Here is a 144,179-nt window from a genome sequence, read left to right as displayed (position 1 = left end):
GCTACAGGTGGGAGATGCTATGGTGACCAGCGAGCTGAGATAAGGGGGGACTTTACCTAGCAGTGTCTTGTAGATGACATGGAGCCAGTGGGTTTGGCGACGAGTATGAAGCGAGGGCCAGCCAACGAGAGCGTACAGGTCGCAATGGTGGGTAGTATATGGGGCTTTGGTGATAAAACGGATTGCACTGTGATAGACTGCATCCAATTTGTTGAGTAGGGTATTGGAGGCTATTTTGTAAATGACATCGCCAAAGTCGAGGATTGGTAGGATGGTCAGTTTTACAAGGGTATGTTTGGCAGCATGAGTGAAGGATGCTTTGTTGCGAAATAGGAAGCCAATTCTAGATTTAACTTTGGATTGGAGATGTTTGATATGGGTCTGGAAGGAGAGTTTACAATCTAACCAGACACCTAAGTATTTGTAGTTGTCCACGTATTCTAAGTCAGAGCCATCCAGAGTAGTGATGTTGGACAGGCGGGTAGGTGCAGGCAGCGATCGGTTGAAGAGCATGCATTTAGTTTTACTTGCATTCAAGAGCAATTGGAGGCCACGGAAGGAGAGTTGTATGGCATTGAAGCTTGCCTGGAGGGTTGTTAACACAGTGTCCAGAGAAGGGCCGGAAGTATACAGAATGGTGTCGTCTGCGTAGAGGTGGATCAGGGACTCACCAGCAGCAAGAGCGACCTCATTGATGTATACAGAGAAGAGAGTCGGTCCAAGAATTGAACCCTGTGGCACCCCCATAGAAACTGCCAGAGGTCCGGACAGCAGACCCTCCGATTTGACACACTGAACTCTATCAGAGAAGTAGTTGGTGAACCAGGCGAGGCAATCATTTGAGAAACCAAGGCTGTCGAGTCTGCCGATGAGGATATGGTGATTGACAGAGTCGAAAGCCTTGGCCAGATCAATGAATACGGCTGCACAGTAATGTTTCTTATCGATGGCGGTTAAGATATCGTTTAGGACCTTGAGCGTGGCTGAGGTGCACCCATGACCAGCTCTGAAACCAGATTGCATAGCAGAGAAGGTATGGTGAGATTCGAAATGGTCGGTAATCTGTTTGTTGACTTGGCTTTCGAAGACCTTAGAAAGGCACGGTAGGATAGATATAGGTCTGTAGCAGTTTGGGTCAAGAGTGTCCCCCCCTTTGAAGAGGGGGATGACCGCAGCTGCTTTCCAATCTTTGGGAATCTCAGACGACACGAAAGAGAGGTTGAACAGGCTAGTAATAGGGGTGGCAACAATTTCGGCAGATAATTTTAGAAAGAAAGGGTCCAGATTGTCTAGCCCGGCTGATTTGTAGGGGTCCAGATTTTGCAGCTCTTTCAGAACATCAGCTGAATGGATTTGGGAGAAGGAGAAATGGGGAAGGCTTGGGCGAGTTGCTGTTGGGGGTGCAGTGCTGTTGTCCGGGGTAGGAGTAGCCAGGTGGAAAGCATGGCCAGCCGTAGAAAAATGCTTATTGAAATTCTCAATTATGGTGGATTTATCAGTGGTGACAGTGTTTCCTATCTTCAGTGCAGTGGGCAGCTGGGAGGAGGTGTTCTTATTCTCCATGGACTTTACAGTGTCCCAGAACTTTTTTGAGTTAGTGTTGCAGGAAGCAAATTTCTGCTTGAAAAAGCTAGCCTTGGCTTTTCTAACTGCCTGTGTATAATGATTTCTAGCTTCCCTGAACAGCTGCATATCACGGGGGCTGTTCGATGCTAATGCAGAACGCCATAGGATGTTTTTGTGTTGGTTAAGGGCAGTCAGGTCTGGGGAGAACCAAGGGCTATATCTGTTCCTGGTTCTAAATTTCTTGAATGGGGCATGTTTATTTAGGATGGTTAGGAAGGCATTTTTAAAAAATATCCAGGCATCCTCTACTGACGGGATGAGATCAATATCCTTCCAGGATACCCCGGCCAGGTCGATTAGAAAGGCCTGCTCGCAGAAGTGTTTCAGGGAGCGTTTTACAGTGATGAGTGGCGGTCGTTTGACCGCTGACCCATTACGGATGCAGGCAATGAGGCAGTGATCGCTGAGATCTTGGTTGAAGACAGCAGAGGTGTATTTAGAGGGGAAGTTGGTTAGGATGATATCTATGAGGGTGCCCGTGTTTAAGGTTTTGGGGAGGTACCTGGTAGGTTCATTGATAATTTGTGTGAGATTGAGGGCATCAAGTTTAGATTGTAGGATGGCTGGGGTGTTAAGCATGTTCCAGTTTAGGTCGCCTAGCAGCACGAACTCTGAAGATAGATGGGGGGCAATCAGTTCACATATGGTGTCCAGAGCACAGCTGGGGGCAGAGGGTGGTCTATAGCAGGCGGCAACAGTGAGAGACTTGTTTTTAGAGAGGTGGATTTTTAAAAGTAGAAGTTCAAATTGTTTGGGTACAGACCTGGATAGTAGGACAGAACTCTGCAGGCTATCTTTGCAGTAGATTGCAACACCGCCCCCTTTGGCAGTTCTATCTTGTCTGAAAATGTTGTAGTTTGGAATTAAAATGTCTGAGTTTTTGGTGGTCTTCCTAAGCCAGGATTCAGACACAGCTAGAACATCCGGGTTGGCAGAGTGTGCTAAAGCAGTGAATAGAACAAACTTAGGGAGGAGGCTTCTAATGTTAACATGCATGAAACCAAGGCTATTACGGTTACAGAAGTCGTCAAAAGAGAGCGCCTGGGGAATAGGAGTGGAGCTAGGCACTGCAGGGCCTGGATTCACCTCTACATCGCCAGAGGAACATAGGAGGAGTAGAATAAGGGTACGGCTAAAAGCTATGAGAATTGGTCGTCTAGAACGTCTGGAACATAGAGTAAAAGGAGGTTTCTGGGGGCGATAAAATAGCATCAAGGTATAATGTACAGACAAATGTATGGTAGGATGTGAATATAGTGGAGGTAAACCTAGGTATTGAGTGATGAAGAGAGAGATATTGTCTCTAGAAACATCGTTGAAACCAGGAGATGTCATTGCATGTGTGGGTGGTGGAACTAATAGGTTGGATAAGGTATAGTGAGCAGGACTAGAGGCTCTACAGTGAAATAAGCCAATAAACACTAACCAGAACAGAAATGGACAAGACATATTGACATTAAGGAGAGGCATGCTTAGTCGAGTGATCAAAAGGGTCCGGTGAGTGGAGAGGTTGGTTGGTGATTTAGACAGCTAGCCAGGGCATCGGTAGCAAGCTAGCATAGGATGGAGGTCTGTTGTTAGCTACCTCTTGCGTTCCGTCAGTAGATTAGTGGGGTTCCGTGTGGTAGAGGGGATTAATCCAAATCACACAACAACAACAAAAATAAAAACAATAGATATAGTTATAGAGGCCCAAGAAGAAAACATAATAATAATAATAAAAAATAAAAAAATATATATATAAAAAAAATTGTCCGATTGTCTATTCAGATAGCAGCCGGTAAGACAGCTAACGGTTAGCAGGCCGCAGATGGGCGTTCAGGAGCCAGCCGAATAACTCCTTCGGGTAGATAACGTCGGCAGTCCAGTTGTGAAGGCCCGGTGGGGCTCCGCGAAAGCAGTAAAACGGGTCCGGATAGGTGACTGCAGCCCAGGTGTGATTGATGGAACTCAGGAGTGATTGACGGAGCTTGCTAGCTCCGGAATAATTGATGTTTGCTCCGGAATCGACGAAGGCCGATAGTCACACGGATAGCAGCTAGCTAGCTGTGAGATCCGGGTATGAATGTCCAGAGAGCAGTCGAAATCCAGGGACATGGAGAGAAAAATTGGTCCGGTATGTTCCGTTCCGAGCCGCGCTGCGCCGTACAGAACTGGCGATAGATTTTCGAGCTAAAGGATAGCTGATGACCACAAACCGTGGTTAGCTGAATACTAACGATTTGCCAGTAAAGGAGCTAACTAGCTTCTGAACTAGCTTCTGGATTAGCTTCTGGCTAGTTTCAGGCTAGCTTCTTGGAGTTTCTGGCTAGCTTCTTGGAGGATTACAGATCTGAGGTAAATAATACTTTTTTATAAATATACATTGGTGAGGCGGGTTGCAGGAGAGTGTTTTGAAGATGAGTTGATGGAAAATAAAAATAAAATGTATGTGAAAAAGTTGTAAATATATATATATACAGGACACGACAAGACGAGGACAAAAGACGTCTGAACTGCTATGCCACCTTGGTTTAGTGTACCGTCTAGCCATACTCCAAAGTACTTGTATGAGGTGACTACCTCAAGCTCTAAACCCTCAGAGGTAGTAATCACACCAGTGGGGAGAGGGGCATACATCTTACCAAACCACATGGCAGAGAAAGTTTGTTGGACACTAAGGAAGCTTTGTTGTAGAGCGTTTAACACAAAATCTGGTGAGGGTCCAGTTGAGTATAAGACTTTATCATCTGCATATGAATGGATGAGAGTGCTTCCTACTGACTGAGCTATGTTGTTGATGTAAATTGAGAAGAGCATGGGGCCTAGGAGCGAGCCTTGGGGTACACCCTTGGTGACAGGCAGTGGCTGAGACAGCAGATGTTCTGACTTTATACACTGCACCCTTTGAGAGAGGTAGTTAGCAAACCCGGCCAAAGACCACTCATAGATACCAATACTCCTTAGCCGGCCCACAAGAATGGTATGGTGTACCATATCAAAAGCTTTGGACAAGTCAATAAAAACAGCAGCACAACGTTGTTTAGAATCAGGGGCAATGGTGACATCATTGAGAACATTTAAGGTTGCAGTGACACATCTATAACCTGAGCAGAAATCAGATTGCATACCAGAGAGAATACTATAGACATCAAGAGACTTTTGTTAAACTGTGCAAAAACTGTGCAAAATAGAAATAGGCCTATAACAGTTAGGATCAGCTTGATTAAGCAACATTTTTGTTTTACATTTTACTCATTTAGCATATGCTCTTATCCAGAGTGACTGCATACATTTTCATACTGGTCCACCATGAGAATTAAACCCACAACCCTGGCATTGTAAGCACCATGCTCTATCAACTGTGCCACACAGGACCCATGATAACAAGCTTTCTTTAAAAATTTGACAGATGTAGCAACAATTAATGAATTACGCTGAAAATAACTTCAATGTTTTAATACTGCCTTCTGTGGCAGTTGGCAGTAATCCAAGGTGACACGGTCCTATTAAGTTAAATCATTCAGATGGAAAGGACAAAGCCCAAACCAAACGATGAGCTCATCTATACACTTCCTCTGTCCATTGAAGCCAGATCACCCGAGCAGTGCCACTGGTCCCTTTAACACCAATACATTGACTACCTAAAAAAGAAAACTGTACCAACACAAAGAGGGGAGAGAGTAACAGAATGGCTCCTACATGTTTCCTGGCCGCCTGGCATTATTTGGTCTTCTGGGCACCACCGACAGTGACACTAAGTTTAGTTAGACCTGTTCAGGGGGAACTACAAGGCTGGGATGGAAGGACCCCAACCAAAGCAGCTTTTGTGAACTGGACCAAGACCGGCATGGGGGCAAGGAAGAGGTCTGCAAGGAAGAGGTCCGCAGGCAAGAGTTTTCCTGGGATTGAATGGCAGCACTTGCAAACCAAGAACCGTTGGATAAGTAGGGTTGGAGAGTTCCTGACTATAGAGACAGGCAGAGCTCAGCTCAAGGATATTGGTGTGAAGATGAGTAGCTTTGAAACTAGGAAACTGAGGCCTAGTTTCAGCTGCCTCCCAAAATGAAAAATATGGAGAAAAACTAAACATACATCTCAGTGGTTGCCAATAGCCCTGTGAATTAGAAGTCAATTGTTCAACGCCAGGCTGTAATCAGCTCTCATATCAGTCTGATATTACCATGTCAGGCCTCACAGCCAGCGCCTGGATGGGAGCACAGGGGAGGAGCTGGGGTCATTACAGTAAGGGTCACAGGGCTAGCTGGAGAGATCTTTCTAATTGAGCTCACTGAGGGAATAGAGACATTTCTCAGGACCCATGCCAGCATGACTGTTTCACAAGGCAGTCAAAGTGTCAGCCATGTCAAAGTCAAATTGTCCAGCTCTTACTTAAAAAGCACAGAGTTTCTTAGCCTCCATTTCAAATCAATGCAAATAAGAGCTCAGGTAAAGTTACTGTGGAAGAGATACCCTAGAGCTTATTTTACTCAACATAGTGTTTGCGCGCCTGATTGAATCGCAGAAGGATGACACTTGGACAGATTCACAACAACTTTCTCAGCTATCAGTATTTTGAGTTAGGAGCTCAGTGTGGGCTGACAGAGCTTGATGAAATATTTCACAGGGAACACTTCTATTTGACTGAGAGGATTTCTCTTCGTAAACTGCCTTTATCAGTGTTCTCACAGAGGCAGATTGACGCTTGTTTTGCTAATCAGAGAACTAGCTTATAGCTTTGAGACAACCTGCCTTAATGACCTTTTACTGCAGTGGACTAAATCAGGGTCACACAGAGTGTTTCTTGGTAGTCTTAAACAAATCTACTTTGAAACATGGTTATGGGCTTTAAAAAAAGAAGACGCATGTACCATGTCAGATATAGTGTTGAAATGTTTTCATCACAATATTACACTTTACTGTATATACACATCACAGAAGACTGAAATATAACAAAACCATTTGACATAGAAACACCCGATTTTCTGTGTAAAAAAATGAAAACATTATTATGAATTCAAATATGAATAACATTCCACCATTGAGGCCACTAAGGTAATTTGACTACAGGAAAGGTCTATGATGTTTACTGCACTGCACTGCACTCCACTCAACACACACAGTCATAGGCGTTCAGACACACACAGTTCAGAGTCAGTTTAAAGCTATGACTCTGCTGTCAACACAGATCCATGACTGGCTTTCCATGACAACCAGCAGTCTAACTACCGTACTCCCGCAATGACAACAGAAAGTCACCAGAGACTCTGACTGTCTGTCAGAGGGGAGGGGAGAAAGTCAAACATCTCATATCCACTGAGGGGTGACCTTTCAGTGTGACTCCAATAACTAGACAAGTCTGTCTGGGCCTCACAGCCTCTAGTAATGTGACTTTTAGATGAGCCCCTGCTGTAATCCCCTTCTTTCCAATGAGAAGGCTGTAACTGATGACTCATCTCAACACAACAGAATAAGAACGTCAATGAAAGCGAATCATCATGATTTTACATAATTGTTGTTTGATTGTGTTATTCTGGAATGTCGACCTTTGAAATGAGTTAATCATACGTTGTCTTATGCTAATTAATCATTTAAAATATCTTCACAGAGTAACAATTTGAGAATTGTTTTTACAATCCCATTATGAGTGTATACTGTATGCCTAACTATCAATAGACTTGAAAAGTGCCAACAATGGCTGACATCCATGACTTTTGTTTCGCACACTTGTCAGGCATTTCAACTGAAATATTCAGTATCTCTTGACAAATATGAGATATTTTCAATCTATTCCCAACGAACTGAAATACCATAACATTTAAACGCAGAGTCTCAAATGGCAGCCTGTCCCTTTTGATAGCAGAGCAACGGCACACATTTCAGCAGATAAACGCCTGTTTCAAATAAACGCACAATCTAAATGAATTGTTCACGAGGTTTCCATGAGTTACCATGAATTGATTACAAGGTTTAATGTTTGATTTGTTACATTAAATAGTTCAGTAATGACTAGAACAAATTATTGCAATCATCCATTTTTATCGCCAATCAGAAACTGCTAGCCATTGGCTGCTAACAGTTAAATACTGCTAGCTAACTGGCAAGCACATAAATAGTCAACAAGGTCGGGAGAACAGACCCCAAGAAATTGTCTCGTCGCCCTCTAGTGGTGAAAGTAAGAACTGCTAACAATGCACAGTCAAAGGGGAGAATAATTATTTTTCTGTCATGGAAAAAAAATACAGAAATAGAGGCCTACTAAGACAAAATAAATGTGACACAGATCATAAATGATAACACATGTTAACACATAGTGCTAACATGTGACAACAAATGATAACACATAGTGCAGGAAATGAAGAAATGTATTAAAATGCTGGAAATGAATGCTGGAAAAGAGCAAAAGATGTGTGCATTAAGGAAATAGACGCCTGGCTCAAATAGAAGCCTGTCTCTAATAAGCACCTGTTGTGTCCAGTGATTTAAGCAAATAAATGCCCAGGCTATTAATTGAAGTTTTACAGTAAACCAACATATTACAGATATCTACAAACTATGTATTACACGTGTAGGTACACACACAAAAAAGGAAATAGAAATACATGTACATATTGAACTAGCTGCCACCTGAAATAACTTGGTATAACAAACCCAGAACCTCCTAAATATCCTTGCATGAGTGCAAGTGTTATTATGTAAAGATTGTATAAGCTTAGGCTGAGCTCACTGTACTCCCAGATTTACTCGAGTGAAAAAGATTGTGAGGCTGACACATAACAGTATATGCACAGACTGGCTCATTTGAAGCCCCGGGGTGAAATTAAGTCGTCAATATCACTTTCAGAAGATTTACTGAAAATGGAGCAGCCTTTAACTCTCTATAGTCCTAAATTCACAACTAAAAGCATTCCCTTGCCTTCAATCTTGGGGGATGTGTATGTTTAAATACATCGATTTTTCTTGGGTCCTTTTGTTATCAAAACCTTTCTATTCCACTGGTTGCCATGGTATAATGCATACAGACTGGAAAATCTAGTTGTGGGGAAACAATGGCAGCAGAGATGAAATATCAGACCGTGGACCCCTGGGGGAAGGGTGAAGGAGAGTCTTACAGAAAGTCTCATTGTGATTTCCTCACTAACGTTTACATGGGGAGAAAACAGGTGTGAACTGGTATACGAAGAGGAAATAATTCAGCGTCACAAGAGCAAGATTTCTATTTCACATGTTCTTCATTAAAAGTGATGGAAGGAGACAGCTGTGTAGCTCACCAGCCTGTGTTATCAACTAGCACATGCTGACTGTATCGAATTAACCATCACATTAACAGTTCTCTCATGCTTTAATTTGTGAAGGAATGTTTTGACAGCATTCCGCTGTCCATACCGTTTCAGTTGACTATCTGAGGTAGCAGTAAATGCTCGCAGATTAGTTACCCATAATAAATTGCTGTTACCGACACATTTCCAAGATTTGCTCCACACCAAAGAACTGCAGAGATCAACCAGACATCAGATAGTGTGCTTGTGCTGCACTCTAATAGGTTTGAAAACATAGGGTCAGTAGCTAGTGAGGAAATTGGTTGTATTGATTTCATACACAGGGAGAAAAGGATTTCATTCTTATCCTTAAGAGGTAAAGGAGGAGGTGGGTCTGCTTGTCTCTCCGTCCGGGAGACGAGGGGAGTCTGCCAGCCATGGGGTGGCCATTTGCCATGTTACAAACTGCCGCAGCAGGGAGACGGACAGACAGACAGACAGAGTGATGTTTGTCACCATTGTTATCTGAGCTGAGCCGAGCCAGGGCAGTTGGCAGGGTAGATTTCACCCATTGTAAATGTGAAGTGACAGTACGTTATTGTGATAAGTCAGAGTCAGGCCGGTCTAATTCCGGGGGGCTGTGTTGTGTTGGCAAGGTGGATGGAGGCAGAGTGTGGAGTGGGCCAACTTTGTAATGAGATCTGGGCTCAAACTGCCCCTTTTCATTTGTGTGAAAAACGGCTACATTTGGAACAGTAAAACATCCATTTACAGCACTGATTATTGCTTTCCTGGTAAATAGCTACCGATCCGTTTGTTTGGCACCAACACAATGTATTTTTTTCCTGTGACTAATATTATACCACTAACAGTAGAAATTGGTGTGAATTTTCAAGTCAGAAATGGCTACATTACTATGACTTTTGGTCTATTGTGAACAACGATTGTATATCACAAAAGGGGGTAAATATAATTGCCCTCTTAAACCATAAGAGTATAAGCCTTGTCTAAACTCGGGAGGAGGGGAATTGTTTTAAGGTCATACCAAGGACCCTTTAGCTATTTGAGTTTGAATGTTAAGACCCCTTGAAGTATAAATAAATAAATGGATAAAACATGTTATTTGGCTTTACTGCTATTAGCCCATACAAACACATTGAATAACAGATTCACTACATGGAACAAGCGCTCTTTCACCTTTTACTGCAGATGTGGAAGTATGACATCGGAGGATGCGGCGGATTGAGACTCATCCAATGCAAAAAACAGGATATCGCTACATTAAACTGATTAGCTTATGCCAATTAGATTTCAGCGGGGGCGCGGACTTCGACTCTAGAGGGTGTTAAAGATTAATTAGATTTTTAAAAATCTAGATTTTGCTTTGTTCTGGTATTGAGTGGTGTTGTTGTGAGTGTGCACATTTTCAAGATGGAGACAACATACTGACCAGTGACCACTGACAGTGCAACTCAACACGTGGGGTGAAAAAAAAGAGAGAGGAAAAAAACAACAAACATGGCTGGCAGTGAATTGTGGGAGCATATGGCATGGGAGGGGAAGAGCAGCAGGCGCTATCCGCGTGGCTTAAAAGAGAAATGGACAAGAGAGAGGCTGAGTCTATCACTATCACTGCTCTCAGTGTCCACCTCAGAATAGGCCAGAGAGACTCTCTCCCTGTTCAACAGCCCAACACCATAATTTTAGGTCACCCATCCGCCATATTGGAATTACATCCATCTGCATATGTGCTTGAATTATTCCCCAACAAAAAATGGAGGAGCCTGAATGAGAGACGGAGAGAGAGAGAGAGAGAGAGAGAGAGAGAGAGAGAGAGAGAGCGAGAGAGAGAGATGGGGACGGAGGGTGGGGGCAACATCAATATGGGAGGGGAGCAGCCCACCATTTGCCACTTGGAAGGTCAGGATGATCCCTCACCTTCCCTCCCCTTCCTTCTGTCCCTTCGCCAGCCGCCAGTGCATCACTGGGGCATTGTGGAGTTGTTGCCATGGAGATGTGGGTCAGAGCGCTGATGTGCGAGCACCCTGTGGCTTTGAGGCTGGCAGCGGAGTGAAAACAGCCCAGACTGGAGCACATAGTAAACTCTGCTCTGAATCTAGGTCAGGGGGATTCTCCAGAGCAGCGGCAGGCGGTGACTGAGTTGTGCAGAAGTTGTTGGGGGGGGCTGGAGGAAGGGTGGCAGTATACAGGAGGGAGTGAAAGAGGATGTTCGGGGAGGACGGGTGTGGGGGTGTGGTGGCTGAAGTGGAGAGCAGAGGTACTGCTAAAGCAGTTAAATGTTTGTGTGGGTTGCTATCAGCATTACATTTGATTACTGGGTATTATGTGTAGATTGTATTCACACTCTTTGCTATGAGACTAAACATTTAGTTCAGGTGCATCCTGTTTCCATGGATCATCCTTGAGATGTTTCTACAACTTGATTGGTGTCCACCTGTGGTAAATTCAATTGATTGGACATGATTTGGAAAGGCACTCACCTGTCTATATAAGGTTCCACAGTTGACAGTGAGATGAAGGTTCACCTTCCAACAGGACAACGACCCTAAGCACACAGTCAAGACAACGCAGGAGTGGCTTCCGGACAAGTCTCTGAACATCCTTGATTGGCCCAGCCAGAGCCTGGACTTGAACCCGATCGAACATCTCTGGAGAGACCTGAAAATAGCTGCGCAGCAATGCTCCCCATCTAACCTGACAGAGCTTGAGAGGATCTGCAAGGAAGAATGGGAGAAACTCCCCAAATACAGGTGTGCTAAGCTTGTAGCGTCATACCCAAGAAGACTCAATGCTGTAATCGCTGCCAAAGGTGCTTCGACAAAGTACTGAGTAAAGGGTCTGAATACTTATGTAAATGTGATATTTCAGTTGTTTATTTTTAAAAACGAGCAAAAATGTCTAAAGCCTTGTTTGCTTTGTCATTATGGGTTATTGTGTGTAGATTGATGAAGATTTTTATTTTATTTTATTAATTTAAGAATAAGGCTGTAACGTAACAAAATGTGGAAAAAGTCAAGGGTCTGAATACTCTCCGAAGGCACTGTATATACACATGATAAGAGATCCATTAAAATATACAAGATGAATTCATAATTTTCTTTAAGATACTCCTATGGAATTAGATATCCATAACAAAGTCCAAATAAATACATTCTGAGTGTAGTTTTGGATAGTTTTAAAAATAACATGATTAATTTTTAAATGCACAGGGGAGCCAAATCATACACATTTAGGAAAATGTGCCTTGTATTGTGTTCAGGTCCAGTATAAGGCATATGAATGGCATAAGCTCTGCAAAAGCAAACAGGTGGTTCTGCACATCTTAACTTCATATTTGTCACTGGATGTGTACTGGAGGCGAAGTCAGGTGCAGGAGAGCAGAGTGAAGTGAACAGGCGCACACTTTATTCCGGTAAAATATCAAAAGCACAAACAACGTGCCCAAAACATAGACAAATGTCTGGCGCATAACAAAAACACCAATAGACAAAATACACGTAACACAAACAATCTTACACAAAGACATGATGGGGAACAGATAAATAAATACATGTAGATTGATTGGGGAATGAAAACCAGATGTGCAGGGAACAAGACAAAACAAATGGATACATGAAAAATGGAGCGGCGGTGGCTAGAAAGCCGGTGACGTCGACTGCCGAACACCGCCCGACCAAGGAGAGGAGCCGACTTCGGCGGAAGTCGTGACAATATTAAAGGGTTATCATAGGAAAAGATGCCATTCTTATTTATTTAACAGTCCTTCACTTTTTCCTTTAGAGAATGGCAGGTCTTCTGAGTGTTGAGTCTGTCAGCAACAGGACATGACAACTTACCAAATTGAAAGAGGGCCACCAAGGGCCATCATAACAAATCCTTAAATCGCCTCGTTGTGTCACAGTAAATACTCCCTAATACTGTTATGCAGTCTCTCTCTCTCCAACATAGTTTTTCATGGCCTTCCATGTGATTTCCCACATCGTGTTCTGGATGGATTATTCATGTATTTGTGTATGTTTGTGAGTATCCATATGATGTTTGTTTCAGAGTGAAAATATCCATCTGTCTAATCTAGCTTCAGCACGGCTACTTTTATCACATGACAGTATACAGTACACAGGGAGGTGTTTGTCTCTATAGGCCTAGATTACTATGTGAAATATTATGTTATTAAAAGAACAGTGTCTGATAACATCATCCGGGCACATCAGGGTTTTAAACATCCATTAAGGTTAAGTCACATTTTGTGTGAAAATACGTCCAAAAGACCTGAATAGCCTTGACTAGTCGAGAGCCATACCTCTGCTAATACTCTCTTTTAGGGCAAAATTCTAAATGATTTTGACTAACTGCGAACTTTCCAGAGGAAGACTCAGAGAGTCCAAAATGACCTGTTTAATAATTTGCTTCATTTACTTTATATGAAAATATCTTAAGCTAACATTTCCCTTGAAGTTTCAACAAGCCTAGTTATTTAGGCATTTTCTATAACTGACGTTCAAAATCTCCCAGAGGATCTCCCAAAGCCCTCAGCACCACAGTCATTCAACTTCGGTCAATCTTTGACATCCGGAAAACTTGCAAAAATGAACTTTTTTTTTACTAGCAAACCAAAGAGAACAACACAAAAATAGGCAGGCTAAAGTCAGTGAATAGGCCTAGTGGCATCCACTACTTTTGAGAGTGTCCCTGTCCCAAAGAAAACACAGATTGGATGCTGGCAGTGAAAGGGTGGTGGTGAAACCGGGGAAGGACTCTCTCTCATCATGCTGATTCACAACTATGAAGGTAATGCTAAATGAGAAACTTATTCAATAGCAAACACTTAAATGTCAAAGAACTAGTAACACAGCATCATGTATTATTCCTCCAAGCTCCTGACTTGCCATTTTCAGCAGCTTAATACTGATTCAACTGTGGGATTTGTCACAGCTCACTGCGTGCTGATTGCACTCCGTCACAAACAACATTGGTAGTCTTGACACAAGTCCCTCAGAAATAGATTTGGTAAATGTTTTGCGTACACCTGATGCCTGTTTTGCATATGTATTATACAACAGTGTAGTAAGGTTCAGCACTGGCATTAAATGCAAATGACAGACAAATAAAAGCTTGGATACAGCAAACAGTGTAGCGAGCAAACAGGGAAGAAGCCAGTGTCTCAAAAAATAACATTGATCAGTCCTATTTTTCTAACAAGAATCTCAGTGACCATTGACCACACAATGTGCTGTGTAAGAATCAGACATTTTTGACAACATGCACTTATTAACCAGTTATACGAGTAGCCTACAATTACTTCAGAATTCAAAAAGGCACAGTGAATGAGATATGGTTGCCATACTTGGTGATGACCCACTGGTCAACGACGTCAGTTGAACGTCTAGTTTTGATTAACATTTGGTTGAGTGAATTCAACTAATGTGTGAATTCAACATGAAATCAACCCAAAATGTCCCTGTCATTGGATTAAGGTTAAAAATTGGGTGAATTAAGACAAAATGTCCTTACACTGATGACTTTTTCTAAATCCAAAAAGTTTACCACGTTGAATCGGCGTCATCACATTGATTTAGGGGGGGGGGGGACGTGGAACCACATTGATTGAACCAGTTTTTACCCAGTGAGGAGGCTTTTATAAAATACTTACATAAGCACTAAATTGGTTTCCCGAAATACCTTTACCGTGGAAAACTTGTTTCATTCTTTCACTCAAGCAAACAGTACCAAAATCAAAGTTATCTATAATATCTACTTACACTACATGACCAAAAGTATGTGGACACCTGCTTGTCGAACATCTCATTCCAAAATCACGGGCATTAATATGGAGTTGGTCCCCCCTTTGCTGCTATAACAGCCTCCACTCTTCTGGAAAGGCTTTCCAGTAGATGTTGGAACATTGCTGCGGGGATTTTCTTCCATCCAGCCACAAAAGTATTAGTGAGGTCGGGCACTGATGTCGGGTGATTAGGCCTGGCTGGCATTCGGCGTTCCAATTCATCCCAAACGTGTTCGATGGGGTTGAAGTCAGGGCTCTGTGCAGTCCAGTCAAGTTCTTCCACACTGATTTTGACAAACCATTTCTGTATGGACCTCGCTTTGTGCACAGGGTTATTGTCATGCTGAAACAGGAAAAGGCCTTCCCCAAACTGTTGCCACAAAGTTGGAAGCACAAAATCATCTAGAATGTAATTGTATGCTGTAGCGTTAAGATTTCCCTTCACTGAAACCAAGGTGCTTAGACCGAACTATGAAAAACAGCCCCAGACCAATATTTCTCCTCCACCAAACTTAACAGTTGTCTCTATTTGGCCAGTTTGGGTTTTCCTGACATCCACCAAACCAAGATTCATCCATCGGACTGCCAGATGGTGAAGCGCGATTCTTCAATCCAGAGAACGCGTTTCCACTGATCTAGAGTCCAATGGCGGCGAGCTTTACACCACTCCAGCCAACGCTTGGCATTGCGCATTATGAACTTAGGCTTGTGTACGGCTGCTCGGCCATGGAAACCCATTTCATGAAGCTCCCGACGAACAGTTTTTGTGCTGATGTTGCATCCAGAGGCAGTTTGGAACTCAGTAGTGAGTGTTGCAACCGAGGACAGACCATTTTTAAGTGCTACACGATTCGGGACTTGGCGGTCCCGTTCTGTGAGCTTGTGCAGCCTACCACTTTGCGGCTGAGTAGTGCGGCTGACTATTCTCCTTGACGTTTCCACTTCACTATAACAGCACTTACAGTTGACCGGGGCATCTCTAGCAGGGCATACATTTTACGAACTGACTTGTTGGAAAGTTGGCATGCTATGAAAGTGCCATGTCACTGAGCTCTTCAGTACGGGCCATTCTACTGCCAGTGTTTGTCTATGGAGATTGCATGGCTGTGTGCTCGACACCTGTCAGCAACGCGTGTGGCTGAAATAATTCATTTGTAGGGTTGTCCACATACGTTTGTATATATAGTGTATATTTCTAAGTTACTTAGTCACCAGTGTTTCATGCCAGAGCAGCTTGATTATTTTCTGTAGAACCTTTATTGCAAGACAGCTGATTGCGTACATTTTTTTATTGTTAGCCCTCAAAATTAAGAAACTGCTGGTGTATATAGGCTAGACCATAGAAATATGTCCAATATCAATAAAAATGGCTCCAATGGCACATCACTCTACCTTAGATCATTTTGAAAAGAGTAAACAAATATGACATAGGCCTATCTTATATCTTGTATCTGTGGTCTGCATTGTTGAGGACTTGTTGAGGACTCGAAACGCAACACAGAGAGACAAGAACACGTACATCAGCATGGATTACCCACAACTCTAGGGAAAACGTTGAGATGTTCAATGATTGTTTTCAGCAGAACTAACACAGAAAAAAACGCACTACATAGTTGAAAACAATATGGAATTAAAAGGTTTTTCTGGCAACAGATCATGCCATTGTATGCTCATAGTTTTTCCTTTGCCCACAAAAACCCATTGACCATTAGAAATATCATATTGATGACTGTTTTATTTCCTACTAGAAATTAAGTGCAGAGAAATGTACGTTTCATATTTTACGCTTTCATGGGGATTCTCGTTGAAAGGAGAGGGCGGGATCACGTGTATCGGTTCCTGCAGTTTTAAATCAGCCTTTTCTCTTCTCCAAATACTGTGTTGCTGACGCACAACCTAAAGATATTTAGACCCTCCTCCAACAGTGTTTCCACTTGTAACTGAATTCCCCAAACAAAAGGATGATTGTGTAACCAGGGAGTGTGCTATCACTGCAGACACCTGGAGACCTTTTATTCTCAACGGGCAAAGAGCAGCACAACAAAATCCCCACAGAAAACACTCCCGTGCACCTGACACAAAAGGTGATTCTTTTTTTTTCAGGGGGGGTTTATCATATTTCCTTAATGGTAAAAAGGTGGAAAAAAAGTCACATCCATTTTGACCCAGACATAAATGACAGAGATACTTTACTTTGCTTTACTTTAAATATGTGGACAGCCAAAACATAGTTTTGTTAGGGCCTATCATTTGAAGATTTTCTCATTGTGTTAGATGCTTACCCCATATGACACTGTTTCCATGTCGACTGATTTCTTTATTCCCCGAGAAATTCCATGCAGGCCATGGCCTTGCCATTCTTTTCATGAAAGCTCAACCCAAAGTAATTAGTTGGCTGTCAGATACAATATGTAGGGGGCTTGGGAACATAACATTCATGGACCTTAGAAGACCTTTCAAAAGCCCCCAACAATGCACATCCGGCATTCCAGGCTACATACACTGTATGTATATATACCCTATAGCATGGGGGACTGTTCGCATTCCACATCGTAAAGGAATCATACAAGTGAACCATCTGATCTAGTCTAAAGGGCTCACAATTAGCCTGTGATGGAGTACAAGAGGTCTGTGAGGTACTGTCTGGGGAAACACAGCCCAATTGTGATCAACCCTTTAATCCCAGCCGATTCAATGAGCACACGGATCTGTAAAGCATGAGGCACCGAACCCAGCCATAGTGGCAGGCCAGGCAGCGCAGTATAACTCCAGCCAGGGGATTAAATCCAGGCAAGGGTAACGGTTCATGTGTATCATATAATTAAGAATTTCCTTCCATCCATCAAAGTGAATTACAAGCGAGACGGAATAAAATGCAATCAGTCTGTTTCACGGTATAATTTCTTATCTACAACCAAAATAAATGCCAGAGATGAGTTCCCTAGTTTTTATGCCACCTGAGAATTGGGGGTGGCAGGTAGCCTAGTGGTTAGAGCTTTGGACTAATAACCCAAAGGTTGAAAGATCAAATCTCCAAGCTGACAAGGTAAATATCTTTTGTTCTTCCCTTGAATAAGGCAGTTAACCCACTGTTCCTAAGCCATCAATGAAAATGAGAATATGTTCTTAACTGACTTGCCTAGTCAAATAAAACGTTTTTTTTAGAGGGACCTATCCCAGACACTGGAGCATAGGCCTACATCTAGTTCTGAAGCAAAACATGCATCTGTGAACTTCCCCATCCCCACTCCCCATAGCCCTTGAAAGTCAATGACCCCTTCAAAACCAGTCTGACGCCATCTTTAGTTTATCTGCAACAGACGAAAGGTCCAAACAAGCTTTAATTTGCTTGTCTCTGTATCAGTAGCTGTGGCTGACGATGTGGCTGTTCACAGGCAGACTGATAACAACATTAGTATGCCATAGGCTGACGACTGGGAGCTAAACACCCTCCATTAATCCAGGGCTCAATCAGCTGCAGAGCAGACAACTAACTACCTCCAGAGGACTCCTGAGACACATCCTGCTTCATTTATCAGGGCTGTTGTCTTCCATATTGAGCTTAATTGATACCTAATCTATCAACAATTGCCCTCTCTCTCACAATAGGCTTACACCTGACCAGAGGCTGTAATTGTGCATCGTCCATTGATGCTTACTGTATGGGGCAGCTGCAGTGTTTGAGAATGAAAATGAAAGTTGTTTATTCCTGTCCTAAACAGGGATGGGTGCCAAATGGCCTGTGAGGAACATGAAATAGCTTCACCACTGATTTGTTGTGTGGTGAGACGCCAGCTTGCTGTCACAGTCCACAGGGCCTCACAGACCTGCATCTGTGGCCCACATGTCATCTCCACCGAGAGGAGAGCAGAAGTGGCCTTCTGTTCACTTCTGTTTGTCTGCCAACAGCCTCTCAAGAGTGTCACGACTCTGTGGATGAGGTGTCATCGCCCCACTCACAATGCTGATAAAAATAACTGTCTAAACATTCAGCAGAACAGGGGACGTCATAGGCTGAGAGTGTCTATTTACATGGCAACCTTGTGTCTACAAGTTGGCCCATTTGGTTGTCATATCGTCATCGGGGGAGATGTGCCATGTAATGCCAACCCTGATGAGAAATACACCTTTGTAGAGCAGTGGTTGAAATTGCATGTTAATGGTGCATGTTTTTAAAGGTTTTAAATTAATCATACAAATAGTGTCACTAATTACAAGCTAAATGTTTGTTTCCTACCAAACTGGCATTCACTCAGTTAAATACAGCAGTCCCTTATAGTCAATACAACACAGTCAAAATCCTTCCCACTGTCAAAACGTGTAATATAAAGCAGTCCTTAAATCCTAAGACTAATAACGGGAAATTATTTTAGTCTTGTCTGAAGTGTAATTTATTTCCTCCAGTGCCTACTGCAATTTTAAGTTATGTTTCATCTTTGATGGATCTTGTATCCATAATTTATGTTACCTACAAGCTTTCTGCTACAGCGCTATTTGTTGGCCCTGTTTCAATCAATTAACTTTATTCTTCCAGTTAGGGAACTTTGAAAAAAACAAAAAACATGAAAACATAGTAGGCTACAAAAACATACTGTTCACACTTGGCAACGTCATTATCATTATCATTGCCATAGACATTGCAATAGAGCAGAGCTCTATACTAATAATCAGGTTTGAAGAGTAACAGTGCATTCGGAAAGAATTCAGACCCCTTGACTTTTTCCCAATTTTTTACATTACAGCCATATTCTAAAAGGAATTAGATAAATTAAAAATGATCATCAATCTACACACAATACCCCATAATGACAAAGCGAAAGGTGTTTAGAAATCAAATCAAATTGTATTTGTCATACACACGTGTTTAGCAGATTTTATTGTGGGTGTAGCGAAATGCTTGAGTTTCTTGCTCCATCAGTGCAGTAACATCTATCGATCAATATCTAACAATACACACAATCTAAAGTAAAGGAATGGAATTAAGAATATATAAATATTTGGACGAGCAATATCGGAGCAGCATAGACTAAGATACAGTACAATAGGGGAGAATACAGTATACACATATGAGAAAATATGTAAACATTATTAAAGTGACTAGTGTTCCAATTATTAAAGTGGCCAGTGATTTCAAGTCTATGTACAGTTGAAGTCGGAGGTTTACATACAATTAGGTTGGCGTCATGAAAATTAGTTTTTAACCACTTTCTTGTTATTAACAAACTATAGTTTTGGCAAGTCGGTTAGGACATCTACTTTGTGCATGACACAAGTAATTTTTCCTTGGATAATTCCATAAAATTATGTCATGGCTTTAGAAGCTTCTGATAGGCTAATGGACATAATTTGAGTCAATTGGAGGTGTGCCGGTGGATGTATTTCAAGGCCTACCTTCAAATTTCAGTGCCTCTTTGCTTGACACCATGGGAAAATGAAAAGAAATCAGCCAAGACCTCAGAAAAGTATTGGAGACCTCCACAAGTCTGGCTCATCTATGGGAGCAATTTCCAAATTCCTGAAGGTACTATGTTCATCTGTACAAATAATAGTACGCAAGTATAAACACCATGGGACCACGCAGTCGTCATACCACTCAGGAAGGAGACGCGTTCTGTCTCCCAGAGATGAACGTACTTTTGTGCAAAAGAACAACAGAAAAGGACCTTCTGAAGATGCTGGAGGACACAGGTACAAAAGTATCTATATCCACAGTAAAACGAGTCCTATATCGACATAACCTGAAAGGCCGCTCAGCAAGGAAGAAGCCACTGCTCCAAAACCGCCATAAAAAAAGCCAGACTACGGTTTGCAACTGCACATGGGGACAAAGATCGTACTTTTTGGAGAAATGTCCTCTGGTCTGATGAAACAAAAATATAACTGTTTGGCCAACTGTTTGGAGGAAAAAGGGGGAGGCTTGCAAGCCGAAGAACACCATCCCAACCGTGAAGCACGGGTGTGGCAGCATCATGTTGTGGGGGTGCTTTGCTGCAGGAGTGACTGGTGCACTTCACAAAATAGATGGCATCATGAAGAAAGGAGATTTTGTGGATATAATGAAGCAACATCTCAAGACATCAGTCAGGACCCTAAGCATACTTCCAAAGATGTGGCAAAATGGCTTAAGGACAACAAAGTCAAGGTATTGGAGTGGCCATCACAAAGCCCTGACCTCAATCCCATAGAAAATGTGTGAGCAGAACTCAAAAAGCGTGTGCGAGCAAGGAGGCCTGCAAACCTGACTCAGTTACACCAGCTCTGTCAGGAGGAATGGGTCAAAATTCACCCAACTTATTGTGGGAAGCTTGTGGAAGGCCCGAAACTTTTGACCCAAGTTAAAAAATTTCAATGCAATGCTACCAAATACTAATTGAGTGTATGTAAACTTCTGACCCTCTGGGAATGTGATGAAATAAATAAATAAATAATTATCTCTACTATTATTCTGACATTTCACATTCTTAAAATAAAGTGGTGATCCTAACTGACCTACGGACAGAGTATTTTTACGAGGATTAAATGTCAGGAATTGTGAAAAACTGAGTTTCAATGTATTTGGCTAAGGTGTATGTAAACTTCCGACTTCAAATGTATATAGGGCAGCAGCCTCTAATGTGCTAGTGATGGTTAGTGATGCTAGTGATGGTCTGCAAACTTGATGATTGAGTTATGGTGCATGGCCACGCAGTCATGGGTGAACAGGGGGGGGGGGGCTGAGCACGCATCCTTGTGGGGCTCCAGTGTTGAGGATCAGCGAAGTGGAGGTGTTGTTTCCTACCTTCACCACCTGGGGGTGGCCCGTCAGGAAGTCCAGGACCAAGTTGCACAGGGTGGAGTTCAGACCCAGGGCCTCGAGCTTAATGATGAGCTTGGAGGGTACTATGGTGTTGAATGCTGAGCTATAGTCAATGAACAGCATTCTTACATACTGTAGGTATTCCTCTTGTCCAGATGGGATAGAGCAGTGTGCAGTGCGATGGCGATTGCATCGCTGTGGATGTATTGGGGCGGTAAGCAAATTGAAGTGGGTCCAAGGTGTTAGGTAAGGTAGAGGTGATATGATCCTTGACTAGTTTCTCAAAGCACTTGATGACAGAAGTAAGTGCAAATGGGCAATAGTCATTTAGTTCAGTTACCATTGCTTTCTTGGGTACAGGAATGATGGTGGACATCTTGAAGCATGTGGGGACAACAGACTGGGATAGGAAGAGATTGTCCATAAACACCACCAGCTGGTCTGCACATGCTCTGAGGATGCGGCTATGGATGCCTTCTGGGCCGGCTGCCTTGCGAGGGTTAACACACTTAACTGTCTTACTCAAGCCGGCCACAGAGAAGGAGAGCCCACAGTCCTTGGTAGCGGGCCGCATCGGTGGCACTGTGTTATCCTCAATGTGGGCGAAGAAGGTTTTTAGCTTGTCTAGAAGCAAGTGGCTGGTTTTCCCTTTGTAGTCCATGATTGTGTGTAGACCCTACCACATATATTTAGTGTCTGAGCCATTGAATTGCTACTCCACCTAGTCTATACTAACGTTTTGCCTGTTTTATTGCCTTATGGAGGGATTAATTACACTCTTTGTATTTGGCCATATTTCCAGTCACCTTTCCATGGTTAAATTCGATGGTTCGAGCTTTCAGTTTTCAGTTTTTTTTTCTATCCACGGTTTCTGGATAGGGTAGGTTTTAATAGTCACAGTTGTTACAACATCTCCTATACACTTCCTGATGAATTCAGTCACTGTATAAGTTTATTTGTCTATGTTGTTATTGGAGGCTACCCGGAACATACTGTATCCCAGTCTTCGTGATCAAAACAATCTTGAAGCATGGATTCTGATTGGTCAGACCAGTGTTGAATAGTCCTTAGCACGGGTACCTCCTGTTTGAGTTTCTGTCTATAGGAAGGGAGGAGCAAAATGGCGTCGTGATCAGATTTGCCAAAGGGAGGGTGGGGGAAGCCCTTGTAGGCATCCAGGAAGTTGAAGAAGCAATGGTCGAGTGTTTTAACAGCGTGAGTACTACAGTCAATGTGTTGATAGAACTTCGATAACTTTTTTCTCAAATTTTCTTTGTTAAAATCCCCAGGTACAATAAATGTGGCCTCGAGATATGTGGTTTCCTGTTTTCATCAAGTCCACTGAAGGTCTTTGAGGGCCGTCATGGTATCGGATTGAGGGGGAATATACACGGCTGTGACTATAACTGAAGGGAATTCTCTACGGTCGGCATTTGATTGTGAGGTATTCTAGGTCGGGTGAACAAAAGGACTTGAGTTCCTGTATGTTATCACAATCACACCATGAGTAGTTAATCATGAAACATACACCCCTTCCCTTCTTCTTCCCAGAGAGATATTTTTCCTGTCTGCGCAATGAAATTAAATGAGAACCCAACTGGCATAACGGACTCAGACAGTACGGTATATCCTGAGAGAGCATTGTTTCCATGAAACAGAGTATGTTATAATCCCTGATATCTCTCCGGAAGAAAATCAGAGATATCTGCAGTCCACCTGTGGTAAATTCAATAGTTTGGACATGACTTGGAAAGGCATACACCTGTCTATATAAGGTCCCCTAAGCCATGAGGTAAAGGAATTGCCCGAGGCAGGATTATGTCGAGGCACCGATATGGGGAAGAGTACCAAAAAATGTCTGCAGCATTGAAGGTCCAAAAGAACACAGTGGCCTCCATCATTCTTAAATAGAAGACATGTGGAACCACCAAGACTCTTCCTAGACTGGCCACCCGGCCAAACTGAGCAATCGGGGGAGAAGGGCCTTGTTCAGGGAGGTGACCAGGAACCCGGTGGTCAATCTGACAGAGCTCCAGAGTTCCTTTGTGGCGATGGGAGAACCTTCCAGAAGGACAACCATCTCTGCAGCACTTCACCAATCAGGCCTTTAGGGTAGAGTGGCCAGATGGAAGCCACTCCTCAGTAAAAGGCACATGACAGCCCGCTTGGAGTTTACCAAAAGGCAGCTAAAACTCTCAAACCATGATAAACTAGATTCTCTGGTCTGATGAAATCAAGATTGAACTCTTTGGCCTGAACGCCAAGCGTCACATCTGGAGGAATCTGGCACTATCCTTTCGGTGAAGCATGGAGGTGGCAGCATAATGCTCTGGGGATGTTTTCAGCATTAGGGACTGGGAGACTAGTCAGGATCGAGGGAAAGATGAACGGAGCAATGTACAGAGAGATCCTTGATGAAAACCTGCTCCAGCGCAGGAGTGGCTTCAGGACAAGTCTCTGAATGTCCTTTGGCCCAGCTAGTGTCCAGACTTGAACCCGATCGATCATCTCTCTAGAGACCTGAAAATAGCTGTGCAGCGACGCTCCCCATCCAACCTGACAGAGCTTGAGAGGATCTGCAGAGAAAGATGGGAGAAACTCCCCAAATACAAGTGTGCAAAGCTTGTAGTGTTAGACCCAAGAAGACCCAAGAAGGCCAAAGGTGCTTCAACAGCGTCCTGAGTAAAGGGTCTGAATACTTTTTTTTATACTGTTTTGCTTTGTCATTATGGGGTATTGTGTGTAGATTGACGAGGCTGTAACGTAAAACTATTTGGAAAAGGGGTCTGAATACTTTCCGAAGGCACTGTATATCCTTACATCACTTTGTCCAGCAAAGACTCAACATCAAAACTCAAAAGAACAGGCAACAAGTCTTCTGTTTCACCACTCACGCCACCCTGTGTTGTATTGTTCATACAAATGTTCCTTACAAAAGACTTAAAACTGAAGCAATTTCGATTTCCAGGAACCAAACATAGGGAATCTTCCCCTACAGTTGAACAACTTTTACATTTACTGCTACCCCAGTAATCACTCCTTTCCATAGTGCCCTTTTTTGAGAGCAAAACAATTCACATCATTTGTCCACATTGTCACCACAGACTCATCTTTATCCTGACCCTCACCCTGACACTCACTTCCATGTCTCCTCCTGTCTTCGATCCGGCATACAGCTCACTCTGCTTACACTTTCTACCATTCTTCTTTAACAAACCATCTCCCCTTTCTCCGCCATTTTTAACCGATTCAAGCTCCCTCTCTTCCTCCCTCTCTCTCTTCAACCACCTCTGCCTCTCTGTTTTTCCTTCATTCCTCCAAGTATACGTATCCTTATGATAATACAGCACTTCTCCTGACATACATCTTGTTCTGTCCCTCTCAAGGAACGCCATTTTAGAACTAACTCATAGTTCTGGTCCAGCTATGTGAATCAACTTAACTACTTCCTGTTCTCTCCCAACAATTAGAAAACATCTGACCAATGATAATAGAGCAGTTGTTGCCAGGTAGATAAACAATACCAATACCCAAACAACTGGGGTGTATTCATTACGCCGATTCTGTTGCAAAACGTTTTTCAACAGGAACTGTTGACTCAAACGGAAAACGTTTTGCAGAGAAAACAAGAGTTTCTATTGGACAAATTCAGGTTGGTAATTCCCTGTTTTGTTCCATTTGCTCTGTTTGCTTCCGTTTGGTTCCTAAACGGTAAACGATTTCCATTGCAAGACGTCATGAATAGACCCCTGATTCACTATATAGAACTACACGCAACAGTGATTTATGGCTCTATTCAATCTGTAACGCTGAAGCATTAGAGATCTTGCAATATAAATGTAAAGGTAATTTCCGATTGAGCCAATATATGCAGCATTTACTGTGAATGCAGTCAATAATAATATTCCTCATCAAATAATCCTACAACTGTATTAGTAATCACAATGTAGTAGAGGCTAAGGAATACGTCGTTTTTCATACCGGCCATCAGCTCAAGATGAGTCATCACTCAGAGACCATGGTCATCTATTATCAGCTAGGGTGGGTGATGACTTCATGTCACTTTTTGTATCGATAAACAATGCTGCACTGGACAAAATATTGATGCGGTGTCCTCTTGAGCGGACAAATTTAAGGAGCAAGAGGAAGTATGTAGGGGTTTAGCTGTCGCTGAATGAGCTGAAAGATCAGAGCGGCTACTAAGGGCCAATTAGAAAGAATGTTCTCTTAACTAGCTGCCAATAAAGGACCACATCTGCAGCTAATGAAGGAGCAGAGAAGAAAAACGGAAGAAAACATCAGTGGCAGATTAAGACTGTGTTGACAAATCAGAGCAGAGTCAACATAAACTACTTAACATATGTAGAATGGACATTAAGGAGAAGTATGTTTGCGATGCTATTTGCGATGCTATTTTCATGACAAACCCATGGGTGAGCTTGGTGCTCCTCTTTTAGCTCCTGAAAATCATGTATAACCCTGGAGTCCTTGAACAGACAGACTGAACACAGATTCCGGAGTGTTTTAGGCAGACAACACATCCAATAAAGTAGGTTCTTGACCAGCCAAACAGAAACAGATGTTAAATGAGCAGAAGAGAAGCTCTCCAAGCTCTTAACCCTGACACTCTGGTGAAGAATAAGCTGGCTACTGTCAGCTAGGCTGCTCTGTGTTAATCTATCTGCGTTAACAGCAGTAAATCCACTGGAAACAACTGGTTTGATAGTCTACAAAGCACTGTTTACCTTTCCAAAGTGGCTTCTATAAACTGTCTCTTCAGATTTCTACTTTAAGCGCTTCACTGGCTACCATACATTCAATAATGGAATCCTATAGTACAGCAAACTGATAAAACTCCTGGCTCCGGGTCTTTATCTCTTTCTACAGGTTTAAGGACTGATCCTGTCTTGAGATGAACTAATTACAGTGGTAATCTGGGATGATCTGTGTGATAGCAGCAGGGTGAACGGTATAGGACTGATCTGATCTGATCTGCATGATGAAGCTGAAGCATGCCCCAGCCCACACTCACATTAGCCAAACGCACATGCTAGTCAGTCAACTGTAGGCCTACAGTATTATCCCAAACCAATCCATTTGCTCTAATTTTATTTTTCAAATCCAGATTTCATCTGTTTCTACCGAAAGGCCCCAGAGGATTGTACCATTAATAATCTGTCAAAGAACATGAATGACAACTTTTAAGGGGACTTTCTCTACGGGGCACAGTATAACAGTGACTGTAGATTCACAGTAGATCAATGTCTTAATCATACAACTATCTCAGCAAGAATTTGTTGTAATACAGTAAATAGCCTAAAATGAAGGCTATCTTACAAACTAACATTAAAATGAGTTATACATCCATGGTTGCTGTTTTTATGTAATAATATAAAGTGCACATGTTCAAGATAGCACGTATAGGAATTGGAATTTGGTTGTGCTCCTAGATGGTTGAAAGCATAGTAATTACACATAGAAAACGTTGCTAACTTTTGGCTGTTCGTGGATATAGGTTGTAATCTTAATGATCAACGCCACAACCTAATATTACCATATTACCCAATTATCCACGTTGAAATGACGTGGTGTGCCCAGTTACATAAAACGATAGATACTTTGGATTTCATTGCTTTTCATAGGATGTGCAGCTGCACAACAATCCATTATAGTAGTCTCACTGTAGCTAGTTGGATACCATGGTGATAGAATTGACAGAGAAGATCACACAGAGTGGATCCGCTCCATTCTGTTCTGATGATGATATCCGTGGATGTGCAGTGCCTGCCTGTGTAACGTTAGTGTTTTAGGATTTAAAGGGAAGAGATTAGGTGTACAGCCTATGCAGGCCTAATCAACAGAAACATACCATAATTAGACCTTATGTATTCTATATTACCTGGCGTTTGACATTATTATTATCTGGCCAATTCCCCAGTTAAGTAGTCTTGAGCATGCCCGGTTACCTGGTCACTGATTACAATTTGACAGGTGATTGATGTTGCTTTTCTATGCTAACCTAACAAATGAAAGGAAGTGAGTTTTTATATTGTAGATGAAACGGCTTTATTGACCCTCTGCTAAGCCTTTGCTCACAGATACAATCTGACTTCTTGCCAAATACTATTTTTGGCCAATGTTTTTCTTCCGGGAGTTACCCTATACAAATAAGGATTATTTTACTTTGGTGTATTCAATACTGAGGCTTTATGGGCTATTTACTTACATGATTGCTGCTGTTGGACAAACAACAGGTGCATCAGGGCTGTGCAGGCAGGGGCTCGCAAGCTGTTATCCAGGCAATTGCCTCCCTCCCCCACCACCCAAAACAATCTCTCTCTCCAAGGTTACTGTTATGCTAGTTGACAGAGGACCTCTCCCAACAACAATACAGTGACTAGGGTCTGGTTTCTAGGGTCTGGTTTATCCGCTTTAATAAAATACAAAACAGTAGCTAGCAAGATGGTGCATGAGTGCATTTCACAAGTGGCTAGTTTGTGTCAACTATCTTAACTTAAATCACTGCAAAGATTTTTCCTGCAAAATTTGGTTTTGAATCGCAACGTCTGCCTCGTAATCTCGTGGGAGAGTCCCCGGCAAAGTTTTTTCCCCTCATCGACATAGGAAGTGACAAAGTTTCTCATTGCAACCAGACCCTAGTGTTGCTTAGGGTCAGGTTTTCAGGAGTAACAGGGGATGCACATGCCACATTGTGGTTTCCAGATAGATTAGTAGGTCTAACCACACCACAAAAACACAAAAACAAGGTTTAATGGACATCCGGAATTAGCTAAGAGGCTAACTTGCATCATTGAGTCACACTACTTCTTGTTTAGAGGAGCAGAAACAGCAAACATTAAATTCTGAACCTGGATTGGTGTTTACTTTTTTGCACATTTTCTACCAGCTAAATGGATTAATTCCAAATGATACATTATAGGATATACCATGTATCTAAAATCCTACATGTGGAATTCCTCAGAGCACTGCAACGTGCATTTATTCATCGCCATTACTAATTTGTCCTTTTTGTCATTTATGTAAGACTTAAAACACTCAAAATGCAAGAATGAGCACTGCCAAATTGAGATAAAGGGTTGAAGAGGAACTCCTTTCTCCTCTTGTGTAACTATGTATATATCTGTGCAGGCTGGGCCTCTGAACCAACCAAGCAGAAAAGATGGAAGATATCGTCAAACTCCCTGATACATCACCATCATTATGAAATTATATTTGCATTACATTCTTTGGTAAGCACAGTGGAGGCTGAAGAAGGGAGGATGGCTCATAATAATGGCTGGAATGGAGTGTAATGGCTGGAATATAGTGAATGGAATGATATCAAACACCACTCCATTCCAAAATCATGTGTTTGATACCATTCCATTCACTCCATTCCTTCCTTTGGCCGCCTTTCCTTCCAGTTCTTTGCTGCCAATGACTGGAACGAATTGTAAAAATCGTTGAAGTTGGATACTTATATCTCCCTCACTAGCATCAGCTATCTGAGCAGCTTACCGATCACTGCAGCTGTACACAGCCCATCTGTAAATAGCCCATCCAACTACCTACCTCATCCCCATAATGTTTTTATTTACTTTTTTGCTATTTTGCACACCAGTATTTCTACTTGCACATCATCATCTGCACATATATCACTCCAGTGTTCATTTGCTAAATTGTAATTACTTCGCTACTATGGCCTATTTATTGCCTTACCTCCTTACTCCATTTGCACACACTGTACATAGATTTTTTCTACGTGTAACTCTGTGTTGTTGTTTTTTGTCTCCCTTCTTTGCTTTATCTTGGCCAGGTCACAGTTGTAAATGAGAACTTGTTCTCAACTGACCTACCTGGCTAAATAAAGGTGAAATAAATACATTTAAAATGTCAAATTCTGACCATCATAATGAGTCGTCCTCCCCTCAGCAGCCTCCACTGGTTATGTATTTATTTTTCTCCACCCCATGGTGAACGACTCATTGAGAGTTATTCAAATTCTGTAATTATGTTAAATCATGCACACTTTTGCTTCCAATGGGTTGCAACAAGTAAAATGAGAACCAACTCAAGTGCTTACACCAAGCAGTAATTATTTTCTGTATTAAAACTAAGTCAATTGGATTCGAAGCAAACTGATAGTCATCTTGTTTGGAGCTGGACTACCGACCGACTCATACTCAAAATGCTTGACTGCAAACCACTGAAACCATGTTTGATTCATCAGCATTGTGCACTGGAATTTTTTGTTGAAAAAGGGAAACGTTCAGTTTATGTCACCATTGCCTGAGAACAGACAAGCAGAGCCTAGGTAATCTGGAGAGCATAATTCACTGTGTGTCATCACCAACACACTGAGCCTAAATAGAAGCTACTCCTCCGATAAAGAGTGATGTTTTTATTCAAGGCACAATCATGCCAATTAAGGATACTTTCTCTAATTGGAAGAGATTCAAAGCACTTTTAAAAGGGAAGTTCACCCATTTTGAACAAGTGAAAATAAGTTTACATGGAAATATGGGTGAACTTCCTCTTTAAAGTACCCGGGAGAACTTGAGCAGTTCCAAAAAGTATTTTGCTTGTAAACATATCCATATATCTAAACACTGGCTCGAACAACTCATTCATGCAAAACACAAATCTCCATTGCCATCATTGACTTTGCCAAATATATCGATCAAGAAAGATTTGTGTTCATTCCATAATTCACCCATGTGGCAGCATTTAAAACTCTTTTGATCAAAAACATCCCAACTTTGTTCCTGCTTTGTGATTTTCAATCAATGGATTTACATCAATAAAACACTATATATTTTTTGTCAATAACTGTTACAAGTGCAAAATGTGCCAATTGATCCATCCATCAATCACATTTGGAGAAGACTCCTCCCACTTATGGCCTAAAGGTGTGGTTATTTATCTCTGATTTAACTGATGAGAGGGAAGCTGGAATGCCTTGTGGGGGCTACAAGGTAAACAACAGATGTAGACTGACAGTGAAGTACTTACTTACAGGCCCTTCCCAACAATACAGAGAAGAAAAATATATATAACACAAGGAATAAATACACAATGAGTAACAATAACTTGGTTATGTACACAGGGTACCACCACAGAGTCGATCTGCAGGGGTAATTGAGGTAGATATGTACATATAGGTATGGATAAAGTGACTAGGCAACAGGATAGATAATATACAGTAACAGCAGCGCATTTGTCAAAAGAGTTCGTGCAAAAAGGGTTAATGATAGTTAAATAGTTACCTGGACTAACTATTTTGCAGTCTTATGACTTGGGGGTAGAAGATGTTCAGGGTGCTGTTGGTTCCAGACTTGGTGTATCGGTACCGCTTGCCGTGCAGTAGCAGAGAGAACAGTCTATGACTTGGGTGGCTGGAGTCATTGACATTTTTAAGGGCCTTCCTCTTACACCGATTGGTATAGAGGTCCTGGATGGCAGAGAGCTTGGCCCCAGTGATGTACTGGTTAGTATGCACTACCCTGTAGCGCAATGCGGTCAGATGCCAAGCAGTTGCCATACCAGGCAGTGATGCAACCAGTCAAGATGCTGTCAATGGTGCAGGTACAGAACTTTTTGGGTACTCTGTCCCTGTTCTTGTGCCCCTTAAATTCCTGCTTTAAACCACCTCTTATCTCACGCAACACACGCAGCGGCAGGCCTGTTTACTGAGGTCAGAGGTCAAAAATCCCAGACACGTGTTTGTCATTAATTGGGAGCAACAAAATAAACAGCAAACCTAGTTTCAAAAAACAGATAAAGCAACACCTCGTGGCACAACGCCTCTCCCTTATTTGACCTAGATAGTTTGTGTGTGTGCATTGATATGTAGGTTTCGTGTGCCTTTTTAAAAATGTATGTAGTTCTGTCCTTGAGCTGTTCTTGTCTAATGATGTTCTGTATTATGTCATTCTGTATTATGTTTCATATTTTGTGTGGACCCCAGGAAGAGTAGTTGCTGCTTTTGCAACAGCTAATGGGGATCCTAATAAAATACCAAATACCAAATTTGGCCAATGGGACAATCAAAGGAGAGGTGGCAGGGGATCAAAGGAGAGGGGGGCAGGGGTGTTTACTCCTCAGGCCATAGGGGGACCGTTGGTTGCTGGGGGGCAGTGAGTGGAGACTGAGGGGAGTGGAGAGCACCACACCCAGGAAGGAGGAGCCCAGCTCAGTCAGTACCATGGTCAAGAATAACAATATGTGTCCCCCAAATGACACCTTATTCCCTTTATTGTGGACTACTTTGATCAGGCCCATTGGGCTGAAAAGTATTGCACTATGTAGGGGATAGGGTGCCATTTGGGAAGCAGATATGTCTAGGCTGTATTGTGTATATCATGATAATTTACTGTGATCAAGTTTTAACCAGCCAGCCATCATGTTGTGACAACTCTGTACTGTCACACATTGGGCAGAAATGCTACTCCAATATGTGCAGCACATGTTCTTTTGAAGCATTGCCACTGGCTATTATCATGTCCTTACTTTGTGATTCTAGCTAGGAAGAGCAGTGATTATCCTGGGAAAGAAGTCAGTCAGTCAGATAACGATATGACTGTAAACATTCAGTGCACATAGCTCTATGCCCACCATTCGTTCATTACATCTACAAATAACACTGGTTGGGGTGGCATCGACACTAACTGGCATACCAAAGATACCGGGATCATAAGCTTACACAATGCCGTGGCTTTTCTCCCTGTGGTCTAAGAGGGGGTACGGACAGGACGGTGGTCAGATTGAAACAGTGAGCTTGGCAACCACCGCGGCTGTCGGGCTGAACAGTTACTCTGGGAGACAGACACATGACGGTTCTGTTCTGGTGCATCTGTCAGATGGTGGCATTCCTGCAGCTGCAGCCTGTGCTGAGGCAGCGATGTGTGCAGACAAAAAGTCTTATCGAACCGCCACACAAACAACAGTCTGCCCCTTCCAACCCCACCACCACTCTCCACTCCAAACCCCAGGGCCTGCGTTTAATCAATTGTATCTCTCCATAAGGGGTGGCGGTGTACTCTCCATCAGTCATAGGAGAGGGCCATCTTAGTGTCACTGATCAGAGAAGCACAATTGATCTGACTGAGCCTGATCCCTTCTGCTATCTGGCTGCTTGTGAAAGATACCGATGATAGATGCTTCAGCATTCAAGGTGAATAATAATGAGGTCTCTTTCAAGGATGTGTGGATGGAATGCTTTCATGCTTTAAGGTTGAATGGGAGCGACTGTTTCCTCCTGTACTAATGAGAAACATTTTACATCACCTTGGGATTGTGTAACTATTACTTCCAGCTGCCCATGCCCCCACATACACACACTCACTATTTTCAGTAATTTAACCAGAGATTAAGAGATGACAAATTGATGACAATGAACAACATATTGAACCATTCATAACATTTGGCAATGCCTGTGTTGGCTTCATTAATTAGTGAATCAAAATGATTGTGTGATAAAATCTAATTGGTGTCATCAGCAAAGAAAAATGGGAAGTACGGTAGAAGACAGCAGCAAGGTCATTGATATAGATTAGGAATAACAATGGTCCAATTATCCAACCCTGTGGCACGCCACAGGATATCTTGGCTCGGGTAGATGCACAGCTGTTTGCATAAACACATTGTTCTCTACCATAAACATAACTATATAGCCAATTATATGTATAATCATGAAAATTGTAACAATGCCATTTAGAAAGTAATATTTCATGATCATCCGTGTCAAACTCTTTGGATAAATAAATCAAAATGCCAAGAGCGTATTCATTGTAGTTCAGGGCTTGAAAGATTTTATCCACAAGTTGCAAAAGAGCCATATCTGTGGATTACTTGAATGTTTACCAAGATCATTAATATGTAAACACCTAAATACAATGATGCATTTAAATCACACTTGGGAGCACTGGGACTTTGACTTTCCAGTGAATTTCCTACAATGTGGTACTGTGGGGAATATAAAACATGATCATAATTCCAAAAACACTTTGCAGTAAAACACAAATGTAATTCACTTGCATAATAGAAGCATTTCCATAACAACAATTGAATGGTGTTCCTTCCGGTGTTGCGCTGCTCCCACTCACAGATGTGAAGAGGCTGAGGGGATAGTTAACAGGCCCTGCATGGGATGGGTCCTAGGGGATAGGGGAGTGGAGAGGGAGGGTAAAATCATGTTGCATGCACACCCAGTCCTGCTGCTTAAATGCTTCAACAAGATGGCAGAAACCAGGGCTTTAAAAATGTCACATATCTTACTACTTCTGTTTCAGAATGTGATCTGGTGGATAAATAAAAGCCATCCATGTGGAGAGTGGAGTCGCTGTGAGAGATAAGCTAGGCTAGCACACTGTGGTGTTTGAAATGCAGGGGCTTGAATCGCCATCTGTGTCAGCACAGAGGCACACCCAAAACAGAAGGAGATATTCCCCCAATGCACCCAGGGGGGTGGGGTAGTGGTGCAGAGGAAGAAACAAAGCACCGGGAGCAGGAATCAAGGCCAGATCCACAGAGGGGAGTGGAGACCTGCAATTATTAGCCCAGCAGAAGCTGTTCCTCCTCTACCTCACACAAAAAACTCAGGCTTATGAAATAGAGTATTATATTTCCACATCTTTTGTGCAGACTGGGGTGTCTGGTTCCTGTACCTTTTGTTGGTACAACTACATGGACAAATATTAGTTTAGCCATTGAGGTTGAGTGGAGGACACAATGGGCACAACTAATAGGATTCCTGTAATGGTGGTAGAAAAGCTGTGTGGACTAACATTTACGGTTGGGCAGATTGAGTTTTAAAGAGGTTCCTTTCACCTCATGTCCCTGTCCTATTCAGCCAGGTCACCAGGCTCCTCCCTAGTGTTTTGTGTGCAGCTATTCACAGCTCTCCCTCCATCGCCCAGTGCCTTCACCTCTCTGCTTCCTCCTGCCCTCAGTGCCGTTACACAACATTGACCCTAAACAAATGAATTATTGCATTCCTAAATGCTGAAGAATTGCTCAGAACAAGGCTATTGAATGTTTTCCTATGAGGCAATAGAAAAAAAGTCAACATTGACAGAACCAATAAGAAACAGGGAAGTAAAAAAAGAAAACAAAGAGAGTGTGGATCTGTATTCAGAGGATTTCAGTGATTCTGGTCATACTTTGGTGCTGTTGTTAACAGAAAGCTAGATATTGTTATCACTATATATTAAAGGTATACTTCTGGATTTTGGCAATGAAGCCCTTTATCTACTTTTCCAGAGCCAGATGAACTTGTGGATATCATTTTTATGTCTCTGTGTGTAGTTTGAAGGAAGCTACAAACTAATGTTAGCGCAATTGCTAAATTGCTGAGTTTCAGAAGAAAGTTATTTGATTCTGGCCATTTTGAACCTGTAATCGAAACCACAAGTGCTGATGCTCCTGATACTCAACTAGTCTAAAGAAGACCAGTTTTAATGCTTCTTTAATCAGAACAACAGTTTTCAGCTGTGCTAACATACTTGCAAAAGGGTTTTCTAATGATCAATTAGCCTTTTAAAAGTATAAACTTGGATTAGCTAACTCAACGTGCCATTGGAACACAGGAGTGATGGTTGCTGATGATGGGCCTCTTTACGCCTATGTAGATATTCCATTAAAGATCTGCTGTTTCTAGCTACAATAGTCATTTACAACATTAACAATGTCTACACTGTATTTCTGATCAATTTGATGTTATTTTAATGGACAAAAAATATGCTTTCCTTTCAAAAACAAGGACATTTTTAAGTGACCCCAACATTTTGAACGGTACTGTATATACTGTATACTGTATCCTTCACTATATAATCTTAGTATCTATTGCATCTTAGCCGCTCTGTCACTGCTCATCCATATACTTTATATTTATATATTCTGATCACATTCCTATACTTGATTGTGTGTATTAGGTTTTGTTGTGGAATTTGTTAAATATTAGGTTTTGTTGTGGAATTTGTTAGATATTAGGTTTTGTTGTGGAATTGTTAGATATTACCTGTTAGATACTGCTAAGCTGTCGGATCTAGAAGCATAAGCATTTCGCTACACTCACAATAACATCTGCTAACCATGTGCATGTGACCAATGCAATTTGATTTTATTTCTTTATCAGGCTCATACAAGAGAGTACAGTTGACTGTATTTTGGTGCTGCAATTGCACTGCAAACCGTGTACCTTTTTGAACACTCACTTCCCCTTAGGGCCAATCACTAGATGTCAACAAGCCTGTGCTGTGAGTAACTGAAACTTTCGGGAGACCACTTCCTCCCTTCTGCAGAACCCCCCTCCCTCCTCCTCCCCTCTCCACCACTGCCAAAACGACTGGAGCTTGTTAAACCATCATTTAGCTGAGAGAGTGACAAGGGGGAGACTCAGAGCTCAAGAGTGTAGCTGAGTGACTACTCTAAGTGGCTGTAGCTCCTGATTGGCTGCCACAATGTTTACTGTGATATGTCATCTCACCCAACACACTGCTCTTTCAATTCAATTCAAGGGGCTTTATTGGCATGGGAAACATATGTTAACATTGCCAAAGCAAGTGAAGTAGATAATATACAAAAGTGAAATAAACAATAAATATGAACAGTAAACATTACACTCACAGAAGACCCAAAATAATAAAGACATTACAAATGTCATATTAGATATTTAAACAGTGTTGTAACGATTTACAAATTAAAGTACAAAAGGGAAAATAAATTAGCATAAATATGGGTTGTATTTACAATGGTGTTTGTTCATCACTGGTTGACCTTTTCTTGTGGCAACAGGTCACAAATATTGCTGCTGTGATGGCACACACTGTGATGTTTCACCCAGTAGATATGGGAGTTTATTAAAATTGGGTTTGTTTTCAAATTCTTTGTGGATCTGTGTAATCTGAGGGAAATATGTGTCTCTAATATGGGCATACATTGGGCAGGAGGATAGGAAGTGCAGCTCAGTTTACACCTAATTTTGTGGGCAGTGTGCACATAGCCTGTCTGCTCTTGAGAACCAGGTCTGCCTACAGTGGCCTTTCTCAATAGCAAGGCTATGCTCACTGAGTCTGTACATAGTCAAAGCTTTCCTTAGGTTTAGGTCTGTCAATGTGGTCAGGAAGTAATTTTTTTCTTCTAATGTGTCAAGTAATTATCTTTTTGTTTTCTCATGATTTGGTTGGGTCTAATTGTGTTGCTGTCCTGGGGCTCTGTGGGGTGTGTTTGTGTTTGTGAACAGAGCCCCAGGACCAGCTTGCTTAGGGGATTCTTCTCCAGGTTCATCTCTCTGTAGGTGATGGCTTTGTTATGGAAGGTTTGGGAATCACTTCCTTTTAGGTGGTTGTAGAATTTAACGGTTCTTTTCTGGATTTTGATCAATAGCGGGTATGCATTATTTGGTGTTCTACGTTGTACACAGAGGATATTTGATCAGAATTCTTCCAAGGGGAGCTGTTGAGAAAGGAATGTGCAGGGAGAGAGAATGGCTATCAGTTTTATCACTGACCCTGAAAGGCTCTTTGCCCCTGACCTGTCACCTGAGAGGAGAAAGTCTTCACCCATCATTTGTCACCATTCCTATCTCTCAGATAAGTGAAATAAGCAAAGTGCCATAAGCTATTTGTCCAACTTGGGGAATGTGTGTGTGTGTGTTTGTGTAACACCACAACTATGAAACTGTGGACAAACTATTTTGCAGAACCATGGCCAGACAGGGAAGTGTGAATAGGAGATGGTCATCTTTACTGTGCTTTTGTTACCACACATCTTCACAATGGAAATATGGCAACTTGCAAAATGAATGCAAGACAGAAAGACAGACATACATACACACTAGTGATAAATCATATCATGCATAATATTTCTGGATGCTTACACAAACCAATATGGCTTGCAAAGTAAGGCAAAAACACATCAAGGTTTAACTTTATCTTCTAAGTTCACTTAATAATCATCTCTAACATACTTCAAGAGAACATATATTTAACTAGGTTATCAATACAGTAAACATATTATTTCAGTCCAGCTAATGTGTCTTGGAAAAGCAGAGAAGAAAAGCAGAATGGTGACCACTTGGGTTCCAAATTAGTCTCCAAAAAGTATGCAACTTCCGCAATCAGTCAACTAGGGGTGTCCTCAGCAAAGTAGATCCCCTGAATGATTTAGCCTTACATTACAGTCAGTCTCTCCACTTTTGACAATTGAATCGCAGTGTCATGTCCTTCTCATTGGGCTTGTTCGACATTGCAGCCGACTGTGCAGGCGACAGCCGACTGACAGATCTACAAAGAAAATTGCGTCATAAACAACTACTCATTATTACTTGTACATCAGTCAGTCACAATTTACCCATGATGCATTACGTTTTGATTATCTCGAACACGGCCGCTGACTGTAATAAAATATCCGAAGACCTAACTTTACGAAAATACAAGTCACCACCCAGCATTTGTGCTCTAGTACGCTCAATAACGAGTTCTCTCATTCACCCTCCTCAAGATTCCGTGGAGTTTTGCATACCGCGTTCGAATGACACTACTCTGTTGAGACGCTGACCGTGTGCTGAAAGCTTTGTGCAAGTCTACTACTCGCCTCTCCTTGAAGCTTTGACCTCAGTTAAACCGGTCAGATTACCATGGAAACATGATGATTCCGAGCAACAAGACAATAGGAGAACACTGAAAATGTGTTCAATAAATCCAAATACGATTCTTTCCATAGACTACATACACATATATCACTGCCATGCCATAAGTATTGCAATCAATGAGGGAAAAGTACAGTTAGACCATGTTGTCAAGACATTTGAGAATTTCCACAGCAACGTTTTTGAAACCTCTGACTTTAAACATGTATTCAGTAGCCAAGGCTATTGCATTTTATATAGCTTTAATTTAAGCCTGTCGCCCCTCCCTCTCGTTTCGTTTGGTAGGCATAACGGGACACTAAAATATTATTCGTTCAGTCAATTTATTGTGTATACACACGGTGTGCATTGAGAGGAAAACTGCACCATAATTGTTATTATTATTAATATCCTAACTGACGTTTTGTATACTGTAGAATACATAGAATGATGCAATCCATTCGACGGTATCTTTATTAAAAATAAACATCTTAGATTACAAAAAAATATATAAACATAACTTAAATGTGGTGCATATTGTGATTTGAGATTAATTTCTTACAAGATGGCAAAGGGTTGAAATGTGCATTTGATCAATATTTGATTGTCTCACATAAGCAGTATTTTTTCAATATAAAAACAGCCGCCACTAAATATACCTTCTATGAACACTGTCTGTTTCAAGTGAATCTGGCTGTATTCAGAGCACGTTCTGAAAGTGGTGGCTGCTCGAGCTCACCGAGCCAAAAAGCCAAACACCAATTTCTGCCTAATGCAAATGCCGATTCCTCATATTCACATTATATAATTGAGATTAAATTGTTACAAACAATAACGTCACCCTAACAAATGGATCTTTATTAATCAATAATTAGGTATGACTTTGTTATGAATGATTAAAACGTATTTCAAACCTCTGTATGCACCATAATTGCCCAAATGACCTTCTCGGTCGACTTTTTTTAATTTTGTGATTTTGAAAGTAAAATTTGTTGCCGCGACAAGATTATTTTTTTCATATTTGTTACAATCTGAAAAAAATCCATTGTTTCACTCGTTTTTAAGCCTTGCCCACTTTCTGTGTGAGGACTCTGATTGGCTGTATCTGAGCGCGGATGCCGTCATCGCTCGGAATGCTCATTCATCTGTGTACTTGGGCGTTGGACTCCGCATCTTATTAGCAACAAGGGAAATTTCTCCATTTTCCACCCTGTCTACAGCGAAAGCCACAAATCTGGGATTTTTTATTACTTCTCTTCAGTTGGCAGGTTTTCTGACATTTTCCCATTTTGTTCTCTGCGACTGGACTTTGATTGCTTCTCCAGTAAACTTTTCAAAGAGGAACCTTCGCAAAGAGCTTGCGTTTAAGAAAGAGGCTAGTGGTCTTTGTTCGTTTTTTGGATCTGTTGAGTTTCTTTGTTGGAGCGAAAGCATGGGAGCGCAATTCTCCAAGACAGCTGCAAATGGCGAAACCGCGGTTGAAAAGCCTGGAGAGGCTGCCGCTTCACCAACCAAGACCAATGGACAGGTAATTGCGTTTGTTAAATGAAATATATGTATACGGTTGGTTTGCGTAAAAGTTTTCTCTGCGTTATTGTGGGCACTTACGGAGACGCACGCCGGGCTGTTGGAGCAAACGACCACGATGGGAAAACATTGATTCACAAGATTACATGTTCTATATAAATCAGTACTATTTGATCATTGAGTTGAAATGTAATTTCTAAAAAATATATTAAGTCAAACTGATTTGGATAATTATGTGCATACATATGCTGTAAATTAAACTCGTTTTCATTGATTCATTTGCGATGTGGGGATTTCCACACCGTTAAAATCCACAGCCTTTGTTTGAAATGTCTGATTGTGAGACATTGGGAATTGGTATCACATTGTAGGGTCGGTCCATAGGTGGCCATGAATTGTTAAATGGTAATTGGATCGATAATACTTTGAATCAAAATCATATTTAAAACTGAGCACAAATGTAGTAACTTGATGCTATCGGTAAGTGAATGGGGGAGATGCACGACGCCAACAATGGCTTGCCACGGTCTAGCTAACATCACCTCGCCTTTTGTTACAGATGCTCGTGTAGAGAACAGGGATGGTTACTATGACACTGAAGGCAGCGGAGCCACATTCGAATAATGCGCCCGTCCTGTAGATCTTATAATACGTGTTGGAATGGGTGGTGTTTATGAACGCGATATTGCAACACAAAAAATGATTGTTGAAGGTTCTGTGTAGTTTTTGAGATATCCATCTAGACGTTGCTCTGCGTAGTCGGGTGTATTAATGAGCATCTGCTGTTTTAATGAGCAGCTGCTTTGCGTTGGTGCTTCGGTATTGGAGAGACTGGCAGAGGTGCATCGCCCCCTAGTGAAACACCCGAAACATTGCCTCCGTCATTGCTAGAATCAGCTCATTCTCGCTTGTGATTAGTGGGGAAATGTTTCAATCACGAATCACAAAAAAAAAATTGAATTCTTAACTCGCAAAGTAATTACTGCCGCACGTGCCTAAAAGCCCAGTGATACTAAACAGGTAAAAACTTGAGATGAGGCTATATGTTTTTGTCTCAGTTGAATTTGTGGTGTCTACTGCCCCTTGTGTAACTGTGGCAATGGTCCACGCCACACACTATATTTCCACGTTTGTTACTTGTATGATAAGACTTCAATTTTTCTTTAGGAAAATGGCCATGTGAAAGTGAATGGGGATGCCTCTCCTGCAGCTGCTGAGGCAGGCAAGGAGGTGCAGGCCAATGGCAGCACCACAGCTGAGGAGGCTCCAAAAGAGGAGGCTGCGCCTGCAGAAGTGGCGGCAGTAGATGGGGTGAAGACAGAGAATGCAGAGACTGTGTCTCCAGCAGCCGAGGGTGAGGCCACCAAGCCGGAGGGAGCCACGGCTTCAACCAGCAACGAGACCCCCAAAAAGAAGAAGAAGCGCTTCTCATTCAAAAAGTCCTTCAAGCTCAGTGGCTTCTCCTTCAAGAAAACCAAAAAGGAGACTGGCGATGGGGCAGAGGGTGAGGAGGCTGCTGCGTCCACTGAGGAGGCCAAGGCTGAGACAGCCGAGGCCCCAGAGGTCACGGCAGAGGTTGAGGAGGCCAAGCCTGCTGAGGGAGAGGCTGCTGTTGCTGCTGAGGAGGAGGCCAAGGAAGCAGCTAGCCCTGCAGAGGCCAAGCCTGAGGAAACAGCAGCCCCCGCTGAGGAGGCCAGGGTAGCCCAAGCCACTGAGGAGCCAAAGGCAGAAGAAAAGCCAGCTGAGCCTGCTGCTGCAGAGGAAGCACCCATCTCGGAGGAGGCTGCACCTGCAACAGAGGCTGCATCCAGTCCAGAAGCCCCCGTTACTGCAGAGGTCGCTGTTGAGTAAAGCTGGAAACTCCGAGCAAAACAGAATAAATTAAAAAAGGAGAAAAAAAGATAATCAAAGAACATTTCCCTGTTTGTATGTCGGAGCGGTGCCAGTTGATGGCTTTGGAGAACTTGTCTACAACCAGGGATATTTTAAAGCTTTCCTTTTTTTGGTTTCCCTTCCCCCTCCTTTTTTTGGTTTCCCTTCCCCCTCCACAAAACCTATCTCGGTCCATTGTTACTACCATTCCAACGGGCAGAGGTGGGTGGCTTAAATGTAAAACTACAGAAAAATACATCCACGCTCTGCCATATATTTTTTGCATCAGTATTAAATGTTTTTGTTTTTGCATTTTTATATAAAATGTAAACTTGTCAAAATGTATGGACATCCCCATGGTATGAAGGAGGTGGGGAAAAGTAGTTGTAAATGAAGGGGATTTTGGGGTGGGCAGGGGATGGAATAGAAGGTGGCACAATTGTGCCACAGACTGATGTAAAGAGTAATCTTCAAAAAATTGAAAGAAACGACCAACACCTGTGTACCACGAGAGTACCATGCGATTTACAACACTAAGTCATTTTTACTATGAGACAAAATATTAAATTCCCAGAGCTAGGTTTAGGAAGTCATTTAAAAGAAATCATAGGAGCTTTTCACTTCTCATTAGCTGTACCAGTCAGTGATTCAGTAGAAATACAAGTTGTATAGGCTTTATTGTTTATTGCTGGTTTTATGACCTTAATAAAGTGTAAGTATGTATAGGCGGGGTGTTTTTAACTGTGATTATTGTACAAATGAAATCTTGATCTCAAGAAGCACATGAAGTTTGCAGCTCTTTTTCCACCCGCTCATTTTTGTAAGATAACGAAAACAAATTCATCCTGGAAGACCTTTTAAGCAATTTTGAACTCAACCAAGCTGTGATAAGTGGAATGGTTACTGTTTATATACTGTGGTATGTTTTGATTACAGCAGACAATGCTTTTCAGTGGTCTTTGACGAATTAAGGAATCTCTATCAGATGCAATGTTTGTGTAGCATCTTGTCTCTTTCTTTTCTTTTGTAAATACTGGAGAAGGTTTTACCAATTTGACTTAGAGATGGAATGTAACTTTGCTTACAAAAATTGCTATTAAACTCCTGCTTAAGGTGTTCTAATTTTCTGTGAGCACACTAAAAGCAAAAATAAATGTGAATAAAATTTGTGCAGCATCTGTGTTTTAATTTCACCAATTTCTGTTCAGTTGTAAAGATGGAGGTTCAACAGCTAAGTGAAGACTTGTCATCATTGGGTACAAGTGTGTTAACAGTAGTGTATTCAGGCTAACTGCCTTTTCTACATACTCAAACGTTTAGGTATGTTTGCAAAAGCACCTTGCCTTAAGCAACAACACCGAGATGGTTTTGCTGATCAAAGCCTGTGTCAATGCCCCTCAGTCATATACAAAAGTCCAACATGGACTCCTCAATGGTTTGGCCAAATCTATTTAATCTCACATTATTACAACTAACAAACTAGGTCTGACTTGTTCAAAGCCTTTTAAAATCAAGTATGGACCTGAATACAGTGCCTTTGGAAAGTATTCAGACCCCTTGACTTTCTCCACACTTGATTGTTACAGCCTTATTCTAACATTGATTACATTCATTGTTTTCCTCATCAATCTACACCCCCCCCCCCCCAAAAACAGGGTTTTAGCTTATTTATTAAAAAAATACAACTTACAGACCCTTTGCTATGAGACTTGAAATTGAGCTCATGTGCATCCTGTTTCCATTGATCATCCTTGAACAGTTTCTACAACGATTGGAGTCAACCTGTGGTAAATACAATTGATTGAACATGATTTGGAAAGGCAGACACCTGTCTATGTAAGTTCCCACAGTTGACACTGCATGCCAAAGTAAAAACCTAGAAATAACGTTGAAGGAATCGTCCATAGAGCTCAGAGACAGGATTGTGTCGAGGCACAGATCTGGGGAAGGCTAGCAAAAAAATTATGTAGCATTGAAGAACACAGTGGCCTCCAACATTCTTAAATGGAAGAAGTTTGGAACCACCAAGACTACCTAGAGCTGTCCGCCCAGCCAAACTGAGTAATTGGGGGAGAAGGGCCTTGGTCAGGGAGTGACAGAGCTCCAGAGTTCCTCTGTAGAGATGGGAGAACCTTCCAGAAGGACAACCATCTCTGCAGGACAACACCAATCAGACAAGATTCTCTGGTCTGATGAAACCAAATCAAATGTATTTATATAGCTCTTCGTACATCAGCTGATATCTCAAAGTGCTGTGCAGAAACCCAGCCTAAAACCCCAAACAGCAAGCAATGCAGGTGTAGAAGCACGGTGGCTAGGAAAAACTCCCTAGAAAGGCCAAAACCTAGGAAGAAAACTAGAGAGGAACCAGGCTATGTGGGGTGGCCAGTCCTCTTCTGGCTCCAAGATTAAACTCTTTGGCCTGAATGCCAAGCGTCACGTCTGGAGGAAATGTGGCACCAGACTTGAAACCGATCAAACATCTCTGGAGAAACCTGAAAATAGCTGTGCAGCGACGCTCCCCATCTAACCTGACAGAGCTTCAGAGGCTCTGCAGAGAAGAATGGGAGAAACTCCCAAAATACGTGTGCAAACGTATTAACGTCATACCCAAGAAGACTCATGGCTGTAATCGTTGCCAAAGATGCTTCAGTAAAGTACTGAGTAAAGGGTTTGAATACTTATGTAAATGTCTAAACCTGTTTTTGCGTTGTCATTATGGGGTATTGTCTGTAGATTTGAGGGGGTAAAAAACAATTGAATCGATTTTAGAATAAGGCTGTAATGTAACAAAGTGGCTGTAATGTAACAAGGGGTCTGAATACTTTCAGAATGCACTGTACATGCGTTTGTCACAGGGATCAGTTTTTAGAGTGCTATTCCACCTCAACATCAGATGCTGTCTACGTCACTGACATTAATTATATTTTGACTGGTGTGAGATTGTAGAACAAAAGTTATTCTGTGACTGGTACAATTTTAACTGAAAATATATAAAAAAGTCAGTGCAGATCTATTGAGCAGCTCATTGCTGTAGCAAGAGACCGTCACTGGAGACTCAATACTTTGCAATGACGTTGAACAATGAATCGATCACAGACCCACCCAAGACATTAAAAGAAACCATCAATACGGTGGTTTGAAGCTACACATGGACAATGCAATATGCTTATCACAGATTTTGTTTCAGGGCCAGGGGTCCCTCCCAGCCAGGTTAGCTCACAAGTAACCTAGTCAAAGTTCACAAGGTGCCCATGTTTAGAGACTAAAATGTACCTATTTTACAGTAGCTGGGCTAACACCTGGCAGTAGAAGGCCCGGCTACAGTGTTTACATGTTATACGTTAGTTTCTATTGTAGCTTAGGGCCTATATGGGCCATATATTCTGTAAGGAGGTGTTCATTAACCTGATACCATGCTCTTCAGCTTCAGAGACTCAATGAATGGTGTTGCAGACACAAAACATATTTTGATGTCAGATGCATTGGGTACAAACCTTTTCAAGGAAAGGCCTATTTCACAACAGACTAGTCATTTGGCATCTGTTCCTGTTCATTTGTTGCAGAAATAGGAAAGATTTCATATTAGCCCAGTTTACCTACTACCTAATGAAGATTGTGGCTTCTTGGTCAAAACCGTGGCAGTGGCCTGTGCAACAGGTTCCAAGTAAAGTGAAATTGGCAAATGACTCAATGAGCAGTTGGGGAGCTGCAACATTGTAGCATATATCATTCTGTACCAAGTTATGTTATACTACATTGCAATAATTGCAACAAAACTAAAGAGCATGTTATACATGCCTCATATATTGTCAGTTAAGAACCAATTCTAGTTGCCCATAGTTGCAGGAAGAAGGGGTGCTGAGGGCGCTGCAGCATGCCCATTTATTTGTTTTGTTATTTAATGTTTTTTACCCCCAAAATTTGGGGGACACAGGCCTTTATTACTCCGGTCGTCGTGTTTTTTTCAATCAAATCAGTGAACTACGCCTTTATTATTCCTGCTGGGAGCCCCATATAAGCGAGGGTGGAAGGCCGCAACCCAAAATATATTCACACAGCTATGGCTAGGCCAAAAATAAACATGTGCACATGCTACTCCAATTTTTTAAATTGTGTGTGGACATGCTCGTTTCCCTCTTGCAGGTGCATGTAATCACTAATACTAGTAAGTTGCTGGACTGCAAATCTAAATATACTTTGTCTGTTCTTCAGGTGTAAAGCCCACACAACTTGAAGATCAAGGTTGTATTAACTAACAATCATAGCGGTTGAAATAAATAGGCCTAAATTGTAGGTGTGTGTTGATGAAAATAATGGCCTGTGTATTGTAGGTGTTATACCGCCATCGTGTGGCTGCCATGTAATGCATCAACCACAAACATCTCTAGTGGGTTTTGTATCTTAGATTTGACATAGTACATTATGCATATTTGAAAATACAGTACATTATTATTTGTAAACAGAGTAAAACAACCTTATATATTGGATTATGATAGGGTTGGTTACATTTGACCTAAACTCATGGCATTTAAAATGTATATTCTTCAGGAGTCAATGGGTATAAATCATTTGAATGATCATGGTGGATTTAGCATATTTAGCCCATACTTTAACTGATTTCTAACTACTCCAATTCATACATTCACACTAAGAATTAGTATACAAAGGTTTTAATTGGCAAATGCAAAATATCACATTTTCAACAAATATGAAATGATAGTAGGTTCAATTACGGGAACACCCACATCATCTTCTCTAAAAACATTTCATGAATTAAACGGTGGATATTTCATTCAGAAGATAAAGCATGTCACACTATAAGTGCATTCAAGGAGTACCAAAGGGAAGCATGGTAAATCCAGGTTGTTTTTGTGAATCCTAGAAATCAACTGTTACAGTACATAAAGGAAATTAAATCTTCACAAAAACTAGAACATACAGAGAAGGACGAGGCGAAGATAGTGTTTTTTTTTTGTTGCCTAAAATCTGTCCACGAAAATAAGACCACGAATTTAGGCGTTGTTGTATGGAGGTCAATGAGAAAGTGTAGAAATCGGTGAACATAAAATGTCATTTCTAATTTGCTAAGTGAGATTTATTTGATCAAATAAACCAGGGTTCCCAAACTGGCGGCCAGCGGGTTTTATTTGTATTTGCCCCCCCCCCCTTCTGAGCAATACAAAAAACAAAAATACTTTTATTATTGTTGGACATAAGACTGTAAAAACAATATGAAGCCAGCTCCAAGTGATTTCAATTCGGGAAATTATTAAACCTTTATTTCAACAAAGGTCTAAGCTTGCACAAGGTGTCTTCTATTTGTAGAGGACAAACATGTCCTGTTTCTATAGAGGAAGCCTAGCTTGATTTTTAGCCGTTTACAAAGTTCATCAACATGCATTTTAAAAGACTGTTTATCATCCAACCACATCCCTAAGTATTTATATGCAGAGACCTGATTCATTCGAGAACCATCTAAGCTCGTAAGTGCAAGTGTATTTTCAACTTTTCAACTTTTTGAATCTATTAAAAATCATAAAATGTGTTTTCTTTGCATTTAAAACACGTTTCAGATGTATAAAAGACCCTTGTAATATCTTCAAATCTGTCTCCAATAGTGATAATGCTTGGTCAGCCGTTGAAGCGATAGAGTACATGAGTGTCATCAGCATATTTGACACTTTCTTATCTCATCACCGATATTGTTTATGTAGAGAGTAAACAGTAATGGACCAAGTATAGAACCTTGTTGAACCCCTTTAACCAACTCCAATGGCTCCAACTGGATGTCGTCGACTCTAACAGCCTGACCTCTATCCTTTAAATAGTCATGAAACCAACGACAGGCATCCGATCCCAGTCCTATTAACGACAGCTTACCCAAAAGTATTGCATGGTCTACAGTGTCAAAATCTTTAGACAAATCTATGAACAAGGCGGCACAGTACTTTCTATTATCTAGGGCATTAGTAATATCATTTACAACATGTACAGTGGCCTTGGTGGTATTGTGTTTAGATCTGAAGCCAGATTGATTGCTAGAAAGAGTATTGTTAACAGTTAAAAAAGAATGTAGTTGCCTATTCACCAATGACTCTAGAATTTAAGCCAAACAGGAGAGCTTAGAGATGGGCCGATAATTATCCAATTCACTACCATCACTTCCCTTGAGGAGTGGTAAAACAAAAGCTGTTTTCCAAGCTTTAGGAATCTTTCCTACCACTAATGTTTGATTAAAGACGTGCATCACTGCACTAGCAATGATAGGTGGCGCACACTTGAGTAAATATGGAACCAGATTGTCAGTGCCTTAAAATCTATATCAGATAGTGCATATAAGACCTCATCTTCTGTGACTTTTTGAAAATTAAAAACCGGCTCACTGTTTTCCACATCAGCTGAATGCCGAGGGGCTGAAACAATAGACCGGTCAGGACCATGTTGGCCATTTTTTCTTTCAAAAAGAAAATCTGCAGAATTAAAATGCTTGTCAAAAGCATCACAAATTTCAGTTCGGCCACTGATGATCCCAGATTCCGATGTAATTTGCTTCGGTAGGGAAGTCAAGGAGTTTCCTGGTTTAAGTGAGTTAACAGTTTTCCAGAATTTAGTGGGATCACCAGCAGACTCTGTCATAGCATCAAGAAAATACCTAGATTGAGCCTTTTTTTATTCCTCCAGTCCATTTATTTCTCAATTGCCTAAAAAGCAGCCAATCAGATGTTTCACAAGTTTTCCTTGCCAAAGGCCCATGCTTGATTATTTTGCAGTAAAAGGATTTTCAAATCACAGGAAAACCAAGAATTTGTTAAATTTGTTTGCCTAATTCGCTTTAACGGGGCGTGTTTATCAGCCATTAAGATAAATATTGATGAAAAGAAAGAGAACGCTATAACTGGGTCCGCTATGCAGTTTACGGATAAAAGCTCTGATAAAAATATTTTCCCAAGAATTCCTATGGATAATAGATAGACACATGATCATGTACAAATGTAAGCAAAATTAGAAATGATTATGTTTTAGTAAAAAATGATATCTTTGGGCTTCTTGCTGTCAATTTGTAGTCTACAAATGATTTATAATTATGTTATGGCTCTATGACCATCTGCTCAAGAAAAAACTAATTGGCCCCCAGCTAAATCTACTCGATGATCCCTGATATAGAAGGTGTGTAATGGTTAGGTTGTTACGAATGCACTGACATAAGTGGATGCATGTGGCATTTCGGCAACTTAAAAAAAAAACGTTATATCAGAGTTGTCTGTTGTTCACATGCGTATCTGCCATCTCATAAAATTGCTAGAATGGTCCCACCTGATCTCGCCTGCCTTCCATCTTTGAGGGCATGCATTTCCATTGCTAGAGTGGTCCCTCGACCACCATGTCAATATAAGAAATGATCTTTGATACAGATCAATGACAATAAATATAATGATTCAGTTATGGAGTCTGACACGAGGGAGTAGAATCAGCTGAGATGAACTGCCCTTACTGCCACACTCGGGACTGTCCATGGAGAGATCACAGTGCCACCATGTGGCTGAATCAGGCACTACTAGTCTGCTCAGTCTTCACACTAGAAAGAACAGATGGAAAAATGAGAGTGCCATTTCACCTCCAATAAGACACTGTCAGGTCTGAATACATTTGCGACTACCTCTAATAAATCATAAATGCATGGTCCAACTATAAGCGTAGTCCTGACAAGTGAATATAGCAGAGACCACAGTCACTCTTACCTTTGTGTCAGTTCTCTCAGTGCTTGCTTCTTTTGCTTTCTCCTCTTTCACCTCTAACAGCACAAATATACACATATATTAGGAAGCTACATCACAAGCGGCATTACATCAAGCTATCACCACTTGGATGAAATATTGCTCGGTGCTTTTCTATTATCACATTGAACTCAGTGCTCTTGCCAGGTTTGAACTCAGGATAACCAAGTTCTGAATACTCACCAACTTACTCTTTCTTCTCCTCTCGCTCTTTGTCTTCCTCTACCCGGGGCCGCTTGGTTCTTTTTTTGTTATCGGCCACGTTCCTCATTCCTCCCTGTCCCTTGTCCTCCGAGTCAGAGAACTCCTCATCGCAGGCTATCCTCTTGTCTGAAGCAATGTTTGAAACGAGACAGGAAGTCACCATTCAGATGCTGCTACTGGCAATAGGATCCAAAATGGGATCCAAAATGGGATTCAATAGGATTGAATATTGAAAATACACCCGCTGATACAATACGAATGGAACCGAGGACTCACTGGAAAACAGTAGAGTTTAGAATCCTGGCAAAAGAAAATGCTAATTAAATAGAACCCCCTGAGTGATATAACTGCAGCAGAGAGTATTTACAGGGAAGGTCAATGAGATGGTTCAGAGGTTGTGATGGGTTAGAGGAGGCGTGTCTTACCGGACATGCGTTTGTCAGGGTCCTCTGTATCCTCATCCACTGTGTCATCAGGGATGGCATCCTCAGGGATAGCCTGCATCTGCACCACTCCCTTCTTAAACAGAAGGGTTCTCAAACAAAGGACAATGCTTTTAATGCAACGAATATCGGTGCAGTAACCACCATCAGCCCAAAAGCCCACGAGAAGGCTCTAAGAAATGTGGATAATGTGACAATAAGGAAAAAGTAAGTAGACTACAACACCCCCACCAGAATACCTATTTCATACAGTACTGGCAATGCAGATGCAACAACCTCACAATGCAAAATTGATGAATATGACATATCCAACTGGAGTTACTGAAGTACATACGATATGATACATCTGACAGACTCGGTCCTTACTTGATCTTATCCATGTACTCTGATATGTTCTGGTTGGTCATGTTAGATGGGCTGATGTGCAGCTTGAAGTCAGGCCCAAACTACTCAAAGTAATCGTTGTATGGCAATTCTGAAAAGAAAGATAAAACATAAGGAAGGGACGGGAGAAGTTGCACCCATCTCAGTGAACTAATCCATGTGAATGGTTTGCATTTGATTGTTAGTGTAGATCAATTCCCCATGACATATATCACCAGTAGAACATTTCATGTTAATGCCTATAATTTCTAATCTACAATGTTACCTTGGTTATGGTAATTTCTGTCAATGCATTCAATATTATTATTCCAGTCTTCCCGTTATCATTGTCAGAGTGGGCACATTGTTTGCAGAGAGCAAAACCTATGCTTCAATTGTGAGGAACAAGTTTTGGTTTATTTAATTCCATTTACGAATTAGTCGATTTAGTCATTGTCTTTTTTTTGAAGAACTCCTGTCAATGTTGAGCTAGGACGCGCACACAGAGAAGTAGGCCTTCCTGGCCTGCCTGTTATAGGCTACCTGGCCTGCCTGTAAATGTAGGCGTATAAATGTGCCCATTTGGGGATCTGATAGTATTTCTGATTGGCTTAACACACCCCAATTAATGACATGTAGAGCTTCTCAAAGTAAGTTTTTCTTCACCTCAAACTTCAAGCAAACAAAGTCTGTTTTTACATCCATTAAGAGTTAGAATAGTTCCTCAATGTATTTGAAAAATTGTTCCAGCTCTCTCCTTCCCCATAACCACTCTGCCTGAAAGGGGAAAATGTTATGCTCTGATCCAGTGGAAACGTCATAAAATAGGCCTACCTGATTACTTCTTATCAGTGCTTGACTTGGACTGAAATAGGTTCTATTTCTACCTTGCGGCTGCAATGTTTTTATTTGTTGGCTTTATGTAGTATATTTTAACATAGTGGGCAATAGAAGCCACTTTTAAAGATTGTATCATTTTTGATTTAGATAGAATTTTCAATAACCACATGACAATGATTGAGATATGAAGACATTATTAAATTAAATGAAGATGTGAATATGAAAACCATAACTGACATGCACATTGTTAGAAATGGTAAGATAAATTGTCATTTCACATGACAAAGGTGGCCAACTCCTCATGTAGCCTATTACCGGCAACTTCAAGAAAGTAATGGCATAATCTGCAAAAGCCAACAGGAGCGGGAGGAGAATAGTTGGGTAAAGTTGAATGTTTTTCTTCTGGTCTTCTAGACCTCTGGCACCCTCTTGAGGCATTTGTCTTATTTCATCAAACCGTAAGCTCAATACGTATAGTTGATTTTATTAAAACACATAGGGTATGTCTATATATGGAAAAATACACATTTAAAAATGTTGACCGATCAATTGGTCAAAAGAACAGACAACTTTCGGTGGACAAATATTTTTGGGGGTCGGGGACTGCTCTAATGTCCTCACACACTTGGTGGAACAATGACATTCTGCTTAGTCAGCTGGTATTAAGTAAATCCTGGTATTAAGTAAATCCTTTAAAAGTATATAAATTAGTGACCCGCTGTGGTTGTCATTATACAGCTTGTTTGTAGAAACTGTACTTATACAATTATTGCATCTGAGCTCCTAGGGTGTGAGGCTCTCTTTTTCTTTTTCAATTCTATTAAGTAAACCATGAAAGTACACCGGTCTCAGTTGCCTGAAAATTTCCTTCCAGGATACAGGTCTAGGCACTGAAATGAGGAAAGCACCTTAAAGAGGCAGGGATATGGGGTATTTTGAAAAGGGTGAACAACTCTAGAGGTAGACCGGCATGGCCGATTAATTAGGGCCGATTTCAAGTTTTCATAACAATCGGTAATCTGCATTTTTGGACGCTGATTATGGCCGATTACATGAAACTGCATGGCAGGCTCACCACCTGTTAGGCGAGTGCAACAAGGAGCCAAGGTCAGTTGCTAGCATTCGCGAAAAATGAAAAATCGTTGCACCAATGTACCTAACCATATACATCAATGCCGCTCTTAAAATTAATGCACAGAAGTATATTTTTTAAACCTGCACATTTAGCTAAAATAAATTCATGTTAGCATGCAATATTAAGGGAAATTGTGTCACTTCTTTTGCGTTCATTGCACGCAGAGTCAGGGTATATGCAACAGTTTGGGCCGCCTGGCTCGTTGTGAACTAATTTGCCAGAATTTTTAATAATTATGACATAACATTGAAGGTTGTAATTTAACAGCAATATTTAGACTTAGGGTTGCTGCCCGTTCGATGAAATATGGAACGATTATGTATTTCACTGAAAGAATAAACGTTTTGTTTTCGAAATTATAGTTTCCGGATTTGACCATATTAATGACCAATGGCTTGTATTTCTGTGTTAATTATATTATAATTAAGTCTATGATTTGATAGAGCAGTGGTAGGTGGCAGGAAACTCGCAAGCATTCATTCAAACTTTACTGCATTTGCCAGCAGCTCTTAGCAATGCTTGCTTCACAGCTCTGTTTATGATTTCAAGCCTGTCAACTCCTGAGATAAGGCTGGCAATACTAAAGTGCCTATTAGAACATCCAATAGTCAAATACAAATGGTATAGAGAGAAATAGACGACACGTCATAATTCCTATAATAATTACAACCTAAAACTTCTTAACTGGGAATATTGACGGACTGGGAATATTGAACCACCAGATTTCATATGTTCTCATGTTCTGAGCAAGGGACTTAAACGTTAGCTTTTTTACATGGCACATATTGCACTTTTACTTTCTTCTCCAACACTGTGTTTTTGCATTATTTAAACCAAATTGAGCATGTTTCATTATTTATTTGAGACTAAATATATTTTATTTATGTTTATATTAAGATAAATTTAATATTTTATTTAAGATAAAATAAAAGTGTTCAGTGAAGACTTACAGAAAATGTTTGACCTCTGTCATTGCCAACAAAGGGTATATAACAATGTATTGAGATAAACTTTTGTTATTGACCAAATACTTATTTTCCACCATAATTTGCAAATAAATAAATAAATAATCCTACAATGTGATTTTCAGGATTTTCTTTTCTCATTTTGTCTGTCATAGTTGAAATGTATCTATGATGAAAATTACAGGCCTCTCATCTTTTTAAGTGGGAGAACTTGCACAATTGGTGGCTGATGAAATACTTTTTTGCCCCCCTGTATATGTGGAATTATGTATTTGCTGAGATGTGGGCAATTAATGAAGGTATCAGGAGTTTCTTGTTCTAATTTAATTGAAATGACAGACTTAATACAATGACCCAGTGATTATTAATGAAATGGGGTTGGCACCCCGCCTTGGGTTGTGCCGTGGCGGAGATCTTTGTGGGCTATACTCGGCCTTGTCTCCTATAGAGCTCAATTTTTATGGAACGGTCTGCCTACCCATGTCAGAGACGCAAACTCGGTCTCAACCTTTAAGTCTTTACTGAAGACTCATCTCTTCAGTGGGTCATATGATTGAGTGTAGTCTGGCCCAGGAGTGGGAAGGTGAACGGAAAGGCTCTGGAGCAACGAACCGCCCTTGCTGTCTCTGCCTGGCCGGTTCCCCTCTTTCCACTGGGATTCTCTGCCTCTAACCCTATTACAGGGGCTGAGTCACTGGCTTACTGGGGCTCTCTCATACCGTCCCTGGGAGGGGTGCGTCACCTGAGTGGGTTGAGTCACTGATGTGATCTTCCTGTCTGGGTTGGCGCCCCCCCTTGGGTTGTGCCATGGCGGAGATCTTTGTGGGCTATACTCAGCCTTTTCTCAGGATGGTAAGTTGGTGGTTGAAGATATCCCTCTAGTGGTGTGGGGGCTGTGCTTTGGCAAAGTGGGTGGGGTTATATCCTTCCTGTTTGGCCCTGTCCGGGGGTGTCCTCGGATGGGGCCACAGTGTCTCCTGACCCCTCCTGTCTCAGCCTCAGTCAGTTTGTTATATCTGGAGTACTTCTCCTGTCCTATTCAGTGTCCTGTGTGAATTTAAGTGTGCTCTCTCTAATTCTCTCTTTCTCTCTTTCTTTCTCTCTCTCGGAGGACCTGAGCCCTAGGACCATGCCTCAGGACTACCTGACATGATGACTCCTTGCTGTCCCCAGTCCACCTGGCCGTGCTGCTGCTCCAGTTTCAACTGTTCTGCCTTATTATTATTGGACCATGCTGGTCATTTATGAACATTTGAACATCTTGGCCATGTTCTGTTATAATCTCCACCCGGCACAGCCAGAAGAGGACTGGCCACCCCACATAGCCTGCTTCCTCTCTAGGTTTTTTCCTAGGTTTTGGCCTTTCTAGGGAGTTTTTCCTAGCCACCGTGCTTCTACACCTGCATCTCTTGCTGTTTGGGGTTTTAGGCTGGGTTTCTGTACAGCACTTTGAGATATCAGCTGATGTACGAAGGGCTATATAAATACATTTGATTTTATTGTCTCAGGATGGTAAGTTGGTGGTTGAAGATATCCCTCTAGTAGTGTGAGGGCTGTGCTTTGGCAAAGTGGGTGGGGTTATATCCAGCCTGTTTGGCCCTGTCCGGGGGTATCATCGGATGGGGCCACAATGTCTCCTGACCCCTCCTGTCTCAGCCTCCAGTATTTATGCTGCAGTAGTTTATGTGTCGGGGGGCTAGGGTCAGTCTGTTATATCTAGAGTATTTCTCCTGTCTTATCCGGTGTCCTGTGTGAATTTAAGTATGCTCTCTCTAATTCTCTCATTCTTTCTTTCTTTCTTTCTTTCTTTCTCTCTCTCGGAGGACCTGAGCCCTAGGACCATGCCTCAGGACTACCTGGCATGATGACTCCTTGCTGTCCCCAGTCCACCTGGCCGTGCTGCTGCTCCAGTTTCAACTGTTCTGCCTGCGGCTATGGAACCCTGACCTGTTCACCGGACGTGCTACCTGTCCCAGATCTGCTGTTTTCAACTCTCTAGAGACAGCAGGAGTGGTAGAGATACTCTTAATGATTGGCTATGAAAAGCAAACTGACATTTACTCCTGATGTGCTGACTTGTTGCACCCTCGACAACTACCGTGATTATTATTATTTGACCATGCTGGTCATTTATGAACATCTTGGCCATGTTCTGTTATAATCTCCACCCGGCACAGCCAGAAGAGGACTGGCCACCCCTCATAGCCTGGATCCTCTCTAGGTTTCGGCCTTTCTAGGGAGTTTTTCCTAGCCACCGTGCTTCTACACCTGCATTGCTTGCTGTTTGGGGTTTTAGGCTGGGTTTCTGTACAGCACTTTGATATATCAGCTGATATAAGAAGGGCTACATAAATACATTTGATTTGATTTGATCAAGGAAGAGTCTCAGTCTTTGAACCACACAATAGATTACGAGACAAAACAGAAATAATGAATGACTCAGCTGACACGTGTTTAAATGTCATTTTAATTCAATAATTTTTTGTTACAGAACAACACACTTATGATACAGGATGGCTATTTGCACATAAGACAAATATGTTAATTGTAGTAGAATAAGCATTAGATGGTTTGACAGTAACTAACAAATTACTTTTTTTACTGTGGCTTTTCACCAAGGGGAATGACAAACATGTTATTAATACTGGAGAAAAAGAATGAGAACAAAGTTACCACTTAAATCTCTTATTCAACATTTAAATGCTTGATGTATGAGGACATCATCGGAGTCAGAATTTTATGAGAAATCTATGTTCCCATTCCCTCATGAGAATCTCCTACCCTTCTACAGATGTCTGGGTTATATTACAGATACAAGTACGTCATGGTAGTTTGAGAAAAATTTAACTACCTAAAAACAACATAGAAACAAATAAAAGTAGCACATGTTTAAAGAATGATACTGGAATAAATGAAATAACACAAAACTACATTAGAGAGCCCATGCTTTGTCAATTGTATGTTCAATAAACATGCAGGAGAAAAGCAAAACCAAAATGAGAGGACTGTAATAAATGCAAGACTATCACACTTAGAACTGCAAGAACATGTAAGCCTACGTCTTTGTCAAGGTTGTTTTTATATGAAACATTGCCACATATATAGCTTCATGATATAGCCTTTAAAAATGTTAAATGTATGTGTTGTTGACTGACAATTCGTCTTTTAAAATCCACATGTTCACTTAACATAATCTCATGTTTATCGCTCATTGTAGTCTACCCTTCATTCAATATTGGCTGAGATGATGGCAAAATGCAGAGTTTATAACGGGCACAAGTGTCAGACAGGTGAATTATTATGAAGAAAGATCAGGTGCATTAAACTGAATTGTTTTGTAATCACACAACTCACAAACCCTTTATCCTCTTATGCCCCCTTACATATTAAGAAACAAACATACATTGATTCCATTACAGATTTTGGTCACATTGTCATTCTCACAGGGGAGAGTGGGGTATGTTGAGCCATTTTTACATTCAGCCTCACTACGGCAATATAGTATTCTTTTTAACAAAGATATCTACATATATTTCAGGATGTTGTGTATCCCTGGAAATAATCAGAATTCATGTAAACATAACAGTTTTAAAAACATAGTTTGTCAAAAACAAAATTGGTCTCTTTGCACAACTTATCCCAGAGTAAATTGAGCATAAGGAAAAAGTTGAGCCACCTTGGGGTAAGTCGGTGTAGGTGCCCTGTGATAGTGGGTGATGGTGCTGGTTGGTCAAAGTTTAATTCATGGAAAGGGGGTGAGGTATATTGTACTGTAAATTTCAAATGTATGCCTATATTCAGATATAGATGGATCTGTTAAATATGACTTACCCTTGCATTTCTTGACAAGTTGTCTGGGACAGTGATATTGTTTCGATGTGCCAATTCGTAGGCAAGTTCACTGCATTTGAGGCTACTAAGCCCATGAAGCTGGTCTGCGATATTCTGGATATGTTTAGCAAGCTCAGACTCCATGTCATCAGATAAGACCTTGTGTGACTCTGCTACTCTATCACAGCCTCTCTTTATACAACTCAGACTCCATGTCATCAGATAAGACCGTGTGTGTCTCTGCTACTCTGTCATAGCCTCTCTTTATACAACTCAGACTCCATGTCATCAGATAAGACCGTGTGTGTCTCTGCTACTCTGTCACAGCCTCTCTTTAAACAACTCAGACTCCATGTCATCAGATAAGACCGTGTGTGTCTCTGCTACTCTGTCATAGCCTCTCTTTATACAACTCAGACTCCATGTCATCAGATAAGACCTTGTGTGTCTCTGCTACTCTATCACAGCCTCTCTTTATACAACTCAGACTCCATGTCATCAGATAAGACCGTGTGTGTCTCTGCTACTCTGTCACAGCCTCTCTTTATACAACTCAGACTCCATGTCATCAGATAAGACCTTGTGTGTCTCTGCTACTCTGTCACAGCCTCTCTTTATACAACTCAGACTCCATGTCATCAGATAAGACCTTGTGTGTCTCTGCTACTCTGTCACAGCCTCTCTTTATACAACTCAGACTCCATGTCATCAGATAAGACCTTGTGTGTCTCTGCTACTCTGTCACAGCCTCTCTTTATACAACTCAGACTCCATGTCATCAGATAAGACCTTGTGTGTCTCTGCTACTCTGTCACAGCCTCTCTTTCACACAGGTACATGTTTGTTTTCATTTTTGGCAATGTACCTCAGCGTCATTCAGTACATTTTTTCATCCCTTGGTGCTTCTGGAATGGACTTTTTCCCTTCTCTCACTTCCTTGGCTGCTCTCTCAAGAACCTAAAGGGGGGCTAGATCCCTGCATGTTTTACATTTGTATACACAGGGAATGATTAGGTCTGCTCTATAACAATACAAATGCAGTATATTGAGTTCATATGCATGACACATTGCAAAAATACTATGCATATTATGCATAAACCTGACTAAATGTAATCATAATCTGTATGGGGTATGGTGGCCATTGGCTCAACTTACCCCAAGGCAAACATTTATACTATATTAGCCCACACAGGTACAAGGATGCGCTTTCATGCTAGGTTTAGGACCTCATATTGTAGCTTATAGAGACCCCAACTGATATACAAAACAATCCACCTTGGTTTAGATACAAGCCACATGAAACCTATAACACAATACATTCATTTGCCCTAACTTGCTTACCACTTTGTCCATGTGTTTTTTTCTAGACTCCATGAAATGACGACCTCTTCCTTAATATTTGGTCACATGGTACATTTTGTATATGGTTTCCTAGAAACAAGGAGTAGCTCAACTAATCCTTCGGCTCGACTTACCCCACTCTCCTCGACGTATTAAATTCAATCAAAGTGCTTTTAATATCCTTTAATATTGTTGTGGTTGACATCTTGAAAATGCCAACAGAACAACTTCAGTTAAGAAGTTCAAATAGGCTAGGCCTAGACCTTCCCTTAGTTTCTCAGGGCCAGTTGAACGTCCTCCCAGTAATCTGATAAAACTTCTGATTGAAGGGGTGGAAGAACTTCCTCAGTTTGGCCACCACTGAGGGGTCCACCTCAGGGTGGATGCGCCCCTTGCTGCCTGCCAGGCACTTGTTGAAGACATTGTTAAATCGCAGGCAGTAGAATCCCCTGGTGGCATTGAAATACAGGTTATACCGGCTGATCCTGGAGGGGAGGTTGAGGAAGCGCTCGACGAGCTGCAGCTCAGGCAGCGGGTCTGTGATCAGACGGTCGCCGTCCACAATGTGAAAATGTTCCACGGGGAAGAACTTCAGCCAGCGCTCCAAGTGCTTGGTGTAAATGCTGGTCCGTACCGCCTTATACTTTGTGTTCACATCACACGTGTTGCCGTCGATGGCCAGCTTCTCAAACTTGTGGTAGGTCTTATTCTTACGCTCCTTGCCCTCCAGCACCTGTGTGTAGTCGGACACAGCTCTGGTGGTGGGCTCACGCACAATAATCAACAGCTTGATGGAGGAGTTCATCTTGAAGATGCGTTCGGGGACCTCCTCTGTGATGAAGTAGGCGGGGCTCTTCTCAATGGTGATCTGGTGGAGGAAGGAGAAGGGCATCTTCTCCCGGTACCAGTCGATGCCCCGGGCGTAGTTCTGTTCGTTGTCAAAGAAGTGGATCTCCTGCGAGGCCTTGACCACAGCTGGGTGCAGGTTGAGCATCTCCAGCAGGGCGCGCGTGCCGCCCTTGCGCACTCCGATGATGATGGCCCGGGGCAGTTGCTGCACCAGGTTGTGCAGGCGGATCTGCTCTTTGGTGGCATTGCCCTTGCGGATCTCGTGGAGCAGACCACGCTTATACTGCAGGGTCCGGAGAGGGAACTGCTCCGGCAGGTGAGGAGGGCCCAGTCTGCTCTCTATGGGGCAAATAGGCTGCAGCCTGGAGGAGGGGAAAACACAGAAAGAGACATTTAGTTCTATATAATAATTTCATCAATAAACTTTAGAGCATTTTTGAATTAACTTTAAACACATTGTTAAATACAATGAAGTCTTATCATAATCTAATCATATATGATCAAGATTTTGATATTTGAAAAAAATATTAGATTATTTATATAAACTAAAATCATTCTATACTTGACATTCAACAGGCATTGCTTTCAGCAAACAACGTACCTATCCAAGCTCCCAACCCTGGCCACTAGATAGAGGAGACTCCCAATAGCAAGGCTGCCCAACAAGAAGAGCTTCTGTCTCAGCAACGCCTGCTGTTTGAATAGCATGACCCTCCATCAATCTTCAGGACTGCGTCTTCAGCCTGGGGACGGGAGAGCAGAGCACATAAACCACTAATCACTGGCGAGGAGAGAGACAGACTAATGTTTATTAACACACACTAAATCAAGTCTTACAAGTGATTAAGCCAAACTCACAGGAGCCTGCAAAGTGCTGCAGTGCCATTAGAGCAGACGGCTGGGGTTAGTCGGGTTCCGTTGTAAAACGTTTTGTCTGTTGCAAAACGTTATGCAACAGAAACCGTTTACTCCAAACGTAAAACGCTTTCCAACAAAAAATATAGTTTCTATTGGGCAAATTCAGGTAGGTCCCTCCCCGTTTGGTTCCGTTTGGTTCATAGAGTAAACAGTAAAAGGTTTCCATTGCAAAATGTTTTGCAACAGACAAAACCGACTGAGTATATGTATATATATACAGTAGCAGTCAAAAGTTTGGACACACCCACTCATTCAAGGATTTTTCTTTATTTTTACTATTTTCTACATTGTATAATAATTGTGCAGACATCAAAACTAGGAAAAACACATATCGAATTATGTAATAACCAAAAAAGTGTTAAACAAATCTAAATATATTTTAGATTCTTCAAATTAGCCAACCTTTGCCATGATGACAGGTTTGCACACTATTGGCATTCTCTCAACCAGCTTCATGAGGAACGCTTTTCCAACGGTCTTGAAGGAGTTCCCACATATGCTGAGCACTTGCTGGCTGTTTTTCCTTCACTCTGTGGTCCAACTCATCCCAAACCATCTCAATTGGGTTGAGGTCGGGTGATTGTGGAGGCAGCACTCCATCACTCGCCTTGGTCAAATAGCCCTTACACAGCCTGGAGGTGTGTTTTGGGTCATTGTCCTGTTAAAAAACAAATGATAGTCCCACTAACTGCAAACCAGATGGGATGGCATATCGCTGCAGAATGCTGTGGTAGCCATGCTGGTTAAGTGTGCCTTGAATTCTAAATACATCACAGACGGTGTCACCAGCAAAGCACCCCCACACCATCACACCTCCTCCTCCATGCTTCAGGGTGGGAACCACACATGAGGAGATCATCCGTTCACCTACTCTACATGTCACAAAAAATCTCAAATTCGGACTCACCAGACCAAAGGACAGATTTCCACCAGTCAGACTGAGACCACTGAGCCTGTGACAATCTGCCAGACCACTGACTCAAACAGCCCTCATTCCCCCTCCTTTATAGTAGAAGCCTCAAACAAGTTTCTAAAGATGGTTGACATCTAGTGGAAGCCTTAGGAAGTGCAATTTGACCCATAGACACTGTGTATTCGATAGGCCAAGCTTTGAAAAACTACAAACCTCAGATTTCACACTTCCTGGTTGGATTTGTCTCAGGTTTTCACCTGCCATATGAGTTCTGTTATACTCACAGACATCATTCAAACAGTTTTAGAAACTTTAGAGTGTTTTCTATCCAAATCTACTAATAATATACATACATTAGCATCTTGGACTGAGTAGGAGGCAGTTTACTCTGGGCACGCTTTTCATTCAAAAGTGAAAATGCTGCCCCCTATCCCAAAGAATGTTTTAAGACATGAAGGTCAGTCAGTCCATAACTTTTCAAGAACTTTGAAAGTTTCTTCAAGTGCAATCTCAAAAACCATCAAGCATTATGGTGAAAATGGCTTTCAAGAGAACCACCACAGGAAAGGAAGACTCAGAGTTACATCTGCTGCAGAGGATAAATTCATTAAAGTTAACAGGACCTCAGATGGCAGCCCAAATAAATTCTTCACAGAGTTCAAGTTACAGCCACATCTCAACATCAACTGTTCAGAGGAGACTGCGTGAATCAGGCCTTGATCGAAACCTCTAATAAAAGGCACCAATAAGATGAAGAGACTTGCTTGGGCCAAGAAAGCAGTCAGTCTCTCACGAGAGAGTTAGCTCTCATTCCATGGCTTTTCTACAGACAATGGAATTCTCCGGTTGGAACATTATTGAACATTTATGATAAAAACATCCTAAAGATTGATTCTATACAACGTTTTATATGTTTCTACGACCAGTAATCTAACTTTTTGGAATTTTTGTCCGACCTTTCCTCTGGAAGTTGCACGCGCGTTTAGATTTGTTTACCAAACGCCCTAACAAAAGGAGGTATATGGACATAAATTATGAACTTTATCGAACAAATCAAACATTTATTGTGGAACTGGGATTCCTGGGAGTGCATTCTTATGAAGATCATCAAAGGTAAGTGAATATTTATAATGCTATTTCTGACTAATGTTGACTGCGCAACATGGCAGATATTTATTTTGGCTGGTTTGGGCTCTGAGCTCCGTACTCAGATTATTGCATGGTATGCTTTTTTCCCGTGACATTTTTAAAAAAAATCGGATGTTTTGGAACTACTGAACATAACACACCAATGTAAAATGAGATTTTTGGATATAAATATTCACTTTATCGAACAAAACATACATGTATTGTGTAACCTGAAGTCCTATGAGTGTCATCTGATGAAGATCATCAAAGGTTAGTGATTCATTTTATCTCTATTTATGCTTTTTGTGACTTCTCTCTTTGGCTGGAAAAATGGCTGGGTTTTTCTGTGACTTGGTGGTGACCTAACATAATCGTTTGTGGAGCTTTTGCTGTAAAGCGTTTTTGAAATCAGACACGGTGGCTGGATTAATGAGAATTGTATCTTTAAAATGGTGGCTAATACTTGTATATTTGAGAAATTTGATTGATGAGATTTCTGTTGATTTGTATTTCGCGCCCTGCAATTTCATTGGCTGTTGGCGAGGGTTTCCACTAGTGGAACAACACAACTGATTGGCGCAAACGCATTAAGAAGGAAAGAAATTCCACAAATTAGCTTATAACAAGGCACACCTGTTAATTGAAATGCATTCCAGGTGACTACCTCATGAAGCTGAATGAAAGAATGCCAAGAGTGTGCAAAGCTGTCATCAAGGCAAAGGGTGGCTCCTTTGAAGAATCTCAAATATCAAATATATTTTGATTTGTATAACACTCTTTTGGTTACTACATGATTTCATAGTTTTGATGTCTTCACTATTATTCTACAACGTAGAAAATAGTACAAATAAAGAAAACCCCTGGAAAGTCCAAACTTTTGACTGGTACTGTATATATATATATATATATCTAGAAATTTAAACTTGATCTTATTCTAGCTAATTAAACTATATATATATATATTTATATATATTTAACTTTCTAGATTACTGTGACTTCTATTCAATTATAACGTTTCAGAGGATTGAGGAGCTAAAGAAAAACCAGCAGTCTAGAATACATACTGTAAATTGGTGAAACGTGAAAATAGTTCACCTCCAAAGTCTGGAAACAGGATAGAAATGGTATATTTGGATGTTGTTAACTAGATGTTCAAACCATTTTGCCACACACACACACACATACACACACACACACACACTATCATGTTCTATGAAAAGAAAACATCACTGTGAGAAGCTGCTGCATGGGAACAAAACAAAAATGATCAAAAGAAACAGAAAAACCTGACCTCAATTCATTGTAGGCTACACTTCATCTACTGTTGTAATCTAGAACAGGTCCTAGTATTCACAACATTATATGTGTGTTTTTTTAACATTTTAGAGCGGAAAGGGATTAATCCCCAGGGCAGAGTTTTTTTTGTTTTTTTGTCTATCTTGATAACGGCTATCGAACAGGAGTACATGCATAGAAATAGAATGAATAGAATGTACAAATAATTTACTTGAATGGGGACTCCCATTAAACAAATAATTTACTTGAATGTGGACTCCCATTATACAAATAATTTACTTGAATGTGGACTCCCATTATACAAATAATTTACTTGAACTGGGACTCATTGTATTCATTCTGAATTGGGACCCATTCTAATTATTCTATTCCTATCCGGTAGACGAAACCCAGATTGATCAGAGACTACTGTTGGTGCTAATAGTGTAAGATCATCAATAACCATCTGCCTCAGCACATCTCCCTTGTTGGGATTAGCATACAAAATAAAACTGCTGTGTCTTTATCGTGTACAGCATGACTCGTTTGACCTTCAATGATGCAAAAGTAAAACCTGTTCCCCTGTTAAACCAAGCGGGGGCAGTATTTCATTATATAAGAATGACATCAAAGTACTGTGACTCTCACAGACATCACCGTTTTTTTATCGGGCTCCAGGTTGAGACATAATAGTGGTTTTTAGTAGTTGCAGATGTTTCATATTTTAGAACAATTATAAGAGGGAGCAGTAGAACACTTTGCTTTGCAAAGTTATGTAGACTTAGGCTATTGACATTTGAGTCTAGATATATCATTTTTGCAGGTCTGCAACATACTGATGTTTGTAGGCTTTACAATAGAAAGTAACTGCTGTTATGATCAGCAAATGGATGCCCACTTCCTCCCCAAAGAATAACCACCAACTGACAAATTACACAGCCTTGACTGTTTACCCCTGTGGACCCAGAGAGATCAGTCTCCAAAACCAATTAGCAGATGGCTTAGATCAGTGGTTGACAAACCTTTAATAGTGCCGTACCCGTTCAAACATTCAACCTCCAGCTGCATACCCCCTCTAGCACCAGGTTCAGCACACTCTCAAATGTTGTTTTTTTGCCATAATTGTAAGCCCGTCACACACACACACACACACACACACACACACACACACACACACACACACACACACACACACACACACACACACACACACACACACACACACACACACACACACACACACACACACACACACACACACACACACACACACACAATACAATACATTTATTAAACATAAGAATTTGTGAGTTTTTATCACAACCCGGCTCGTGGGAAGTGACAAAGAGCTCTTATAGGACCAGGGCACAAATAATAATATAATAATAATCAATCTTTTTGCTCTTTATTTAGCCATCTTACATATAAAACCTTATTTGTTCATAAAAAATAGTGAATAACTCACCACAGGTTCATGAGAAGGGTGTGCTTTAAAGGATGCACATAACTCTGCAATGTTGGGTTGTATTGGAGAGAGTCTCAGTCTTAAATAATTTTCCACAGTCTGTGCCAGTATTTAGTTTTCATGCTAATGAGGACTGAGAATCCACTCTCACATAGATACGTGGTTGCAAAAGGCATCCGTTTTTTAACAGTGGGAGTTGTTTGAGTCGTCTGTTTCGGAAAAGTACCTGCGTAATTGCGCATCCAATTCACTCAGGTGCTTCGCTATATCACATTTGACATTGTCCGTAAGCTTGAGTTCATTTGCACACAAAAAAATCATACAATGATGAAAAGACCTGTGCGTTGTCCTTGTTAATGTAGACAGAGAAGAGCTCCAACTTCGTAATCATAGCCTCAATTTTGTCCAGCACATTGAATATAGTTGTGGAGAGTCCCTGTAATGCTAGATTCAGATCATTCAGGTGAGAAAAAACATCATCATGCAAGTGGTCAGACAAGTGTAATTGTTTCAAAACATCTCCTGCCATGTCACTGATGTGTCATGAAACAGTGTTGTTTAGGGCCTCCCTCAGTGCTAGCTGTGCCACCAGAGACTCTGGGTTTGCGCCCAGGCTCTGTTGCCCCCGGCCGCGACCGGGAGGTCCATGGGGCGTCGCACAATTGGCCTAGCATCGTCCGGGTTAGGCAGGGTTTGGCCGGTAGGGATATCCATGTCTCATTGCGCACTAGCGACTCCTGTGGCGGGCCGGGCGCAGTGCACGCTAACCAGGTCGGCAGGTGCACAGTGTTTCCTCCGACACATTGGTGTGGCTGGCTTCGGGTTGGATGCGCGCTGTGTTAAGAAGCAGTGCGGAGGACGCATGGCTTTCGACCTTCGTCTCTCCCGAGCCCGTAGCGATGAGACAAGATAGTAACTACTAACATTTGTTTACCACGAAAAGGGGGAAAAAGAAAAAAAGAAACAGTTTTGTTTGATGAAGGCATTGTCTGTATATAGTTTTTGGCCTTTCCCCCAGCATTGTCCCAGCCATATCAACGGCAGCAGGAATAATTATTTTCTCCACAATAGTATGGGGCTTGCCTGTCCTAGCCACTCGGTAGCTTCTAGCCCCTTCTTATTAATGGTACCTGTTTCTTTTATACAGGTCTTACTACTCAAAAGTCATCTTAATTCTCGCACCAAACAACTGCTGTGGATAATTTTTCAAATTGGCATGTTTCGTTATTAAATATCTGAGAGTGAAGGTTTCCCGCGAGAGAGTATCGGTAAGTGTGATTGGATGTTAATTATTTGACTAGGCTACCTGTATTTAACATTGTGTTGTTATTTCGCTCAACACTAGATGGTTTAATGTATATTTTTGAAATATACACCCAAATGTATAGCCCCATTGGAAAATCTATTTTTATTTGGCGTACCTCCGGCGGCATTGTGCGTACCCCAGGTTAGGAATATCCGGCTTAGATCTTCCAAATACAATTCGAGGTAGCCCATTGGATGTAGCAGGGCTTGCAAACCATCACGGATTACCAAAGGAAAACCATCCGTGAGCTGCCCAGTGAAGGGTTCCTACCAGATGAGCTAAATGCCTTCTATGCTTGCTTCGAGGCAATCAACACTGAACCATGCACGAGAGCAGAAGATGATCCGGACGACTGTGTAATCATGCTCTCCGTAGCCAATGTGAGTAAGAACTTTAAACAGGTTAACATTCACAAGGCCACCGGGCCAGATTACCATCTTAAAGGTCTTACTCACATCGGCTACGGAGAGCGTGATTACATCGCCCTATAGCACTCACATCTGTTGCTTTGAAAGGCTGGTCATGGCTCCCATCAACACCATCATCCCTGGACCCACCCTGGACCCACTCAAATCTGCATACCACTCCAACAGATCCACAGATGACGCAATCTCCATTGCACTCCTCTATTGCACTCCACACTGCCCTCTCCCATCAAGCTCATCACAAAGCTAAGGACCCTGGGACTGAAATCCTCCCTCTGCAACTGGATCCTGGACTTCCTGACAGGCCGCCCCCAGGTGGTGAGGGTAGGCAACAACACATCCGCCACTCTAACCCTCAACACAGGCGCCCCTCAGCGGTGCATGCTTAGTCCCCTCCTGTACTCTCTGTTCACCCACGACTACATTGCCGCTCATCACTCCAACACCATCATTAAGTTTGCTGACGACAGGCCTGATCACTGACATTGATGAGACAGTCTATAGGGAGGTCAGAGACCTGGCAGTGTGGTGCCAGGACTTCAACCTCTCCCTCTGCAAGACAAAGGAGCCGATCGTGGACAACAGGAAATGGAGGACCGAGCAAAGTGGGTCGAGAGCTTCAAGTTCCTCTGTGTCTACATCACTAAGGATCTATCATGGTCCACACACACCAACACAGTCGTGGGGCACGACAACACCTCTTCCACCTCAGGACGCTGAAAAGATTTGTCATGGGCCCTCAACTCCTCTACAGCTGCACCATTGAGAGCATCTTGACTGTCTGTATCACCGCTTGGTATGGCAACTGCTTGGTATCCGACTGCAAGGACCTACAGAGGGTAGCGGGTACGGCCCAGTACATCACTGGGGCTGAGCTCCCTGCCATCCAGGACTTCAATACCAGGCGGGGTCAGTGAAAGGCCCAAAATGTTTTCAAAGAGTCCAGTCACCCAAGTCCTAGACTGTTCTCTCTGCTACCGCATGTCAAGCGGTATTGATGTGCCAAGTCTGGAACCAACAGGACCCTGAACAGATTCTACCTGCAAGCCATAAGACTGCTAAATAGTTAGTTAAATAATTAACCAAATAGCTACCCGAACTATCATTGACCTGTTTTGATTGAACTTTATTGAACTCATCACATTGGCTGCTGCTACTGTTTATTATCTATTCTGTCGCCTAGTCAGTTTATTCCTAGTAATATGTACATATCTACCTCAATTGCCCCGCGCCCCTGCACATCAACTCGGTACTGGTACCCCATGTATATAACCAAGTTATCGTTCCTCTGTCACGTTCTGACCTTAATTTCAATTGTTTTGTCATTATTTAGTATGGTCAGGGCGTGAGTTGGGGTGGGCAGTCTATGTTTGTTTTTCTATGTTTTGGGTATTTCTATGTTTTGGCCTAGTATGGTTCTCAATCAGAGGCAGGTGTCATTAGTTGTCTCTGATTGAGAATCATACTTAGGTAGCCTGGGTTTCACTGTGTGTTTGTAGGTGATTGTTCCTGTCTCTGTGTTTGCACCAGATAGGGCTGTTTTGGTTTCGCACATTTCTTGTTTTGTTAGTTTATTCATGTATAGTGTCTTTATTAAAGTACCATGAATAACCACCACGCTGCGTTTTGGTCCGCCTCTCTTTCCCCAGAAGAAAACCATTACATCCTCATTGTGTGTTTATTATTACTTATATTATTATGTGTTATTACTTTCCTATTATTTCTCTATTTCTTTTTTACTCTCTGCATTGTAGGTAAGGGGTGTTGTCGTGCCCCATGTCGTGCTCTGCATTGTAAGAAGCATTTCACTGTTAGTCTACACTTGCTGTTTACAAAGCATGTGACGAATAGCATTTCTTTTGATTTAATATAACACATAACAGGCATGTCGAGTGGGCTTTTGACTCTCGCTGTGACTACAAAATAAGTCATATTGCCTTGCCTGGCCTCTAAAGGGACTCTAGCCAAGCAATTGCTATTTTATCAGTCTAACAATATAGGAGAATAAACCCATTTAGCCAGAGGGCCAGTTCAGTCCCCTTGTTTGTGGATTCCCATTTGGAAATGAAATGTTTTTCATTACAGGTGATATCTTTGAGAGGGCTGGGGAGCGATTCACAGATCTCCTGGGGGGAGCTTTAATTTTAATGGCTCTTTGGTTTATAGAGGGTGTCATTTGCAGAACAATGCTCCTACTTACAATGCTGAAGTTGACTCTCAAAATCAATGTACTGTTTTTTGAAGTCCCAACCTACTTTAGAGTACACTTAATGTACACCCTTAGAATTCCAGGGTGTCCATTCTTTCCTATCCTCTACTACGCTATGGTCAGGAACAGATGACCTACATTTGACTCAATTGTAGGAAATCTGTGGGAAACATATTCCCCTGCTACCCCCATATCTCTAGTAGTCTTACCAAATACTGATGTATTTCAATTCCTTCTATTCACTCAGACTGTTGAATCCACAGTGTTAGTCTAATCGTGTCTGAATTAATTGCCTCTTTCACATGATGAACCCTGACTTATTTTAGCACTGCAAAGATGTCTGAGAGACTTGTGGTCCAATCAGTTTTAGAGTAGAGTAATGTATCGTAAATTGCCTTTCAGACCAGTTTTCTTGACCCATGTTGTGAACCTCTGCAACATGATCGTGTTTGCGCTTATCAGGACATGTTAAATGTACATTTTGGTCATCAAGAGCTAAGAAGAGTTGTGCACTGGCCATATGGGGTTTTCTCTATGAATCCCCAGTGTCAACATAAACAGTCAACACTTTATTATGAAATGTATTTGATCAAATATAAAAGTGCTTTACAGATGCCCAGTCTAAAACCCAAGCAATGCAGGGGAAGAAGCACAGTGACTAATGTGACCTCCCTTCTCTGCCTTCTTGTCACACCCTGAGCTTAGAGAGCCGTTTCATTTCTCTATTTGGTTAGGTCAGGGTGTGATTTGGGTGGGCATTCTATGTTTTCTATTTCTTTGTTTTTGGCCGAGTGTGGTTCCCAATAAGAGGCAGCTGTCTATCGTTGTCTCTGATTGGGAATCATACTTAGGCAGCCCTTTTCCCACCTAATGTTGTGGGTAATTATTTATTTTCTGTGTGTGTTTGTGTGTGCCACAGTTGCGTCTCGTTCGGTTTCTGTTTTCCAGTTTTTTTGTGAAGGTTCACTACGATTACAATATATGGACTTACATGCATGCTGCGCCTTGGCTCATTTATGACAGGGAGTTTGAAGATAGTGAACGTGACAGAATTATCCACCACAAAAAGACCAAGCAGCGTGCGCCAACTTGGAGGACGAGCTGGACCAGGGAGAAGATTATGTCAGGGGACAAGACCCGGTCACGGAAGCCTGAGAGGCAGCTCCCAAAACTTTTTTGGGGGGCGGCACACGGGGAGATTGGCGGAGTCAGGGTTTAGACCTGAGCCGACTCCCCGTGCTTACCGTGGGGAGCATGTGACCGGTCAGGCACTGTGTTATGGGGTGATGCGCACTGTGTCTCCAGTGAGCATTCACAGGCTGGTGCGCTCTGTGCCAGCGCAGAAGTGGGTATCCAGCCAGGACGGGTTGTGCCAGTTCTACGCTCGAAACCTCCAGTGTGCCTCCACGGCCCAGTGTATCCGGTGCCTGCTCCACGCACCAGGCTTCCAGTGCATCTCCCCAGTCCGGTGAGACTTGTTCCGGTTCCACGTACTAGGCCTCCACTATGTCACCCCAGCCTGGCAAGCCCTGTGGCAGCTCCACGCACCAGGCTTGCAGTACGTCTCCTCAGTCCGGTGAGACCTGTTCCGGCTCCACGTACGAAGCCTCTAGTGATGATCCATGGCAAGAAGCCTCCAGTGATAATCCATGGCAAGAAGCCTCCAGTGATGATCCATGGCCCAGAGCCTGTAGTGATGATCCATGGCACGAAGCATCCAGTGATGATCCATGGCCCGGAGCCTGTAGTGAAAATCCATGTCACGGAGCCTCCAGCGATGGTCCCCAGTCCAGAGCCTCCAGCGACAGTCCCCAGTCCGGCGCCGCCAGCGACGGTCTCCAGTCCGGAGCCTCCAGCAACGGTCCCTAGTCCGGAGCCTCCAGCGACGGTCCCCAGTCCAGAGCCTGCAGCGACGGTCCCCAGTCCGGAGCCTGCATTGACGTTCCCCAGTCCGGGGCCTGCAGCCACTGTCCCCAGTCCGGAGCCTGCAGCGACATTCCCCAGTCCGGAGCCTCCAGTGGCGGTCTGCAGTCCGGAGCCTCCGGCGAAGATCCACGGCCCGGTTCCACGGAAGCGGAGGGATAAGCGTGCGGAGCGGGGGCTACACCCCGAACCGGAGCCGCCACCGAGGATAAAAAATTTGGAATTACATGCACGCTGCGCCTTGGCTCATTTATGACAGGGAATTTGAAGATAGTGAACGTGACACTTCTGGGTTTTGCTGTGCTTACTTCCTGCAAGAGATTGGTGGTCGTCAGTGTCGTCAGTGTTGATGGGGCACACCTGTGAAAACTCAGCTGTGGCATAAAGTCTTCCCCCCATATTCAGCAAGAGAATCCCTCTCTCCATGCATTCCTTTGGTTGTGACTTCGGCAGTTGACACTTAATTTACTGACCATGCCTCATATGATTATTTTTGTAAGTGTTTTTGTAAGTGTTTGTTATTCCTTTACTCAGTGTGTGGTATCCCATTGTTTGTTACAATCTTGAGCCAGGTTGTAACACTAGGAACACATCTCTAGAAGGCAGGAACCTAGGAAGAAACGTTGAGGCCACTAGGCTACCCTGTGGCGGCATTGGACTAGTAACTGGAAGGTTGCAAGTTCAAACCCCCAAGCTGACAAGGTACAAATCTGCCGTTCTGCCCCTGAACAGGCAGTTAACCCACTGTTCCTAGGCCGTCATTGAAAATAAGAATTTGTTCTTAACTGACTTGCCTGGTTAAATAAAGGTAAAAAAAAAGAAAAAGAAAGAGGAACCACGCTCCGAAGGGGTGGCCAGTCTTCTTCTAACTGTACTTTAGTATTACATTGCCATCAGAAAGTATTCATACCCCTTGACTTATTGTACATTTTGTTGTGTTACAGCCTGAATTCAAAATGGATTAAATAGATTTTTGTACTAACCCTTTACACAAAATACCCCATAGCGACAGCGCAAACATGTTTTCAAATGTATTGAAAATGAAATACAAAAATATCTCATTTACATACAGTTAGCGAAAAAAAAAAACATGTTGGCAATCACAGAGGTCAGACGTTTCTTGTAGTTGGCCACCAGGTTTGCACACATCTCAGGAGGGATTTTGTCCCACTCCTCTTTGCAGATCATTAAGGTTTCGAGACTGACGTTTGGCAACTCAAACCTTCAGCTCCCTCCACAGATTTGCTCTGGGATTAAGGTGTGGAGACTGGCTAGGCCACACCAGGACTTTGATGTGCTTCTTCTTGAGCCACTCCTTTGTTGCCTTGGCCATGTGTTTTGGGTCATTGTCATGCTGGAATACCCATCCACGACCCATTTTCATTGCTCTGGCTGAGGGAAGGAGGTTCTCACCCAAGATTTGACGGTACATGGCCCCGTCCATCGTCCTTTTGATGCGGTGAAGTTGTCCTGTCCCCTTAGCAGAAAAACACCCCCAAGCATAATGTTTCCACCTCCATGTTTGACGGTGGGGATGGTGTTCTTGGGGTCATAGGCAGCATTGCTCCTCCTCCAAACACGGCGAGTTGAGTTGATGCCAAAGCGCTCCATTTTGGTCTCATCTGACCAAAACACTTTCCCCCTGTTGTTAATTAATTAATTACTTAAAAATCATACAATGTGATTTTCTGGATTTTTTAGATTCTGTCTCTCACAGTTGAAGTGTACCTATGATAAAAATGACAGACCTCTACATGCTTTGTAAGTAGGAAAACCTGCAAAATCGGCAGTGTATCAAATACTTGTTCTCCCCACTGTATATGATTTAGTATATGTAAAGACAATTTAAAATCAAGAATAGTCTGATGGGTGACAATATTAGAATATAATTTTCATTTTTTGCTGTTTGTTAGTCCTACTCATCTTGACGAAAGTAAATGTGGACAGTTCTTCCAAAACCTTCATGCGCCTCAGAATTGGATAAGGACACACACAGTTGCGTCCCAGATGTCTGTCTTCACTTGTAGCCTGTGAGAAAGACCTGATCACATGATGGAGAGCCACGTGAGTGAGAGGTGCTTTGGAGCATGCAGCCGGGAGAAGGGAATTATCAGTGGTGGAAAAAGCTCCCAATTGACGTACTTGAGTAAAAGTTTAGATAACTTAATAGAAAGTTACTCAAGTAAAAGTGAAAGTCAGCCAGTAAAATACTACTTGACTAAAAGTCTAAATGTAATTGAAAAATTATACTTAAGTTTCAAAAGAAAAAGTAAAAGTGTAAATCATTTTAAATTCCTTATATTAAACAAAGCAGATTGCAACATTTTCTTGTTTGTAAAATGTACGGATTGCCAGGGGCACACTCCAACAAAAGATGCATTTGTGTTTAGTGAGTCCGCCCGGCCAGAAGCAGTAGGGATGACCAAATGTTCTCTTGATAAGTGTGTGAATTTAACAATTGTCCTGTCCTGCTAAGCATTAGAAATGTAACGAGTACTTTTGGTTGTCAGGGAAAATGTATGGAGTATAAAGTACAATATTTTCATTTGGATGGTAGTGGAGTAAAAGTAAAAGTAGTCAAAAATATAAATAGTAAAGTACAGATACCCCCCAAAAATACTTAAGTAGTACTTTAAAGTATTCTTAAGTACTTACACTACTGGGAATTATAATAATTATATTCAGCCCAAGGGCACAAAACTGGCCGCAAAAGGCATGCATTTTTTAGGGGGCATTACGGCCACACAAAGGGAATTTGAGGCATTATCAAGTGCTTGTCAAATTGTGAATGAAAGACTGATGACGTGTGTACAGCCTGCTCAAAAAAAACTAAGCAGAGCTTATGCCTTTCATGCAACTTAAAAAAAAAACATCACTAGAGTCGCATCATGCAGCCATAGAATGTATAACAAATCTAAACATATAGCCTAACATTTGTTTTACAAATAAAGTTACATAAATAACTCTAAATGAAGCATAGAGTAGTACCTGTTTCTTTGTTAACCGCTCAGCACAGAATAGCCGCAAGCCGCACTTCTTCAAATCGCTTTGTCACGCCCTGGTCTAAGTATTTTGTGTTTTTCTTCATGTATTGGGTCAGGCCAGGGTGTGGCATGGAGTTTTTGTATTGTGGTGTGTTTTGTCTTGGTGTTTTGGTGTGTATGTATTTAGGATTGTAGCTAGTGGGGTTATCTAGCAAAGTCTATGGCTGTCTGGAGTGGTTCTCAATCAGAGGCAGGTGCTTATCGTTGTCTCTGATTGGGAACCATATTTAGGCAGCCATATTCTTTGAGTTTGTCGTGGGTGATTGTCCTTAGTGTCCTTGTTCCTGTCTCTATGTTAGTTTACACTAGTATAGGCTGTTTCGGTTTTCATTACGTTAAGTTTGTTGTTTTGTAGTGCATTTGTATTGATTCGAGTTTTATGTTTTCATTAAACATGGATCGCAATCTACACGCTGCGTTTTGGTCCGACTCTCCTTCACCACACTTAGAAAACCGTTACACGCTTGGAGAAAACATCCTTTGTATTTGATTTAGCTATGTTCTATTGTATTCTTCATACTTTAAATAATACCAATAACGCCACAGAATTCTAAACAAATCTTGTCTGCTAAATGAACTGGTGTAGCCCACACCAATATGGCATAGCCAGATCAGGGCCTAACATAAGGACAACTCAGACTTGAAGATTACTGTTCACCGTTGCTCCCTATCTAACGTAACACAGCTTGAGAAAATCTGCAAGGAAGAATGGGAGATAATCCCAAAAGCTGATACAGACATACCCAAGACTACTCAAAGCTGTAGTCGCTGCCAAAGGGGCTTCTACAAAGTATTGACTCGAGTGTGAATACTTATATAAATTTGATATTTCTGTCTTACATTTTCAATAAATGTGTGAGAATGTCTAAAAACATGTTTTCACTGTCATTATGGAGTATTGTGTGTAGATGCGTGACATAATTATTATTTTTTTCATCCATTTTGAGTTCAGGCTGTAACACAATAAAATGTGGATTATGTCAAGGGGTATGAATACTTTCTGAAGGCACTGTATATGTAGTCTATAGCCGCAAAAACTAAGTTAGGAGCACAATAGTCTCAGAAGGCAATCGAGCAGCAGACTCACACAATGTGACCTAAATAAACCGAGATGAGCCTCTGAGATATTCCCTTTGATGGACTTGACAAAGAGAAAAGTTTGAACAATCAGAGTAGAGAGTGTACAGCTACTAGTGACAGAGGGAAATGAAGACTGACATATTTTTTGATGCATTTGTAAGCAGGCAGGTCCTTTGAGAGAGAAATGGAATTGTATACAAATAAATTGAACAGCAGCATCAATACACATTTTGAGAAGGAATCACTTTCACCTTGACAATTTTACTAGATTCTGGAAGCAAGTTTATGACAAGATGCATTTATTTTTAGTTTCTCAGTTTTACACAAAGTCTTGCTCTGTCCAACTCTGAGCAAATATACAGTTTAACAGACAACACAAGGAATTTACATTAATGTATGGGATTCTAGTCTTAAATCTGGTAGTCTCTTGTGTAGATTTTTTACATCAAAGCATGGATATCCATAATAAGGCACTCTGATATTTCAGTTCTCGGATAAATAACATTTTATTCAGTAATTTTCTATTTTTTTGTCATATATGCTCCTGACCTTTTGTATACTTTTTAGCCAGTAGTTCAGAAAGTAACGTTCACGAGGTTTAAAAATGACTTACTAGTCGAAAAAGTTCCAGAGCATGTCTGTAACTGTCTCAGAGCATTCTTACCTCTCAAATATTTATTGTATGCAAATCAGAGCTAGAGGGCAGACTATTTGTTTCCCACATTTATTTTGACTGACATGAGTTCTGAAGTACAGCATAGGCTTCAAAATACAATGTTTGTTTTTTTACCACAATGCGTCCTCTGCAATTGCAAATAGTATGGAGATCATTATATGCTACATCAAGTAAATGTTTAATATCCACAGGCTACATAATAACAGTCATTTCAATATAGACTATTGCACCCTATAATAAAGCCCTCATATTAGTGTACTGTAACATGTGCTTATAGACAGTGATACTGCATAAAATCTTGTTGACTTATTAAGGTGCCTGCTGTGTTCTGCTAATTATGTGTACACCGCTATGCTGCTGTTCTAATTCTCAGGACATCATGCTGTGGTCGGGTGGTAAGAATAGATCAGTGCTGCAGTTGGTCTCAGTGGAGTCCATGGTCGTCTGAGCTCATAGTAGAACACCTGAGTGGGCCAGTGTTGATAGACAAGCCAGGGAAGAACCCCAGCACCCCCTATCCCCACCCCAACCCGCCCTAGTCTCTGGTCCTGCCTGTCCCCCAAGAGCCTCACAGAAGTAGGGTCTCAGGGCAACTGGCTGCTAGGCTACTCACTGTTTGTCACAAGGACCATGAGGACAGACAGGCGGCTAGGGCACAGGGACACCTGCAGTAGCAGCAACAGCAACAGTCAGAAGCTGTGGAGTGTCACATCACATGGATACCGTAAGAACTGTCTAGAGAAACACATTGTCTCTGATCTAAACTATCATGTCAGATCAATACCATTTTCTCCACTTCAAATAAACCATTGGGGAAACAGAATGTCTATGGGATTGAGCGGAACATTAGGAAATGGTAATGATCCACACAAAGAAGTGATATGAGGAACTATTTCCAGGAGGAACATTTTTCCTCAAACGAGTCATTGTTCACAGCAAATTACTATATTTTATTCAGAATCATGTCCCATCTTGAGTTATGCTCATGTAATGTGACTGCTGAATATTAGAGGTGAAATTCACTTACTTTTGGGGCAAGTACATTGAGTTGAGTGATTTACCTCATACCATTTATTTGTAACACTGCTGCTGGCAAGAGTCCAGCAGCAGAGAAACTACCACTAGAATTGACAGTCTACTTGACACAGGAATAGGAATCTCATTCTCCATAGCTGACAGAAGACTGGGATTAATAGGTATCTCATTATCCATAGCTGACAGAAGACTGGGATTAATAGGTATCTCATTCTCCATAGATGACAGAAGACTGGGATTAATATGATTCTCATTCTCCATAGCTGACAGAAGACTGGGATTAATAGGAATCTCATTCTCCATAGTTGACAGAATACTGGGATTAATAGGAATATCATTCTCCATAGCTGACAGAAGACTGGGATTAATAGGAATCTCATTCTCCATAGCTGACAGAAGACTGGGATTAATAGGAATCTCATTCTCCATAGTTGACAGAAGACTGGGATTAAAAGGAATCTCATTCTCCATAGCTGACAGAAGACTGGGATTAATAGGAGTCTCATTCTCCATAGCTGACAGGACTGGGATTAATAGGAATCTCATTCTCTATAGTTGACAGAAGACTGGGATTGGGCAGTAGACGGTGCACAAGGAAGGATACAGACTATTGATGTAGGCCAAACAACATTCCATCCCATTCATCTGAACATATTCATATACCAACTTTATTGGATCTCTCACATTTCGAAGTGGCTCTTTGTTAATGAAAAAAATCCCAATGAAGTTTAATGGAGACAGACTTTGGTGCCATTATTCCATCTAATGCCCAGTAATGCCATCTGAGGACAATGTGGAGGGATGAAAGAGATGAAAAAATACAGAATGGTTATGAATAATTCACCACTGTGTGTGAGGTTTATTATTATTATTGATCTGTATGCTTATGCACTGGGGAATGATTTTACTGTTCTGTTTGCATCCAGCCTCCACCCAAGCCCTTCCACCAGCCTCACCAAGCCTTCATTTTGTGATATTACACCTACATTATTCATCACCAGCACACTGCATTGGCTTTGTCCTGAACTCTCCTCTGGCACCAACGTGTCTGCGTGCCTCAGTCCGCTCCTGGCTGCAGCCAGCCCAGCCGCCACCCCTCATTGTCCACAGACACACCCCCTCACACACATGCACACACTCACACACACGCTTGCTTGCACGCACACCCCTGCTTGTGTCCATCCAGTGAGTCAGCTTTGAAGCTCTATACCACACTGACATGGACAGTGAATGACCCTATACTCAATAAGTCTACGCTGTGCTGCATTCTGTTATTTCAAAATACATTTCAAAAGAGCTGTTCATTTCCGTGGAGAGGATCCCACTCCTCACACTCCAGCTGTATGTGACACAACAGTGAGAGAATTATCAACATGTGATTTGGGGGAAATAGACAGCAGAGAAGCCATGAACATTGGGATAATGTTGTGATTTACATATCAAAAGAAGCAGTTGGTGGCTGCTTTGGCTCCACAGTAAAGACAAACACAGTACACAACGGAACATAATAAGCTAATATCAAAATGATACACTGAGTATACAAAACATTAAGAACACATGTTCTTTCCATGACATTGACTGACCAGGTGAAAGCTATGATCCCTTACTGATTCACTTGTTAAATCCATATCAATCCGTATCGATGAAGGGGAGGAGACAGGTTAAAGAAGGGTTTTTAAGCCTTGAGACAATTGAGAAATGTAAGTGACTTTGAGCGGGGTATGGTAGTACCATAAACCCTTGACACTGGTTTGTATCAAGAACTGCAACGCTGCTGGGTTTTTCACGCTCAACAGTTTCCGGTGTGTATCAAGAATGGTGCACCACCCAAAGGACCACCCAGCTGACTTAACACAACTGTTGGAAGCATTGGAGTCAACATGGGCCAGCATCCCTGTGGAAGCCTTTTGACACCTTGTAGTGTCCATGCCCTGATGAATTGAGGCTGTTTTGAGGGTAAGTGGGGGGGGGGGGGGGGGTATAATCACATCATTGTGCAGAAGAAGCGCTATCTCTTCAGGTCAACTAAGCCATTCATGTCTTGTGAAGGCTTGATCCTCCCAGGACATGACTAATGTCAAGCGACTTTACTAATGTCAGGCTCAATTAGACAACCTGAAAGTGCTTCAGCTCTTCATAAATGCCAGCTTTCCCTTTTAACTCCAGGCAAGCTGCTATCAGACACAACGCCAAATATAAAGACACTAATTGGTAGGAGTCCCTTTGAGAGGTCTTTAGAATATCCATACAAAGGTCATGCAGACATGGTTGGAGGAAGTTAACTAGTGGGGTGAAATAATAAACAGCATCACTGCAATTAACTCAAAAGACAATATCTGCTTTATTGCTGACTATGCTGCGACCTTGATGCAATAAACTCACAGCCTGGAGATAGAGAGAGAGAGATACAAGGTTTATGCTTCTACCCCTCAAGACAAAGTCTGTCTATAGGGTGGCATTTACTCTACATCTAATTTCCCCACCCCTTCTGAAGATGATATGAATGGCACCATAGATCCCAGACACTGATGAAATACGAATCATATGTGCGCAAACAAACGATATTCACAACCTCATTTTGTCTATGTAAACTGGAGATATCCCTTGAAGTCAATTGCTTGATAACACTTGCATTCACCCTGATTCTATCACATTGTCTTCCGACAGGTGGCGTAACTCCTATGGACGCTCGTCCCTCAATCGAGTACAGACACCGTCGTTGCGAGGTAAGACAAATACTTTCTCTATTTCTGTGACTTAGACTTATCTTACTTCACAGAGGAATGAGATGTCATTTACAAATGCGGCACAGGAGAGCACCACACCTCCAATTAAAGACGTCTGTTTGCATTAACAAACCTCAGCAAAACCACAGCTAACTGCATTCGGAGCAACCATGTTCTCCATGTGGCTGTGGTTTGCTGAGGTTTGTTAATGCAAACAGACATCTGTAACTGGAGGTGTTGTGAACTGTCATTAGATACCCTGCATCATCACAGATACTGACGACTAACGAGATACCCTGCATCGTCACGGACACTGACGACTAACGAGATACCCTGCATCATCACAGACACTGACGACTAATGAGATACCCTGCATCATCACAGACACTGACGACTAACGAGATACCCTGCATCGTCACGGACACTGACGACTGACGAGATACCCTGCATCGGCATGGACACTGACGACTAACGAGATACCCTGCATTGTCAACTAAGGGGCCTAGCCCGAAACATGAAAAGCAGCCCCAGACCATTATTCCTCCTCCACCAAACTTTACTGTTGGAACTATGCATTGGGGCAGGTACCATTCTCATGGCATCCGCCAAACCCAGATTTGTCCGTCGAACTGCCAGATGGTGAAGAGTGATTCATCACTCCAGGAAACACGTTTCCACACTCCAGAGTCCAATGACGGAGAGATTTACACCAGTCCAACCGACGTTTGGCATTGCGCATGGTGATCTTAGGCTTGTGTTTGGCTGTTCGTCCATGGAAACTCATTGGCCGAGAAACCGATGGGTTCTTGTGCTGATGTTGCTTCCAGAGGCAGTTTGGAACTCGATAGTGAGTGTTGCAACTGAGGACAGACCATTTTTACTCGCTACACGCCTCAGCACTCGGGGTCCCGTTCTGTGCCGTTGTTGCTCCTAGACATTTCCACTTCACAATAACCACACTTGACCGGGGTAGCTCTAGCACGGCATAAATTTGATGAACTGACTTGTTGGAAAGGTGGCATCCTATGACGGTGCCACGTTGAAAGTCCCTGAGCTCTTCAGTAAGGCCATTCTACTGCCAATGTTTTTCTATGGAGATTGCATGGCTTTGTGCTCAATTTTATACACCTGTTTGTGGCTGAAATAGCAGAATCCACTAATTTGAAGGGCTGTCCAAATACTTTTGTATATAAAGTATATGTACAGGTACCACATGGTATACACTTGTCCAACTAAATGCTTACTTGCAGGTTCCTTCTTAACAATGCAACAACAATAAGAAATAATAAAAGAATACGAACATGACGTAAATGACTCAGTAGAATAGAATAGACATTTTAGCATCAGTATAACATAGGAAGGCACAATTTATAGTCCAATATTTACACGTGTATCAGGGAAGGGGGATTTTTACCATTGTAGATAAGTATGCTAATAGAAGAAAGGCCTTTTTTACTTTTATAGTTAAATATGCAAATGTTACTTGTGAGAGGGGGGCACGTGATGTACTTTAGTTGTGTGGGAATGCAATAGGGTGGGGGTGTACGAGGGGGTTATGGGGCGCCTCTGGCTGCCTTTCTCCTCTCTGGGGAGAACCTGGGCCACATCTGACAGATGTGCTCTGTTCTGGAGCAGCTGGATCCCCTAACAGTTGTGCCCCCCAACCCCCCTTCCCTATCAGCAGACTCTCCTCTGAAGGCCGGCTGGGCCATGTAGGCTGGCTGGCTGTGCTCAGTGCTCAGTAAAGCGCCCGGCTCAGCCATCGGCAGGCTGATGTCGGTATGTCTGTCTGTCTGTCTGGTACTCCACCAGAGGAGCAGTGCTGTACAATCACAACCTCCTGAGTGCCAGAGCCACTGCTGCTGCTTCAACTCCTCTGATTCAATTCCATTACTGCTACATGAACTTTGTTCCCTGGCTGTACTGGGCACTGCTCTGCCCCCCACTATTACAGCTAGCTAGGAGACTGGGCAGGCACGGCTAAAACAGAGGTTGTCAAGTGGAAACAACTTAATCCAGATATCCAGGGGAGACAAGCTTAGTTCTGTAGAACAGTGTCGTGCCTGTATGTTTCCTAGACGGATACCATCATCTAGACATAGCACGCTGACTAGAGGGCTTTTTTTGTTGGCAGGATCTAAAAGGAGACATGCCTGCATGAGCGTGCATTAATGTGTGTCTGTGTGGACTGTGTGTGTGTTTTGAGGTACGCGGAGGTTCCGGGGTTGCCATGGCGCCGTGAGGTAGCCTAGGCAGAGAGTTTTTTTGTTGATATATGAACTGAAATATCTGGCGGTGACCCACTGAATTGCAGGACTGATTACGGCAAGTCTGCTTTTATTGAGCTTAGCTAGCTAGCCATTTGAATGATGCAGAAAAACCAGATCAACAGCATCAGCTTTTTGGCTCCCTGCCCCAGTAACTAGAGGGAAGTGGACTGCGGTGTGAGGGGATGCAAAGGCTCGCTTCGTAGAGGGTTTTTCTGGACCACTAATGAGGTGTGGTGATGTTACTGGTGCTTTACAGTTGCCGAAGCATCACCCAGGTGGCTGCTAAATTTCAGTAGTAGACGATCCAGCCTACCTACAGACAAGAAGCTGTGGCTATTAAAGACAACGAGGTGCTCGATGAAGAGCTTTATGGCCTCTGTCAGATATCTCTTCCTCCCTGTCTGGCTGTACCATCTATGCTTCCTCCTCTCAAGATACTGGGCGCTGTCAGATCTGTCAGGCGTCAGCAACGCCTAGGACGCGGCCACTACCTTTCTGAACTGCCTATCGCCTAAAGCTATGGAAGACCATCGCCCAAGACTGCAAGATCACTACATTTGTTTTGTTAAATTGTATATAAAATACATCTATTATTAATAATCTGTTATTAAGGTATTTTCATATTTGTTCCAGTCAGCAAACACTGGATCATCTTGCAGAGAGAGAAACAAGCAGGTGTTTTATCAAAAGATGAAAGCACATTCGCCATTAGCCCAGTGATAACAAGACCAGATCTTATCAAGGGCTTATGCATGCACACACTTGGGTAAATAAACTCTGTCATCCACACACAGCTCAGAGTGAGAGGGCCTATCCTAACAGGGTCATCGGTCTCACAAGGTGTGAATCCCAAATGGCACCCTATTCCCTAAAAAGCACTGCTTTTGACTAGGGCACATAGAGCTGGTCAAAATTAGTGCACTATATGAGGAATAAGGGGCCATTTGGGATTTGGGACACATCCATGATTTTAAAGCTGGTCTATGAAGGGTCTGAGGGACAGCAGATCAAGGCAGGTGCACGTGGAAGTTAAAAGCTGACTAATGTGTAAGTTATCAGACTCTGAGGCTCTTGTCAGAGCTCTGGTAAAAGTTGTGCACTATATAAGGAATAGGGTGACATTTGAGATGCAACCCTGTGAGTCATGTGAAACATATCCCCGCCTTTTGGGTCAGCATTTCCTCATACTGGCTGCTTCTTCCTCTCTGAAGGTTTCATGTGCAATGCAATGCAACATCCAATGCATTTAAGAAGGTTTTATATCCTAGTGCTGAAGCATCAGTACATTATGTAAAGATATCAATTTCAGACATATTGCACACGATAATGTATCACAAGATATTGGTATGAAAATGGAGTAATGTAACTACTACTGTGGTAATGCATGTGCACACAGCTCTCAATTGTCATCCAGCAGTGGTCTTATTGGTGTCTGCCTGGGTGCTCATGGGTAATGGGCCCAGGGTCGATTTGGTGGGGGATTTGGTGGGGGAGAGGTGTGGGGGAGAAGGGGTTCTGGGTGGGGGGACCGCCTGGCAAGAGACAACAAAATGCTCATGGACCTTTTAACCCATAGATACAGCAGGCTCTTCTTACCCAGAACATTCTCTGTGTACAGACATCAAGATCCTTCTGATTCTCAGTGACAGGTCTGCTGCTCTGCCTTGCATAAAGAATCTACCCCACCAAGCTGTTTAACATTTCATCCATTCCGATCCGCAGAGACCTATTGGTGCCCAGGATTTCATTGCTCTATCAGGTTGTCAGCAAACAGTCCATCTCAGCACAGCAGGACATCCCTATTAATGCTGTTATAGTCTTATCTCCTATGTCTTTAATAGTAGACCAGCCACGTACAATCAAATCAATATTAGCATTTGACACTTTTTTCATTTGGGGTGGAAAACAATGATATTGAATCAAGCGCCGGATCGATAGATTCAATCTCATGTTTCAATCACACAAGCAGTTTGTTCTCGCAGGGAATCTAAATGGAAATTCACAGTGGAGAACTGGAGTGAGTGAGATCCCCATCGCTGTTCCCTGCACTTGAATGGTTGTAGATACTTATCCCCTGCTGTAACGGACTGAAGCGAAGCAAGCACTCCTTCAGTCCCTGTAATGAGCTGATCCTGAGCACCATGTTCTCTCTGTAATTGGTTCCTTGTTAGTGTGCACCGCTCAAGGCCTCGTCTGGTCTACGAGAGTGAAAAATGGGAGATGTGAACAAGGTGGAGAAGACAAAATGGGCTCCAGGGCAATTGCCTCAGTGGTGTCCGCTGTCCAGCTAACTTTAACCCTGTTGAGTTGAATCATCACTGTTATAACTTAATAATCATGAACAAATGTGAAACTAGGAACTTTCATTAAAGTCTCACCACCATTACCATTAACAGAAAATGACTCAAGTAAAAGTGAAATTCACCCAGTAAATAATACTTGAGTAAAAGTCTAAAAGTATTTGGTTTTAAATATACTTAAGTATCAGAAGTAAAAGTATAACCATTTCAAATTCCTTATATTAAGCATTTATTATTTTATTGACGGAGAGCCAGGGGCACACTCCAACAATCAGACATAATTTACAAACAAAGCATTTGTGTTTGGCGAGTCCGCCAGATCAGAGGCAGTAAGGGATGACCAGGGGTGTTCTCTTGAGTGTGTGAATTGGAACATTTTCCTGTCAAAATGTAATGAGTACTTTTGGGTGTCAGGGAAAATGTATGGAGTAAAAGGTACAGTATTTTCTTTAGGAATGTAGTGAAGTAAAAGTAGTACTTTAAAGTATTTTAACTTAAGTACTTTCCACCACTGACAACATGCTTCCTTTTTGGATTAAAATGTCAGCTGACAATAGCTAAACCCACATAGAGTGCATAGCTACTGTAGTCCCAATGCTGGTCAGTTCTGTTTACATCATGTATCCACTCCTTTAACAATTCATTGTCTCTAGACTCTCGTCCTCCTCCATCACACTCCATCAAGCCCAGTCAATGCCTCCGGTCAATCAGGCGATTGATCGTACTGACCAACCACAGCGTGGAGATTGCCGCGGCGGATCGGCTGATTAGTGGAACTGTCACACAATGTTAGACCCCACTGTGGGAGGAAGACCCTCTCTCTACCACTGAACACTGGGGAGATTCACACCATCTAGGCCAATAAGTGTGCCTAGTGTGCTGTCGCCCCGGGCGGGCAGCTTCTGGTGGTTTGCCACACTCTAAACTAATTGGCGGCACATTCGGATTCTTTCCTTAAGTGCCTGTTTCACCATGTTGCCAAACAAAGTCCATCCTGGTGTCATTATGCATTAGCTTCATCACCAAAGTATATGTCATACTCTTAGAGGATTTGTCCATCACTACTAAACGTAAAACAGAATCACCTGGGTGAGCGAAACAGAAAATTAGTTCTAATGGATCACCCCTCACTCCCGACTAATGGTGTCACTGAAGAACTGGCTCATAAGATCCATCTCATACAGCAAAGCAGTCAAATCAAATTGAGTCTTCAGAGAATACTAACGCATTAAATAGCTGATGTGCTATTAATAATGTATTCCAAATATATGTAGCCATGTTTTTCTGTTTGTGGAATACCTCTCAACTAGGAATGAAATATTTATTCTGGCCTGTTTGTGCTCCTGTCGATGTCGTCTAATACAGACTTTGAAACAGATTCACTTTTAGAAAGAGGCTCTGTTTTATTTTTTGTCAGACACAATCAAAGTGAAATAAACATGATGTCCATCTACAAACCCCCATGTGAGAGAGAACATTGTTTGCGTGCTTCTTTTGTAAATCATATCCCAACATGTTATCATATTTTGGGCTATTTGTGAATTTGTTGCAGGCTCTTTTTCTCTCAAATCTATTAGCAGTATGATTAAAACCAGCTCACTAGCTGCATATGAAACAGAATAAAGCAGCAAGGAATAACTTACAATCCATGTTTTTAACCTCTGTGTGCATCCCTACTCCTTCATCAGGGACGACAACATGGGCAGTAGCAGCTCCTGTCCTATACCTTCTTTTCAGCCATCTGTTAGAACAATCATTGCTCAAAGCCACACGGAGAAGTATTACCTAAAATCTCAAAGTAGTAGAGTCTATAGTCAATCCATGTGTCACAGTGTGGAGAGGTGGATTTATCTAATGCATGGAGAACAATAATGAAATATTTTTTTTCTCTGCAGAGAGACAGCACTGATGGGCCACGCATTTGTCCTAGCTGAGAATTTGGAGCTCAGTGGAAGACTGAAAGGGAAGGAAGAGAGAGAAAGAGAAGAAAGAGAAGAAGAGGTACGGATATTGCTCTGCATAGTATAGCTTTGTTCAAATAGGTTCTAACATTTGTCCTGCTTCCAAAACTTCCCTTCAGTTCCACAGCACGTGGCTCTGGTGACTTAATGAATGACATAAAGCTTTGTATAAAAACATGTATTACGCCCCATATTATATCCATCATAACATTTGCACAATGGAAGAGATAAAAGGAAAAGGCATTAATGCGGAGGTGAACACCCTGCTATGTGGAGTAGAAGTGCAGCTCTGAAGCCATGCTAGAGAGAGAAGTCGAGTCTCAAAAGAACTAAAGCCTTCTCTATTATTAATGTGCTCTGGCCATTTCCAGACATATTTGCCAGTTCTGGAATGCCAGGGCAATGCAGAGGGAGGGAGGCAATAAAACATAGAAGCTTGGACGCTCCACTTATTACAATTCATTATTTATATGGCCACATTAGGTAGGCAAAACCCACGCTTTCATATAGAAGGGTGCTCTGCCTCCAAAGCCGGGTGGATGGAATCGAAAAGCCTTGTTACACGAAATGAAGACTGCAGTGAGTACACGGCTCATGAATAATGGATTCAGTGTGTTGCTGTGTTGCTGAATAACACCATTCCTCCCTCTCCTCTCTCTCTCTCATTTTGTGTACGTGCCTGGTGAACCCAGTGCTTGCTAAACATATCTAAGCCATGCATTGACTGTGATCTTAGGAATATCTCATAGAGTCCAAGCACTCTGGGGTAGGATAAAGACTTCATACATACGCTCTTACATACCGTCGCACCGTAATTTACAGGCTCTGTCTAGAAGATGTCACTAGTGGCCCATTAGGAGATATTACAGTCTATATGTTCTATAAATGTAGGCAGAGATCAACTCTATTAACTGTTCATGTATTGGAGTGTAATGAAATATAGTATGTATCCAATTTCCTACTTCAGTGAGAGGATGCACAGTATAATCCTGTCAGTAGAAACTAGACAAGCGTATGATTAGAATCCGTTGAATATTTGGGGGGTGAAAAAAAACACACAAAAAACAACATGCAATGTGTGATAGTGTGAATTGGAACTCCAGAATATAATATATTGTGTTTTCCCCATCTGGGCTACAGAACCTGCAAGCCATTTAGACTGTTAATTAATCACCTGTGGAATTAAACTGTTAACACATGTTGCTATTTACTCTCAAACCCGAACAAATCTATTTCAACTCAAACTTTATTTCTGCCAAAGCTAATCAGACAAAACCTTCCATAAAAACCTCTCACTGTTGTAGTCTCCTAAAATATCAAGTCTATTGCATGTGAAGAGCACTGTCATACATATGCAGTACGTCAGAAGAACAGTCATTCAAAAAAAATTACAAAATAATTATTAAAAAATCATAAAAAATATGTGTTGTCCTTCAAACTACATTCTCTTATAACTAATACAGCACTGTACATCTCAAGAAAAATGATAACAATAACCTCTATACACAATGTAATTATGCCAAAGTATCTAAGGCAAAGGCCTGTTTGAAAGGGCGTGGTTTATGCATCCATTTCGCCACTGTGTACCCTCGCCCTGGTGGCAGTAGACTGCTCGGTTACACCAGCGTGTCATCTGGCCACGTGCTGGATGTATTCCTCCGATGACCTCGTCCTGTTCCTCTCATGATATCAACTTCAATTATGGCCCTCCACAGGAAGGTTGCCTAGCACGGGGATACAGCAATATAAAGCCACAGTGCCTGGAGCAATGGCCCTGAATATTCCTTTGTTTTATGAAACTCCTGAATAATAGGAAATATGGAAATTATAACAGGCTGATTATAAAACAGGGAAGTGGTCTTTTTCGATTATTTGTGTCAATAGAAGACATTACTGAGGTTATGATGCAAAAGCTTGCTGTGTTCTCTTGCAGACCCTGATGTTAATATCTGTTATTTCCAAGAACTGAGTGCAATGTGTATTATTTAAAACTACATACTGTATTACCAAAACCTAAAACAAGCTGTAAATCTCTTATAGCGTCACGCCCTGGCCACAGAGAGGATTTTATTCTCTATTTTGGTTAGGCCAGGGATTGACTAGGGTGGGAATTCTAGTTTCTTTATTTCTATGTTTTCTATTTCTGTGTGTTTGGCCAGGTGTGGTTCTCAATCAGAGGCAGCTGTCTATCGTTGTCTCTGATTGAGAATCATACTTAGGCAGCTTTTTCCCACCTGTGTTTTGTGGGTAGTTGTTTTGTGTTTGCACCAGACAGAACTGTTTCGCTTTGTTCCACTTTGTTATTTTGTTTCAGTGTTCAGTTTGAATAAATAATCATGAACACGTTGCGCTTTGGTCCTCTTCTTCAGACGTTACATATAGTTTAAATTTGAACATCTGTATTACACCACCTTGTCAGGCCCTGATCTGTTTCACCTGTCCTTGTGCTTGTCGCCACCCCCCTCCAGGTGTCGCCCATCTTCCCCATTATCCCCTGTGTATTTATACCTGTGTTTTCTGTCTGTCTGTTGCCAGTTCGTCTTGTTTGTTCAAGCCTACCAAAGTTTTGTCTCAGCCCGTTTTTCCATAGTCTCTCTTTTTCCTCATCCTCCTGGTTTTTGACCTTTTCCTGTCCTGACCCTGTACCCCCCCACCCACCTGTCCACTGCCTGTCTCTGACCCTGAGCCTGCCTGCCCTCCTGTACATTTGCTCCTGCTCTGGATTACCGACCTCTGCCTGACCTGACCCTGAGCCTGCCTGCCGTCCTGCTCTGGATTATCGACCCCTGCCTGCCTTGACCTGTCGTTTGCCTGCTCCTGAGGTTACAATAAACATGGTTACTTCACACAGTCTGCACTCGGGTCTTACCTTGATTCCTGATACCCATGACTAGTCCAGTAAGGTGGGATTGACTCCATTTCCTTATTAGCAGAGACTGATGGATACTCCTTGATTCACCCTGAAGTGTGGAGCGATTGGGAGATGCAAGGGCAGTTCCAAACCAACACTCTATTCTTCTTGAGGGAATCATCTGACATTTCCATGCTGTACAGCACACCGAGATAGCAACCAAGCAAATCTGTACGACGGCTCCTATGTTAGTCATTTGTGCTACATCAAGCTTTAACATCGGGGCCAAATTATTCCGTCTCCTACAGTGAAAACTAACAGGCCTTCAACGTACACTAACCCTAGAAGCAAACGTTCTTCAGTACCAGGGCCAGTGTGAAATAGTCTCCCTCCAACAGAAGAATTACCTCCATTCTGACAGCCAGGCAGCATCTACAGAGTAATTCTCTGGTCCTACAACCTTTAACCAGTCTGCTGTTATACATGGTGAAATACATTTAATTATTGGTGTCTTAGCTGTGTTGCCTTGGCTTAGAACTCGTTGCATTGCACTTGGAGCAGCTATTGATTTCAGCTCGTGTTCTGCCTCATTAGAGCGTGGCCGAGCTCTGCCCTGCAAACTAAAAGGGAACACCGTCGATCCATAAATAAGCCAGCCCAACAATATATTCTATTGAGTTGATGAAATATTGCAGCACCTGAAGGTGAGAGAGGGGCAGTAAGTAGTGCAGAACTTTGATATTTCTGCTGGAACATTTAGAGCACAACAGGATGGCCGATGGCCGCCTTTGATCGCATTGATTGAACGTTTCAAGTCTGGGACCTAGGCATCCCATTTGCATAGAATTAAAGGTCATTGCATCATTACTTTTAGTGCCATTTTCTTGTGGCCAGTTACTTGCATACAAAACAATGCTCCAAAAGGTGAGCTAACACTGTTATCCCTCCATCGTGATTCAACAGCCAGCTGATCATAAACAAAGCAGAAAATGCAGACTTCATAATGCCATTCTCCTTCAGCTGGTCTTGTCAAAGTGATAATGATTCAGCTGATGAAAATGTAAATGGCCTAAATGATGTATGTTTCTCTGTCAATACAATTAGCCGCAAGCTGTTTTCACATTTCAGCCCAGTTTAGTAGGCCTAGCACAGATACTCTGTGTATGAAAAAAACCCGACTGAGGGGAAGAAAATATCTGAAAGCTCAGATGGAATAATCATTTTCTTTTTTCTCATATTCTTGAATAATTCTGTGTATTTGTTTTTTTTCCATAATTGCTGTCATCTGTCAACACGCTTAGGACAGCTTACAGAACTCCATTTATATCCTTCCCTTCCTGCTTCTTAATCGTTGTGCAAAGCATTCTGGGTAAACGTGAGATAAATCCCTCCAGTTCCAAAGAGAAATGAAGAATATTGATAGGTAGGCCTCTGTCTCACAGATTTAATTATTTCTCTGGTAGATCTGAGAAATGAAATTCCAGCCCCCTTCAGTAGCAGGGCTAAATCCGTCCTGATGGGTGATAACTCAAACATGCTTGAACAGTCTGAAATGTGGTTACAGAGCTGTGCCAAAACAATGTGTTTGAGATGGAGCTTATTTCACGTTTTTTTCTGGCAGATTCAACACACTTAGCAAATTCACTTCATGCATATGCAGGTAAGTCAGATCTCAGACTGTAAGCATTTCTCTAAAACTTGCACAGTAAAAATCCTTCCCCATCTGTCTGCTACACAGCGGGGCTACTGCAGGGCCTTGCCTTGGATTAGACTCCAGAGGGAGAAGCTCCCTTCCTTCCCTCCCGTCAAAGTGCTTCACACTTCCACCAAGTTGACAAACTTACCCTGACAAACTTTCAAGTAGTTACACAACAGAATGCTCCCTGTGACTTGATACAAGCTCAAAGTAAACATGCTCTGGATAAAGATGTGGGTTGAAAATATTACTTGAGGTTATAGAGAAATACTTAGAAGTAAAAAGTTTATGGAAAACTGACAAGAAAGATAAATAAATAAACTCTGATCAGAAAAGTTTCCCTCAAAACCTCAAAACAAACTTTGTAGAGCTCATCTGTATAACATGTTCTTATACAGTGCATTCGGAAAGTTTTCAGACCCATTCACTTTTTCCACATTTTGTTTCTTTACAGCCTTATTCTAAAATTAATTCAATCTTTTTTTTCTTCATCAATCTACACATAATACCCTACAATAACAAAGCAAAAACAGGTTTTTAATCTGGTTTCTCAAGGTCAGAGTCATTTAGGTGCCTTTTGGTAAACTCCAACAGAGCTGTCATGTGCCTTTTGCTGAGGAGTGGCTTCTATCTGGCCACTCTACCATAAAGGCCTGATTGGTGGAGTGATGCAGAGATGGTTGTCCTTCTGGAAGGCTCTCCCATCTCCACAGAGGAACTCTGGAGCTCTGTCAGAGTGACCATTGGGTTCTTCTTCACCTCCCTGACCAAGGCCCTTCTCCCCTGATTGCTCAGTTTGTCTGGGCAGCCAGCACTAGGAAGAGTGTTGGTGGTTCCAAACTTCGTCCAAGTAAAAATTATGGAGGCCACTGCATTCTTGGGTACCTTCAATGCTGCAGAAATGTTTTGGTAACCTTCCCTAGCTCTGTGCCTTGACACAATCCTGTCTCGGAGTTCTACAAACAATTCCTTTGACCTCATAGCTTGGTTTTTGTTCTGACATGCACTGTCAACTGTGAGACCTTATATAGACAGGTGTGTGCCTTTCCAAATCATGTCCAATCAATTGAATTTACCACAGGTGGACTCCAATCAAGTTGTCAAAACATCTCAAGGATGATAAATGGACACAGGATGCGGTAGGGTAGCCTAGTGGTTAGAGCATTGGACTAGGAACCAGAAGGTTGCAAGTTCAAACCCCCGAGCTGACAAGGTGCAAATCTGTCGTTCTGCCACTGAACAGGCAGTTAACCCACTGTTCCTAGGCCGTCATTGAAAATAAGAATTTGTTCTTAACTGACTTGCCTAGTTAAATAAAAATAAAAAATGCACCTGAGCTGAATTTTGAGGTTCATAGCAAAGGGTTGGAATTCCTATGTAAATAAGGTATTTCTGTGTTTGCTTTGCCATTATGGGGTATTGTGTGTTGAATGATGAGGAACATTTTTTATTTAATCAATTTTAGAATAAGGCTGTAACGTAACAAAATATGGGTAAAGTCATGGGGTCTAAACACTTTCTGAATGTACTTGTATAGGCAATAAACATGTCCCCACTGGCTAATAGTAAACTGATTATACACACACTACATGTATTTGATATCCAGTGAATAACAGCAGCACTACAGGCCAATGAAGTGTTAAAACAACCAGGTTTAAAGATTTATTTACGATATAGAATTATATTTGTGTTGTTTCCACATGCCAGTGATCTTAATTTGGTGATATTTTAGTGTGAAACTGTCACTTGATCTGAAAATAATCCTATAAACCAGTGACAGTGCTGACACATCAGCAGAGATATGAGAGGTGGGATTAATCATGCAGCCCAGGAATTGTGTAGACAGAGAGGTTTCTCAGCCTCTGCTAAAAGAGAGAAGGGGAGGGAAGGTGAGAAAAAGAGAGCGAGAAAGAGACAGAGAGAAAGAGAAAGAGAGCGAGATAGGGGAAAGAGAGAGGAAGAGAGAGAGCGAGAAGAGAGCAGAAATATGGGAAGATTGATGGATGAGTGTGGGGGAGATTTAGTGGCCTGCCACCCCCCAGCCCAGACGATGCTGGCACCCAACCACCCCTCACAGTGTGTACAAAGGCAGGCAGCAGGGCTTGCCAGCCATCTCCCCTCTCAGCTCAACTGTTGACAAGTGAACACTGAATAGGACAAAGTCACCACCAAGGACAGGTAACCTGCAGCAACATAAACAGTCAAGGCCAGACAACAAGGTCAGCTAATCCTGCGCCGTAATTTTCACTGCATCTGTTAGGCAACACTTACTACGACCATATAAACACGTGCAGTACTCAAGTACCGCACAACAATACATTAACATAAACAACTCACCTACATACATCTATGTCACCTTGAGACAAAAATACATGGAGTCATAATTGTTTCAGGACTACATCTAATTTTAATGGTCTGTAATTAAAACACTTTAATAAAGGAACCTTGTCCATTCTAGAATGCCCTTCTAACCCATCAGAAACGAGTATTCAACAATACTGTGGTATAAATCAGAGTAAACATCTGTAAATTAAATTATGAATACATCTCTTTACCTCACACGCAGGTAGAAGCTCATTCACCTCTAGCAGGTATGATAAATAGACTGGCATACACCAGGGGGATTCTGTGCTGTGTTAAAAGCTTCCAAGCAGACGAGAATAACACAGAACCCATTGCTATAACAAAACATTAGCATAAACACAAGCAGTTTTATCCGGGAAGCTTCTGGAAATAATTTATTTACAACCGCACTGCTTGTACTTATAAGACTTAATTATTATGCTTTTAATGCTGTTTCTCTCTCCGCTGAAACAATCTTGGTCCGCCAAGCGCCTGGACACCCTGGAAACAAGGGGTTTTAAGTATGATTCAATTTGACTTTCAGACAACATTATGTAAACAGATGGGCCACAGTGGTTAGTTACACAGCAAGTCTACTACCTTGTAATTACTTTTGCCTTCACCTTCAACCACTTTGACCATCACAAAAGTATCAAGCTGTAAATGTAACCTGCCCAGGCAGGCCGGACTGCTAGCTACATTCTCCCAGACAATAGGAAGTCTCTGAGCTTAGAACTCTGAGGCTCAGGGAGGAATGCAATACAGACACGAAAGCACAAAATCCCCCCCAAAATTATTCACAGACCTTTCTCTTTATATAATGTATTGATTTGAACTGGCTTTAAGCCTCTCCAAAATGTATTCCATGCAGACTGATGCAATGGGACTATGCTCCATCACAAGAATATTATAACATCAGTTTGGAGTAGGGGGCTCATGACAATCAATAAGACTCATATGCTGGGCTCTATTTCCTTGATCCTTATGGACTAGTAGCAGAAGGCAGAGATGGAGATAGGAGGAAGGCAGGCAATATTGTGATTACAGAGCTCTATAATGACCCCAAAGGTCACAGGGTCAAAAGGTCAAAAGGAACGGGTGTTGTTGGTCTGACCTCAAGGAATGCACAGTACTTGAATCACTTAAAATAGTTAGTGTCATGACAGCATTGAAAGGAGATTAATCATATATGATAGGGTCATATTTAAGGCCATTGAACTGTGTCCTCTCTCTGCTATCAGTGGAGCTATGGAGAATATTGCTCCTGTAGGATCCACAAAAACGCACACATTGCAAGTAAGAAAGCTTGTACACTGTTAGGAACGGGAATGTGTTTGCCTAGCGGTGCAGAACAAATATTAATTTAACTTATGCAAATAGGGATAAGAGTATATTCATTTTAATAATTCAAAAAGAGACAGCTCTCCATGCAACAGATTGCCGTGTCTTACACCTACCTAATTATGAACCACAGCCCTGTGTTTTGATGAGGTAGAATACAATCTGTGAAGCAGGCACAGGAATACAGGATATATCCCAACATTCGCCTGTAGAGATGATAACCATCTTCACACTACTCGCAGGTGCAGTGTTGATTTCTGCAGTCAACTACAGCGCATTCTGAAAGTATTCAGACCCCTTCCCTTTTTCCACATTTTGTTACGTTACAGCCTTATTCTAAAATGGATTAAATAAAACGTATTCTTCATCAATCTACACACAAAACCCCATATTGACAAAGCGAAAATAAATATTCAGACCCTTTGCTATGAGACTCGAATTTGAGCTCAGGTGCATCCTGTTTCCATTGATCATCCTTGAGATGTTTCTTCAACCTGATTGGAGTCCAACTGTGGTAAATTCAATGAATTGGACATGATTTGGAAAGGCAAACACCTGTCTATATAAGGTCCCACAGTTGACAGTGCACGTCAGAACAAAAACCAAGCCATGAGGTCGAAGGAATTATCCGTAGAGCTCCGAGACAGGATTGTGTCAAGGTACAGATCTAGGGAAGGGTACCAAAACATTTCTGCAGCATTGAAGGTCCCCAAGAACACAAAGGCCTCCATCATTTTTTATTGAAAAAAGTTTGGAACCACTTACACTATTCCTAGAGCTGGCTGCCAAGCCAAAATGAGCAATCAGGGGAGAAGGGCATTCCACCAATCAGGCAGTTATGGTAGAGTGGCCCGACGGAGGCCGCTCCTCAGTAAAAGGCAAATGACAGCCCGCTTGGAGACCATGAGAAACAAGATTATCTTGTCTGATGAAACCAAGATTGAACTCTTTGGCCTGAATGTCAAGCGTCACATCTGGAGGAAACCTGAAACCCTCACTATGGTGAAGCATGGTGGTAGCAGCATCATGCTGTGAGGATGTTTTTCAGCGCTAGGGACTGGGAGACTAGTCAGGATTGAGGGAAAGATGAATGGAGCAAAGTACAGAGAGATCCTTGATGAAAACCTGCTCCAGAGAACTCAGGACCTCAGACTGGGGTGAAGGTTCACCTTCCAACAGGACAACGACCCTAAGCAAACAGCCAAGACAACGCGGGAGTGGCTTCGGGACAAGTCTCTGAATGTCCTTGAGTGGCCCAGCCAGAGCTCGGACTTGAAACGGATCGAAAGAGACCTGACAGAGCTTGAGAGATATGCAGAGAAGAATGGAAGAAACTCCCAAAATACAAGTGTGCAAAGCTTGTAGCGTAATACCCAAGAAGACTCAAGTCTGTAATTGCTGCCTAAGGCGCTTCAACAAAGTACTGAGTAAAGGGTCTGAATACTTATGTAAATGTGATATTTCAGTTTATTTTTTTTATATATATTTGCAGAAATTATTAAAAACCTGTTTTTGCTTTGTCATTAGGTATTGTGTGTAGATTGATGAGGGACATTTTTTTTAATCAAGAATCAAATTGTGGAAAAAGTCAAGGGGCCTGAATACTAACAATGTAAAATGGCGCAGACAGATAGGGCAGCCATGTGTCACGAATATTACCGAAGGTGGCTCCCCTTCTTGTTCGGGTGGCGCTTGGCGGTCGTTGTCGCCGGTCTACTAGCTACCACCGATCCTTTGTTCCGTGTTCGTTTGGTTTTGTCTAATTGGTTTCACCTGTTCATTGTTTGGTTGTTAGGGTGGGGTTATTTAAGTTCATTTAGCCCGCTTCTGTTTGTGCGGGCTTGTTCTTCTGTATTTGTGAGAGGTGTTAGTGTTTGTTGGGTTTTCTCGCTGTCCTGGTATTTTTACCTAAGGGTACTATATTGTTTTGTATAGTTACGCCTGTTTGGGTATACTATTTTGTTCCTTTGATTTTGGACATTAAAGCATGTTTTTTCCCGCATCCTTTGCTCTCTGCGCCTGACTCCACACCCATTTCACTCATTGAGCATTACACCATGCTTCTTGTTCTTAGGCAAATTGGCACTATTTAGATTTTTATGTGTTATTTCTTACTTTATTAGCCAAGAATGGTGTTTGTTTTATGACAGCCTGGAAGAACTTTTGGATATCAGCATTACCAGCATTATGACCAGGAATACGACTTTCCCGAATCGGATCCTATGTAGGATCTCCCCAGGGCAATTAAACTGATTCCAGAGGCTGATCCCAAACACCGCCGGCGGAGAAGAGGTATTTGGAGTGGACTTCTAGTCTGACTCAGGAGGCGTGCACACCACTCACCGCTTACGAGAATATTACTCGCTAATGTTCAGTCTCTGTATAATAAAATTGACATTCTCAGGGAGAGGATTTCCTTCCAGAGAGACATCAGGGATTATAACATACTTGGAAACATGGCTCTCTTGGGATACACTGTCTAAACATGTACAACCAGTTGGGGTCTCATGAACAGGAAGAGTGGCTGCTGCTTTTGCAACAGCTAATGTGGATCCTAATAAAATACCAACAAAAATACAAACACATTGACTGTAGTACTTGCGCTGCTAAAACACTCGACCACTGCTACCCAACTTCCGGAATACCTACAAGGCCCTCCCATGCCCTCCCTTCGGCAAATCTGATCAGGACTCCATTTTGATCCTCCCTTCCTATAGGAAGAAACTCAAACAGGAAGTACCCGTGCGAAGGACTATTCAACGCTGGTCTGACCAATCGGAATCCACACTTCAAGATTGCTTTGATCACGCGTACTGGGATATGTTCCGGGTTGCCTCCAAGATTAGATAGACGAATACACTGTTACAGTGACTGAGTTTATCAGGAAGTGTATAGGAGATGTTGTACCCACTGTGACTACTAAATCCTACCCTAGATGGCAGCATTCAAGCAAAACTGAAAGAGCGAACCACTGCTTTTAACCATGGCAAGGTGACTGGGAATATGGCAGAATACAAACAGTGTAGTTATTTCCGCCATAAAGGCAATCAAACAGGCAAAACGTCAGAATAGAGACAAAGTGGAGTAGCAATTCAATGGCTCAGACATGAGATGTATGTGGCAGACTACAAAGGGAAAACCAGCCACGTCGTGGACACAGACGTCTTCCAGACAAGCTAAACACCTTCTTAGCCTGCTTTGAGGATAACACAGTGCCACCGATGCAGCCCGCTACCAGGGACTATGGGCCCTCCTTCTCTGTGGCCGTCATGAGTAAGACATTTAAGCATTTTAACCCTCCCAAGGCTGCCGGACCAGACGGAATCCCTAGCAGCGTCCTCAGAGCATGTGCAGACAAGCTGGCTGGAGTGTTTACGGACATATTCAATCTCTCCCTATTCCAGTCTGCTGTCCCCACATGCTTCAAGATGGTCACCATTGTTTCTGTACCAAAGAAAGCAAAGGTAACTGAACTAAATGACTATTGCCCCATAGCACTCACTCTGTCATCATGAAGTGCTTCGAGAGACTAGTCAAGGATCATATCACCTCTACGTTACCTGACACCCTAGACCCACTTCAATTTGCTTACCACCCTTATAGATCCACAGACGATGCAACCACCATCACACGATGCCCTACCTATGTAAGAATGCTGTTCATTGACTGTAACTCAGCATTCAACACCATAGTGACCTCCAAGCTCATCATTATGTTTGGGGCCCTGGTTCAGAACCCCTTCCTGTGCAACTGGGTCCTGGACTTCCTAACGGGCCGCCCCCAGTTGGTGAAGGTAGGAAACAACATCTCCACTTCACTGATTCTCAACACAGAGGCCCCACAAAGGTGCGTGCTCAGTCCACTTCTGTACTCCCTGTTCACCCATGACTGTGTGGCCATGCACGCCTCCAACTCAATCATCAAGTTTGCAGATGACACAACAGTTGTAAGCATGATTACCAACAATGATGAGACAGCGTACAGGGAGGAGGTGAGGGCCTTGGGAGTGTGGTGCCAGGAATATAACCTCTCACTCAATGTCAACAAAATAAAGGAGCTGATCGTGGACTTCAGGAAACAGCAGAGGGAGCACCCCCCTATTCACGTTGATGGGATTGGAGAAGGTGGAACGCTTCAAGTTGCTCTGAGTACACATCACTGACAAACTGTGTTGTCCACCCACACAGACAGTGTGGTGAAGAAGGTGCTACAGCGACTCTTCAACCTCAGGAGGCTGAAGCAATTTGGCTTGGCACCTATAACTCTCACAACATTTTACAGATGCACAATTCAGAGCATCCTGTCAGGCTCTATCACAACCTGGTACGGCAACTCCATCGCCCTCAACCGCCCGCAGGGCTCTCCAAAGGGTGGTGTGGTCTGCCCAACGCATCACCAGGGGCAAACTACCTGCCCTCCATGACACATACAGCACCCAATGTCACAGGAAGGCCAAAAAGAAGACGAGGTCAGTACAGGTGCATCAAAGCTGGGACCGAGAGACTGAAAAACAGCTTCTATCTCAAGGACGTCATACTGTTAAATAGCCATCAGAAGCACCTTAGAGGTTGCTGCCCTATATACATAGATTTGAAATCACTGGCTACTTTAATAATGGAACACTGGCCTCCCAGGTGGGGCAGTGGTTAAGGGCGCTGTGCCACCAGAGACTCTGGGTTCGCGCCCAGCCTCTGTCGTAACTGTCCGCGACCGGGAGGTCTGTGGGGCGACGCACAATTGGCCTAGCGTCGTCCGGGTTAGGGAGGGTTTGGCCGGCAGGGATATCCTTGTCTCATCACGCACCAGTGACTCCTGTGGCGGGCCGTGCGCAGTGCGCTACGATGTTTCCTCAGACACATTGGTGATTGCAGTTCCTAGGGCTTCCACTAGATATCAGCAGTCTTTAGGAAGAGTTTCAGGCTTGTTTTTGGAAAAATGAGCTAGAATTTGTAGTTTTTCCCATTTTGGCTGTCGTGTTTTCATGCTCGTGGATGAGAGTGTGCTCTTTGTTGTTTATATCCAGGAAAGACAATAAAGATTCTCTGTCTTAAATGTTATCGTTTATTTACGTATTAGGGTACCTGAGGTTTGATTATAAACGTTGTTTGTCTAGTTTGGAGAAGTTTATTGGTAACGTTTGGGATTCATTTTGTATGCATTTTGAAGAAGGGAAACCGGTGGATTATTGAATGAAGTGCGCCAGCTAAACTGAGTTTTTGGGGACATAAAGAAGGACTTCATCAAACAAAAGGGCCATTTGTGATGTAGCTGTGACCTTTTGGTGTGCCAACAGAAGAAGATATTCAAAGGTAAGGAATTTATTTTATCGCTATTTCTGACTTTTGTGGCGCACCTGCCTGGTTGAAAAATGTTTTTAATGATTTTGTGTGCGGGGCGCTGTCCTCAGATAATCGCATGGTATGCTTTCACCGTAAAGCCTTTTTGAAATCTGACACAGCGGCTGGATTAACAAGAAGTTAAGTTTTTTTCTGATGTATGACACTTGTATTTTCATGAATGTTAAATATGACTATTTCTGTCATTTGAATTTTGCGCTCTGCAGTTACAACGGATGTTGCCGAGATGGGTTTGCAAGCGGAACGCCTGCACTAGAAAGGTTAATAATGTTGACATATTTTGCATTACTCATCTCATATGTATATCCTGTATTATATTATATTCTACAGTAGCTTAGTCTATGCCGCTCCGACATTGCTCATTATTAATTCCATTCCTTTACTTTGGATTTGTGTGTAATGTGTATATTGTTGTGAAATTGTTAGATATTACTTATTAGATATTTGATTTGAATGCACTGTATTTTCATGACCTCTCCTTTCTTCTTACCTCTCTATCACCACACTGTATCTACATATACAATACCATTATATGCAATTGAATGTAGAGAACAAAAACATGTGCACGGGCAGCCTTTGTATTTGTATTTATTACTACACTTCCTTGGGTCCAAACATATTAAAGCACTTACATTACATATTGTGGTAGGCGGCAGGGAATGGTGAGGGAAGTGGTTATTGAGGGGAGATATCTTGCAGCCCGCTGGCTCCACCCCCGAGCCTTATATGGACTTCCTGCCCCAACAAGGCGAGGCTGATGTTCGTTATAAGCCAGGGAGTGCTTGGGGATAAAGGAGGAAGCAGCCTGCATAAAGGGGCAGAGTAAGGAGAGACCAATGTGCATTATGAAGAGTGGGAGAAGAGAGAATAAAATCTGTGAGACTCCCTAACCCTAATCAGGGATTGAGCATTGGGACTGATATGAAATTAGAGGCAGCCATCTGGTCTTTGTGTTAGAGATAAGCTTCCTGTAGAAAAATAGATAGACGCCAGTACACACTGTACTCAAACTGGTTGTACAGGACACAGTGAAGGGGTAAGGACAGTGTGGGAATTTGGGACAGAGTTATGAATAATTGAATAACATGTTTTTGACCATTTCCAATTATTATTATTCCTAAGGCTTCCACTAGATGTCAACAGTCTTTAGAAACTTGTTTCAGGCTTCTACTGTGAAGGGGGAGCGAATAAGAGCTGTCTGACTAAGATGTCTGGCAGAATGCCATGAGCTAAATCATGCGCGCGGCCATGAAAGTGAGCTGCATTCCCTTTCATACCTAAAGACAAAGGAATTGTCCTTTTGCAATATTATTGAAGATCTATGATAAAAACATCCTAAGATTGATTCTATACATCGTTTGACATGTTTCTACGAACTGTAATGGAACTTTTTGACTTTTCGTCTGGACTAAGTGCCTTCGCCTCGTGAATTTGGATTTGTTAACTAAACGCGCAAACAAAAAGGAGGTATTCGGACATAAATTATGGACTTTATCGAACAAAACAAACATTTATTGTGGAACTGGGATTCCTAGGAGTGCATTCCGATGAAGATCATCAAAGGTAAGTGAATATTTATAATGCTATTTCTGACTTCCGTTGACTCCACAACATGGCGGGTATCTGTATTGCTTGTTTTGGTGCCTGAGCGCTGTACTCAGATTATTGCATGGTGTGCTTTTTCCGTAAAGCTTTTTTTAAATCTGACACAGTGGTTGCATTAGTATATCTTTAATTCCATGCATAACACTTGTTGTTCTCTGCAAAATCACCGGATGTTTTGGAAGCAAAACATTACTGAACATAACGCGCCAATGTAAACTGAGATTTGTTTGATATAAATATGAACTTTATCGAACAAAACATACATGTATTGTGTGACATGAAGTCCTATGAGTGTCATCTGATGAAGATCATCAAAGGTTAGTGATTCATTTTATCTCTATTTCTGCTTTTTGTGACTCCTCTCTTTGGCTGAAAAAATGGCTTTTTCTTTTTTTTCTGTGACTTGGTGCTGACCTAATATAATCGCATGGTATGCTTTCGTCGTAAAGCCTTTTTTGAAATCGGACACTGTGGTGGGATTAACAACAAGTTTATCTTTAAAATTGTGTATAATACTTGTATGTTTGAGGAATTTTAATTATGAGATTTCTGTTGTTTGAATTTGGCTCCCTGCACTTTCACTGGCTGTTGTCAAATCGATCCTGTTAACGGGAATTCAGCCGTAAGAAGATAACCTTTATTATGATGATAGTATTACCATACTAATTCGATTGTATAACCCAGAACAAAGGGTTGGAAAATATGAAGTGTCTGGTTTTATGTTTTGATTTCGCTTACTTTAATTGAAATATGATATAGAAGCTAAACATGAAATGCTTACATTAAAATGTAATCATTATTACAAGTAATAAAAGGATGGAATGTGATGGAAATGTTTATGCTTTTCTAAATAACTAATTTCAGTGTTCTGTTTGTGCTTTTCTATGAACAAATTTCTGTGTTCATGCAAGTGACTGATTGAACGCCTGGGAGAAATCCTCACTGTATTATCTGCAATTTGGTAGTATGCCAAGACCCTTGTTTTGAGAATGATATCTCAGTTTCAAGGTCTCAGCTTAGAGAGAAGAAGCCTCGTGAGGTATTGGTCTGCCACATGCATGAACCAGTATTGGTCGGTCACACGAATGAAGCAAACGTTAATCAATTATGAATGATGAATAAGCTAAATCATGCACTATGGTGTGTCAAGTTTGTTGGAACCTCTCTAGCACTCTGATAATAAACAATGATTCATTTAACATTGACTTTGAGTGTCCCTGTGTAAGAATTTCCACGACACATGCTATACACCCGCTATTCGTTTTGGGTGAAGATCAAAGAAATTAAGGTATGGAGAAGGTGTGTCTAAGACACTCCATATTCTGACCTTGACTTAATTCCCTCATAATTCCACCACCTTTATGTGTGATGAAACAATGAATATGGTTGAGCAACCTATTGGTTTCAAGTGGAACAACATCTCCTGTAAATTTCCCAATATAAATAGCACTATAGTCACTACATGAACAATTCGCATGCATACTAAATCCTCCGGCAGCCAACTTCGATCCAACCCCTACAGCAGCTTGCCTGATGGACCTAAGTGTGTCTCTGGCACTTCACTCATCAGAGATTATGATGAGGGAAGCAGTGTCTTGTACTTCAGAAAATCTGAGCGTACAGCCATGGGGCAGCAGGACACCAGGAATCAAATCAAATTTGTCACATACACATGTTTAGCAGATGTTATTGTGGGTGTAGCGAAATGCTTGTGTTTCTAGCTCTAACAATGCAGTAATATCTAACAAGTCACAACAATACACACAACACACAACCTACAAGTAAAATAATGGAATTAAGGAATATACAAATATAAGGATGAGCAATGTTAGAGTGGCATGGACAAAAATACAGTAGAATAGAATACAGTATATACATATGAGATGAGTAAAGCATAAATATGTAAACATTATTAGAGTGACTAGTGTTCCATTATTAAAGTGGCCAGTGATTTCAAGTCTATGTATATGGGGAAGCAAGCAGGCTCTAAGGTGCAGGGTTACGTATCCGGGTGGGAGCCACCTAGTGATGGCTGTTTAACAGTCTGATGGCCTTGAGATAGAAGCTGTTTTCCAGTCTCTCAGTCCCAGCTTTGATCCACCTATACTGACCTCACCTTCTGATGGCGGGGTGAACATGCAATGGCTCGGGTGGTTGTTCTCCTTGATGATCTTTGTGGCCTTCCTGTGACATCGGGTGCTGTAGGTGTCCTGGAGGGCAGGTAGTTTCCCCCGGTGATGTGTTGGGCAGACCGCACCATCCTCTGTTGCGCCTTCTTCACCACACTGTCTGTGCGGGTGGACTATTTCAGATCGTCAGTGATGTTTATGGCGAGGAACTTGAAGCTTTCCACCTGCTCCACTGCGGTCCCGTCGATATGGATAGGGGCGTGCTCGGGAAGATGCCAGCATGATGAACCCAGCAAGCATCTTGACCACAGTGCTTCAGAAATATAGCTTTCTCACATCAAAGTTTGTGTCTGAGGTCACTGTCCAGCCGGAGGGGCAACCTGGCAGGGCATTAAGTGCCACGTGTAATCTGCGGAACGCACACACACACACACACACACACACACACACACACACACACACACACACACACACACACACACACACACACACACACACACACACACACACACACACACACACAGGCTGTGAACTGATAGATTTGTAAAAAGTGTTGAATTGCTTATGTTTTTGCCGTTGTTTTTATTAACCCTATTTGAAGGGGTTAGTCAGTGATACATGTTTAATATTGTATAAACATAACACAGCTTGGAGTTGGCACATTGTCAAATGACTTATAGTTTTTTCTTCTTCTTACATCTACTACTAAAGTTTAAAAAGCATTGGATTGGAATGAACATGGGCAAGAGAGTTTCATTGGGGTGCAACTTAGATTGCGTCATCTATACGTATGTTGGGGTGGTATGCAAATTGGAGTGGGTCTAGAGTGTCTGGGATGATGGAGTTGATGTGTGGCATACCCAGCCTCTCAAAGCACTTCATAATTACAGATGTGAGAGCTACAAGGCGGTAGTCAATGTGGCATGAAGCCTTAGAGTTCTTGGGAACAGGAATGGTGGTGGTGGCCATCTTAAAACAATTGAGTATTACAGACTGGGACAAGGAGAGGTTGAAAATGACTGTGAATATGCCTGCCAGCTGTTCTGCACATGCTCTGAGAACGCGCCCTGGAATACCACCGGGCCCGGCGGCCTTGTGGGTGTTGACCTGATTAAAGCGCTTACTCACGTCGGCCTCAGAGAGCAAGATCACCCAATCCTCTAAGTCGGTGGCGGCCCACACACCAAGCACGGTGTTATTATTGTTGAAGTGTCCATAAAATGCATGGAATTTGTCTGGTAGAGAGGCATCGTGGGCAGGTCATGGCTGGATCTTCCTTTGTAATCCGTAATGGAGTGTCAGAGCCTGTGTAATAGGATTCCACCGTATTCCTATATTGTCCTTTTGCTCGGTTGATGACTCTGCAGAGGTCATAGAGGGACTTCATGTATCAAGTGTCTTGATGACGCGAGAATAAAAATAGCCGACAACCAGAAAAGCAGCCACTGGATGTACGTCTTCCTGCTTGTTTATAGCCTTGTACAGTTCATTAAGGGCCAGCTTGTTATTTTTATTGTACTGAGGTGGAATGTATACAATAGTCAAGACAACAGCTGAAAACTCCTTTGGGAGGTAGTAGGGTCGGTATTTGATCATCAGGTATTCCAAGACGGGTGAACAATGGGTCGACACCTCCACCACGCTCGAATCAGCACACCAGTTGTTGTTGATGAAGAGGCAAACCCCTCCCCCTCTCGATTTCCCTGACTCCACTGTCCTGTCCGCACAGTGAATGGAGAACCCATCGAGTTGGATAGGCTATTGGGGGTGTTGTCGTCCGAGAGCCATGTTTGAGAAAAGCAGAGAATATTGCAGTTTCGGGAGTCCCATTGGTAGCAAATCCATGATCGAAGGTCACCCAGCTTATTATCAAGTGACCAGTAGAACAGAGGGAAGAGGTTAATCTCGCCAGGATCCCCCCTCTATTTTTTGAATGCCTTTTGACCCAGCAGTCAATTTTTTTATGATAACAAATGGCTTTAGCATCCACTCAGGTCTTATCCATTCTTTACAGCTGTGAGGCAGGGTTTTTCCACTTGCTCTAATATGGGCTGTTGTTTTTATCAGGGTAGGGAAAGGGAAAGGAGACCAAATGCTAATCCACTAATTTATAACATGATCTGGCATTGGACCAAGATGAAGACAAAGAAAGGTTGGTGAGAAACTGCAGTGTCACCCAGTGAGTTCACTTTTAGCCCTCCTGCATCAAGTTACTGTATTTATGTGCTGATCCAGCCTGGGGAAATATATGTCCTTGAGTGCCCGGACGCTAATTATTAATAGCTGAGAAGTTCCACACTTTATCCCAGTCAGAGCTGCTTAGAGACACACTCTGGGGATGTGTCCCCATAGGGCCCTGGTCAAAAGTAGTGGGAATAGGCTCCCATTTGGCACCCCAAAAATGTGGGATGCAACCTGGGCCAGGGCCTTGGTCAGGATCCAGGGACATCTACACAGCAACACAAGTCATAAATCAACTCCACTTTGAGTATATTAATATGGCAGTACAATGTAGCATGCTACATACAGTACAGTGCCTTAGGAAAGTATTCAGACTTTTTACACATTTTGTTACATGACAGCCTTATTCTAAAATGGATTAAAGAAATAAAAATCTTTGGCAATCTACAGCCAATACCCCATAATGACAAAGCGAAAACATGTTTAAAAAAAACCTGAAATACCTTATTCACATAAGTATTCAGACCATTTGCTATGGGACTCGAAACTGAGCTCAGGTGCATCCTGTTTCCATTGATCATCCTTGAGATGTTTCTACAACTTGATTAGAGTCCACCTGTGGTAAATTAAATTGATTGGACATGATTTGGAAAGGCACACACCTGTCAATATAAGGTCCCACAGTTGACAGTGAGTGTCAAAACAAAGATCAAGCCATGAGGTCAAAGGAATTGTCCGTAGAGCTCCGAGACAGGATTGTGTCGAGGCACAGAACTGGGAAAGGGTGCCAAAACATTTCTGCAGCATTGAAGGTCCCCAAGAACACAATGGCCTCCATCATTCTTAAATGGAAGAAGTTTGGAAACACCAAACTGAGCAATAGGGGGAGAAGGGTCTTTGTCGGGGAGGTGACTAAGAACACGATGGTCACTCTGACGGAGCTCTAGAGTTCTTCTGTAGCGATGGGAGAACCTTCCATAAGGACAACCATCTCTGCAGCACTTCACTAATCAGGCCTTTATTGTAGAGTGACCAGACAGAAGCCACTCCTCAGTAAAAGGCACATGACAGCCGGCTTGGAGTTTGCAAAAAAGGCACCTGCCTTGTCAGGAGTGTAGATTTGTCTTTAGAGGCAGAGTGATCTTTAGTGGAAAATGACAGTGAATCATGGAAATGGGTCTCCTTAAAACATTATTTCCCATAAATTACTGGAACTCTACTCAAGGTCAGCTGTAAAACTGACAGCCTTCAAACAACAGCGGCAGCAGCCCACTACTAGCCAAGGCTTCATCTCCTCCTCATCTCCCAGTTTATCAGCTGTTGCCAGTGCCACATGATCACTGACCAGCTTAAAGAATAGCACTTAGTGGCTACATAGTATCATACTGAGGCCTTTAAAGCTTGGTCAGTAAAACGCAGGACAGTTCTGTATGTGGCCAGAGTACAGACCCAAAAGGACAGCCAATTAGCTGGTGTGAACAGTGAACCATAAAGATTTAAGTGGCTTTGAACTTCACCTCCAGTAGCATGCTGTACTTAATGAACAATCTCCATGGGAACAGGAAATACTGTACCCATTTTATTTTACTGGGTGCATAATAAACTCTCTCTACTTGTTCTTCAGTTGGCTGGTAGCAACATATCTGTGACAGCAGCACTCACACCCGGAAGTATAGCAGAGACCGCATCAATCTGAGAAACCCATAATCACTCAATTTTCATCATTCATTTTCCCTTTTATTTCTGCTGCATCAGGCTTTGTGAGTGATTTATGCGAATCAACTGAGCTAATGGTATTTCACTGATATATAAAAGTGGCCAATCAAAGACAATGCAAACGCCTTCTGCCTTCTCTGTGTTTGTTTGTCGATTATGTTCAAGTGCTTGGTTTTCTGGTAAAACTTAAAGCTGGAACTTGTGTTTAAATAAATAAATAAAAAGCATCTCTATTGTCAGCACCCAAGGCAGAGCTTACAGTGCCTTCAGAAAGTATTCAAACCCCTTGACTTTTTCCACATTTTGTTGTGTTGGATTTAATTGTCATTTTTTTGTCAACGATCTGCACAAAATACTCTGTAATGTCAAAGTGTTAGAATTATTAGAATATGATTTTATTAAAATATAACACTCAAACATTTCGATTACATAAGTATTCAACCCGCTGAGTCAATACGTTAGAATCACCTTTGGTAGCAATTACAGCTGTGAGTCTTTAAAGGTAAGTCTCTAAGAGCTTTGCACACCTGATTAGTACAATATTTGCCCATCATTTTTTTTAAATATTCTTCAATCTCTGTCAATGATTTTCAAGTCCTGCCCTAGATTTTCAAGACGATTTAGATCAAAACTGTAACTAGGTCACTCAGGAACATTCAATGTTGTCTTGGTAAGCAACTCCAGTGTATATTCTTGTGTTTTAGGTAATTGTCCTGCTGAAAGGTGAATATGTCTCCCAGTGTGAGGACAGACGCTGGAGACGAGAAGCAAGTGCAGGGAGTGAACATTTAATGAAACACGGACATGAACAGAATACGGACAGCGTCTGGACAGGGGAAAGCAAAACGACAATAATGATGAAACAGGGATCTAACTGAGGAACAGACAGATATAGGAGAGGTAATCAACAAGGTAACAGAGTCCAGCGAGTGCTGATGCGGGTAATGATGATGACAGGTGTGCGTAATGATGGGCAGCCTGGCGCCCTGGACTGCAAGAGAGGAGGAGCGGGAGCATGCGTGACACCGTGTCTGTTGGAAAGCAGACTGAACCAACTTTTCCTCTAAGATTTTGCCTATGCTTAGCTCTATTCCATTTATTTGTATCTCCCCCCAAAAACCTAGTCCTTGCCGATGACAAGCAAACCATAACATGATGCAGCCACCATCATGTTTGAAAATATGAAAAATGGTACTCAGTGGTATGTTGAATTTGCCCCAAACATAATGCTTTGTATTCAGGACAAAAAGTATATTTTCTTTGGAGTATTACTTTAGTGCCATATTTCAAACAGGATGCATGTGTGGAATATTTTTTGTCATTTATGTTAGTATTGTGGAGTAACTACAATGTTGTTGATCTAGCCTCAGTTATCTCCTATCACAGCCATTAAACTCTGTAACTGTTTTAAAATCACCACTGGCATCATGGTGAAATCCCTGAGCGGTTTCCTTCCTCTCAAGCAACTGAGTTACACCATCCAAAGTATAATTAATTAGAGCACCATACTGAAAGGGATATTCAATGTCTGCTACCAATAGGTGCCCTCTTTTGGGAACCATTGGAAAACCTCCCTGCTCTTTGTGGTTTAATCTGTGCTTGAAATTCACTGCTCGACTGATGGACCATACAGATAATTGTATGTGTGGGGTACAGAGATGAGGTAGTTGTTCAAAAATCATGTTAAACACACAGAGTGAGTGAATTTATCATGTGACGTGTTAAGCACATTTTTACTTGGGTTGAATACTTATTGACTTATTGAAATCTTTTTGTAAAAAGTTCTAAAAACATAACTACACTTTGACATTATGGGGTATTTTGTGTAGAACAGTGACACAAAATCTCAATTTAATACATTTTAAATTCAGGCTGTAACACAACAAAATGTGGAAAAAGTCTAAAGACACTGTATCTAGTTGAAATTTCAAGAGGATTGAAGGGGAAATTAAATGAAGACAAAGACTGAAAGGGCAAACACTAAAGTTTGAACCATGTGTGAGATGTGACTGATAAAACTGTCAGGCCCAAGTCCTCAGTGTCTACGTGTCAATTACTCCGATAGAGTTGATCAGGGAGATCGTTGTGTGATCGAGTCAGTAATCAGTGAAACAATAAAGTCATTTAGGGCAAGCGCAATGTTCACAACCAGCACGATAAATCTAACTGCATAGGTGCTACTATGTCATTGTTTTTGTGCTTGTATGTCTTGTGAAGACATTGTGGTCTTTTTATACATAGTGAGGTTCGGCATTTAATAGACAGCAAAAACATAGCAAACCCATCAGAAGTGAGTCACTAGCTGTGTGGCTACCTCGCATCAAGGCTTGACATTCACTTTTTTAGCCATTTTTCCTTTGTACAAGACGGACTGATTTTTTACTAGTTCAAAAGCTATCTTTTTCAACATAGAGAATCAGGCAAAACTGTAAACTACACTCTGCCTATTGGCTTCTTTGCAAATTCAAGCCTGTCTCAAATCACTAAACTGCCCCTTTAAGGCTTTCTTGGAGGATGGTTGGCCACCTTTGGTACCCTATAAAATATTGCAATATTACAATTACAACCAAATACTTTGTCTTTATAAAATAATTCCAACCATGTATGTCATCCCTTGGGCAAAATAATATGTATATGATTTTAAAAAAGACTCAAAAGCGCACCATACCTGCTAGTGGTTTCATGTGACGGAGATGAAAATATCAGTTCAAAATTAAGAAAGGGAGATCTAAAGATGCATCAATTAGCATGGGTTACTAATATGAATAGGATTCAGTGGGGAACCCTCATTCAAATTAAGTGTTGTTTTAATTTCTATGTAATATGTAAAATCATTTGAATTACCTGTTTTTCAGTTTGTGTTGGAAAGAGAAGGGTTAATACTGAACAGAAAAAATATATACAAATCAGGATTTTTCTTTGGAGGTATCTGAGTAGAAAAATCTAGCTAGCTCAGCCTGCCATTGGTTAGGCCTTCAAATGCTGGACAGAAGGCCTCAACAATTGAACTGTATTAGGGCAGAATTTGGGAGTGACAGTGGAATGAACCACTCACATTTTGACTTGCAATGGGTGGGACTGTTCGGGAAGAAAATGTGACGTGTCTAGGCTTTCTGATTGAGAGCCAATAGTGAGCAATAGCCTTCCCAAGCTTTTGTTGTAGCGTGTGTCACAATGTCACTGACAATGGTAGTGGCTGTAGCAGGTGTTGTTGAGAAGTATGTGGTGTTTAATTTAAGATCACCCTTTTCAAGACTAACTTTCAACAAGAAATGAAATGGGGGAGACCAACACCAGCACAGCCAGGAGTGGTGCAACGAAGAAAGAGCTTTGAAAGGCATTTCAAGCTAAGAAGTATGAGTGCTATCCATGGATGACTGGGTGTGAGCAAACCAAGAAGCTGTTCTGCTGGGATTGTCTGCTCTTCAGCACCGAAAAGCACATCAACCAGGGCCAGTACTGGTTGGTTTCAAAGAGATCTAGCCCGTTTTACAGTTTTACAAAGTCAGCGCTCACCTGCGAGCTAGGGGGACATTTGGGGACACCAAAGTGGACCTTCTGCTTAACAAGTAGCAATGCAGAGGGAATCTTTCTCACAATGATGAAATCTTGTTCCAACCCAACTATTTAGTGACTTTTATAGTGTTAATAGTATGAACTTTCAGTACAAAAGAAGTAAAGATTATCACATGTGACCACCAAGCATTAGTGGACATCAGATTGACAGTTACTAATCTCGATTACGACTTCAACTCCATCTCAGCTGTTCCAATGTACATACTGAACCCTATTCCTTTGATCATGGGCCACCAAAAAGCAGCAGGTGTAGACGCGGTGAAATTGAGGTGAAGATAAAACTAAACGGCGCTACCCTCCGTTCTATTGGCAACTGTCCAGTCACTCGAGAATAAGTTGGATGAGCTGTTCGAGAGTCTCCTATCGGAGAGACCCATTCCACACATCTGTTTATTGTCATGGACATTCAGGAGCATGTACTTTGCTATAAAATATACAACAGAAAAAAATGGGGGAAAAATGACTACTTTCATCTTCTGAGCTGTGCATCCCTCAAAGGCGAAGGTGTTGGTAACATTTACAGCCTACTCAATCACTTTGCAAAGCTAATGTGTATAGGCCTCCTGGGCCGTATACAGAGTTCCTCACTGAGTTCTCTGAATTCCTATCGGACCTTGTAGTCATGGCAGATAGTATACATTTTTTTGGTGACTTCAATATTCACATGAAAAAGTCCACAGACCAACTCCAAAACGCTTTCAAAGCTATCAACGACTCAGTGGGTTTTGTCCAACATGTTTCCAGACCTACACATTACCACAGGTATACCCTGGATCTAGTTTTGTCCCATGGAATAAATAGTGTGGATCTACATTTCATTCCTCATAAACTATCGGACCACTATCTTATTACATTTGCAATCGCAACAAATAACCCCAACCAAGGACTTTCAAAAGCTTTGCTATAAATTCTCGGACAAGGTATGGTTCTCATACCTGTCTATCGTTGTCTCTGATTGAGAACCATACTTAGGTAACTCTTGCCCACATGGGTTTTGTGGGTAGTTGCTTTCTGTTTTGTGTTTTGCACCTGACGGAGCCGTTTCGGTTGTTCTTTTTGTTACTTTGTATTTGGTGTTCAGTTTTATTTAAATAATGACGAACACGTACCACGCTGCGCTTTGGTCCTCACCTTCTTCCACCAATGGCCGTTACAGAACTACCCACCACAAACGGACCAAGCAAGGTTCAGGACTCCTGGACTTGGGTGGAGATATTGGACCGCAAGGGACCCTGGGCACAGGCTGGGGAATATCGCCGCCCCAAAGAAGAACTGGAGGCAGCTAAAGCTGAGCGGCGATATGAGGTAAGGCAGCGCAACAGGCACGAGAGGCAGCCCCCAATTCTTTGGGGAGGGGGCACACGGGGAGATTGGCGGAGTCAGGCGATAGACCTGAGCCAACTCCCCGTGCTTACCGGAAGCAGCGTAATACTGGTCAGGCACCTTGTTATGCGGTGAAGCGCATGGTGTCGCCAGTAGGCGCTCATAGCCTGGAGCACTATAGGCCAGCCCCCCGCAAGTGCCATGTGAGAGTAGGCATCCAGCCAGGGTGGGTTGTACCATCCCAGCGTGTTTGGTCTCCGGTGAGCTGTTTCAGCCCAGGGTATCCTGAGCCAGCTCTGCGTACCGTGTCTCCAGGGCGCTGGGAGGGTGCTGTTCGCCCTATGCCTGTGCTCCACCCGTGCCGGGCGAAAGTGGGCATTGAGCCTAATGAAGAGGGGCGAGTGGTAAGCACCAGATCTCCAGTGCTCCCCCACAGCCCAGTTCGACCTGTGCCTGCATTCTGGAGGGGCCGGGCTAAAGTGGGCATTCAGCCTGGAGGAGTGGTGCCAAGGCTGCGCACCAGAGGTAAAGTGCTCCCCCACAGCGCGGTTTATCCGGTGCCTCCTCTACGCACCAGGCCTCCTGTAGGTCTCCCCAGCCTGGTGGGCCTTGTGGCAGCCCCACGCGCCAGGCTGTCTCTGCGTCTTCTCCTTCCAGATTCTCCCTCCAGTCCGGACCCTCCAGAGTCTTCCTCCTGTCCGGAGCCGCCAGAGACGCCCGTCAGTCCGGAGCCGCCAGAGCCACCCGTCAGTCCGGAGCCGCCAGAGCCGCCCTCCTATCCGGAGCCGCCAGAGCCGCCCTCCTATCCGGAGCCGCCAGAGCCGCCCTCTTTTCCGGAGCCGCCCTCCTGTCTGGAGCTGCCCTCCTGTCCGGAGCCGCCAGAGCCGCCCTCCTGTCCGGAGCCGCCAGAGCTGCCCTCCTGTTCGGAGCCGCCAGAGCCGCCCTCCTGTCCGGAGCTGCCAGAGTCGCCCTCCTGTGCAGAGCTGCCAGGGCCACCCTCCTGTCCAGAGGCGCCAGAACCGCCCATCAGTCCGGAGCTGCCAGAGTCGCCCATCAATCCGGAGCTGCCAGCATCGCAGCCCCTCAGTCCAGAGGCTCCCCTCAGTCCCCTACTGGCTCAGTCTTCAGTTCGGGGCCCGCTGCGAGGGTCCCCATTCCAGAGGCGCCACCTAAGTGGGCCAAGACTGAGGTGGAGCGGGGTCCATGTCCCGCACCCGAGCCGCCACCGTAAGGAAGGCCCACCTGGACCCTCCCCTTTAGAGTCAGGTTTTGCGGCCGGAGTCCGCACCTTGGGGGGGGGGGGGGGGGGGGGGGGGTGTACTGGGGGGGTGTACTGTCACGCCCTGGTACCCTTATTCCCTTATTCTCTATTTTGGTTAGGCGAGGGTGTGACTAGGTTGGGCATTCTATGTTCCTTTTTCTAAGATTTTGTATTTCATTGTTTTTGGCCAGGTATGGTTCTCAATCAGGGACAGCTTTGGTCCTCACCTTCTTCCACCAACGGCCGTTACACACATACACACATCAAAATACACGACATCACCAACAGCATGTGGGCTCCTCTTTAAATTTGTGTATTTGGCTATTTCTGCCACACCTGTTGCTGACAGGTATATAAAATTGAGCAGCTCAGTGACTTTCAACGTGCCAATGTCATAGGTTGCCACCTTTCCAACAAGTCAATTCGTCAAATGTCTGCCATGCTAGAGCTGCCTCTGGAAGCAACGTCAGCACAATAACTGTTAGTCGGAAGCTTCATGAAATGCGTTTTCATGGCCGAGCAGCCACACACAAGCCTAAGATCACCATGCGCAATGCCAAGTGTCGGCTGGAATTGGTGTAAAGCTCGCCGCCATTGGACTCTGGAGCAGTGGAAATGCGTTCTTTGTAGTGATGAATCATGCTTCACCATCTGGCAGTCCAACAAACTAATCGGGGTTTGGCAGAGACCAGGAGAACGCTACCTACCCCAATGCAATGTGGCAACTGTAAAGTTTGGTGGACGAGGAATAATGGTCTGAGGCTGTTGTTCATGGTTCGGGCTAGACCCCTTAGGTCCAGTGAAGAGAAACCTTAATGCTACAGCATACAATGACATTCTAGACGATTCTGAATAGAAGAAAGTCCCCACAGCAATGTTCCGACAATTAGTGGAAAGCCTTCCCAGAAGAGATGAGGCTGTTATAGCAGCAAAGGGGGGACCAACTCCATACTAATGCACATGATTTTGGAACGAGATGTTCGATGAGCAGGTGTCCACATACCTTTGGTCATGTAGTGTAAGTAAATACAAATCTCTGAGAGAGAAACGAATTACTCTGATAGGCTAGATGTATTGCCCTCTCGCGCCAGCCTGGTGGAGATATTATCTGATCTGTGTCTGGTGCCACAGAGTCTTAAATCTTATCGTGCATGCGGGAGCTTAGATGTCTCTGAGACTTCTGGCAGGTTCTAGAACTCACCATGGCATAACAGTAGCAAGAACCATGAAAGCGCAGAATACCGCTATGCATACAGGGTATACAAATAACAATCTCTATACAATAACATCTACTGTCAAATACTCATGCAATTAAGGCAATGCTTGCAACTTAGACAATAAAACAACATACACAATCTGAAATATACAGCTGCAAGATAACATAGTACTATTACAATACAATACAAGTACTATTAGTAACTAAGTATCGTTTAGCAGCTTAAAATCCCCTACTGTAGGCCCCACAACTCCCTTTCTTAGATGCAAGCACAATCTTTCTAGTAAACACCGTCAACTTGTTCATCAGCCAAAAACGATGTCTTCTTCCGAGGACTATAACACATTGACCTGGGGCGGGAGGGGGAAGAGTCCAGATGTGCATTTGGGCAGGCTGACTTGGCTGAATCGAAATGCTGAGATGGATAGCTGGGGGGTTGTGGGGGAACTAAGGGGACTGTGAGGGAAAGTTAGGTAGAGAGGAGGGGAGCAGGTTAGCCTTTCTTACCGTCGGCCTACACAATATAATGTTGGGCGCATTAAGTGAATCTCTGTTTCTGTTATTTTCTCAATTTTTTTAAATTTGATATGCTATATTGGAATGTTTTCCCCAACTGAAGGCCTAGGTCCAATATGCACTGTTCGCCACTGTTGGATTATGCCCTTGGTTGCTGGACAATAAAATAACGTTGATTTGTAAACCAATAGAACATGAGAAAATGCTGGTTTCAATGGCATATGAAGCGTTTAGAAAATAATTCCTTCAACATTTCTATGGTGGTATTTTGTCTGGACTAAGCTAATTTGAAACAAAGTAAGACATGCTTCATAAAATTACATTAAACGTCCAGGTTTTAAACAATGAAGTTTATGGTTAAATAGTTTTAAAAATGCTGACCACCTCTACTCAGATTCAAGATAAGTAATGTGCAGTGGGCAACAGGGCAGGCACTGTCCTTCACTCACTGGTCTTGTGACCATTTGATCTGAATAAACCGTGCCTCGAGTATGTTGACAGAATCAAGCCTTTAGATGTTAATTATCCTTCATTATATTAGTCAAACACGACTGCCGTTTAGCCTAGGCTATATTTATGTAATTAAAAGTCTCATTAACTTTTGGCAACATTTTCTGGCGCCACCCTCTTTTCAGCATCGGTTTGGACATGAGGCTGTAGCCAATATGCATGTCACCTACAATTTGACATGTAGGCCTTTGTATTTATGAAAAATAGATTTGAATATTATTCACACGTTGGCCTCTCTGATCCAATTCTGATTGGAGTATTTGTTTGATATTGTGATTTATTTTCTACTTGTCCGTTCGGACAACTGAAATCTATATTCTTGTTGTTTTTTTTACTTGCCCCGGGAAAGCGGACAAGCATTAGTGTCAAGCATTGCACATTATCCAAACTTTATGCACCATCACAACACAACGGCATAAATCCAATGTTTACCCACAATAGAGAAGGTGCAGCCTCTGAGAAGATACAAGAGTGTTGGATCAACTCGACAGAGGACAGGCATTTTTTTCCCGGGCAAGCGGGGCAAGTGTCGAGCCCTGCACATTATCCAAATGTTATGCACCATCACAACACAACCCAACGGCACAAATCCAATGTTTACCCACAATAGACACAATAGAGTAGGTGCAGCCTCTGAGAAGATACAAGAGTGCGGGAGCAACTCCACAGAGGGGCGTGGGCACACAGCAAGCTTGATGGTAAGTAAGTACCAGCACTTCCTTTTCTTCTTCTTTCACACGGCAGACGTGGAAGCTTTTAAAGCGGCTGCCTGCAAGTGTTCAGATAATGTAGTTTTCTCTGTCCACGTAATTACCCAGCTCAGACAGACTGCATGTGCCAGTCAACTATTACCACCCTGAAAATAGAGTTATGACTCAGGAGCGAGCAGGCTTGGCGAGCCAACCCAATCAGATTGACCAAAACCCCCAAAATAATACATTATTATTTTTTTTAAACTCCTGAGCAATCCTCCCCTCTCCTAAATAGTACACTACCCTGAAGAAGTTTAACCAATTTTGCTCTTAGAGTCTATAGAAAGTGTCAAACTTAAGTGCCATTTAATGTTAGTTAAAGCTAGCCTAACCACAAACCAGTCCATCAGTGTCACTGGCATGCCGCTTGCATCAGGTGCGGTGTTTAGAATGGTTTCAGGCAAATTGCATTTTGAGAAATGATTAAAAATGAAGTTTTATTGGATGCTTCATTACATGAGTTGCATGATACACTATATATACAAAAGTATATCGACACCCCTTCAAATTAGTTGATTCGGCTATTTCAGCCACACCCGTTGCTGACAGGTGTACAAAATCGAGCACACAGCCATGCAATCTCCATATGGTGGTGCAGCGGCCTAAGGCACTGCATCTCAGTGCAAGAGGCATCACTATTATGCCTGGTTTGAATCCAGGCTGTATCACATCTGGCTTTGATTGGGAGCCCCACAGGGCGACGGACAATTGCCCCAGCGTTGTCCGGATTTGGCCGGATTAGGCTGTCATTGTAAATAAGAATTTGTTCTTAACTGACTTGCCTAGTTCAATTTTAAAAATTCAATTCAATTATTTAAAAAAATAGACAAACATTGGCAGTAGAATGGCCTTACTGAAGAGCTCAGTGTCTTTCAATATGGCACCGTCACCTCACAGAATGGGACAGCCGAGTGCTGAAGCGTGTAGCGTGTAAAAATCGTCTGTCCTTGGTTGCAACACTCACTACCGAGATCCAAACTGCCTCTGGAAGCAATGTCAGCACAAAAACTGTTAGTCGGAAGCTTCATGAAATGGTTTTCCATGGCAGAGCAGCCACACACAAGCCTAAGAGCACCAGGCGCAATGCCAAGCGTTGGTTGGAGTGGTGTAAAGCTCGCTGCCATTGGACTCTGGAGCAGTGAAAATGCGTTCTCTGGGGTGATGAATCACGCTTCACCATCTGGCAGTCCGACAGACAAATCTGGGTTTGGTGGATGCCAGGAGAACGCTACCTTGCCCCAATGCATAGTGCCAACTGTAAAGTTTGGTGGAGAAGGAATAATGGCCTAAACTGTTTTTCATGGTTCGGGCTAGGCCCCTTAGGTCCAGTGAAGGGAAATCTTAAAGCTACAGCATACATGACATTCTTGACAAATATGTGCTTCCAACTTTGAGGCAACAGTTTGGGGAAGGCCCTTTCCCTTTCCAGAATGACAATGCCCCTGTGCACAAACCGAAGTCCATACAGAAATGGTTTGACGAGATTGGTGTGGAAGAACTTGACTGGCCTGCACAGAGCCCTGACCTCAACCCCATCGAACACCTTTGGGATGAATTTGAATGCCGACTTTGAGCCAGACCTAATCGCCCATCATCAGTGCCCAACCTCACTAATGCACGTGTGGCTGAATGGAAGCAAGTCCAAGCTGCAATGTTCCAAAATGTAGTGGAAAGCCTTCCCAGAAGAGTGGAGGCTAGGGGTCGACCGATTAATCGGAATGGCCGATTAATTAGGGCCGATTTCAAGTTTTCATAACAAAGACTCATGTTAAAAGGAACCACCAGCTTTCATATGTTCTCATGTTTTGAGCAAGGAACTTAAACGTTAGCTTTCTTACATGGCACATATTGCAATTTTACTTTCTTCTCCAACACTTTGTTTTTGCATTATTTCAATCAAATTCAACATGTTTCATTACTTATTTGAGGCTAAATTGATTTCATTGATGTATTATATTAAGTACGTACGTATATTAAATACGTTTTCATTCAGTATTGTTGTAATTGTCATTATTACAAATACATTAAAAAAATCGGCTGATTAATCGGTATCGGCTTTTTTTGGTCCTCCAATAATCAGAATCGGTATTGGCGTTGAATAATCATAATCGGTCGACCTCTAGTGGAGGCTGTTATATCAGCAAAGGGGAGACCGACCAACTCCATATAAATGCCCATCATTTTGGAATGAGATGTTCGACGAATAGGTATCCACATACTTTTGGTCAAGTAGTGTATGAAAAGATGATTTGCCATAATGTAAATGAGTCATTGAAAACTGTTCACTTAAATAATTTTTACATAATGTTTATTGCTCTGAAATCGTTTCATGCATGTAAGATTAGCATCCCTGCAACATTATTTTGTTGAAATGTAATTTGATTTCTGAGAAATTAAGCTAATTGTTTACTCACTTTATATGTACAGTTGAAGTCGGAAGTTTACATATACCTCAGACAACTACATTTAAACTCAGTTTTTCACAATTCCTGACATTTAATCCCAGTAACAATTCCTTGTTTTAGGTCAGCTGGGATCACCACTTTATTTTAAGAATGTGAAATGTCAGAACAATAGTAGAGAGAATGATTTATTTCAGCTTTTATTTATTTCACATTCCCAGTGTGTCAGAAGTTTACATACACTCAATTAGTATTCGGTAGCATTGCCATTAAATTGTGTAACTTGGGTCAAACGTTTCGGGTAGCCTTCCACAAGCTTCCCACAATAAGTTGGGTGAATTTTGGCCCATTCCTCCTGACAGAGCTGGTGTAACTGAGTCAGGTTTGTAGGCCTCCTTGCTCACACACGCTTTTTCAGTTCTGCCCACACATTTTCTATGGGATTGAGGTCAGGGCTTTGTGATGTCCACTCCAATACCTTGGTTTTTGTTGTCCTTAAGCCATTTTGCCACAATTTTGGAAGTATGCTTGGGGTCATTGTCAATTTGGAAGACCCATAACTTCCTGACTGATATCTTGAGATGTTGCTTCAATATATCCACATAATGTTCCTGCCTCATGATGCCATCTATTTTGTGAAGTGCACCAGTCCCTCCTGCAGCAAATCACCCCCACAACATGATGCTGCCAACCTGTGCTTCACAGTTGGGATGGTGTTCTTCAGCTTGCAAGCCTCCCCATTTTTCCTACAAACATAACAATGGTCATTATGGCCAAACAGTTCTAATTTTCAGACCAAATTACATTTCTTCAAAAAGTATGATCTTTGTCCCCATGTGCAGTTGCAAACCGTAGTCTGGCTTTTATACGGCGGTTTTGGAGCAGTGGCTTCTTCCTTGCTGAGCGGCCTTTCAGGTTATGTCGATATAGGACTCATTTTAGTGACATCATAGATACTTTTGTATCTGTTTCCTCCAGCACCTTCACAAGGTCCTTCGCTGTTGTTCTGGGATTGATTTGCACTTTTCGCACCAAAGTACGTTCATCTCTAGGAGATAGAACGTGTCTCCTTCCTGAGCGGTATGACGGCTGCGTGGTCCCATGGTGTTTATAATTGAGTACTATTGTTTGTACAGATGAACGTGGTACCTTCAGACGTTTGGAAATTGCTCCCAAGGATGAACCAGACTTGTTGAGGTCTATATTTATTTTACTGAGGTCTTGGCTGATTTCTTTAGATTTTCCCATGATGTCAAGCAAAGAGGCACTGAGTTTGAAGGTAGGCCTTGAAATACATCCACATGTACACCTCCAATTGACTCAAATTATGTCAATTAGCCTATCAGAAGCTCCTAATGCAATGACATTGTTTTCTGGATTTTTCCAAGCTGTTTAAAGGCACAGTCAACTTAAATGTATGTAAACTTCTGACCCACTGGAATTGTGATACAGTGAATTATACGTGAAATAATCTGTCTGTAAACAATTGTTGGAAAAATTACTTGTGTCCTACACAAAGTAGATGTCCTAACCGACTTGCCAAAACTATAGTTTGTTAACAAGACATTTGTGGAGTGGTTGAAAAACAAGTTTTAATGACTCCAACCTAAGTGTATGTGAACTTCCGACTTCAACTGTCCATACTGTCTTCTGGACATAGCTCATCCTATCTATCTACTGTTATACATACATTTTCCTACTTATATACTGTCCATACTGTCTATACACACCACATATTTATATTCCGGACTCCGACATTCGTCGTTCTTTTTCTTTTCTTTTCATCTTTTGAAATTAGTTGTGTGTTAGTATTTTTACTGTTAGATATTTACTGCACTGCTGGTGCTAGAAACACAAGCATTTCGCTGCGCCTGTTTTAACATATGCTAATCTCTGTGTACGTGATTTGAAATGACATAAATAGTATTGCACTGTACTGTATATATTTAGACTGTCTTTTCAGTGTTTTGAACTACATTTCAAGCAAGATCTGTCTTCCTGCCTGATTTCCCTGAGGAGATCCAATTAGCTTGTTTTCTCTCCACTTTGATCACTTGAGCTGAGATGTAGCAACATGAAGCCAGTCCCAACTGATGAGTTATCTTATTTGTCTCTAAGCGCAAAAACACCAGAAGAGTCTCTGGGTTGTCATTGTATAACTAGACCCATGACAATTCCACACATATATGTCCAAAATGATTGGCACCCTTGATAAAGATGAGCAAAAAATGATGTAGAAAATAAATAACACAAATACTGATCTATATTGTATGCAAAAGAAATTGGGGAAATTATTTTATTTTATACTAACACATTTGCTCAGAGAACTATTTGATCACTGATTTAATATCTAGTTTTACAATGAGTCATTCTGAACATTTCTTCCTGCCAACTCTAAAATTATTCTGCTTTTTTTGCATGAACATCACACAGTTGGAGTTGGTCTAGACATAGATACAGGCAAAGTAACAAGCACAGTGGTAAACTTGGCTTCGCTGGCTCCGAGCCCACCTAGTAAACAGAATCAGGAAAAGAACATCTGTCTCTCAGACCTCAGTGCTCGGTGTAGACTGTAGAGGGTAGAGAGAACCCCCTCTAAAGTAAATTTATAGTCTCACTCCAAGGCTGCCATGTGCTCCAAGAGCAAGTCACATCCATAATGCAGACAGGGTAGAGGAAAGGAGCCATGCATAAAATAAGCAGAGCCTTTTAATGGCAGTGCTTCCTGATCTGAGGTGGCCGGGCAGGGGAGCCACACTACTGCTTCTTCTTCTGGCCGACTGTGGCTCCATTTGGCATGGCCGCCACTCACTGTTGAGGCGGTGATAATTGTAGATTGCTGAAATCATTGACCAGGAGGGCCTCTAAATGGCATCTACAGGGTGAAGGATGAATGGTTAAGGGTACGCAAGCCTGATTGATACCGCACACACAGCTCTGCAATAACATGGACAATCTGCTCCAAGATGGCCGCAAGGCAAAGTGCACACAGGCAGTAATCCAGTCCTGTGTGATGATCAAGTTCCCAGGAGTATCGTTTTCCTTACACTGTGTTGAGTACAGTGACTCAGGTGTTGTGAGTAAAGGGAAAACAACTGTTTTTTAAAACTTCTTTCAGCATGAAATTGTTTTGTCAGTGGGAGGAGAGAAAGGGAATTTTACCCCAAAGAGGTCCCCAGTGAAGTTTCTTGACTGTGAGATTAATAAACCATGAAGAAATCATTAATAAGTCATGCTCTGCTGTGTTGACAAATAATGAAGAGTGCATCAGCTGGGGCCACAGAGTAAATTAAATCACACACTCAGCCAAAAGTCATGTAACAGCCAAGGCAAAAGCTATTCCCACGAAGCAGCCCTTTCTGTGCATGCTGTGTGCTGTGATGCATCACTAGTTAAGAAACCCAGCAGAAAATGAAAGCTCAGGTGGGTTAGAAGCATAGAAGTGCGGACGGCTCTATTTCAGTTGTTATTGTGATGGCTGGAAGGTGAACATAGTTTCTCTGAGGAACAGCACCACAGTGACCTGTCAATGCTCAACAGAGAGACATAACTCTTCAGCTATCACACGAGAGGTTGTTGATAGGAACCGATGACATCAAAATGAATACTTTTTCCGGTAAAATGGAATACAAGAGACATTGACTTCAATGTGGAGGGCCCTGAGATCTATGGATTGTTATTGTCCATTGATACATCCTGTGTAATAAGATCCTGTCAGTTGCTCCCTCCCAAGTCCCAATGCTAAGCTATGAACCTTGGAAATAATATTGAGTGGATTTGACTTCATAAAACATGGCCACAAATTTTTTTTTTATAGGATTCTGCGGTTTTTACGGAGGCTCATCTAACCATGGCCACTGTTACCATGGTTTATTTACAGCGGGTATAAACATGCATTCCAATGATTAGAGCTCATATAAACTCTGCCTCATAACCCGACTGTTGATAGTCATCTATTTTCTTTGAGTTGCAGATACTGTACAATAATATCATGTCTAAACTTTTCATGGCTTTATCATGTCTAGACAGAGCTGTGTAATGCATATCGCATCGCAATGGGTTTATTTACAACTTTTTCCCCATTGCATTGGGCTCATAGTGCAGAACTGTTTGACAGGATATATTACACATATAGTATGTAGATGTAGAGTTTTACCTTGGCCATGGCTTCCTAGCCACAGCTCTGGAAATGTGTTTGACCCCACACAGCGTGGCCTGCATCAATCTTCCCCAACGTATGACACTTCCGTCCTCACTGACCACGCACGCAACAGCCGGCCATTATATTCATGGCTTGTTATCAATAATCTCTTGTTCCGTGAAATTGTGTTAAAAGGACACTACCGATCCCACAAATCACAGAGCAGCAAATCCATTTAGACACAGAACCACGTCTATTGGATTTAATTCTGCTGAACCAATACTATGATGCAGAGTTTTACTGGTAAGAACAACGGCATACCTTGGAAATAAATCAATATATTTGCACAAATGAGTAGCACTGCTTATGCACTACTTGGGAACTGCTCAGGGACATATTTGAATTGAATAAATACACCTAATATCTGTCAAATGACAAGCATGAGGGATAATTGAGACACAGATCTATTCACTCGCAGACTCGCAGTCATGGAATTATTCAGACCAAAAGCAAATATGTATCTTCACTCTAGTAAAAGTGTTCATAGTTGAGTCTGAGTGATAGCTTTCCCTGCTCCTTGGGCTGAATCAGCCCCATGGACAGTAACCCTGCAGACTCCTTCACTCAGCCCTGCTCTGCTCTCATCTATAGATCCTGTACTACGAAGCCCTGGGGCTGAGGATACTGTAGCCTGCCCTACACAGTCTAGGAGGGAGGTCTGTCCCATAGAAATATCATTGCATCATAGTTCTGTGGTCTGTCTATGCCACTGGTTGCATTGGTAATGGTTCCAACACATTAGCTGTCGATGTCTAACACTTGAATGTAAATATATTTATTCAATAGTATTTAAAGGAACACCCCAGAGGAAGTTGCCACCACTATTTAGATGCAATTTTCTGTCCTATAGAGAAAATGCATGTTTAGGTTTCACCTCTAAAGAATGACGAAGGCTACTGATACATATTCACAAATTGGGTTTGGGGAATTTCCATGTGGAGTTGATAAACATCAACAAATAAGGCACTGACAGCTGTCAGTGTAGCTAGCTATCATGCTAACATTATCTAGTTAGCTAGCTAATGTTATCTGTTATTGTTTTAGTTTTTTTAACTACACCATATTCAAAAGATTAGCCAGCTGGCTCAATGGCTGGTTCTGGAGCTAGATTAGTCAGGCGTATTGATTTAGAGAGAACCACTAAATCACATCTACTCACTCTTATTTTTACTATTTTCTATATTGTAGAAGTGTGTGCAAAGCTGTCATCAAGGCAAAGGATGGCTATTTGAAGAATCTCAAATAAAAAACATTTTGATTTGTTTAACACTTTTTTGCTACTACATGATTCCATATGTGTTATTTCATAGTTGTCTTCACTATTATTCTACAATGTAGAAAAATAGTAAAAATAAAGAAAAATCCATGAATGAGTAGGTGTTCTAAAACTTTTGACCGGTAGTGTATATATGTACATCTACTGACCTAGACAACCCCCCAGTCCATCTCCCCCCGGTCCGTGTCCATACCCCCCTCCCTTACTCCCATCCTCCTCATCTCCATTGCACCTTGCGATGCAGAGGCTGCACCTAATCTTGGAAGACGCTCAGCTGTCCGCTGCTTAATGGAAGTGGCTGTCGGAGATGGAGAGCACCTATGACCTGCAAATGCATTTGTTGACCCTGAGGTCATCAGCTCCGGTGCTCAACGCAAACTGTTATTCTCAAGGCCTTTTTTTCTGCTGCCTCAGCTTTTACCCCCCACCACCTACCACGTCATCCAAAACGCAGAGAGAAACATGGGAGAATGAATAATACATCCAAGTTCATGCATGTATTGTGTTCATATGAACTATGTGTAAGTAGCAGAGTCTAGGGTAAGTAGTGCAGCAATTGAATGAACCTAAAGCTGGAACAGTGTACTTTTCTTCTACTGTAGTTACATTATTGTGTTGGTTACAGTGTTTTGGTACATTAGCATTCGGTCAGATTTCTGCATATAATTAGCAAATTTAAAAGACAACCCAGCAAATGTGATGTTGTGTAAAAACACAATTGTATGCAGCTGAAAGGGCCAAATTGGATGGCTGATGGAGTGTTGTGGAGTAAACAGAGAAACAGAAAGTCAACAGAACTGCTTTGAAGACTAAAATACCATCAACACTTACAATTGAGACCTCTGAGATATTACACAGCTCAGGAAAACGCCATTTGAGAGAGAGAGAGAGAGAGAGAGAGATAGTGCATACAACCATGGAACATGCTTACAATGTGTAAACACAGAGATGTCGAAACAAAAATGACTAAAAACTGAATTATTTTCAGTAAGCTTAAGAAGCTGTTATGCAGCAGGCAAGGCTGCAGCTCTGAGAGGATAAAAACCTGTAGGTTACATCCCGGAGGATGTAGTGTACCTTGACTTGTGCCAAGCTCCACTTGCACCTCATTCTATCCGTGACAAAAAATGTAATGATGGATTGTGTGTGTATCTGAGAGAGCAGGGGAGTGCAAGAGGTGCACTGGAACAGTTTCAGCAAATGTTACACACTAATATTCCCAAATTGAATACTGCATTTGAGTGTGGTTATTTCCACTTTAATAGGAGACACAACAAAAAAAAAAATAATAATAAAGCTAGCCATGAAACAACCCTGCACGTTAATACTTGAGCACATGCTCCAAAAAGTAGAGGGAAGGGGAGTATTTGTAATTGTGGGATCTGACATTGAAACACATTAGGTGAGTCTTGTTTTAATTTACATTTTTTATTTAACCTTTATTTAACTGGCAAGGGCAAGGGCACTGCACTCTCAGGCCTGGAGAGGGTTCCGACACAAAACTGTACGTTTGGCCGAGTGAGAACATGAGTTTCTAAGCAAAAGTGACAGTTTTTGCTTTCAGGATGATTTTAATATTTCAAAAAGCCAACAGTGTCAGAGTACTTTAAGTCGAGGTCCCTGATAGTTCTGCTTGAGGGTAATGATCTTATGATAGTAATATTGTTTGCTGTAGCAAGGCATTTCCATCAAAAAGGACCCTTGAGCACCAACATGGGAAGTTCATAGGAGCAGATCAAATTGGGTGTCAAATGAAAGTTACAGTAAGAGTCCATATTTTGGGGAAATGAAGGCATACAGTATATACATTTTCAACCATTTTCCATCTTACAAATTAGGCATAAGTAAAGGCTTTGGTTTCTGGATAAACAGATAGAAAAGGGATCGTAGAAAACATCTACCAGAAAAAGCCTTAAAAGGTATCAGAAATACACTAAGTGTACAAAACATTAGGAACATCTGCTGTTTCCATGGCATAGACAAACCAGGTGAATGCAGGTGAACGCTATGATCCCTTATTGATGTCACTTGTTTAATCCACTTCAATCAGTGTAGATTAAGGGGAGGAGACAGGTTAAAAAATTATTTTTAAGCCTTGAGACATGGATTGTGTATGTGTGCCATTTTGAATGGGCAATACAAAATATTGAAGTGCCTTTGAATGGGGTATGGTAGTAGGTGCCAGGCGCGCCGGTTTATGTCAAGAACTGCAACGCTGCTGAGTTTTTCACGCTCAACAGTTTCCCGTGTGTATGGTCCACCACCCAAAGGACATCCAGTCTACTCAACACAACTGTGAGAAGCATTGGAGTCAACATAGGCCAGCATCCCTGTGGAAAGCTTTCTTCACCTTGTGGAAGGGATTCTTAATGTTTTGTACACTCAGTGTACATCAACACACAATAACGTTGACATAAAAACCCCTGACAACTAATATGAACATATATTTCGTTTTGGATAAATTATTTACCTTCTGTAAGAAGCAGTAACTTTTGCCTTGTAAGTCCATTACCAAAAACCCACATATCTTTAAGATATTTTCTCATTTCTGTCCCTCATGAGGGGGGAGGATAATGACAGTTCACAGAAGTAACAAGTAATTAGTGCTGAGGATCGGTTATTTTTCGTTCTTTAAACAAAAGGCACTGAATTGGTGGAACGACCCCACTACCTTCTACAAACACGTCACTAAAATCTAGGATACTTGTTTAGTCTATGTTAAACCATTATGCTCCATAACATAGTTAGAACATAGTTGTTCTAACATAGTTAATCAGATGCCAGTTGAGTTGTAGTTCAGATGATCTAGCAGCTCTTCCTTCACCTGTCGGCCTTAAGAAAGGGCCTGCAGTCTATTGCATTAACCCAATGTTGAATATCTTATTCAAATGCATGCAACAGATTGCATTGTCTATTCAAAACAGTGTCCTCAACAGCATCATTCTCTTATTGTTCTCTAATTATTATTGGTGGTAGGGTAGCACTGGAGTCAGGGCCGTCAAACTAAAGGACAATGCTGGTGTTCTGACGGACTATTTTAGGGCTTTGACGTGGGTGAGCACTGGGTGTCACTCAGCCTATGTGCCCTACTCCGTGGGCTAATTGATGACTAAAGGAATGCTGTAGCCTCCTAGCTCTGCTATGTGAGACCAATTGAATATTAATGGGATTTTGCTGTTTTGACAGCAGAAACTTTCCAGTTTCACAGCCTTTATGGCCTCTGACATGTCTCTTATTAACGCCCCTCGGGCTGCAACAGGGTGACCTGAATACGCAATCAGACACAAGACTGTCCTGAGAATATAATAAAGTTATGAGGAGAGGAGTCTGCCCTCTCAGAGATTCAGGGAGTAAACTGGCTATGAAATGAATCCATTTTAGAGGAGAAACCTTGTAAAACTTGATCCTCGTGTTTGTTATGCTGCCTGCAAGCAAAACACAAATCAATCAAATGTAATCGTTGATCCATATAAGCACTGGAGATCAAACATGAAGGTTTTGTCATGGTTTAAGTGATCAACGTTCTTATGCATTAGGAAAACATGTTCACATGAATCAAAGCAGTCCTGGGTCAACTTCTTTCTCAGAACATAGTTTAAATGGGCAGCAGAGTGTTCTAACTGGTTTCCTATGAGAAGTCAGACGTGCCCAGGAGACATCCAGACCATTTCTACCTAAAACCTTCCTTGGTTGGTTCTCTTGAATTATTCAGCTTGCTATTAGATGAAAGTCACGCAGCCTCCAGCTCCCCCCCAGTTCCACTGCTTATAACACACCCAGACAGTGTGGCCAGCACTGACAAGAGTATCCCATAGCCCTTTTCCTCTTCCTCCTCTTCCTCCTCCTCTCTAAAAATATACAGCAAGTCAGTAGAATTCAACATACAACTTTAAGACTCTTTACATTCCATGTGGCCTACATGAAGTATCTCAGCTCACTGGTCACGATGGCAACATCCATCCGTAGCACGCGCTCCAGCAGGTGTATCTCACTGATCATCCCTAAAGCCAACACCTCATTTGGCCGCCTTTCGTTCCAGTACTCTGCTGCCTGTGACTGGAACGAATTGCAAAAATCGCTGAAGTTGGAGACTTTTATCTCCCTCACCAACTTCAAACATCAGCTATCTGAGCAGCTAACCGATCGCTGCAGCTGTACATAGTCTATTGGTAAATAGCCCACCCATTTTCACCTACCTCATCCCCATACTGTTTTTATTTATTTACTTTTCTGCTCTTTTGCACACCAATATCTCTACCTGTACATGACCATCTGATCATTTATCACTCCAGTGTTAATCTGCAAAATTGTAATTATTTGCCTACCTCCTCATGCCTTTTGCACACATTGTATATAGACCCCACCTTTGTTTTCTACTGTGTTATTGACTTGTTAATTGTTTACTCCATGTGTAACTCTTTGTTGTATGCTCACACTGCTATGCTTTATCTTGGCCAGGTCGCAGTTGCAAATGAGAACTTGTTCTCAACTAGCCTACCTGGTTAAATAAAGGTGAAATAAATAAAAAATTAAAAAAATGAGGTCAAAAGATGTCTCGAGTGATGACGGGCTGAACAGAAGCACTTTGCCTTGTGGTTACACAGTTCTGTCCTACACAGCCTCGTTACATTAAATTATTCATGTATATAAACCCTTAGCCTGACCGGAGGCCCTCGGCATTACATCTACAACTGTGACTGCACATTCCCAACACAACCTACAGTACAGTCAACTTGGGGAAAATACCACACCGTAAGAATTAAAAAAGCATGTGCTCCCCTATTAATTCCAATAAATTATTATCCTGTCAGTTTCACACCAGTATTTTATTTCACTAGTTTCACCGAATCATTCATCTCTTTTAGTGAGAAAAACCAATAAAAAATGAGAACTATAAACTTACACAACCTTAGATCTGCTCTGCTCCATATTTCTTCTCTACTGGTATCAGTGTGAAGGCTATCTGGGTAATTGTGTTTTGCCTGCTGTTCTTCTTTTCTAAGTGCATCTGCTTAGACCTCAATTACAAGGGGCCATCTCTATAAGAAAGGGAGGTAATTGAATACGGTGTGGGTCATCCCATTTATTAGTATGACTCATCATTAACACTCTGGCAACAGAGATCGATACAACGTAAGTGAAAAAAGGACTTGAAAACAAGGCTCAAACAGCAACTAAGCACTCCATCAGATAAATGCCGCCCATAACTCAAAGTGGGTAGACTAGAGAGAGAGAGAGAGAGAGAGAGAGAGAGATTTTTCTCTGTCCGAGGGCCGGTTAGATTACTCCTCATCAGCATCACTCTCCAGTGGCTCAGCCAGATCTGACTGACATCAAGCACTCCAGACTCCATGTCCCTGTCTCTCCATTCATCTCTGTATGATTTAGATTCACCTCTCCTGGCCGCCAGTAGCAGTATGTCCAAGATGGCAGATTCCTAGATGTTTCAGTCTGTGGATGCAAACTCAGGGTTGAGGGTTAAATCAGAGGAGACTGTGTACAGAATTTGTATCTCAATACAATTTGACTTGAATCAAGTTGTCAACCCATCCATTTTCATTTGCCTGGATCCATCTAAGAGGCTTGTCTAACTGTCCTATCGCAGGCAATTTCCTGTTGAAAAGTGGAAATATTAAACTCAACATACTCCGGGGCTTGGAACCGATGCCGCTGTATGACTGCCTCTGAAAGACTCTTGCCTCGGCACAAAATTGTCAAAGCCGATCTTTTTGCAAGAAATAGCCTCAGCAATCCTAGCTAAGCCGAAAGAACCCAGTGGAGAAACTAGGTCCACGGTACACACTATGCTTGCTCAGCAAAACACTGCTAAGTATTCATGCTTATTGTTTCTGTCCCTGGACGCTGAAGACTTTGAATCTTTAAAAGGATACAGGGCAGTAAAACTTGTAGCACTCCATCCACAAGCCCTACAGGGGATGCATAGCTCTCCCAAAGACATGGGGTTGCCATGGCAACTCTGAGAGCACCTCCCTATAAAACGTGTAATTGATAGCGGTGAATAGCAGCTCAAAATGAATCACGCTTCTCTATCACTTTGTGTTGCATTCTACTGTCAGACAGATCAAATCTGTATCCCCGTAACTCTGTGCTCCTGTGTGGCCCAAGTTAGGAGAGTACTCTATCACTACATTAAAAAAAACTGACAGACTTGTCTAGACGTCCTAAAAAATATCAAATCATCTTCACCAAGAATGGGATGTTGTTTCACTAGCATAAATCACCAAAAAATAATCTCAAGTCTTTATACTGTAGTAAACACTAAACCAGACATACAATATGACTTGGTGGTTTGTGATGCCACTTGTAAGGTAACATTACAGAATATATTAGTTCTCATATGTTGTTCTCAGCCGAGTGAATTGAAGAAGAGAAATTAGGTCCCTTCTCTCTCTCTGTCCTTTCCCCCCTCATTCCTGGCAGACATGGGGGCCAGGAAGGTGCTTTCTGTGAAATTGATGAACCTGACTCTCATTTAGTTATGTATACCATTAGTCAACCAAGCTTCAACAGTGTATATTGTTTACGGTCAAGACTTCAGCAGTGACGCACTAATGCAAAAGAAAACAAGAAAACGCTGAACCCTGACGCAACTCGACACGCCACAGATGAGAAGGGAAAAAAACACCACAACCTCTGTCTGTCTGTGAAGTGATGAGTGAGTGCTCTGCAGTCAGACAACAAACAAATATTGCTCTCATCATTTTTGTCAACAGAGAGGTCAGGCTGGAGAATGATACACTGGACACAGCCGGAGAGGAAGGCAGATCAGATAAAACTTGATGTTTGTCAATTGATTCACAAGCGTGAGACTTTATGAAGCTTTGAAGGGGGAAGGGGAGATTGTAATATCTTCCTCAGAATCTTTTTTTGTGTTGCCAGATCTATGCCAGAATTAAACATTCATTTAAAACTACATCTTATAAGAGACACTTTATGTATAACATTTGAACGATCTTGAATGATCTGTTCTTGTGTTTGTATTCAGCCAGTGGCCAATATGGTCAGTCAACAGTCAATCACTTGTGTCATATGATTGAAAGCTGTGGAAAAAGCTGGACAGAGACACACAAGGGATGACTGACATACATAGAGGAGATTATTTCTGTTATTAGGAATGTTGACCTTCTCTCTGCAGCTTTCTGCATTGGGTCTTCCATGGGGACTGAACATACAGTGCAGAACAGTACACACATTCCTCCACTCAGGTCACTCACTATTCCTAATAGAAGCCCTGCTACAGGTGCGCTATCATGGCTTAGCCTACAACAGAGACTGGGTGGGGTACGATAAGTAATGAACAGCGAGAGCTTGCAACAGGGACGGTGAGGAACACGAGAGGGAGCGAGGTCGTAGGCATCACTCACAGGAGGAGTCGTCGTCATTATTTATGCATTCCAAAGTCATTTACACACAGTACAGAGCACTGGTAGTAAATATGGATCCATGATAGGGGTAATTCCCTGCGTTTTCATTCAACGGCTTTAAAACCACAAGCACCGCAGAGGGAGAGCTATCACTTTCATTGTTCATCCAAACACAAATGAAAAAAGATACAATTCCTGATCTACCCTGCGAATGATTCGAAAACCTGTAGCAAAAGCTACTCAACATATCACCAATACTATGGCATGCATTTTTGTATTTCTAATTAAACCATGCTTATATCATATGTGAAATCAAAATGTGTGTTTGAAAGAGAAGCTCAATTGGAAAAAAGAAAAGGAGAATCAGAAGCACAAACTCTAATGTAAGGATTCCAATGGTAAACCCAGGGCGTCTAAATAGCTTCAGATGAATCCTGAGAATGAAACCCATATGCCCAAAGGATGTGGATTGTGATATTGTTTTGGAAGGTGCTAGTACGCACCGCTGTCCTTCAGACGTTACACAGCCAGACCTCCACAAATCATTACTGGGAGGTATAACAGAACACACTTGATCAGACCCAAGAGGAACAGAATGCAAGGGAAGAGCAGATCGGTCTGTGAATAATGATCACAGTCACCTTAGCTATAACTCACCAGCCACAGGTAGATGACTTAGATAGGGGTGTCAGCACAGAGGACTGACACATTTCTTACATGATATGCAGCAGCTTTTAACACCTTTGCCCATCTCTTCTCTTTCTCTAATTGCATTCATTGCAAGCAAGCAATTCATCTCAGTTGTTGTTCTGCAAACACAATGGATTATTATGGATCAGAAATGATGACACTGCTTCATAAGGGAATGCTTCCACTGTGTATGTTTTTAATGGTTTATCTTGTATACTAAATACATTAAATTAGTGCTTCTGCTCCCAAACGTGAATAAAATGTAACATAACTAGCTTGGGTTTTGAGAGATGGAGAAAATGTATTCACCATAAAGGACACTGTAAACTCTGAGTGACAGGTTACTCTCTCTCTCTCTCTCTCTCTCTCTCTCTCTCTCTCTCTCTCTCTCTCTCTCTCTCTCTCTTTCTTTCTCTCTCTCTCTCTCTCTCTCTCTCTCTCTCTCTCTCTCTCTCTCTCTCTCTCTCTCTCTCTCTCTCTCTCTCTCTCTCTCTCTCTCTCTATATATATATATATATATATATATATATATATATATATATATATTTCTTTCCTGGGAGTTTTACAGTGCTTGGCAAGCTCTCCAGCCAGGACTGTTGTTTCATCAGCCAGTAGCAGGACACCTAATTTTTTACCTCCAGAAGGTCAACAGAGACTGGCCTGTATTCAGCTTTCAGCTTCCTGCCTGGGAACCCTGCTGCAGCCCTACCCAGCGGGAATCATTAAGATCAATACAACAATATGGTGCCCTGGCTGCATCCCACTGTTTGCCATTATGGCATTTATTATCTCAAATTAGGCTTTCGACAATTCAGCAGCCCTTAGTTCATCCCTGTGGTGTACTGTTGCCTATGTGGGGTGGAAGGTGAGTGGAGAGGGGAAAGACACTCCTTTCATGAGATCCATCCTTTACTTACAGTTTCTGCTGAGAAGGAGAAGGATATCAAGCTCTCTAGTGAAGTCTACTGGTGCCCATGTTTTATTTTAATTTGATTTATTTCACCTTTATTTAACCAGGTAGGCCAGTTGAGAACAAGTTATCATTTACAACTGCGACCTGGCCAAGATAAAGCAAAGCAGTGCGACAAAAACCACAACACAGAGTTACACATGAACAAACGTACAATCAATAACACAATTTTTTTTTTTATAGAAAAAACTATGTAAAGTGTGTGCAAATGTAGAAGAGTAGGGAGGTAGGCAATAAATAGGCCCTAGAGGCGAAAATAATTACAATTTAGCATTAATACTGGAGTGATTGATGTGCAGATGATGATGTGCATGTAAAGATACTGGGTTGCAAAAGAGCAAGAGGGTAAGTAATAGTATGGGGATGAGGTAGTCGGGTGTGCTATTTACAGATTGGCTGTGTATAGGTACAGCGATCGGTAAGCTGCCCTGACAGCTGATGCTTCAAGTTAGAGAGATATAAGACTCCAGCTTCAGTGATTTTTGCATTTTGTTCCAGTCATTGCCAGCAGAGAACTTGAAGGAAAGGCGGCCAAAGTAAGTGTTGGCTTTGGGGATGACCAGTGCAATATACCTGCTGAATCGCGTGCTATGGGTGGGTGTTGCTATGGTGACCAGTGAGCTGAGATAAGGTGGGGCTTTACCTAGCAAAGACTTATAGATGACCTGGAGACAGTGGGTTTGGCAACGGATTTGCAGTGAGGGCCAGCCAACGAGAGCATACCGATCGCAGTGGTGGGTAGTATATGGGGCTGTGGTGATAAAACGGATGGCATTGTGATAGACTACATCCAGTTTGCTGAGTAGAGTGTTGGGGGCTATTTTGTAAATGACATCGCCAAAGTCAAGGATCGGCAGGATAGTCAGTTTTATGAGGATATGTTTGGAGGTATTAGCGAAGGAGGCTTTGTTGTGAAATAGGAAGCAGATTCTAGATTTAATTTTGAATTAGAGATGCTTAATGTGAGTCTGGAAGGAGAGTTTGCAGTCTAACCAGACACCTAGGTATTTGTTGTTGTCCACATATTCTAAGTCAGAACCGTCCGGAGTAGTGATGCTAGTCGGGCGAGAGGGTGCAGGCAGCGATCGGGTGAAGAGCATGCACTTAGTTTTACTAGCATTCAAAAGCAGTTGGAGGCCACGGAAAGTGTTGTATGGTGTTGAAGCTCGTTTAGAGGTTTGTTAGCACAGTGTCCAAAGAAGGGCCAGAAGTATACAGAATGGTGTCGTCTGCGTAGAGGTGGATCAGAGAATCACCAGCAACAAGAGCGACATCATTGATATATACAGAGAAAAGAGGCGGCCCGAGAATTGAACCCTGTGGCACCCCCATATAAACTGCCACCGGTCCGGACAATAGGTCATCCGATTTGACACACTGAACTCTATCTGAGAAGTAGTTGGTGAACCAGGCGAGGCAGTCATTTGAGAAGCCAAGCCTATTGAGTCTGCCAATAAGAATGTGGTGATTGACAGAGTCGAAAGCCTTGGCCAGGTCGATGAAGACGGCTGCACTGTCTTTTATCAATGGCGGCTATGATATTGTTTAGGACCATGAGCGTGGTTGAGGTGCACCCATGTTCAAGACTGAGCTGGAGAACACAGAGGCAGGTGGCTTAAGGTAGTTATGCCGTTGTCTTTTTACCCATGTTGAACATCCAGTAACATGGTACTGCAATGTGTAGATACTAACGTGGTTCATTCTGCCATTGCACATTATTCAGTATTGGTCTGTGTGGTTTATGTCTTTGTTTACACAGACTGTTATAGATGAGGTTGGACACTTAACTAATTGCAAAATACCTATTATAAATGCAGAATAATGATGACAGCCCAATCTACACTGCAAAAAGCATCTGTAGACAGTAATGAAACTAAATCACCACAGAGAAATGAGCGGAAAGACACAAAGAGATAAAAACGAACACACAGAACAAAGAGCCTACACATAGGAAATGAAAGAGAGTGGAGGCTGAGAGACACAGAGAGAGAGCGAGAGAGAGAGAGAGAGAGAGAGAGAGAGAGAGAGAGAGAGAGAGACAGAGAGAGAGACACAGAGAGAGAGAGGGAGAGAGAGAGACACAGAGAGAGAGAGAGAGAGAGAGAGAGAGAGGGAGAGAGAGAGAGAGAATCTGTTGATGTTATCCATTATTTGGTGGTATTGTTACATATCAAATCGAAATCAATTCAAAATCCAATTGTATTTGTCACATGCGCAGAATACAACTTGTGTACACTTTACTGTGAAATGCTTGCTTACGATCCCTTCCCAACAATGCAGTTTAAAGATAAAAAATAAAATACTAACGCAGGAGGAATACAATAAAATACACAAGAATGGAGCTATAGTATATACAGTGAGTACCGGTAACAGATGTACAGAAGTAAGAGGTAGTTGAGGTACATATTTACAGTACATGTAGGCAGGGCAAAGTGACTAGGCACCAGGATAGATAATAATGTGTGTGTGTGTGTGTGTGTGTGTGTGTGTGTGTGTGTGTGTGTGTGTGTGTGTGTGTGTGTGTGTGTGTGTGTGTGTGTGTGTGTGTGTGTGTGTGTGTGTGTGTGTGTGTGTGTGTGTGTGTGTGTGTGTAATGTGTATGTATGTGTGTTTGCATTGTGTTGGTCGGTCTGGTATCACCTAAAACTCATGAATTTCATTGGCATAGGAAAATTATGACTGGATAGCACATAGCAAACTTAGGGTGCAATACAACCAGCACTTTCCTGTCTAAATAATGCCTTGGTCTCCATCCTTCAAAAGAGAACACAGAGAAACCTCAAGAGTAAACCTGTGAATGATACATTAAAATACACTAACTCTTGTGTTTATAAAGCAAAGACCCTCTTCAATCTACCTACCCAATCACAAGAAGCCCAGACCTGTTTTAAGATCTGAAAATGTCTGAAATGGGAGCTCTATTTGCACATCAGAGTAATCAGGTTCTATTGATTTTAATTTGCTGGATGAAAGTGAAAACTTTGAGAACAGGTCTAAGAAAATACAGTACATGATCAGAAGTATGTGGACACCTGTTCTTCGAACATCTCACTCGAAAATCATGGGCATAAATATGGATTTGTTCCCCCCTTTGCTGCTATAACAGCCTCCACTCTTCTGGGAAGGCTTTCCACTAGATGTTGGAACATTGCTGTGGGGACATGCTTCCATTCAGCCACAAGAGCATTAGTGAGTTCAGGCACTGATGTTGGGCGATTAGGCCTGGCTCGCATTTGGCATTCCAATTCATCCCAAAGGCGTTCGATGGGATTGAGGTCGGGCTCTCTCATTTCATGAAGTTCCCATCGAAACAGTTATTGTGCTGACTTTGCTTCCAGAGTCAGTTTGGAACTCAGTAGTGAATGTTGCAACGGAAGACAGGTAATTTTTACGCGCTGCACAGTCCCGTTCTGTGAGCTTGTGTAGCTTACCACTTCGCGGCTGAGCTGTTGTTGCTCCTAGACGTGTCCACTTCACAATGACAGCATTTACAGTTCACCGGGGCAGCTCTAGCAGGGCAGAAATTTGACGAACTGACTTGTTGGAAATGTGGTATCCTATGACGGTGCCACGTTGAAAGTCAATGAGCGCTTCAGTTAGGCCACTCTACTGGTAATGTTTGTCTATGGAGATTGCATGGCTGTGTGCTCGATTTTATACACCTGTCAGCAATGGGTGTGGCTGAAATCCACTCATTTTAAGGTGTCAACATACTTTTCTTCATATAGTGTATTATAGTACATCCTAAAAAGCAATCTGTAAGTGAATGTATTTCAAAAGCTATATGATGTTTTGTTTTATCATCAACACTTTTTATGAACTGCCTGTGTAATGCATTTAGTGATCTCTATCACTCCCATAGTATGGTATATACTAAAACATGCTATAAGAATTCATCAAGCAATTTACAGCAAATAACAGCATAAACACATACTGTAGAGGCTGTGCATGTTTATAATACATCAACTATAAACAGGTGACAAATGAATTTAGTGGAAATATGTTTGAAATTCTGGAGGTTATTACATGGTTATTAGATGGAGATATAGTATACTTTGTGTCCAATACAGAAGTTAGTTTAACTGTGAACTGAAAGGCCGACAAAAAGAAAACCTTTGTTTGTTTGTTTATACATATTATATTATTAAATCATGGGCAAAAATAATGATGTCTAGAAGGTCAATTTGAGCTCTGCCCTGACAGGTGGAATTATGGAGGAAAATGCAAAGGCCTATTATTTCTATGAACTAAGCTACTTTGGGCTGAAAAATGTAAATATGTCAATACAGCCTATGCTTCCTTCTAGTTACCTGTCTAAATGCCTTAGTGACGAATTAGTCGGTAGAAAACAGCCTAGTCAGGACCCAGCGCTGTACCGACATTGTGAAACGCATGACACGTCTAGAAAAATGTTTTGAACCAGCAAAATGTTACTGTACCTGTTCGGCATCCTCCTCGGGACACGGCTATCCTCTCAGCAGCGAAATGCACAAAAACTGACGCAGTAAGAGGTCAGAAAGCGCCTACACATAATCAACTTCCCGCAGGCTAGAGCAGGTGCTTCTCGGTCTCAAGCACCAACACACACTGCCGGAAGAGTTGTCCCGGAGCGAGTCGTCTAGAAAATGTTCTGGTCGGCTGTTTTCATATGCTCTCAAAGTATTCTAAACCATCATCTCGATGGTTCCAGACTGTCACCAGTCTTGGCGATAAGAAGAAAGGTGTAAATCTGCTAAATTAGTGGGATATTAATGGTGTTGGTGAATCTCAGAGCTGTCCCGCGGAAATGTTAGATCTGCATTAAAGTACGTCCACTCCTGTTCTCTCTGGTTTTAGGGGACCTTGAACAAATACTGTGCTGTTGGAATATGCGCGTTCAAGCTTTTGAGTTCCAAATACAATAGGATCGCCCCCCACCACAGACCTCGACCAGTAGCAGCAGACTTCTGACGGACGACTGATGTTGAGAGTTTGGGCGTGTTTATTGGAGAAGAAAGGTGGATGCGGAAAAGACATGCAGCTCAGCTCAGACAAGAAAGGTGATGGTCGGAGCTAGTGCAATAAGTTTCTTGTGAAGTAGGCTACTGCAACTTCCATGTTCAAATGTGAATCAAATTAGCCTACCATAAAAACACATGTGGTCCTTTATATAAAAATCCTCACCTATGTAGAATGTAAAAATTCATAACCAGGGCAAATTGTGTGTGTTATTGACAGGGAGAAGTCCTTAAATATCCATAAAAGCAATAGTACCACTTACTATTTGAAAGACTTTCCAGGGGCTTCATGCTTGCCACTGTCATGACATTATATAATAGGACAATTAGCAGATAACCCATATCATCACCTCTACTGAGAATGCCCTAGATAATTTGGCACTGAAGTCGGTATTTGATAAAGATACATCCAAAGCATAACTTTGGACGCAGTGCCACAAATATCAATTAGTACATTAGAAGATGATCAACCTCCTAATACAGTTGTATATAATATCGATAATGAGGCTTCTCCGTCACTAGGCTAGTTTGGTCACAAAAGCTATTTGAAGAACTAGTCTGGATGTGTAGCATTCACAGCTGCCAGATGGTCATACGTTAGATTTTTTAATTATTCAGTCATCCCAGAGCAGATTGAATCTGTCAAGCGTAAGACAACTTGGCTGGTCTTTTCCTTTGCTGCAAGTGGAACAATGGGATATGTACTAGTGAGTTGGTAGCAATTTTTTTACATCAATAAATGAATATACATTCCTGCATATTCAAATGTAACTAACAAAGCTTATGCAGGTGCTGTTGCTCAAGATTTAGTTACAGTAGTTAAGCTTCGTAATTGTTTTGGAGAGCAGAATGTGTCGTTTTCATTGCAGAGGTGAAAAAAACGTATTTACCTGTTCCAACTTTTACTAACCACACAGCACTTATCTGCACATTAAAAAAACATGTTATTCCTTTTAATAGATGTTGAATGTTTGCTCCGTTCACTAATGCATCACATAAAATCAAATGCAATTATAGAAAGGACCAAAAGTTGGAGAAGAATGTGTGAAAAGCAATAAAACAAAACCTGGTCATAAATTCACTAAAGAGACATTATGTGAAGGTTAAGACATTTAATGGTCCACAATTACCATATTGGCCATTAGTGATATTAGATTGAAGCTTTAATGATTGCATGTATGATTATTATACCAATATATTAACAAGATCGCTCCTGTCACATTAACAGAACCAAATCAAATCAATGTTTATTTGTCACATGCACAGAATACAACAGGTGTAAACCTAGCTAAGAACAACTCAACTCCAAAACGTACTTCACATGGACTATACAGTATCTCCCACTACATTAAAAGTCGATAATTGTAGAAATGTACATTTTTAAACCCTTACCGTGTGCCTACTGTACACTACCGGTAAAAAAATCTTAGAACGTCGACTCATTCAAGGGTTTTTCTTTATTTTTACTTTATTTTTCTTTTTTTTCTCTACATTGTAGAATAATAGTGAAGACATCAAAACTATGAAATAACATATATGGAATCATGTAGTAACCAAGAAAGTGTTAAACAAATCAAAATATATTTTATATTTGAGATTCTTCAAATAGCCACCCTTTGCCTGCTAAGCTACAGGACTGTTTTGCAGGCACAGACTGGAATATGTTTCGTGATTCCTCCGATGGCATTGAGGAGTACACCACACCAGTCATTAGCTTCATCAATAAGTGCATCGACAACATTGTCCCCACAGTGACCAAGTACAAGACCCAACCAGAAGCCATGGATTACAGGCAACATCCGCACTAAGCTGCCGCTTTCAAGGAGTGGGACTCTAACCCGGAAGCTTATAAGAAATCCCGCTCTGCCTTCCGACGCACTATCAAACAGGCAAAGCGTCAATACAGGACTAAGATTGAATCATACTACACCGGCTCCGATGCTTGTCGAATGTGGGAGGGCTTACAAACCATTGGAGACTACAAAGGGAATCACAGCCGAGAGCTGCCCAGTGACACAAGCCTACCAGACAAGCTAAACTACTTCTATGCTCGCTTCGAGGCAAGTAACACTGAAACATGCATGAGAGCACCAGCTGTACCGGAAGACTGTGTGATCACACTCTCTGCAGCCGATGTGAGTAAGACCTTTAAACAGGTCAATGTTCACAAGGCCGCAGGGCCAGACAGATTACCAGAACGTGTACTGCGAGCATGCGCTGACCAACTAGCAAGTGTCTTAGTAGTGCCTTAGTAGTGCCATAGTGCCTGTGCCCAAGAACACTAAGGTAACCTGCCTAAATGACTACCGACCTGTAGCACTCATGTCTGTAGCCGTGAAGTGCTGTGAAAGGCTGGTCATGGCTCACATCAACAACATTATCCCAGAAACCCTAGACCCACTCCAATTTGCATACTTCCCCAACAGATCCACAGATGATGCAATCTCTATTGCACTCCACACTGCCCTTTCCCACCTGGACAAAAGGAACACCTATGTGAGAATGCTACTCACTCACTGCAGCTCAGCATTCAATACCATAGTGCCCTCAAAGCTCATCAATAAGGTAAGGACCCTGGGACTAAACACCTCCCTCTGCAACTGGACCCTGGACTTCCTGATGGGCCTTCCCCAGGTCGTTAGGATAAATAACAACACATCCACCATGCTGATCCTCGACACAGGGGCCGCTCAGGGGTGCGTACTCAGTCCCCTCCTGTACTCCCTGTTCACCAATGGCTGCACGGCCAGGCACGACTCCAACACCATCATTAAGTTTTCCAATGACACAACCGTGGTAGGCCTGAACACTGACAACGACGAGACAGTCTATTGGGAGGAGGTCAGAGACCTGTCCGTGTGGTGCCAGGACAACAACCTCTCCCTCAACGTGATCAAGACAAAGGAGATGATTGTGGACTACAGGAAAAAGAGGACAGAGTACACCCCCATTCTTATCGACGGTGCTGCAGTGGACCAGGTTGAGAGCTTCAAGTTAATTGGTGTCCACATCACCAACAAACTTACATGGTCCAAGCACACCAAGACAGTCATGAAGACAAAACCAATTTTCCTTCAGGAAACTGAAAAGATTTGGTATGGGTCCTCAGATCCTCAAAAGGTTCTACAGCTGCGCCATCGAGAGTGGTTGCATCACTGCCTGGTATGGCAACTGCTCGGCCTCCGACCGCGAGCCACTTACAGAGGGTGGTGCGATCCACCCAGTTCCTCACTGGGGCCAAGCTTCCTGCCATCCAGGACCTCTATACCAGGCTGTGTCAGAGGAAGGCCCTAAAATGTGTCAAAGACTCCAGCCACCCTAGTCATAGACTGTTCTCTCTGCTACCTCAGAGAGGTTCAAGAGGCTTCTAAACAGGTCCAAGAGGCTTCTAAACAGCTTCTACCCCCAAGCCATAAGACTCCTAGAAGGCCAATATCCCAGAGTTGCCTCTTCACTGTTGACGTTGAGACTGGTGTTATGTGGGTACTATTTAATGAAGCTGTCAGTTGAGGACTTGTGAGGTGTCTGTTTCTCAAACTAGACACTCTAATGTACTTATCCTCTTGCTCATTTGTGCACCGGGGCCTCCCACTCCTCTTTCTATTCTGGTTAGGGCCAGTTTGCGCTGCTCTGTTAAGGGAGTAGTACACAGCGTCGTACGATATCTTCAGGTCCTTGGCAATTTCTCGCATGGAATAGCCTTAATTTCTCAGAACAAGATAGACTGACAAGTTTCAGAAGAAAGTGCTTTGTTTCTGACCATTTTGAGCCTGCAATCGAAACCACAGCAGTTTTCAGCTGTGCTAACATAATTGCAGAAGGGTTTTCTAATGATCAATTAGCCTTTTAAAATGTTAAACTCGGATTAGCTAACGCAACGTAACATTGGAACACAGGAGTGATGGTTGCTGATAATGGGCCTCTGTACGCCTATTTAGATATTCCATAAAAATCTGCAATTTCCAGCTAAAATAGTCACTTACAATTTTAACAATGTCTACACTGTATTTCTGATCAATTTGATGTTGTTTTAATGGACGAAAAATGTGCTTTTCTTTCAAAAACAAGGACATTTCTAAGTGACCCCAAACTTTTGAATATTTTTTCATTTGTGCAGAAACTAGCTAAATTCAGTGTTGGATGATGTAATTTCCTTCATCTGCTTGCAGCTGCACAGTGGTTAATCCTTTATAACAGAATGAAGAAAGCCACAGTGGAGATGCGGGCCGTGTCCCAAATGGCACCCTATTACTAGTGCACTACATGACAGGGTGCTATTTGGGACATAAACCTGCGCCTTTGCTGTAATCACTCTGAAAGAATGGTACAGTAATCCAATTGTGGGTGGTGCTCTCTTCTCACTCAGTGGCTCTCAACCTCCAGTCATTTTGAATTCACTTGACGTTCAAATGGAGAGATCTTATGTGAATGGGGTAATATTGCATCTTGAATCAAGAGGCTAATCACACTGTACATGGCGCTGAAATATCAGGTTTATTTCGAATAAGTGCTCCATTTCCATGTGTGACCATCATCTGAAGTGCCAGAAAGGAGTGCTTCTTATTTCAAGGAGGAAAGTTATACCCTTCAGAATGAATGGCCTATGTATCATGATTCAATATGGACTCCGGTGTGACATAGTTGTCCTTTCATTGATACATTTGACAAGCACTGTAATAAAGTAAATAACAAAACATGATTTTTCAGATAATATTTTTCAAAAGTCTATTCCTTGCACTTGAAAACAGATGTAAAAGGTCAACTTGTTGTGAATACTATGGTTGTAGCTTTATTGACTTCCTCACATGCATATAAATCCACATAGGCTACATGTCAAATTCCCCAGGACAAGATCTTTTAGACACCTACAGACAAAGAATGGCAACCAGGTTGTAAGTATTCATGTGTAGCTGACTAGCTGTCAGTTCTGTACCTCTCTACACCAGCTCCTGTCAGGCTATTGATCTCCCACACATGACATTCACTTTGACTGACCGCTCCGGCTCTAATCTCAGTCATGTGAGGAGACGAGAGGGGCCCTCACTCCCATATGCCTGTCTAAGACAGTGGTTCCCAACTCCAGTCCTCCAGTACCCACAACAGCATGCATTTTTGTTTTGGCCGCGGATAAACTCAACTGATTCAACTAATTGAGGGCCTGATGATTAGTTGACAAGTTGAATCAGGTGTGCTTGTCCAAGGCTACAATAAAAAGGTGTACTGTTGGAGGTACTGGAGGACTGGAGTTGGAACCACTGCTCTGAGAGACCACAACTGTCTGGCCAATACAACCACAGAAGGTAGAAGCTACTCCTATCCACAATACAGGGTCAGATATGTTAATATTGAGAATAGTTTGTTTTTTTTAGGATTGAGAATAGGTTTTTTCTAGATCTGTGGGAAACTTCAACCTGGTGACCTACAACCATTATGTTCTATATCTGATTTATGCCCTGCCCTGTGGACAAGCTGCTGGACCTAGTATTAGTTTTTTTTTAAACACTCCATATAATGTCAGCAAATCTACTACCCCTGTTGCAAAGTAGATCTCAATTCTTTGCATAATGTTTAATATTAGCTGAACTCTTTTGTGGGGTTCCAATAACCTGCAGCGACAGTCACATCTCATGATGTCTAATTTCAGTCCTCCGTTGTCACACCCTGACCTTAGAGATCCTTATTATTCTCTATGTTTGGTTAGGTCAGGGTGTGACTCGGGTGGGAAATTCTATGTTTTCTCTTTCTATGTTTTTGGCCTTGTGTGGTTCCCAATTAGAGGTAGCTGACTATCGTTGTCTCTGATTGGGGATCATACTTAGGCAGCACATTCTCCCACCATTAGATTGTGGGATCTTGTTTTCTGTATAGTTTCTTTGCCTTACAGAACTGTGCGCTTTCATTTTTTGTCGTTGTTATTTTGCTTTTGGTGTCATCAATAAAAAAGACTGTGTACGACTACCATGCTGCACCTTGGTCCGGTCATTCTACCAACG

The 144,179-nt window shown here is 42.2% G+C and overlaps 2 protein-coding genes and 1 pseudogene across 2 annotated transcripts; 1 reads left to right on the top strand and 2 right to left on the bottom strand.

The window, feature by feature from the left end:
• The first annotated feature begins 38,843 nt into the window (after positions 1-38,843).
• LOC109900667 (myristoylated alanine-rich C-kinase substrate) lies at positions 38,844-42,658 on the top strand. Its single transcript, XM_020496396.2, has 2 exons — positions 38,844-39,618; positions 40,785-42,658. The coding sequence occupies exons 1-2, from the start codon at positions 39,523-39,525 to the stop codon at positions 41,466-41,468; spliced, it is 780 nt and encodes a 259-aa protein (XP_020351985.1). The 5' UTR covers positions 38,844-39,522; the 3' UTR covers positions 41,469-42,658.
• Positions 42,659-49,454: 6,796 nt separating this feature from the next.
• Positions 49,455-50,529, bottom strand: LOC109901350 (histone deacetylase 2-like; annotated as a pseudogene).
• A 5,132-nt stretch (positions 50,530-55,661) lies between these two features.
• LOC109900237 (heparan sulfate glucosamine 3-O-sulfotransferase 5-like) lies at positions 55,662-138,137 on the bottom strand. Its single transcript, XM_020495928.2, has 3 exons — positions 137,629-138,137; positions 59,840-59,981; positions 55,662-59,600 (listed from the first exon to the last, which is right to left on the bottom strand). Exons 2-3 carry the CDS (start codon positions 59,944-59,946, stop codon positions 58,667-58,669), a joined length of 1,041 nt encoding a protein of 346 aa, XP_020351517.1. The 5' UTR covers positions 59,947-59,981; positions 137,629-138,137; the 3' UTR covers positions 55,662-58,666.
• Between the last annotated feature and the right edge of the window lie 6,042 nt (positions 138,138-144,179).

Source organism: Oncorhynchus kisutch, linkage group LG12 (assembly GCF_002021735.2).
Source record: "Oncorhynchus kisutch isolate 150728-3 linkage group LG12, Okis_V2, whole genome shotgun sequence".
Taxonomy (NCBI): domain Eukaryota; kingdom Metazoa; phylum Chordata; class Actinopteri; order Salmoniformes; family Salmonidae; genus Oncorhynchus; species Oncorhynchus kisutch.
The sequence above is the reverse complement of the archived record's forward strand: the minus strand, read 5'-3'. Positions and strand labels throughout refer to the sequence as shown.

Bases quoted from the DNA above. Each gene is read 5' to 3' on its own strand.
- LOC109900667 (XM_020496396.2), top strand. From the start codon at position 39,523: ATGGGAGCGCAATTCTCCAAGACAGCTGCAAATGGCGAAACCGCGGTT. The intron at 39,619-40,784 runs GTAATTGCGTTT...ATTTTTCTTTAG, and splicing joins CAACCAAGACCAATGGACAG to GAAAATGGCCATGTGAAAGT.
- LOC109900237 (XM_020495928.2), bottom strand. From the start codon at position 59,946: ATGCTATTCAAACAGCAGGCGTTGCTGAGACAGAAGCTCTTCTTGTTG. The intron at 59,601-59,839 runs GTACGTTGTTTG...CCCCTCCTCCAG, and splicing joins AGGGTTGGGAGCTTGGATAG to GCTGCAGCCTATTTGCCCCA.